General features: G+C 41.7%; 3 protein-coding genes and 2 long non-coding RNA genes across 12 annotated transcripts; 1 reads left to right on the top strand and 4 right to left on the bottom strand.

Annotated features, from left to right (window-relative positions):
* Positions 1 to 11,703: 11,703 nt before the first annotated feature.
* On the bottom strand, positions 11,704 to 15,445 carry LOC142037544 (uncharacterized). Its single transcript, XM_075042007.1, is given in 7 exon segments — positions 11,704 to 12,499; positions 13,414 to 13,492; positions 13,761 to 13,833; positions 14,458 to 14,485; positions 14,717 to 14,758; positions 14,761 to 14,962; positions 15,062 to 15,445. Coding segments are annotated over 7 exon segments (852 nt in total). The 3' UTR covers positions 11,704 to 12,455.
* An 18,949-nt stretch (positions 15,446 to 34,394) lies between these two features.
* On the top strand, positions 34,395 to 77,909 carry CAPN7 (calpain 7). Of its 6 annotated transcripts, none has more exons than XR_012653926.1 (22): positions 34,398 to 34,624; positions 38,953 to 39,061; positions 40,734 to 40,891; positions 43,114 to 43,181; positions 44,266 to 44,466; positions 45,959 to 46,045; positions 46,957 to 47,083; positions 47,839 to 47,924; positions 48,839 to 48,932; positions 50,533 to 50,679; positions 52,388 to 52,494; positions 54,042 to 54,162; positions 54,406 to 54,550; positions 56,354 to 56,453; positions 58,114 to 58,249; positions 58,695 to 58,770; positions 61,122 to 61,267; positions 61,945 to 62,007; positions 64,609 to 64,739; positions 65,927 to 66,019; positions 66,102 to 66,311; positions 77,369 to 77,909. XR_012653926.1 is itself a non-coding variant. In XM_075053646.1 (21 exons), exons 1-21 carry the CDS (start codon positions 34,523 to 34,525, stop codon positions 66,244 to 66,246), a joined length of 2,442 nt encoding a protein of 813 aa, XP_074909747.1. In that variant the 5' UTR covers positions 34,398 to 34,522; the 3' UTR covers positions 66,247 to 70,354. The 6 variants fall into 6 exon arrangements, 4 of the variants coding, with proteins under 4 accessions (XP_074909782.1, XP_074909747.1, XP_074909764.1 ...); XR_012653924.1 differs by lacking the exon at positions 77,369 to 77,909 and adding an exon at positions 70,114 to 70,354; XM_075053646.1 differs by lacking the exon at positions 77,369 to 77,909 and having other exon boundaries at positions 66,102 to 70,354.
* SH3BP5 (SH3 domain binding protein 5) lies at positions 41,923 to 125,082 on the bottom strand. 3 transcript variants are annotated; one of them, XM_075053783.1, is made up of 10 exons: positions 124,923 to 125,082; positions 122,772 to 122,834; positions 112,260 to 112,388; positions 98,175 to 98,243; positions 90,912 to 91,076; positions 82,723 to 82,853; positions 78,656 to 78,698; positions 76,451 to 76,670; positions 72,932 to 73,192; positions 41,923 to 42,505 (listed from the first exon to the last, which is right to left on the bottom strand). In XM_075053783.1, the coding sequence occupies exons 1-10, from the start codon at positions 125,001 to 125,003 to the stop codon at positions 42,438 to 42,440; spliced, it is 1,230 nt and encodes a 409-aa protein (XP_074909884.1). In that variant the 5' UTR covers positions 125,004 to 125,082; the 3' UTR covers positions 41,923 to 42,437. The 3 variants fall into 3 exon arrangements, with proteins under 3 accessions (XP_074909884.1, XP_074909875.1, XP_074909867.1); XM_075053774.1 differs by lacking the exons at positions 41,923 to 42,505; positions 98,175 to 98,243 and adding an exon at positions 70,801 to 72,233; XM_075053766.1 differs by lacking the exons at positions 41,923 to 42,505; positions 112,260 to 112,388; positions 122,772 to 122,834; positions 124,923 to 125,082 and adding an exon at positions 70,801 to 72,233 and having other exon boundaries at positions 98,175 to 98,196.
* LOC142043092 (uncharacterized) lies at positions 52,847 to 59,640 on the bottom strand. The gene is made up of 3 exons (XR_012653937.1): positions 59,348 to 59,640; positions 55,722 to 55,796; positions 52,847 to 54,088 (listed from the first exon to the last, which is right to left on the bottom strand). It is a non-coding gene; the product is annotated as an uncharacterized LOC142043092 (long non-coding RNA).
* Positions 95,787 to 96,998, bottom strand: LOC142043103 (uncharacterized). Its single transcript, XR_012653943.1, has 3 exons — positions 96,894 to 96,998; positions 96,181 to 96,287; positions 95,787 to 95,818 (listed from the first exon to the last, which is right to left on the bottom strand). It is a non-coding gene; the product is annotated as an uncharacterized LOC142043103 (long non-coding RNA).
* Positions 125,083 to 144,179: the final 19,097 nt, after the last annotated feature.

The raw sequence follows: 144,179 nt of genomic DNA, 5'->3' as shown, positions 1-144,179 counted from the left end.
AACACAGATTAAGTTAGAACAGCTCTTCCCTAAGAGCTCCACATTCACAGCTCTGACCAAGGTTCCAAAACCAGACAGTTTTTACCCCAGATCCCACTCTAAGTGCAGAGAACGACCAGAGTTTATCAGAGAACAATAGCTTACTTTCAGCTAAATGTTTAACATGAGACAGAAAACGTTGTTATGGGTAGCTGAGAAATGTCATTCTTGCGAAACTACTCTTTTGTATTGGTCTGTAGAGCAGACTCACTGAATTTGTTTGCTTTTCCTTAGGTTAGCATGGGTCCTACAGCTAGCATATAAGGCAGAGAAGTTTATACTATATACAACTATTCTCCATAGGAGCAATTCTCTTTTAATCTCAAAGGGACGCAACTTTTCCCCAAGGTATACTTAAATTTTTGCAAGAGGAAACTATTAGCTTTAAATTTGGTGTAAATGTCAACTATTTATAAGGCTTATAAGGCTTATTGATGGCTTCAGCAGGAAACAGTGAAGGATTTCAGTTTTAAAGCTGCCCCTGCTGTTTGCATAAACTACTAATTTAACCTTGGAGCAAAAAGTACAAGTCCATGCCTTAGAAAATGCCTGTTGACTTCCCTTTTATGCAATCTGAAACTTCAAGAACAAGCACAGTGAATTTTTATGTGAAAACTTGACTTCAGTTTAATATTAGTTCCTTTGTGTTCAATATTAGATTCCTTCTTGCTTATGTTTTCATTTAGCTATGTCTTACTGAAAAAATGTGCATCTTCGCTTGTGATGAAACAGGTGATTTGGCAGTGTCATGGATATCTGTTAAATATACTTCCTGGCAAAATTCTCCTGCCATGGAGAATATAATGCCATGCCAGATGTCATTTGGTTCTTGTGTTGTTATGAAACATTAATTTCAAATTAATAAACATACTGCATTATGGCATACATGCAGCTTAGTATTCATAATAGCTTTGAACTGAACATAGGATAAAAAAAAAGTTTACTTACAATGGGGCAAAAATAGTTGGTTACAGCTAAGCTTGCACCTGTGAGGTACTGTACATTGTGGATTCAGTCCAACGAAGTGTAGAAGCTGTAGTTCGATTTTCATTATTATTAGATCTGTGTACTACTGGATCACCTAGAAGTTCAAATTTCCTCTTGATGAGGTGTAAGCAAATTTCTTTTGATTGAGCCAGAACTTACAATCTCATATTTATGACAGTTTTTATGCTTTATGGTGGAGGAAACAGTACATGATCCATCACAGAATCTGCTAGGACAAATTGCTCATTTGAAATTTATTCACAAAACAAGTTAGAAGAGCAACTTCGCGTGATTTCACTGTTTTACATCACGTAGTTACAGCATTTCTAAACTAGTGTTGAGTGTACTAAAACTAGATGTGCTGCTTCACAAAAACATGGTCCCACCTGAATTCGGTAGGGTTTCTTCTGCTCTTAATCAGGCACTTAAAAGCTTCAGTAGACTTGTAAATTCAAATCTCTGACAATTTATTTAGTCCTATCATTTCTGATATCCAGGATATGTGAAAATAAAACTTTCAGTTCAATAGTTGTCACTGAGAAAGTTATGTGTTAATCTAGACCACACAAAGGGAATAATATCATGTTAGCCATGCAGCCTTTACTAAGAGGTTGAAATTAACTTCTCAGGATCTTTGAAGCTTCTAAGCATAAAATAATTAGTGTAGCTTACAAATGTGGAAGAGAAATATTCTGGTATCATAACCAAAGTAGTCTCTTCCTTTGTGAACTGGAACACAATCTGTAATATTGCATCGACACTTCAAAACCCATTCTGTCTCTCCTCCTTTTTTCATCCAATGTTTCCTTTTAGATATTTCAAGAAATTCTTTCATTGTCTATCCCATAAAATGAGAAATAGATTATTATGGAAGAGCTCCTAATATAAAAGGTTAATGCATTGCACTAGCTGTGATACAAAAATGATTTGAGATACATTTATGTTTGAGGTTCTGATGAATTATCTAGTTGTTTACAAATGCTAGGACTTCTCTCAGTAGTAAAACACTGAGAATGTGCATGAACACAAGAAACTATTCATGGGGCATATTCATCCTTTATGCAGTTAAATGAAGTTTTTAAATCACAAAAAGATTTGGCTGTTATACAGTCTGTTTAAATTACACCATAGCAACCAAAACCACAAGACCTTGTCTCTCATACTTTGCTCTGTTTCAGAACAATCTCAGCTTGCAAAGCCGATCAGTTTTCTGTAACACAGATAACTAGGGTTCACAGTCAGACTTTTCATTTAGAAGGCCACAACAGGAATCATAAAGAGACCAAATATCTTTTCCTTAAACATCGTGTTTACAGACAGCTACGTTACCTCAAAGTGCTATGAAAATTACTTTCTCTAAAACTATGTTCCATTTATTATTCAGTTTTTTTCTGAAAACAATCTCATAGCTTAATCCTTATAGCAATTTTTTCAAGTTTTGATTTTTTCTAATGAGTATCAACACATGAAAATTCTAAATTGTTTAGGCAAAGTAAGTATTTGCTACAGTTGCACTTGATCCAACATCCCATTTTTTTTCCAACAAGCAAATGAGTTCAACCAAGTTTCTTTCAGGAGCCATACAGAAGGAGAAAGTACAGATTCTGCTCTGTCTGCTAACAAGTAGGTGAAGGAGCTGCTACCAATTTGAAAACTATATAGGCTCTCCTGTGCCAATTTTGAACTGGGGAAGAAAAACAGCCCTTATTGTTTCAATACTTAGGTCCACATTTTCTCATTTGCAAAGTAGGTCTGTTGCCTTGAGAGACTGACTAGAATTATCTGGAACAAACATTATTTTCGTATAGGATCTGTTTGTTAGCTGAAAAAACAGTCACTATGTCTTGATAATAATACTACATGATTTCATCAACACACTTCTGTCTCAAGGGGCCCAGTTCTATTTAATTTTCTAGTAATACATTATCTATCCAATTCCTGCCTCTGACTTAAGAGATGAGCAGCATACAATTTCTTCAACGTCTACTTATCACACAAGGAAGTCAACAAACCTCTTTTCCACAGTTACAAGCAGTTTTCAAAGACGTGACAGTTCGCTCCAGTCATCAACTGATCCTGAACAAGGAGGAAAATACAAAAGGATCAATAAATGTGAGAAAGACCTTTGGTATTAGGGAACCCAGACAAAGTGGTGCAGCTTTCTTCTCTATTGATTTGAAAAGAACACTCTTTGACTGCTCCTCATACTGATAATCCACAAATTATTTGCTACCCTTTTTATCCAAAGGGCTAAGGCAGTACCATCAGCAACTTCATAATATACCCCAAAACAAAAATCAGATATTACAGCTCCAGGTCTGAGGAAACAGCATCAATGATTAAGACAGCTGTAACATGGAAGGCATGGTAAGCAGCTGTTGTATAAGGTGTTAATAATTTATCAGGGCTCTGTTTCAAATGCTGACATTTTCCATGACTTGGATTTTGCCTATTATTATGAGATCATTACATCACCTATCACACAAGCGTAACCTTGTTAACTTTGAAATAAAAGCTGCTAGACAATACACAACACAAAGTTACACAAGCAAGGGAAGTACACAGTGGTTTCACAGGCAATCTGGAACTGGGCACCTGACTTTAATTCCTGACTTGGAAAACCTCTCTCCAAATCATTTGCCATCGTCCACTAAGATCCAGCAGCAGTTCTCTCCCATGCCTCATGCTTTTCTTTAGTCATCCAACACCCACAGAGCTGCACTGCAGGCTTAAAGACCAGTAGGCCAGCCTCATGTCCTATTTCTGCCACCTCGTTTTTATGTACTGTTTCTCACTAATTAAAAGGCCCAGTGATTCCTCGTCACACATCATGCTTGAGTCAGTACATCCAAGCTTTATTTTTGCAGCACTACATTTGCACGGATTAGCTGTTGAACCCTCCAGATGACGTACTGCTTTTCGAGAAGGCTGTAGTAACAACTGGTGGGAGTCTACGGGAAGTCCAAGACAGTGCTCAATGATGTACAAAAGTCTGACTTCAAAGTATAAATTGAAAAACAGCTGCTTAACCTGGAAAGGGCAACACTGAAGAGAAGTAACAATGTTTAAACTCTAAAAGGTATCTATAAAGAAAAACTTTTGTGTACATCCACTGCACACAGGACACGGAATAAGGGGGCTTAAATTACAACCTGAAAAACTTAGGGTACGTAGCAACCTTTGCAACAGCAGTAATAATTACAGGAAATATTTAAGAATAAATTAGACAAGCATTTGTCAAGAATGATACAGAAAGTTGATCATTCACCTTTAGAAAGGGAGCAACACTAGACTGTATTTAAAGGTTCTTTCCCCATTGCTGTCCCTCTGTGTATTTCTACCCTGACCAAACACAAGCATCATCCCCAGCTGTGCACTTACAATTATGTATGCATATGCACATGTCTATGTATGCAAATTTATTTCTTTGTTACACACAGTTGAAGGAGATTACTCATAGGTAAGCCAATTTACATAAACAGCATTTGAAAGTTAAACACCTCAGTTTCTTGCAAAACATTAGCCCAACAGAACACCCGTAGCGGTATGTAAATCCTTACTCCAAAACCGTGTTCTCTTAAATCTTATGAAAATAATTTCTAATATGAAGCCTAACTCATCTATTTTCTGACATTGCCCTTCTCTGTCATCAGGTACTTGTTAGATAGTAAAACAACTGACTGCGGGCAAATGCCATAACTAGCAAAATAGCTGACTTCTGTAGCAGTTGTATATTATGTCTGAATAAATGTTAGTTCAGTAGGTATATAGGTAGATACACATTCATAAATGCACAAGAATGGGAAGGAGTAATCTGTAACTGGCAGACTGAGAACTCTGCAATAGCATGCAATGTAGATCAACATGCATCTATGGGGAGGGAAGTACAGAAACATTCTTCTGGATTAAAAAAAAAATATGCAGCAATGGTAGGAAAAGGTACTTGGAATGTGTCACTTGCAATCCCCTGAAACAACGTCTGCAACAGCAGTAAGAACACCGGCAAACTACCTTCTCTGTTCCACAGTGCCTTGAAACCAATATGCATCGTCTGTTGCTAGCTGCTGTTCGCAAAGGCATTATGATCAGCAGAAGTGTGCAGGACACCAAAAATGAAGCTTTTAAATATGTCACATACAAGATACTCATTCTCAGTACAGTCTACAAGGCTATACAATTGTAAAATAACTTGTGAGAATGAGTTGGGTTAGATAAGTTTTAAAATGGTGTTTTGTTTTGTTTTTTTCCAAGTGTTTTATAAATAAAAGAATCTTGGTAAAGTCATTCTCACACACTGCACAAACACACACAGTGTTTCTCCCACTGTGAGAGGAGTATAAAAATACTCTTAGCTATATGTTAGACAGAGTGACCCAGGCCACAGGAGAATCTGTACTTTTCCACTGATTAAAAGGAACAGGCCAGGTGCTTTGTGCCTCCTGTGCAGCCGGAGTGTGCAGTTGCCTGGTAACTTGTTCTGAGCTATTGCATTTTAATCACACATACATGTAGGAATACAAAGCTGACCTCTTAGGTTTATCAGCCAAAATAGTTTACAGCAACACAATAGTTTATAGTAATTCAGGAAGTTTAACATGGAATTTAGGTATGTGCTTATATGGTTTGATGAACAGAACTTTTATAATTGAAAAGGAAACAATAGAAGTTATTTATATGTGACTTTAGAGCATACAAAAGGTACAGTCTACAAACCAAGTATCGATTATTAGCAATATTTGCCTTTTCAAAGGGCATCATGTAATGTCTCAGACTCAACAAGCATAAACTGACAGACAGTTAGGATGTGAAAATTTTACAAAAGTTCTAAGAATGTACCCAAAACTGAGGTGTTTCAGTGTTTGGGCTAGACTCAGTGTCTTCAGTAAATATGTATCTTAATTGTAACACAGGATAAAAACTGATTTATAAATTTCCTCTTGTAAAAATGAAACTGTTCCAATTATACTGTTCGTTCATATTTAAGATATTAAATAGTGCAAATAAGAAGTAACTTTAACCAATCCCTCCCACCCAGCTACGAACCACGACCACATACAGTCCTTCCAGACTACACAAGACCCTGTTTCATTCCAGCCACATCATTAGCATAAGCTGTGCAAACCTATTTAATTCTACAGGTTTTTCAGGCATAAAAGCAGAATCCAGCAGCGGTTAAACCACGTCTTACAACCGACAATGTAATACTTCCATCCCTGATGATAGCACCATAACAAAAAAGAATGGGTCTTTATTGTCCTTAATGAACTTGAGGGCCTGCAAGAAAGCAGTGAAGTTATGAGCATGGATTCTGTAATGTCACAATCAGCATAATTTCCAGATCAAAGGTCCAGCCTCCTGTTAAGATGATCAAATTCAATTTTGATTTCAGATGACAAGTCACCACAACACTACATTAGGGAGAGTATAAAATCTTATCATCAGATTCTCAGCTAGTTTAAGTCAATGTATTCTGCTGAAGTCAATGAAACCAAACACACCACTGTGTGAAAGAAATCTTTCAGTGTGCCTCGGACCTGGAAAAATATCTTGAAAAATGACTATAACTTTTAACACAAATTCTCTGCATTTCCCACAATCTCTCGACATGGAGCAGTAGTAAGACCCTAACATTACTTTCAATATATTTCTTGCATAACATTAATTTTTATTTTAAAAAGGGGCTACTAAGATTTTCGTAGCTACTCACAAAAAAGAAAAAATGAATAAGCAAATACATTTGTTCCAAGATTTAAATTATTTGTACAATTTAAAGACTATCAAAGCTCTACAAAATAAAATAGATACATTTACCTACCAATGTAGAAAACTACAGATAAACTTCAGGAAATGACCAAAGGTGCAGAGGATAGGCTAAGGTAGAAAAATAAAAAAAACCCAGAAGTTTTATGGAAAAATGAGTGAGCAGCCCACAGCATTGACAGACAACAGACTTTTTATCCTCACTTGCTCCACCCATTCTTCTTCCTTCCTTTTTTTTTAAGGAAACAATTTTTCCATGGTAAAACATATTGTCAGGGATGTAGTGGAGGCCAAAAGTTTAAATGAGTTCAAGAGAGGATTAGCCGAATTCTAAGACACGTGCCAACGCAACTGCTAGAGAAAAGATCTGCATCGCGGTGAAATGCAAACAGCTACTTTGATAATGACACATATTATTCACTAAATTTGTCTTTTACATTGTTGTATAGCTACTAATGTTGAAAAGAGTCACTGCCATACAAGAAACTAAACTTACAGCACTTTATGCTTTGAGAGAACCGTGGCCCGTCAGCTCATGGCCGGGAAGTCTTACAACTTACACGTGTCAGTTGTACACCAAAAAGTTCTGAGGTGGACTGCTGACTCTATTCAATAGTCACAGCTGATGTAGGAGCATATGATAAACTTTTCACATTTGCCTTTAACTGATGCTCCAAATATTTTAAAGTAACTCTTAAAGTAGGTTACTGGTTTGATTACCCTTCATACAAAATCCTCCTTCAAATGTAGGTTTCTCTTCTTTTCAGATTTAAGGCATGAACAGAAATCAAACCTGCATAATCACTGAAATCGGTGCATATTTTTCAATAAACTTTAGCAGCATCAGAATTTGTCCTCAAGTATCGTTCATAAAGCAAACGCTTCATTCTTCAAAACTTTTTTTAGCAAATGTTAGTAATGCTGCACCACAGACTCTCACACCCAGTCACACATGTTCTTCCTGAGACTGTTATGCAACTTGGTATTTTAAAAATCACCATCCTAACCGTGTACTTGATACTGGTTCTCCCCTTTTTAAAGTCTGATGATAAGGAAAAGCTGCAAGTACTACAAAACCAGGCAGACTTGCTTGTTCTTGCCAAAGAGAAAAAGGTTAAGCATTATTAAAAAATAACACTATTGCCTATCTTTAAGTATCCATAAAGCTATGAACATGAACTGTATGGTGGCTCGTTAGCATCAATATTTGAACACGGGCATGCAAAATGTCCTTCAGTTAAATTCCAAACCCTATGAATTATTGCTGGGCAATTCCTCAAGGATAAAACATCTATTAAAAGCCAAGAGTAAGCCAGAAATCTCTTTATGTGTCATATGGTAAAAAAAAATATAGTGAATCCTGAAAAAAGAAATAGGTATTAGACAGGGAAAGCTGATATAGTTATAGGGCACGTAATAAAACATTTAGTGTTTTGATTTCTTTTTTTATTTATTTCATCAGAATAGTTAGACAAACATGGAAACATTTGCAACAGCAATACTTGGGTCACTTCAAAATCTTGATAACACTGAAATACAGGTCAGCAAAAACTAATCATGTGGGGAGGGCACTTTAGGTCTTATTATTTTCATACATATTCACACACACACACATCTATATACACACACACTCCACAACTCCCAAGAGCTCTTAACTATGCCTGCAAGTAAACTAAAACAGTAGGCAGAAACGAACCATATCCATACTAAGACAGTTAGCCATGTTGTAAAACTAAAGATCACTGCAACAATTGCCATCTTAAAGAAGAAAAAAACAACCCCCAAAACCGGAAAGGAACCATCACCGTGCACGTCATAAGCATGAAGTTATTTTAACCTGATGACTACCCTGCTCTGAACTTTAAGAATCATTAAGTTTTATGTATTTTTAAAGTCTAAGGTTATTATTTTAAATGACCTACTTGTAGTGGCAGCCTAAGTAGCATTCTGGAGAACACCACAGTGTCCACAACTTCTACAGGACAGTGCAGTATAGTTAAGCACTAGATTTCTAGGGGAGGAAAAACAAAAAGCACCACCACTTGTTTATTCAATTGAAAAGCTTATTACCTGCACTTCCAAAGCAACAGGCTACAGGAATACTGAATGCAAAGTAAACCAGACCCATCTGGAATACTTTGACTCCTCAGCTCCAAGTTACAAGTCTTTCCGTTTGTATTTTAATGGATTAACAGCATTTGGATGCACAGAAACTGTCTTTACAGTGACGTCTGCAGACCTCCGAGTCATGAGTTAAAATGTCTTCCTAAAATATAACAGTCTTGGCACTTCCTCTGAAAGGAGTGAAAAATCCATAACCAGGGAAGGTGGAAGTGAGGCAATACCGTGTTTTTTTCCCCAGAGATAACTAAATCCTGAGAGAACAAGATGTTTGTGCTGTCAAAATAAAAATGCCCAAAGAAACAAAATAGTTTACCTTTCCCTTTGAAAAGTTGCTTTTGAGTCAATATCTGCTTTTTCTCTCCCAAGCATGAAACCTCTCTTCAGCTTAAGACTGTTTTCAAAATACTGAATGCAGTAGAAATTTAGTGCACACACCAGAACCTGTAGAGAAACTTATTGAAAAAAAACCCACAACACAATAGTACTGCACTGGCTAGAAATGTTTTAAGTATTCTGATGAAAAGACTCAACTTACTTCTAGGAAATAAAGTGTTTGGGGCCAAAGGTGACAGATGATGTTCATGTAAGTTTTAAAAAAAAAAAAAACAAACTTTTTTTTTAATTGATATATTGAAAAAAGCTGGAGAAGGAAATGGGGACAGAAATGAAAAAAACATTCAGGGAGTCAATGGTATAGATTGTCACCATGCAATCTAAATATTATAACTGCAGAACATATATTCAGAACAAGCGAGTCAAAAGTAGCACACTCCCTGGGAGAGGGGAGAGAGTCTCTTTCCCCTTTAACAGGCTAAAGCAAGAAGTTCTCACTGTATTTCGAACCAAGACCCAGCTAGCAGAAGGCAGCTTTTGTCAGATAAAGCAAGGCAAAAGGATCAAGTAAAGCAAGTTCCTTGCAGTTTCTTGCTCCTGAGCCCCCTTCTTCAGCTCTTCTTTGTTCTTCTGGTGATGGGAAGGCAAAGCATGTTCTGTTCCTGTGAGCACATACTGTAGCCTGCTTATCCCTATAGTAACAGCAGGCACCTGCGATTCCTCCTGTGACAGAAAAGGACTTCACTGCAAGGTTCAAGCAAACAACTTGAACTTCACTCACAGACTTAACTGCAAGGTTCAAGCAAATGATTTATTTGAACCTCACTTACAGGCTTAACACGCCACTATTGCAGGTTTTACAGATACAATGGAGGAATGCACTATTGCAATTTTTTAAGGCAAGAGTAGTACACGATTACAACCACAAGTGATTCACAGACATCCACAAGCACACATGCGTTTACAGACTGAAAGCATAAACAATATTCACTTACCCCTGTGGGTAAGGGCTCTCAATCCCAGGGAAGTTACCTCGAACAGCGTCCCGATCAAAGAGGGGAAGGGTTTCCTTCACAAGCCAACTGTATAGCTGGAGAAGTGACTCCCCCATTTCCAATCTGAATCTTAGAGTTTTTATCCCCTGACTTGTGGAATGGCGTGTATGACTGTGTCTGAGTGGATTATGACATATGCCTAAATGGATTATGTATATCTGAGTGGAGTTCCCCCTTACCTTTCCTTTGTTGGTCTCTGATTGCTTGAATACACAAGGTTGTAATTTGAAACTGAAGCTGAAACCCTCCAGGTTTGGGTTTTTTTTTACCTTGCTTCCTCAGGCAACTGAATAGTGGTTGGATTGAGACTCAGGGCATACTATTTGTTAAGGGATTTCAAGGCTCAGTTCAGGTTTTGGTTCTTTGAATGGCACAGCCACCGCCCTGTTTAGTTTAGGGTTTATCAGACAGCCCAGGGCTAAGCTGTCTACACAGCTCCCCGTGAGTGAGTCGTCTCCGCAGAGAGACAGGGCCTCAAGGCAATCCAAGGCTGGGTCGCTTTTGTAACCCCCCATGAGTTGCCTGCGTGCACTACTAGACATGGTGAAACTCATTTGTGAACTGTGAGCCGGACAATCCACACACCTCCCCAAATATATTTACAGATAGAAATCAGCTGAGTAGCGTGTTATGGAAGCATAAGCTGCAGTGGACATGATTTAGAATCAGTTACTTTTTTGTCCATCATGACAAAATAAAAACAGCAATTTCTTACTTTATAGAAGTTGTCCTAAAGTAGTAGTTACCCCAATAGCTGTCAAGTTTTTCTATCACAGGAGAACAAATGCAGCCAAAAGAACGTTTTCTCTAAAATGACTACTCTGAACTACACAAGCAGGCAGGCACAGGTAGCTCCCAATTTAATTAAGTATAGATACACAGCACCGCTTAGTGGTGAAAGCGGAGTCACCACTGACAGGAATGAGAAGTTTTAACACCAACCTTCCCGCGCCCTCCTCCGGACATGAACGAGGTCTGCCTGGTCTGTGTGTCCTCACTTGCCAAATACCACTACAGTGCCTTTACTTTAAGAAAGTACATCTGCCAAGAACAAGAATTCCAAGAGAGCTGAACCTCAAGGCCAGCAGAACCAAAGGCTGCTGAGCATCAAACAGATGCATCCACTTTGAAGAGCTTTCAGAATTCTACAGCACGCAGCCTAAAGCAGTGCTTAAACAAATGATCCAGCTTAGTATCTGCCTGTACTGCAAAGAATAGCAATCTCTTGGCTCACAACTTGGGTTTTATATAGATTTGGGCCATAAGCAAATGCAACAGATGTAGAAAAACTGAAGAATGACAGCAACTGGAACATAACTATTATTTTTCCATTCCATCAACCAGTTATAAGACTAACTCATGCACTTACATCACAGAACACAGTAACTAACAAAAAGAAAGCCTTTTATTCAGAACAAATTAGTGCATCTTTACAAGAAAGTCATGACTGCAACTTTGAAAATCAGCATTATCATTAGCAATGCACCTTTCCTGAGGGGGAAATCCTTGTTTTTTATGAAATGTCAACTGCAAGAGTGTGTAAACAAAACAAACAACCCACGTCAAAACCCACCCATACCCCAAAAGCTCTATTTAGATTACATATATATATATGTAACATGTCTTCACAGATGACAACTGTGTCAATTTATACTTCAGGTCCTTCTCCTCCAGGAACCAGCTATAAAAGAAGGCAACAATTTTGTATTAGTGCCATAGATTTGAGTTTTACAAACCCATACGTGACAGTTCTTGCTCTACAACATTTCAGCAGATGGAGACTTCATTTGTAGACCACAAAAGTGGTTTTTAGATTCAATATTATCTTCCTCTCCCAACAGAGGAAGTCAGTTACTGCCAGAGAAGCACATGCCACAAAGAATCTCCAAAATACAAAGAATGTTTAACAAAACACAAAGGAGTTCCTAGATAACATACATTTTGGTTTTTGTCTTTGTTATTCACTTCAAGGACATGATTCTGTCTAGAAACACCACAGCTCATTTTTAAAAGGACAAAGAACATCCTTCCTTTCATGAAGAAGTTCTCCAATTGCCGATTCCTCCCCACACTGTCACTGTACTGGGAAGTTGACTTCCTCTTTCCAACTTTTATTGCTAAGCAGAGCCCAAAAACTAATAAAGAGCCTGAACCCTTCTACAGGCAGCAGGAAGTAATTTTCCTAGGAAGAAAGTAAAGAACTGAACAACAGAAAAATAAATACAAAAGGAATCAGTAAGGGAAAAAAGAAGAGGACAACCATTGTCTTTACTGATACATTCTTAATAATTAGCTGAGCACTTCCAAAGACAAAGAGCATCGCTGCTTTCGGGACTGAAGTAAGAAAAAGTCTAAAGCGTATAGTCTTCCTGACGTGGCAAAATGTGTCTGCAAAAGAGACACAAGATCTAATACAGAAACATATCTAGGTCTCACTGAAAATTTGCACTCTAAGAATCACTGGCTTCTGCTTCAAGGGCAGTATACCACCCGCTTAACTGGATGGTAGTAATTTTACCCCATACAAGAAGCCAGAACAAGCACTATGCTTTCAGGAGGCAGAACAATAACCAAAGCAGAAAAAGGTTTAGAAATTAAGTCAAGATAGCACTTGCTCAGACACACAGTGAGGAGGTGCAAGGCAGGTAAGACAGTAAAATGGATATTATTTCTCGTTCGCACAGAGCTGACTTCAACTCAAGTCAGTCTTCCTCTCCTCTTCCCACAAAATTAGGAATACCCTTACGTAGGAAGTCCAGACTTTGTAGCTATCTATGCAGACAAGCAAAAAACTACTCTGGGTCTGCTTCTGTGGTATTTAGGAAGTTGCAGAATTCAGCTTAGGGATGCATAATCACATATTTAATTACTGTTTCAGTACTGATCTACGTACATCAGCAGATGATAAACTAAAAATTATAGTGCTTCTGATTTGGTATAATCCAACAGACCTCCAGATTTTTTTCAGAGCACGTAAAGGTACAGCTCTCTGGGCATCACACGGTATCATAACTGCCAAACAACTTAACAACCTTGTAAGCATCCAAACTGCTACAAACACATTTATACATACAATAATGGATGAAATGTAGATGCATTCCACCTACACACTTACGCAGGCAAACACGAGTTAAAAGCCACCATATGAACCAGCCTATGGAGTGCTTAACAAAGCCAGTGATTCCCTTGCACACCTGAAGACCAGAAGAACATTCACCAAAATAAATTAGGGCCATGCTCCTTTTTTTTTTTTTTTAATAAACCGTAACATATACCAACTAAGACAATAAGACCACTTTTCCAGCATCATTCATACACACATATGCCCTGGAAGCTACTTAAAAGTACCTTATGTAATGGAACTGTCTGGAAAGCACAGCTTAAAGTAGTTGAACTCAATTGCTGATCGATTTACAGGTACAGAAAATAAACGCATGCAGCTTTTTAACAACGATGACTTACCATTGTTATGTTATTTCCATTTAGCAAAATCTGGTCTAGCTTTGTGATTCTTCTGCCCTCAGGTGTAATCTCACTGAAGCAGCATTAGAAAAAGTAAGGAAGAACATATAACCAGGGACAACGATTCCAGTTTTGATTACAGAACTGACATAAATCTCTACATTAAGATGACAGTTGTTGGAACTAACAAATAAGTTGGCCACACTGCGGTGTAATCTTGATAAATTGACCACCTGGGTAAAGAAAGCTACCTGGCAACTAAAAAGATCCGTTGTACTTTTCTGCTCAGTACACATAAGGATACAGATTCACCCTCTACATCTTGGCAAACCTCAAAATAGGTTTTGAATAGCAACATGGCACAACAAAGTAATAAAAACTTAGCTTTAAGTCTGCTAACTTTCTAAATCTTTGCCTAGACCTTAAGGAAATGTAAAAGCAAACAAACTACCGGGAAGTTCAACACACAATCCACACAAAGTTGAGGCTACAAATTAGGAACCTGATTACAAGTATAAATCATGCAACAGCTACTCTATGACATGGCTGTCCTGAATAGATCACCCTCTATAGTTTAAGTCCAAGGTGCAAACCATTCATCTGGCAAGTATTCAAAAAATATAAGAACACTTTGCTTATAGATCTTACACAATATTTTTCCTCAGGAAACTAAACAAGAGGAAGGAACAATACTTACAATTCTGTAACATCTTCTATCACTGTACCTGAAAATTCAGTTTCAAGGAAAATAAGGCCCTGAATTTTAAAATAAAACTAAAGTTATTTCCATTTTATACTGAGCTGTGATTTTATCTGTAAAATAAAAAAACAGAATAATCCAAGTGACCCGAACAAAAAGGCTCTTCTATCTGGTGAACTCAAACCTCCTAAAAGCAGTAACATAACTGAGCTGAAACATAAACTGGACAGCCTTAAACGCTTCCGTCAAAGGATACCGACAGAGTCATCAAATCCTAGAAGGGTTCCAACAACTTCTTGTCACTCTTCATCACAATACAAATGCGTGAACCTGTGCATCTGTCCACAAGCTCTGGAAATAAAAACAAACTGAAAGGCACAAGAGATTGTTTCACAGAAGATGCGTTTTTCGAGCAAAAAACCTTAACGTTGTGGCGGCAAAAAACCCTAACTGCCACGGGCACTGGTAAAAAACACGAAAAGAAGGGGGGAAAACAGAAGAGGCAGGACAACAGACGTTAAAACCCCACGTTTCCTCGCCCGCCCTACTGCTGCTAGCACCTCCACAGGTTTCTGCGGCCGCAGGAACACGCTCCCTTCACCGAGAACGCCCCGGTGCCGCCGCCGCGCAGCGCATCACCGCGGCTCTGCCGAGCGCCAACGCTCGTCCCCAGCCGGCCTCTGCTCCGCGCCCACACCTCGGCCCGGAGCCACCCCCCGCTCGCTGCCCGGAGGCCGGGACGCCCCCCCGCCTCTCCCGCCGCCGCCGGCGGCAGGCACCGCGCCGCTCGCCCCCACACCCCCACGCCGGCTGCCCGCCAAGCGGCGGCGCTCGCACCACCCACGGCCCCTCCCTCCCTCCCCGCCCGCCGGCCGGCCGGTCGGTCGGCCACAAGCCGGGATCCTCCCCGCCTCTCCCCCCCGCCGGACACCGGCAGAGCGCGGAAGGGCCGCGGCAGCGCCGGCAACCGAGCGGCAGCCGCCATGTTGGATTCAGGCCTGCCCCATGGCTGCCGCCGCCCGCCGACGTGAAGGAAGGGCCGCCCGCGGAGGGGAGGGGGGGCGAGGCGAGGCCAGCCCAGCAGCCCCGGCGAGCCCCCGCTCCGGTGCCGCCTCCCGCCCCGTTCTCCGATAAAGGCCGGGAACGAGCGGGAGTCGCGCTGCCCCGCGAGGTGGATGCTGAGCGCGCGGCTCGCGCTCCTGGGAGTCGCGCGTGTCGAACGCGTCCCGGTGGAGTTTTAAAGGAAAAAAACCTTTTTTTCTCTCCCTTCTCCTCCGGCGGGCGGCGCCGCCTTGGGCTGTCGCCGGTGCAGCCGGTACCCGAACAGCCCGGCGGCCTCGGGGGGCAGTCCCCCCTTCGGGTAAGTCTTCTTTCCCTCGGGAGCGGCAGGTGGAAGGATTTTAGGCGCCGCACCTCATAGCGGTTTTATGTGCCGATTTTTATGTTTCTCCCCAGACTCGCTCATCAGTTCACAGGAGGGCTGTTGCAAGAAGGAGTTTTGGAAGCCCTTTTGCTCGTGCACGATGGGCTGGGAGCCGAAAAACCACTGGCCGTTCAAACAGGCTTTGCTTGCTCAGTGCTGCAGCGTTAATTAAAGCGGCTTGCAGAGCCGTTGCGCGTTTTGTGGCGGGGCAGGTGCCAGAAGAGTCGAGCCTGAACAAACTCCGTCCTCCGCCTCCAGAAACGCACGCACCTCTCGGAGGATGAACGGAGGGCTGCTGGCTCGGTTCTTACGTGGGGTTAGCACCCAGGTAGCGCTGAACGCCTGGACTTGCCATTCTCCGAGTGAAATGCAACCTTGGAAAACGGAGGGTGCCGCTGCCCCGCTGGGCTCTGGGCAGAAGTGCTTCGCTGTGACCGGAGCAGTGAGATGGGACGCTGGACTTGACTCGCTGTGAGGCTGTGGGGCTGGCGTGTCTCCTTGAGCAGCGGGTGTTTGAAGCGCCAGTTGGGGTAGTTACAACGACTGTGCAAGCCGGCACGGGCAGGACGCAGGAACAAGTGCAAAACCACGGATGAAATGCAAAGAGTAAATTTATTGTCGTTACCTCACCAGCTGGGGGATCCCCAATACGCGGGCACAGGTGGACGAGTGGGGACACAGGCATTGCTGAGCTCAGCCAGTGCTAGGGGGCTGCCGCCCCTGCTGTTTTCACCAGTTTATCAGGGATTCGCACAGGCATAATGTACCACTGTGCTTCGGTCCTTCCCACAGCAGGACAGGAATCTAAAGCGTGTTCGACAGTGTGCCTCTAAGTCTATCGCAGGCCTGCGTTACCTAAACACAGATGTTCTACTTGTCAAGCACGGGAGGATAAATAGCAATTGGGACGATATATGTGCTCTTCTGCACCCCAGCTGCAAGTCACTTCAGCATGTTTACAATCCTCCTCGCCAATCGTCCGTTATTATCCCACGTTCTGCTCCCTCGCTCAAGGGACCGCTTCCGCTGGGGCTGGCAGAGCTGGAGGTGTCCACTTGGGCTTGCAGGGTGTAGGGCAGGGTAATGTAGGGGCACGTAATGAACCCATATAGAAAAAGGCATAAACTTATCCCTACAATAATGGTTTGAATCAGGTGTCCCACCCATCCTGCCAGGCACCACTGGTAGATTGTTTCATTTGACTCATTACATCCTGGAGATGTTGAATGTCATCCTCTATGCTGGCTATTCATCAGTTATGTTGGAGCAACACATGCCTTCAAGACTGGAGCAGCGTTTATGGTGTAGAAGAAGGAGATAGCCCACCGCCAGTTGATTTTGTAATGTTTCTGGGCATACAGCCATTACCTACTCAGAAAAAATAGCAATGAGGAACATTAATATCAAAAGCACTTAACACAGTATAGTTCTGTAATACAGCCACTGGAGTTGGCATGCCAATAAAACACATTGTCAAAAGACCTGCAGCTGTTAATCGATACAATAGAAAAAGCAGATGAGTTAGTTACACTAGAGGCCAACCAAATCCAAGTATTTACATGTTGATCTTGCAGAAATGCATCCAGGGCATGTGCTTCTAGTACAAGATTACAAAGCACGATGAGCCAACCCTGTGATAAGGGAGAAAAACAGGAATGTCGTCTCCTTCCAGTAATACATACGCCTTTGCTCCAGCTCCTTCAGCTAATGTTACTCTGGGTTTGATAACGTAATGTGGGGTGATTGCCCACACAGATCGAAGAGCTACGGCTTGCGCTTTTTCAGATTGAACTTCAATTTGATGTTGGATTTGCGACACCAATAACAGCGTTCCAGTGCTATCTATCTCCCTAGATAAGGCACAGGTATTCGTCAAAGATACCTGAAATACAAGAGCTTGAGAATCTGATATCAACAGAGGGTGTAAAATAAAAGCAGAAGTTGGGGTACAGAACCATAGGGCATTATCAGCAGTTATTATATGGATCTTCATGTCTAGACTAAGAGGTTGTGGTCCCAACACACAATCCGTCAGTGTAAACAATTCCATTAGCCCCGTAGTTAATATTTTGGGAGAGATAGATAGCATCTGGAACAATTTCAATCCTCACCATGTTTCCTGCTGGAGTTGTTGTAATATGATCATAGGGTGTTCATTATGAGTATTCTGGCTGTTTAACAAAAAACCTGCTTTAGTAAGATGTGAACTCCAATGTTGTAAAGTTTTAGTACTGGCTACCTTGCTTAATTGTTCCATCAACATCCTAATTATTCTTCCGATCAAGCCATTAGCTTGGGGATGGTAGGCAATGTGGAATATCCAATCTATCCCTAGCCCTTGAGCCTCATCTTGGACATTATGTCCGCTAAAGTGTGTTCCTTGGTCACTTTATATTTGGTGAGGAGGTCTGTACAGATGAATGAGTTGTTCTAATGCTTCACTTGTGCTATGTTGATTAGTGGTTTTGGTGGGTTTAGCAAGAAACAGTCCTGACACTGTATCCACAGCACTGAATACATATCGCCACCCTCTCAATGGGGGCAGGGGGTCCATGTAATCGACCTGCCAGATATTCAAGGCCACCTGACCCTGTTCTATCTTTCCCCATGGCCTATATAATGCCCTTAAATGTAGCTGCATACAAATAGTACAATTACGTGCACGTGCTTCATAAATACGTAATGGCAGAGGGGTTTGATTGTGAGCAAAGTCCCATGCACATGCACTATGAGCTGATCAATGTCCACAAGCTGTATATGCCTTTATAGCTTGAGCGGGTACTTTGGCAGCAGTCATATTATCTACTTCTCTATTATTTTGTAACTCAAGCGAATCATCTTTTCGATGAGCTGAGATATGCTTTACTTTTGAAGGGCTCCTTTGTACATATTAGCAAATTTGTTACCATATATCTGGCCCCCATATAGGGTATTTTTGTACATGCCAATCCTCTTGGGCCCAGCGGGGAAACCACATTGTGAGGCTTTTGTATACAACCCAACATGCCTGCCTTCCAGGATGGCAGGGGGTGCTGCAATCAGTTCAGCCCACTGACTAGATGCCTGTATACCTGTTTGCCATAATATAATTCCTGGAACCAGAGCATATGCAACTGCTCTCCGTTGTATTTGTCCAGTTGCCGTGTATGTTGCAGTTCCATCGGTAAATGAGGCATCTTTTTTGTGCTCTTCTATTAACTTGTCATAAGGTGGAACTTCCTCCACAGGAGGTGTAGGGCTGTCTCCAAGGGGAAGAGTTTCCCCTAGTGTGGGTATATGATTAAGTGATACAGTTCCTAGAAGAGTGGCATGTAGAGTGGTTGCACGTGGTTTTCCTGGTAGAAATTGTTGCTGTAAATAATGTTCCCATTTCCAGTGTGTGGCTGCCTGAGCTACCCCTGCATGGGCCCTGACGGAATCATCAGTAACCCACCCATGGATAGGTGTGGGTGTGTGTACAGTCTCCCTATCCTGGCATGTGATTCTTTCAGTTTCTTGTAGCGCCCAAACTACAGCTAAAATTTGTTTTTCCTTCAGGGTACAGTATACAGCAGAGCCTTGTAATGCCTCAGACCAAAATCCTACAAGTTCTTTCTGATTTTTCAGCCCAGTCATCTGCCACAATCCCCATGAGACTATATCATCTAGAATTGTTACTTCTAATTCAAAGGATATCCTTGCCTAGGTGTGTATAATTGTGCATGCTCAATCAAAGCATTTTTGCAGGCATCAAAGGTTTCTTGTTGTTGCTTGGTCCACTGCCAAACAACCTTCTTCCTAATTTCTGCAGAGGGCGCATTAATACCACCAGATGTGGGATAAAAGTTCTCCAATACCCTAAAAGTCCCAAGAAGGTCTTTAGCTGTTTTACTGTGATTGGTACAGGAAATTGCTGGACTGTTTGCTGTACCTTATTTGGTATTTCTCTGATGTGTCCATGCCAAACTATTCCCCCAAATTGTACAGCAGTACTAGGGCCCTGTATTTCCTTTGGATTAATTGCCCACCCTTGGTCCCGTAAATGTGCTTTCAATGATTTGGCAGCTACTGCAATTTCTTGTTGTGACTCTGCCATAATCAACACATCATCAATATAATGGTGAACAGTAACAGCATCTGACCATAGTACTACCAGCTGCTATCATGTGGTGGCAAATGGAGGGATTGTTTGTATCCCTGAGGCAATACTTGGAAAACATATTGCTTTTGTTACCAGGTAAAGGTGAACTGGTTTTGGCTTTCTAAAGCAATGGCTATCAAAAAGAAAGCATTAGCAAGATCTATCACCACCTTCCAGGCAGGGTTGTAAATTTTTGCTAATTTTTTCTATAAGAGTAACCATGTCTGGTACCATAACTGCAAGTGCAGGGTGTGACTTTATTCCGTTCCCTATAATCTACAGTCATTCTCCAAGTGCCATCTGGTTTTTGAACAGGCCAAATAGGATTATTACAAGCAGTCATGGTTTCCTTAACAAATCCCACTTGCAGTGCCTGAATGGTTTGAGTAATTTCCTCCTCCCCCTCTTGGAATACGATATTGTTTTTGTTGTGGTTTAACCCCAGCCAGCAACTAAGAACCACACAGCCACTCACTCACTTCCCCCCCACCCAGTGGGATGGGGGAGAAAATTGGGAAAAGAAGTAAAACTTGTGGGTTGAGATAAGAATGGTTTAATAGAACAGAAAAGAAGAAACTAATAATGATAACACTAATAAAATGACAGCAGTAATAATGAAAGGATTGGAATGTACAAATGATGCACAGTGCGACTGCTCGCCACCCGCCAATCGACGCCCAGTTAATCCCCCAGCAGTGATCCCTCACCCCCACCCCCCCCAGTTTATATACTGGGCATGACATCCCATGGTATGAAATACCCCTTTGGCCAGTTTGGGTCAGGTGTCCTGGCTGCATCCCCTCCCAACTTCTTGTGCCCCTCCAGCCTTCCTGCTGGCTGGGCATGAGAAGCTGAAAAATCCTTGACTTAGTCTTGACGCTACTTAGCAACAACTGAAAACATCAGTGTGTTATCAACATTCTTCGCATACTGAACTCAAAACATAGCACTGTACCAGCTACTAGGAAGAAAATTAACTCTATCCCAGCTGAAACCAGGGCAGTTTTACGGTTACCACCTTGGTAGGCACAGGCAGCACAACAGGATCCCACTTTGGGAATCCATGCAAGATGGTTATAGATTGAATAGTGAATCCCGCTTACAAAGTTCCGAAGCAGAAACAACCACTTAAAGTTTCAACTGTTCGTCCTGCCAGCACATCAATACCCCAAATATATTCTTTAATTGGGGCAATTAACACCATCATGGTAAATGGAGTGGCATTTCCTATTGTTAAGGTTACCTTAGCTCAGAGGCCAGGGGTTGAATTTCCCCCTAATCCACAGATCTGTGATGTGGCTTCTTTATTATTAATATTACTATGTAATACAGTAACTTCAGCTCCCATATCCACTAGAGCTAACACATGTAAAATCCCCCCAGACCGCCGGCTAACAAAATGAGGCTTCCAAAAAGTAAGCCTTGTTTTGGTGGGTTCGTTTGGAGGCGGTTGTTTCATGGCTTCTGTTTGCCGAGTGGACATCTGCAGAAGGCAGCTACACAGGCAGAAGGAGAAGACCAGCCAGGGGATGGACAAGAGTCTCTTGAAAGTGGCAGTCTGGGACTTCTCTTTGCTTGCTGTGTTTGGAGCATTCACTGAACCACTGCATTACACGCAGTCTGACACGGACACTGTCGGAAAGTGAAAAATAAGGAGGAAACCCCAGCCATTTAATCCAAAAGACAGTACTGGCACAAGAACAAGTGGATATGAACCGTGTGCAGATGCACTGCAGATTGCATACGAGAAACTACTAATTGCAGAACAGCAAAATTCCAAAGCAGCTTTCAAATGGCAGTAATTCAGAGTAAATTCAGGGAGCTTCAGATCGAGAGATCCTACAGCTAGCCTGCCTGTTGTAACAGGAATCTAACATGATTTTTATTCATCTGAAATGGAACTACTGAAACATTTGATTAGGAGTCCGGAAAAGCTTTTTTTTTTGATACCTTTTTGGTAGTGATAAGAGCAGTGGCCTAAGGAAAGAGGAAGAGCAAACACAGCCCTTCATCTTACCTAGTTGCTCGTACTTTTGTCCATTTATGTAAAACACACGATTTTGATTTGGTAGGAGTTTCTACACACTTCTCAGATTCTACAGGACAGAAGCAAATTGAGCTCCACGGAGGAAAGTTTTTCTTGCCTGAAACAAATTCTAGAATTGGGTTCACTATGATCCCACAAAAGTGCTAACCATAATTATTTCTTTTCTTCTTAGCCTTTTATGACTTACAGCCTCTAACTGAATAGCAGTTAAGAGTTCTTGAGTGGATTGGCTTGTTTAGTTTTTCTGGCACTTTAAATTTAAACACGTAGGGGAAAAATGAGGAAATTGCTAAAAAAATACAGAAAAATTGAATGAAACGCTAAAGACATTGGTGCAATAAACAATAAAATCCAGAGCCAGAAACGTGAGATTAGAAACAATTGAGCTAAAAAAAAGCCCCACAGGCATAACATGTCTGATTTTAGATTAAATTCCCCATTTGTCTTCTCAGGTTGTTTGCCCTTTTCAGCTCATCGTTCCACAAGCATTTTTCCCCTCTGTGGATAGACAGTTTCCACTTATGAGAACACAGAAGAACTTTTAACACAGAGCTAAAGAAAAAGGCAAATCTGTTGATTTCTGTCTGAATAGTTTAATTTAAAAACTTTGTATGCCATAGCAAGCTTGGGTATCTCAACATGATTTACAGAAAAAAGGGGTTTCACAGTATGTTGTCATTGTCTTCATACTGTCTCAGCTGTAATAGCTCTAGCCCACAAGAAAGTCCTACTTTTTAGACCTTCCAAAAGAGGGTTTGCTGCTAACGTGCACCTGGGGGGAAGTATCTTCAAGATATTACACTCCTAACCTAACTGCGAATGCCCTGCATCCTTCTCTGATGAAAAAATGTGCTCTAAATGGCCCAGGAAATTTGAGTGTGAACAGAGGGAAATGTGGGAAATGATCTGAGTGTGAGAGAAATTCTTCATCTCAGTTGTGAAAGCGTTTGCACATAAATTGATACAAGAGAAGCCTACCACAGAAATGGAAAATCTTGCAGGCAAGAGAATTATGCACAAGTCCCTGTAAGCCCCCTGACTGGTTACTGAGGAAGCAGATGCTCCCTTTACTACTGTACTGCCTGACCCAGCACAAGAATCTCCATCTTCTCTTGCTACGAGGATTTGAGACTATTACGCCTGAGTGAACTCAGACCCTGGGTCACCACCGCTCAGGCCATACATAATTTCACTTCACTGGGGGAAGGCCCAGCTTTTCTGCACTCAGTGTCCTAAGCAGTTCTGCAGATTGCCTCTGACCTTGTGCAGTGGGTGACCATTGTCTCGTGTATCCTCTCAAGGGCTTGACTATCTTCCAAACTGCTCTTGACTTAAACATATGCATTTCTAACTGTGTTGTGGAAAACCAAAAAACACCAGGTGGGTAGCAGGGAAAGTGCTGTGTGTGTCCTGGACTGCTCGCATTGCTGGTAACTGTTTTTTGCTTGGTATCCTTGTTCTGTAAAATAATGGCAGCTGATCTTGACCCACTTCTCTGTACGCCAGCAGGGAATGACATTTCCAACTTGGTGTCACAGACACAGGAGTGGATTATTGTAAATACAGAAAGGCGTATTCCTGTGGAATCCCAAAGTTTCTCCTAAGGATGGGGACCATCGGATGGAGGGAGAGGGACCGACCGCCGGGGACCGTCAGATAGGGGGAGAGAGACCGACCGCCGGGGACCGTCAGATAGGGGGAGAGAGACCGCCCCAGACCGCCGAACACCGCTGGACGAGCCTCCTGGACTCCCCTGGAGCGCCACCCAGGTTATTGGGGCCTGGACGTGGCATTTGGTCACTCTGAGGGTGACAAAGCCAGTGCGGGGGGGCTGTCCTCAGCTAGCTCTCGCCTCAGCTACCACATGGGTGGGTGAAGATGAAGCCAGACCCACCCTGGCACTGCGCAGAGGGTAGCAAAAGAGGGTCACCAAAGAAGGGCGATGCCCCATCCCTGCAAACATTCAGACGGGCAGTCAGCGCTTTAGAGAAGCACAAGCCTCAGTTCTGACCGGAAGAAGTTTTGACAAGATTGGGCAATAAACAATTAAAAAACCCAATACAAAACAATAAAGCCCAATTAAAAAACAATAAGCCCCACTAAAAGCCAGTTTAAAACCCAAAACAACGCTCTCCTCTCTCACTCGGCACTCTGGAGAGTATACGTGGACTCCTGTGTCCCGTTCTGGTCTCCCCAGGACAGGAAAGACACGGACAAACGCAGTGCGGGCCCAGCCCGGCGCCTTCGAGGTGGTGAAGGGCCGGGGCATGTGGCACACCAGGGCAGGCGGAGGGAACTGCCGCCGTGCAGCTGGGAGAAGAGAAGGCTCAGGGCTGGGGCTGACCACTGATCTTCCACAATGCTGGAAAGCAATTGCTTTCCTGACCCAATACCACATAGAAAACCATCCTGGTGATCTCCCACATGTGCTTCACTTAAACTAGTTTTGGTACCCAGAACAGCAAAGGCCTCGTGTAAAAAATAAAATATATAAATAATTAAATAAAAGAGAGTGAGCTCCATTTCCCCCAGCTTGCATCCCTCCTCTCTTTGGCAGGGCACAAGCCACGGGCTCATCTCTCCTACCTGCTTGATCAAACAAGAAGCGTGAGAGCACTCAAGTGCGAGTGTCATTTGCCAACACGCAAGGAAGCGGCCTCGCATCTCCAGCTCACCAGACAGGTGAGAAAAAAGCTTCACCTCAATGCTAAGAGTAAAACACAGAAGTGGAGGTTTGCCATGAAAACTGGTTCTACAGGAAAAAATACCCCTGGGAGCTCCTGAGCTCCTCTGGCTTTAAGGTCTTTAACCCCACAGCCAGCAGGGAGCAAGCCGTGCTGTCAACTACTTTTTTACACCTTGGTTTCCACTCAATAGCACCGATTGCTTTGCTCCCAACATGGAGCCATGGAGCGGACTGGCAGGTATCCAGCACAGGTTACTGGAGCCCAGGGCTTGCTGCAAACCAGGGAACACACAAAACTGACAGTCCTGGTGCACCTCAGGGACTTCATATCCAGTTTGCTCTGTACACAGGTGAAGACACTGGGGCAGTGGGGTTTGGTTTGGTTTACGAGGGGGTTTTGGCTTTGGTTTTCTTTCTAGCTGCTACATCATCTCTCTCCCTCTTTGAGCAAAAAAAAGGCAACCTATTCCATCGCTTACTCTTGTATTTTTCATGCCCTTCCAGCTCTCTCTTCTTTAACACTTGCCTAGCTTTATTGCGCTCCCAGACAGAATAGGAAACCCCATTCGGCACCCTGGCAAGAGGGGCTAGAATGAAACAGCACTCATTCATTCACAGATGAGTTGTGGCTAAATTACTAAACACACCTGAGAAGGAGTATGTCCGTGCTGGAGCAGGTACACTCCCAAGTCAGTGGGGAACCCCCACCAGAGCATAGCAAACAAGTAATCAAAGGAGCAGCAGATGAAAAGAGAAACAAGGAGCAGCAAAGAGAAACCGCTACATACTGACCCCTAACTCCTGTGCCACCTACCTATCACCTTACTGAATGTACTAAGTATAACTTGAGTCAATAACAGGTAGGGAGCAGATGTGTCTGGAATGAAGTTAAAACTGTGAAAGGGGGAATAAAAGTGTTTTCCTTGAAGTGTTTTAAGTGTTTGTTTCTTTGTTTTCCAATGCCCAAATCAGTAATCAAACCTTTATGCTAACAGTAAATAAATTACTTTATATTCCCCAACTGGAGTCTGTTTTGCCAACAACAGTAACTGGTGAATGATTCCCTTGTCTTTATTTTGACGCGTAAGTTTTCTCACTCTGTTTTTCCTATTTTTTCTGTTCCTCCCCCAGACCTGTCCTGCTGTGGGTGTGGAACTGTGCAAGCTTGGCTGCTAGCTGAAGTCAACACATCACAATAAGAAATGTGTATAAAGCTTTAAATTTATAATTCATTGGGAGTACAAATCTTACAGTGTAACAAGCTGTTTCAGTAAAGGACTTGCTTGTTTAAATTCTAGTCTCTTGCAAATAACATTATTCATGCTAATTAAAAACACTTCGTCAGAAATTATAAATTAAATAGCACCAAAAGAACACCTTAAAAAAAGCCCCCTCCCACCCAATGCAAGGAGTCCGAGTTATTCTTTTTCTTCAAAAAGAAAAATAATCAGCCAATATAAACCCTTTAAGAGTTGCTTTTCGTAAGAATTTGCTATCCTGTGAAGAATACTGTTTTCTTTACAGAAATGTTTTCCAACAGATGAGAGATATGCATTTGAGCATCTATTTCAGAACCTTTCTTTATTTGAAATTAAGAAAATTAACTAGGGGTATGTACATTATTTTGATTACTTTTGGCAATTTTGAGGAGTAACATGGGATATTAATATTAAGAAACTATCAGTGCTCCTGTGCTAGTTTGCTCTAGAGCACTTCCTCAGTGTATAATGCAGCAGACAGGAAGGAAAGAATTGCTGCTAAGTGACAACCTAGCTTTTATTAAGACACTGATGTATATACGTATCTATTGTAATTCATTTACTGAATGGTGAAAAGTAGACAGTGACTGTGATAAAAGATGAAAAGTCAGAGATAGCTAGCTCATGGCAAGAAACTGAACTAAGTTACAAAGAGCATACTGACCAGCATGCTACCTTTTGGTGCACAGAGTAACTCTTCTGGTCCAGTGTCAGCATAAATAAGTGAAAGACAACACAGGAATTACATTTCATCTTTATGTTGTACTGACTCTATTGTTATCACATCTGTCATGTCACACTTAGGAGAGAAAATAGCATTTAACAATTTATTTTGGCACTAATGATTCCAGCTAGACCTTGGATTATCAAACACAGTTACATTAGTCTCTGCCACCAGTCCCTAAAAAGGGAAAATTTGTCCCTGACAAAGTCATTCAACAAACTCCAAATTTCACCTCAATTCAATACACTCATGAAATCTCATATACATGAGCTGTGATGTGTTAAGACTTGAGCAAAACTTGTATTCTCCCTACTGCAATCCATAATATTTTTATATTAGCTTCCTTTAGAAAGTACAACAAAGGTTCTAGCTCTGCTTGGTCAATAGTCTGCATTTCTTAAAATGTTAAGAAATTTCATACAAACCAAAAGCAAGTTTTGTAGACTCCTTCTAAAACCACAGAATTAATCTTTGAAATCTAAGTAGAGGGGAGAGGACTACAATAGTTTCAGGATTTAACATTTTCTACAATTCCCTGATGACTAAATTGAAAGAGTCATCAACCCAAGTGCCGGGGAATGCAACGAGTTTACGGAATTCCTGACAGTTCGAGAACAGTGAGACCTTGAGCAGCTTGTAGTATATCCTTGAAGAGTCTGGGAAGATCCGAGAAGACCAGTACAAAACAAGATAGCGATAAGAAGAACCGTCCTAACGAACTCACCAATCATCAATTGTTAGTTACTAACCAAACCAATCATATACTAACACATACTCTAAAGAAGGGTATGAAAAGGTGTGTTAGAACAATAAAGTAGCCATTTTGCATGATCTATTACTTGTCTTGTCCGTCTCTACCGCGACACCCAAGAATATTTTGAGTAAATTGAAAAATGCTACCCTGCCATAACTCACTGCAGAAAATTTTCTTTCTTTTTATACAAGATTACATCAGACTGTGAGGCATGTGATTAATTATATACATGTGTAAATAGCATATGGAGATCTCTTAGTTAATGTAGTAGTTCATAGTGTCATTGGTGCCTTCCATTCAAACTTATTTCATATAAAGTTTTATTTCATTATTAAGGTTCTTTTCCCAGTCAACAGAGTCAGAAGAAAGACTCCGCAGATGCAATTCCCAAAAGAAGTGTGCTTACTAACTACGAAGGTGAAGAATATTGTTGCTATCAACACACATTTATAATTTTCTTGCATCTTTCCAAGTTAGGATAACACACCCTATGACCATGATCATTTGCTTCCAAAGAGATGCCACAAATTACAACCTGTAAAGTTGAGAGCCAGTGTTTTAACTGTGCAAGAAGGAACTCTTTAGACAATTGTAGTACTTTTCGTAAGAAACCAATGTAAGAAATTTTGGAGGACTGAAATAATCTCTGCTAAAACAGCGCTATTTAGTAATAAAAAAAAATATACAGAATTACAGTAACATGATTTTATACTCCATACTGCTATTTCTCTAGTCTTTGGGGGCCCCAAAACTTCTGGCCAGTCTGGATACTGGATGTTTGACTACAAAAAGCAAATTTAAATCTCTGTCACTGAGTCAAGAAAAAACTCCAAACCCAAAATGAACGAAAGCAACTTCAGCCACACTTGTAACTAAACCAGACCCAAACCGAAAATGTATTTGTTCAATTTCTGTTCTTTTAACCATACAAAACCATCTAGCTTCAATCTAACAGTAGATGGACATCTAGTGGTGTAATATAATTGACTCCTTTTTCCAAGTAGCTTCATATATTCAAAGCCCTATCAATAGAAATGCTAACATATTAATAATTAAAATACCATATACACACTTAAAGGCTCTATTTTCAGCTGTGCTTTACTTGCCTTCTTAATTTCATAAAAGTACCACCAGTAGAAGTCAGGGGTCTGGGTTCAGATTAAGAAGCCTTCCATCAAGGAACATTTCATTTTGTGGTGAAAAGTGTTTATTATAATCAATAGGTAAGGGTTCAGTCCTGAAAATACAATACTTAGGTACTTTATGTAACAATAAACCGGTGGTAATTAGCATAAAAATAGGTCAACGTTAGATAGTCTGTTTAAAAAAAAAACATTTTATCCATTAGAGAATATACACAAACTCCAATCATCTGCTAAAACAGATTTGCTCTGGAACAGCCCAACCAAAGTAGGCCCACAAATACAGATATAAGGAGTTGCTCCTACAGAACTGATAAAAGTATAGGCAACATTTTTCTAAATTATTGCAGAATCCATTCAATTGCATATACAGATTCAACAACTTATTGATGAAACAGGTGTTCATTTTCAACGATGTTCTGAACAAACAGCAGTCATTGTTTAGCAAGATATTTTACCTTCCTTAACTTCTTGTCACTTTGGTGCATGCCTCTAAGTCTAAGGTCTGCCCAGGTCTTTAAAATATTAACCATCACATGTCTAAAATAATTTTATCTGGTGCTTACTGTACTGAATCAAACCAGGTAATACAAACCTACAATCTTTTAATGTAGAATAAAGAGATTATTCAACATACTTAACATGACTAAAATAATACAAATGACAAGGGGGGTCCAATACAGTGATTAATTTTATTATTTATTTGATATTAGTGACAACTTCTGTCATAGTCTTGCTGTACTTGGAACTATGAAAATAGAAGGAAATTACCTATAGTGTGACTAGACATAAAACAGTACAGCCCACGGAAGCAATGAGGTAACACTGTCCTCGCTAACCAATAGGCTTAGCACATGAACAACATCTCACATAGAAGGTTTTGAAAGCACCTTGTGAAAGGAGAGGGGTAGGGAAAGGATAATCTCTTATGTCACTCATAAGAGCAAGGGTTTGGAAGGCAGTTCAATACAGGGGCCCTTAAAGGTTCACACACAGTGCCTTTCTTTAGCAAGAAGATGGAGGAAAATCATAGGTAAAGTATGTGATGCCAGTTCTTAAAATGGCAATGGGGGAGGTCTCTATGGAACCTGAAAACAGCATATGCACCTTCTGTTTCTGAACAAAGTGATCAATGACTGTAACAACTTGGAAGTTATATGGAAATGGCAGGAGATAAGGTGAAGAGGTATGCCAGCGATACAAATACTCTGGTTTGTGAAAGCCTAGTACAGTAAGTTGCACAAGTATCTCATATCACTGTGTATGTAATAAACAGCCTGTGAAATTAAATGCTGTTAAATCACAGGGGAGAAAACACTACATTAAGTACATAATGGCAGATGCTAAATTATCTATCCTTTCTCAGGAAAGTGAGTCATTCTTTAGTCAATACTCAGCAGTGGTTATAAAGGCAAATACAGTGTTAGGAGTCATGAAAGACTAAAACAGTACATCGGGATACAAAATTAATGATACAATTCTAATACTGCACACCATTCTGGTCACCCCATCTCAAAGAAAACATAGATGAGATTGAAAAGAGCTTCAAGGATAAATCAAAGATACTGAGAGGATTCTGTTGAAGCAGAGATTAAATGTATGAAGAAGGAAATAACTGAAAAGAGAGAAAAGAAAACCACAAACTTAGGGGCAACCTAAAATACGTGCAGGATGTGATCATAATTTCTATAAGCAGGGGAGAGAGGGCAAAAAATTAAATGGCATAATGGGGGGTGGTGGTTTGATTTTGTGTTTTGTTTGGGGGTTTTTTGTTGTTGTTTTTTAAAGGGAATGTTATCTCATACAACAAATTTAAACTAGAGAGCACATTCCCACAAAATGTTTTGAATGTCCAAAATCAAAATGTGCTAAAGCAACAATTAGACTAATTCATTGAAAATAAGCCCAGCAAGAGGTATCAGAAGCAATGATGTGAGTTCAACCCACAGACTGCAGGAAGCTGAGACAAAATACTACACTGGATTTGCCCTATTCTTGTACTTTTTCCACAAGCATCAACTACACCCCAGTCAGGGGAATACAGGACTAGAGTGGCCCATGTTCTAACTCTGTATTGCCACAACAGAGTGAAAGTAACCATGGAGGAATTCAAACACAGACACCTGATAGCAAAACATGTGGAAGACCAAATTACATCAAAGTTTCGGGGCTTTATTTTTTTAATGCCTGGGAGCATTAAAAGCTATGGCTGTTGTCAAATGAAAATAGGTAAGGCAATATGCAAAACTTGGGTAAGAACCATCACCAACATGCAAATGTCTACCGTTCCAGCATATGCTTGGAAAAATGAGGAGAGGAAGAGGCAGAGAAGCAAGAACCAAAATCAGGACGCAGGAAGAGGAGCTGGGAGACATCAAATTATAGCATTATGGGAGACACAAGGAAAAAAGGGATGAAAACATCTCAAAGAGGAAGGACAAATGAGAATGAACTGATTCTGTCTCATTAGCAGCAAAGGAGTATGAAAGAGAAACAAAGACCTGAATTTCTTCATCTGATATTGCCTCTGCAAAAAGGCAAGAGCTGTAGGGAATAAGATAAAGACAACATATAGAGCTACGATCTTCTCAGAGCATACTGACTGCAAAAGGAAGGCAGGAAGAAGAGATAAGAAAGCAAGCATTTGATGAAGTTAGGAAGGCAGGCACATAAGGAAATTAGATTGTGGGAAGCAAGGGATACTCAAGGCAAGTATCACCAAAGGTAAGAAAAACCGAGGCAAAGGACCACCTGGATGTGGAATCTGGTTTTGTGCCAGTGGAAAAGGGATGAAACAGAAAAGGATGCCAGGAGACCTACAGGGATGTTAGAATAGGAATTTTAACAATAGGGAAGTGGAACAAATTGGGGGGGGGGGGGGGGGGGGAAAGAACTACGCAACACTATAACACTAAAGTGCAGGGAGGAGAAAGATTGGCAAGTTTAAATGCATAAAATGCGTACAAGCTCAAAGAAAAAAAGAGTTCCCCAATACCTGTAGAGCAAGCCCTTGTCAGGTAGGTGGAATCCAACACTTGCAGTGAGAAGTGGAGGACAGCAATCAGTATCACTGGCAATTACCAGAATTTGCTTCTCCAGAAGGTGCTCTCACTTATGACTGAGTTCTTACCACAGATGCATGTACTTAATGCTTTTTCCAGCCAACTTGAGTGACTGAAGCAGTGAAGCTTCTGCCCATCATCATCAGCCCTAATAATGTTTGTCTACTTCCTGTTACTGCCTTCTACATAAATAGTAACTTCATGTGGTATTTAACAACCTTAGTAACTGGACGTTATTTTCTGCACAGTACCTTGGAAGACAAGAGTTAACCATAGATATAAAAAATGTCTGTGATACATCAACATCAATGGAAAGAACTGATGCTTCTTCAGCTACAAAAGCAGACGATTTTAATATGACTCCAAAACTAAAATGCTACTACAACCAAAAGGCAAAAATTAATACATATGAAGTCTTAGCCATAGTCAAGACCTCATTAACTTACACTACTTTTTGTACATTTAAAAGCTTCTTGAGAATTTTACAGCGGATTAGTAAGAAACACACAAGCCATTTATTATCTGAAGGGGGCCAGTCACCAGTGACTGTTAATTAGTGAAAAATTAATTCTCCCCAAGTGACAATTCTGAATCCTGATTAGCTAGAAGAGACCTTAGTTTATGTAAGAGAATAAACTTTTTTTGACATGCAGATTTAAATCAGGAATAACATTATCTGTTGTTCTGCCCAGTTCAGTCTCCTTTTCATCATGCATGTCACTCTGGATACTTCAGAGTTGTATTCAATCTGTAAATGGTTTAGTCTGAAGCCATGATATACAAATTAATTTTAGGCTGTACGAGTTATGCCACTATGTCTGAACATCAAATTGAAGCAGACCTTGACTGAAATTCCTTGTTCATTTTTATGGTATCATTAAGTAAATATTGAACCAATACACCTTTATTCAGAAAAATCCTTTAGTGTAATCTGGATCTTTCCTGTGTGCAGGTAAGTAGCATAAAACATACTTTGAAAGAAAAACACCAAACAACCTTATTAGGAGCACAACCAAAAGCAAAGCTATGAAGATTACAAGAGCTGCCCCCTACATAGCAAATCACAAAACCCAAGTCATCTTTACACAGAATATTACTGCATTTAATATCAATGCAGTTTGTAAAGCACAAAAGGGATAAGGAAGAGAATAAGATAGAATGGGAACAGTAACTCTGTACCTAAAAAATCAGGGAGGAAAAGTAATATTTTACTATTTCAGTACCTAGTATTCCTGTATTTAGCTGGACCTCTTACTAAGTCTATCATCAGAAAACAGGTTGAAAATTCACACACTCATAAAGGAAAGCTTCAGAATAAGTTGCCAGGCAGTATTTTTGCATCTCGTGAAAACAGTGCCTTGCAATAAGCTGTATTTTCAGGCAGAAATAAAAGCCTGTAGAATCACAGAATTGCCCATGTTAGAAGGGACCTCAGAAGATCATCTGGTCCAACCTTCCACGGGAAAAACAGCATAGGTGAGATTATCTAGCACCCTGTCCAATACCATCTTGAAAACCTCCAGCAATGGGGACTCTACCATATCCCTGGGGAGGCTGTTCCAATTAATGGTCATTCTTACTATAAAAAATTTCTTATGTCAAGATGAAACCTCTCCCAGTACAGCTTGTTCCCATTGTACCTTGTCTTCATCATATGGTTCCTTGTGGAGGGACCCCACCCCTCATATCAAGTACAGACTTTGAAAGCATGAACATATAGCTGAACTGGTTTTCACACTGAAGTGCAATTTGTGTCACAGACACAACCCTTCTAGGGCACAGCCCTCAAGACACTACTTCCAGAAGGGATACAGACCAAGGTTTCCCAACCCAGGGCTATCAGAGCGGCTCAGCCTCAGGAATTCATCCTTCAACACAAGCTGGGGCTAGGAGAAAGCAGGTGCTTTAACATAAATAAGAAATAGAGCACTGGCAGCCACCTCCCAATGAGGGCAGTCTTCCCCTAAACTGGTCTAAGGAGGAAAAAAATCCTAACATCCTACATAAGACATCTAGTTTACAAAACTGCTAACCCAAAGCACACCAGCAGTGTTAAGATTACTTTTTTTTTTTTAAAGCAGGTCAGTACAATACACCTTTTCTTATTTTCTTTCTACTTTACACTTGTATGACACACAAGGATACACTAAAAATGCTCTTTAAGGCTAAAAAAAATAGCCTCAAGAACAAAACGTTAACTATGAGCATGGACTAAAACACCCACCTTCACAGCTTAGGGCTTTGAAGAAGCTACAAAGTATTTCAAGCACCTCCATGAAAAAGTGAGGAAAGAAAGAAAAGAACCCCACCCCACTCTATTTTAAAATACAGCAGTAATACCTTTAGGCCTCTCCAGTGGCTTATAAACGCGGGAGAGGCGGGCTGGGGGCTCGCTCGCGCGCCCTCCTCTCAGCCGCCACGTGCAGCCGCCCGCCACCGCTCCTCCAGGTCCCATCCCCGCCACGCGCGCGCCCGCCTAACCCGAGAACCCCGCCCCCTCACACGTGCCCGAGCATGCGCAATACAACCCTCACACCCGCCCGACGTGGGCCATCCTCCCACACCTTTTTTTAAAAAAAAAAAAAAAAAAAAAAAAAAAAAAAGGCACCCTCTGGACGCATGCGCACTCCGCCCCCGCGGCCCCGGGCGCCGGGGCGGCCGCTGTCAGGGCAGGTGGGCGTGGCCAGGGGAGAAGGCTGTTGGGATGGGGGTGGGGCGGCGGCGGCCCTGGCGGGGTGAGGCAGGCGGGGGAAGCGGCCGGGCGGGCGCGGAGCCGGCGGCGGGGTGGGCTCGGAGGGGCGTTGTTGCCGGTAGCGGCGGCACCGGCACCGGGAGGGAACTGGCCATGGACGCAACCACGCTGGAGCTGGATGCGGTGAAGTTCGCGCAGCTGGCAGTGCAGCGGGACCAGAGCGGGCGCTACCAGGAAGCGGTCTTCTACTACAAGGTACGGCGGGGGCTGGCGGCAGCCGGTTCCCTCAGGGCGCCGGTGTCCCCTTCCCCGTCGCCGCGGGCCTCCCTGAGGCCCTTGAGCTCCTGGGAGGTTTGCGCTCCTCCCCTCAGCCCCCAGAGGGCCGGGCGAGGGAGGGAGGAGTGGGCCCCTGCGGCCCGGCACGGCCCGGCCCGGCCGTGCCGTGCCGTGCCGTGCCGTGCTGGCGGGAAGAGGTGCGCAGGGCTGGCGCTGCCTCAGCCGCTCCCCTCCCGTGGCGGGTACGCCCTGGAGACCGGAGCGCTGCTTGGCCTCGGAGAAGACGTGGCGGCTCCAGCCGAGAAGAAAGCGGAAGGCCGAGCGTGCGCGTCGGAAAGTTTGCCTGTCTCCGGAGGAGCAGCGTCTTTCAGGGCAGGTTGCGAAACGCGTTTTCCCTGCGTTTTGTTTTCAGGTGGGAACAAGTACTGGCCGTGCGCTGCTGTTTACTGGCGGGCTTAGGGGTGGCACTGCAGCTACAGTACTTGGAAAGCGGCTACGGGCACTTCTTCCAGCTGCTGGAGGCACAAGCCCTTCGGTGCTTCTCGGGAAGCTTCGTCGTAACCTAGCTAAAAATGTCTCTGCCCCGATGGTTCTCCACTTCCATTCCCCACCTCTCCCCTACCCCCATCAGGCCTGAAAGACTGTTCAGTTTTACATTGGAGATGTAAGCGCAGCACATTTTGGAGAACTGCAAGTGGGCATACTGCAGCTCTTGAGTACACAGCTGGAAACAACTCTGTTGTATAATCAGTCGTCAAATAAGTAGAGAAGTACATGGTGAAATACAAGATGCTGAGCAGTGAGCTGGCTTCAGATCACAAGCTACGAGTAACGTGTTTTTAACTACATGTGAATATTCTTTCTACCAGGGACCTGGTTTTATTATTTCAATACAGCTTCAGGGTGGCGTAACCAAGGGTGTGATGAGGTTGATTCAGTGTCTTCCTCAATATCTATAGACTTACTACTGGTATTTAGTGGCTTCTGTGCAAGCAGTATGCGTTTTTCACCTGTGTAAGTGGTCTCACTTTCTTAGATTTATGTTTTGCACAGTTACATTAAAGTTCCATATCCCACTGGCTTTACTTCTCACCTGCAAGAAGAGATTTCTTTGAAGCCTATGTTTATCCTTGTTGTAGTAACCATTCCACATATTCTGTTATCCTGCCAAAGTTATTTTCTTCCATTAACTTGCTAAGAGCTCTGTAGTTGGCCTTTTGCTTCGTGAGTACTAGGTGTCTTTGAAATGTATAAAAAGCATAGTGTTATTATCATGGTGGCCTATGCATGTAAGTGTGAAAGGATAGGAAGAGAAGTATTTTTTTTTAAACTTGGTTGTTAATGTAGGGTGAGCTAAGTTTATATATGTAAAGTATATATATGCAAAAGTTATAGTTACCCATAATAATGCTGATAAGCTCTGTGCTTATCAGCAACAGTGTGTGTGCATGGTCTGATAGCTATGTGCAGTACTGCTTTGTTACAATGCATTTCTCAGTATATCTAGAAGAAATTATTGGATGCTCTTCAGAAGAATACTATCTTTTTGTGCAAATAATCACTCTTGCATGCTTTTGTACAGTGTATGGAAAAATCTTTTTCACTTGCTGCATATGGGTGATATTCTTGCTAAGAGCAAAAACACATCCCTGGCAGTCTTGGTGCACTTCAGGCTACACATGACAAAGACTGTAATCTGGACAATGTTTTCTGGTATGCAAAAGCTAGGCCACAGAGCAGCACAATTATGGACACTGTTATGTAACAGGAAAGTTTTAAATCACAACTGCAGCTAAGATTTTTGGTATTCAGACAGGTGACTTGGCAGTCCAAGATTAGGTATTGATTCTTGTGTCAGATTATATGTGAAGGTGTTGGTGTTCAAACCTATTGTGATCAGGAGGAGTGAAAGCAAACTCAGCAGATATTGTTAAAGCAGAATTCTTTATGTATGATTTAGCCTGGATAGGTTTGGCTTTCTAGATGTTACCTGAAGAATCACTGTCAATGTTGGATTAAACAAGAGTAGTTACAAAATATCATCTAGTATTTTGTGGGCACTTTATGAATTTTTTTGGACAGTGCAAATAAGCTCTGGCCTGTCACCAACTTTCTTGTCAACTGCTCTAAGTGGTTCAGAGCCCATTGATGCAATTGCTAAGCATGTGGGAAAGCTTGGGTGCTGAATTGGATTCCGCAAGAAGTTGACCTTAAGGATGAAGCATGGGAAATGCTACAGTGTATTGCCGATAGACAGCAAACGGACCTGTCTGGATCAAGTTCCTATGGCTAGCAAGTGCTGGTTGTCTTCCTGCTATCGTGTAACTTTCATAGATCCCTAGAGGAGGGCTGCACGTGAACCACCTTAGGGTAACTTGCTAATGGTGCTCTACAGAAATGTCAGAACCATATTTGGGCACCTGATGACTTCAGCAGAACAGCTGAAGATTGTTGCTAAGTTTAGCTGTAGACCAGCAGTTAGCAACTTGCAAACTGATGATCGGTAGTTAGCTTAGTGTGACTATGGCACACTACTTACGCCAAAGAACAGTGGTGGCATTGAAGAGATCATAAATACTAACTCTGAATTTTACGTCCATCTTGTCACTGGGAACAGTTGGCGTGCTGGCTCTGCAGGCAGTTGGTTAACTGCTTCAGTCCTTTAGAGGCTTAATTTATAAAAGACTATTTACGTCTTAAGACCAAGCAAAACAGTTGTGCTTGAAATCATAGAAGCAACATCAATTATGCATTGGTTTTGCAGCACTGGGTTGAAAATCCACATTTGTTCTTTGCATCGTATGTAGACAACTTAATATTATGATACAGCACCTGTTTTGTCAGTCTGTACTTGTGGTATGTCACAGACAAATATATACATCCTTTGAGCAGATACCTGTAGTGCACGTTTTTTTCCCCACAAAAAATAGTTGTATGCTAGCCCTTAACAGTAGTTAATTGCTACATATAAATGGAACAGTAATTCTATTTACCTTTCTCTTGCTGTGGGCATTTTATGTGATGTAATATGGTGATGAATGTTTACAGGGAGTATGTGGTACTTGGTTCTGTGATGCTTGTCAGTGAAAATTTGTCCTGGTAACAAGTACAGGCTGCATCAGGATCGGTTTTAAGCTTGGGCACACTAGGCAGATGTGTATGGGAGCAAACTGCTAAGCTTGACAAAAATCATGGCCATGAAGCACACAAGAGACCCTCTGGCCATGGCTCTCTGCTTGCCCTATGCAGAGCAGCCTCTCTGAGCACCATTTTTGTAGAGCAGCTCTCTAGTTACTGTTCTGCTTCCTACATACTCAACCTGCTACATGACCACCTCCTCTTTTCTACTGCTACTGGGAAGACAAGCACTGCCACAAAAGTGTGGGGGTTTTTCTATGTCAATAATGAAGACAAAATTAGGTTTTTATCCTCATTTTTGTGAGTGACAAATTTCAATTCTCCATATGCTTCTGAGACTCTCAGCTTTGACTGTTTATTACAACCCTGCCAAACCTTACATGTTTTTCATAAATTTAGTGAATGGATAGATAGCTCATGCAACTGAAGGTGTTTTTTCTTAATAGATTTGTGCAGTATGGAAAAAGCCTTAATGCGGATAACATACTGTGCATCTGAGCTGGAGATCTATGCGCCCTCCTGGAAGTAGACTTTCGTCAATATCTAGTGTTTTGTGTACATACAAACATTTAAAAACCAAAAGTTTGAGGAGCTAGGAAACTTTAAATTTGTAAACTTTCCAGATTTGATAGCTTTAGGTGAGTAATACTAAAAGAAAAGACTTTCTAAACCAAAATTCTATGCATTTGATTCTGAAAAGCTTTTATATTGGTTTACTTTCATTATTATAAGTTTAAATGCAAATAACTTGTGAGTAGTTTGTTGTTTGGGTTTTTTTAACCTTAAATCCGCAGCTTTAAAAATAAAAGGCAGTTTGTGGCTTGTGAGCTTTACGTAATTGATTTCAGTGCATGCTTGAAAAATTTTACTTAAAATCTCCTAATTCCCTTCATTACTATACAGACAGGCCTAAGATCTGGCCTTATAGAACCTCAGAAGGTTTTTTTAATAGTCTTATAGGTTGTCCCATGTTTGAGAAATTGAATGTGATCTCATTTATCACTTAAAACTTGTTCTTTCCACCAGAATTTCCCTGCAGCCACTGAATCTTTTTGCAGATGTAGAGGCTTGCTTTCATGCAACTTATGGGTTCTGTAGGCCCTCTGTTTATGGAAAGTGGTTTTCTAGGCAGCAAACGTTAACTTTGCCTCAAATTCTTCTCCCTGCAGGAAGCTGCACAAGCCTTGATTTATGCTGGGATGGCAGGGTCCAACCTGGAAAATATTCAAGAAAAAATAAATGAGTACTTGGAGAGAGTTCAAGCTCTCCATTCAGCAGGTGGGTAAGGAGCTTTCTAATTAAACCTCTGCTTAAATTAATTGGGTGGAAAGCCTTTTGGTGCTGTGAAATACACATCAATGATGTTTGCTCTGTTTTTCATTATTCTAATTTTCTTGTCCTTCGTGAAGGATCACAAATATAATGAGCACATCAGTGCTTTGAATTCTGATACATCAGAAATGATACGAAGACCTACTTCCTAAAGACTTGGGTGTGGGTATTCTTTCTTTTTACATATTCTTAGGAACCATATCTGTAAAGCAAACCTGAGAAAGTAATTAAATATAGCAACAAAAATTGATGAGGAACAAATCAAAACTTGCATGTAAGCCTCAGCTTCATGATGGATTTGAAGTAAGTGGGTTCTGGTATTTGTGTAGAATTACTACCTTTTAGAGGGTAAAAGAGCTTTTTGCTCTCGTAGGGGTTTCCTTGTTTGATCCAGTTTCAGTGTTTGTACTTAGACCAAAACCTCAAATTTTTGCGCTCCTCAGTTAGAATTATAGAATCACTTGGCCAGAAAGGGACCTTGGGAGGTCTATAGACCAATCTCGTGCTCAAAGCAGTGTAGACATTGATTTTTGGACCAGGTTGCTCAGGTCCATTCAGGTCCTGAAAATGCCTAAGGACAGAAATTCCCTGGTGCCTCTGGGCCCCATGTTCCAGGGTGATTTATTTTTTTTATTTTTTTTTATATCTAGTTGAATTCTCGCGTGTTTCAATTCACAGCCACTGGCTCTCATTCCCTTTCTTTGCACCTCAGTGAAGAGCCTGAATCCGTTTTCTTGATAACCTTGCAGTTACTGGCAGGTTGCTGTTAGGTCCCCACAAAGCCATCTCTCCTCCTGGCTGGACAAGCCATGCTCCCGCAGCTTCTTCTCAAAAGGCCAAGTCCTCCAGCCCCAACCATCATTAGGGACCTGAGGTTGGATGTAGTATTCCAGATACAGTCTAATGAGTGCCAAGTAGAGGGCGGTAATTGCTTTCCCGCATCTCCTGGCCGTGCTCCTGCTGACACAGCCCAGGGTGCTGTTACCCTTCATTGCTGCCAGGGGCCTGCTGGTTTGGACTACCCAGCTGTCTCCCAGGACCCCAGGCCCTTCTCCACAGAGCTGTACCCCGCAGGGTGTTAGTCTGTCCCAGCCACAGGGCATAGCATTTGTCCTGGTTGAATTTCCTGAGGTTACTGTTAAGCTGTTACTTCAGCTTGTCTGTCTCTCTTTGAACAGCAGCTGTGTCCTTCAATGAATCAGTTTGGTGGGGTCTGCAGCCTTGATGAAAGTGCATTCCATTTTCTCCTTCAGGTCATTAAGGTGTTAAATGAGATAGACACCTAAGGAACTTGCATATTACTGTAGGTGGTGTATTTTCACAAATGGTGCAATATTTTACATAGTTAAACATCCTTGTCCTTAGTGCAGTATGAAAGAGATTTTATTTACATGATTTGACATGTGAAATATCCTGAGAGTGTATGTCTGCTTTCAGGGGTGATGGTGTTTTCTTGTCCTTGCAAAGATGTTTTTAGCCAAGTTTGGAAGAATTTGGATTCCAGCCAAGAAATAGATACTACCCATCTGATTAGAACTGCTATTGTTTCAGTACCATGTTAAGGATGTTTTCACATGTCCGCTGCTGTAGAAAGCTAAATACTTTCTTTTTCATTTAGTTCAGTCGCAGAACACAGACCCTCTGAAGTCAAAACAACAGTTGGACTTGGAGCGTGCTCACTTCCTAGTTACACAGGCTTTTGATGAAGATGATAAAGGCAATGCAGAAGAAGCTGTAGAGTTGTACACAGAAGCGGTGGAACTCTGTTTGAAAACAGTATGTTAAGCTACAGGTTAACTTGGTGGAATTATGTGATGGTAAGAAATTCTTCCACTTACGCAAGTGACTGATCCTAGAAGACTGGCTTAAAAATGGAGTACCTGTATTTCCAAAAACTATTTTAAAAATCTTTTTTTCTTTTTTTTTTTTTTCCTGTTTCTTCCAGTCTTTATGTTATGTTGCTATTCAACACTGTAAATTTATGGGGACTTGTGATTTATGTATTTTTCTTGAACTGGATTTTACTAAAAAAATAGAAATATTCTGGAACTTTTTTCATGTTAATTTTTGCCCTGAAGCAAATGCAACACTAAAACAGGAATTAAAAACAGTTAAAACTGAAGATGACTTGCTAATATGTCAGCCATATTACTTTCTGACTAGATTAAAGGAAGTAATTTAAGGGAAATTTTTGTGTGTAACACTTTCTGAAAACATAATGGTCTACTGATGCCAAAACTAGTAAAAATACTACTTGATTACTCAGTGCTCAACATTAAAGCTGTTACGAGTTAATTCAATTCACACTGAAATTAATGGTAAGGATTAATTGGCCATTATGTAAATGATGGAGAATATAATTACAGGTACTGCTTTTTTCCCTTAAGTCCAGTTGTCTTAACTAATTACAGGAAGAGCTCACCATCATAATGTAACTCCACCAAGTCTGTTTTTCTTTTTCCCTTCTTTTCCCTTTTTATAATGTAAATATACGTGGGCTGTTGGGAGGGGAATGTTACTTTTGCTACATGGTAGAGTAAAATCTTCTTTTCTCTGAATTCTGTAACCTGGTTTTATGTAGGCTAAAGAACCCTGGTCATACAGTGTAACCAGATCAAGAGTTAGTAGAACTGTTCTAGTTTTTCCACTTTAGCTGTTGGAGCAGAACATTTTCAGCCTATGAGATAAAATTTACTGCAGCAGCATACTGTTTTTCCTCTGCTGTGTTCCTCCTGTTGTGTCAGTGCATGCAAATATTACTTGCATATGTTGAAGTTAGTCTGAAATTATCTTATATTAACAACTGCTTTTATCAGGTATTTTATTAGGTACAGATACTGCTCAAGTTTCTTTTAATCTTGGCTAGCATATTCTTTTGTTGAGATGACTGTAGGCTTTGTCCCTCGGGGTGATCAAAAAGTACCTCCTTCTTCCCAGGATGAAAGAAGATTGAAGGAACTCTGCTATCTTGAAGCTTTACTTCTGTCTTTCTCCTCAGTATATTCAGGTGGAGAGATTTGTTTCTTCCTTACCCTTGAAGTACTCGGAGAGTAGCCATTCCTCCTCTTCTATGGCTGACTCCTAGATGAGTGTGCTGGTATTCCATGTCCACTGCTTACCTTCATACATCTTTCAAAGTCTTTTCCAACCAGGAACTCTGGAGTGTAATTTACTTGGAAATGAAAATAGTTGCTTATGGAGGGTGTTTCTAGTTTGTTTCTTGGGGTGAAAGTAGCTTGCCTTTTGTTTCCTCAGTTGACCTAGCTGACCTGTGAGAATTGGTCCAGGTACAAAGCTAGAACCTGAAACCTCCTTGCTGGTGTCACAGGAGAAGCCACACCTCATGTTGTGCCTCTTGCAGATTGTTTAGGTGCAGTAGCCATGCTTCATCTGTAAGGAAAACAAAAGTGTGAACTGTCACAGCTTGACCCCCCGACTGGGAACAGAAGTTAGCACTGTTGATATCTGTTTTGGTGCCCTGTCATAGATTATTTTATACCTTAGATGTGCAAGAACAAGAATTTCAACTTGCAAGCAATCTTACTTGTTTGTATTTTATGAAAGTAAACATTTTAAAAAAAAAAATTCCCTAAGTTACCATGATTATTTTTGACTCATTTGGGGAAAAGAACTGGAACACATCTAAGCTCAGTAGTATACGTACATTTGTTTTTGTCTTCTTTCTGCCCATAGTGTTTTAATATGGTTAATTCTTCTGGCAAATTTTTTTGTGTATACAGGGTTTCCCATGCTGAAGAATTTTAAATATCGCTTCCATTCTACAAACATTCACTAGAACAGCAAAATTATATTCGCTTACTTACATGCTTCTTATGATGAGATTTAAAAAAAAAAAAATTTGCTCATTTTAAAAGAGAATTGGAAAAAATAGCTAGTTACTGTTTGCTGTAATCCATAAGTGTGGAATTTGACAAACTGAGCGTATAAAACCTGCAGGTTTTTGGATGTGTAGCTTTTTCTTCTATTTTGCACATAAGGCTACTGAAACTTCAGAAGCAGGCCTCCAGTCAAAACTGAAACAGCTGGCTCGACAAGCGCTGGATAGGTGAGTATGGCCAATGTTAGTAAACAAACTTGCTGTCAGGGGTAAGTGCACTCTGAGTTGGATTCTCAATCTAGCATGTCTGTTCTGTACTGCAAAGAGTATGGATTGTGGGTAGACCTAACTGCTGTAGAGTTCTCCTTGGAGATGGCAGTTGTTTTGTCAACCATCTGGGAATCTTGGGACATGCAGAATTAGGAAAGGACTGTATATTCGTTAGTACCAATGCACTACTTCAGTCTTCAGAGATATAAATCAGAGTACTATACTACAATTTTCAACTTCTATAAAAATGCTGAATTCAGGCCAGCACTAAGGGTGTCAGCATCCCGTCGTAAGGAAGACAGGTTGGTAACTGGGAAATACTTATCTTGATGGTAGCAATCTAATGGTATGGGTAGATCTAATGGAATGGAGTCTATATCTGAAACAAGATACATGAGTGTAAGTTACATGTAAGTCTTTTTAAATTAGCTGTATGATGGCAAATAATGGACCATCGTGGGCTAAGTTTCAGTATAAGCTGGTTTTCAGCACTTCTCTGTGCTCAAAAAACCCCCCACATTTTGCATATATGTGACTATCCAGCAGCTTAATGCAACAACAACAAAATATGGCTCCTGAATACACAGTCTTCAAGCAGTCGAAATGGTGGGTTGTGAGAATGCTAGTGGATTTTTACTGCTATTGTAGTTGCTAGGTAAATTAAATCTTGAAGGTATGAGAGAATGCAAATCAGTTTTCTCTCTCTGTGTTTCAGTGGTCTTGTTCTGAGGTTCCAGATAATGAACACTTACACAAATTCTCCGATTAGCATAATTTAAAGGCAACAAAAATCTAACAAGTTCTGCCAAAAGTAGCTTATATACAAGTTGGAAATGCTATATTTTAATTGATTCTAGAAGAGGAAAATAAATAAGTATTGGCATCAGGAATTGTTTTTCTTAAGAAAAATGGTGTTGGTCAATTTGGGCATTTGCTCATTCCATTTCACATATGTGGGAACACGAACCAAACAAATCAATAATTGAACCATAACTATATTTTTATCATTGTTGTAAACAAAATGCATTTTTATTTGCTTTAGAGCAGAGGCACTGAAGGAATCTGTGTCAAAATCATCTCAGAAGGAGAAGTCAACTGCAGCTAAACCAAATCTGCCAGTCAGAACATTCTTTCCACTGGGACCTGATTTTTCTTTAAATGATAAACCACAGACAATCAGAGCAGTACAAGCTAGTGAATCTCAAGGTCAGAGATACACTGCAGAGGAGATTGAAGTGCTTAGGTAAGTTTTTCCAAAATGTTATCATTTGTGCTCACATCCTTTGTGCATCTTACACAGTAGACTGAAACAGCCGAAGCATGAGGTGTATAAATAGAGGGTTGGAAAACCACCTCTTACAAATCCCATTGCTGGTAGTACCTACACATTAATAAATTCTTTTATTCTCTATGGTAATGTAATTACTGCCTTTTATTCACAGAGCATACTTTCTAGTTTGTATTTAGAAGACAATTTCTTGTAACTGACTGCCAGGATTATTTTTCATAGCCTCATTTTTGTATGTTATACGTAACCTACCTGACTGAGTTCATGAAAGATCTGGCTCTGAGAAGCCAAGCTACAAAGATGTTTTTATAGATTATACAACTACTACATCACTGGAAATTGAGGAAGAATAATATTTTGTAGGACTGTGACTCTGTTATATCCAGTTCATTTTGCTTTGATTTTTATTATAGGTGGAATAAGCAACAAATAATCCATAAAACCTTTAGCCTAAATCGTGAATTTTGAAAACTATCAAATATACCTTAAAAAAACCAAACAACATTGATAGGTGTTTCAACCTTCCTCCTCCTCTGATGATGAACACTGTCCAGGATTTGATCATAAAACATTTAGTCTGCTTGTTGACTTTAGGGGACTCAAACGGACTGAGGATATGGTCATGAAGACAGAAATGTACATGTGTTGGAAAAGTTGCAGAGCATTAAGAATTGCCTTATTAAAATTTCAGGTTTTTTCTTCTTGTAGGGTCCATGCAGTGAAAGTTTCTGGTTTTGTGGATGGGGGGGTAGGGGCTTTCGGGGAGGGAAGGGGGGGTGTTTCGGGGTTTGTTGTTGTTTCACTCTTGCAAGAGAACTACAAGTTGTTTCACATATTTAATAATCATTTGCTTTAAAAATATTTTGCATACCTTTTTCAGTTAACTCCTTGTTTGAAACTTAAATTACATTCACATTGAAATATGATTATTTTTTTAGAAAATGTTCTGTGCACTTTAGTCAAAAATGTACTAATAAACATATGCAGTATTTTGGGGGTTTTTTTTGACAAAGTGTTCCAAAATACTGCCACAATTAGATGAAATCTAAGTGTTGCTAATTGTTAATTGCTGTCAACTTATCCTAAGACTCTCTTTAAGGAGAGTCTTTAGTGACTTGAGAAATTCTAATAGACAGGTGTAGTTTTAAATGTGACTTCTATAACTATGAAGAGGTTTGTGGCTGATAATAATTTCTATCCTGGCATGGTGACTTGTCCGCAGGTATCTACTTGCAGGATTAGTGACTGAGCCATCAAGTACTGCACATTTCAAACCCAAACATATACAGTGTTTGTTTCATTTTCAAGAGGTAGTTCTCTTGTTTTCAGAAGCACTGTGTCTTGTTAGTTTTTGAAAACTAATTTTGTTGTTACTTTCTGGAACTTAGTCTTTGAAAGATGAGAGAGAGGTTTGTAACTATACATTTTTTTTTCTTATGACTTGCAGAAAGACTTCAAAAATTAATGGCATTGAATATGTACCTTTCATGAGTGTTGATCTGAGGGAACGTTTTGCCTTCCCTATGCCATTTTCGTAAGTGTGATTTGATTACTGAACTTTTCTTTTTTTTTTCCAAAGCTTTCCCATATCTAGTATTTCTATGTTTTCTTTTTCAGAGTTTAAAATTGTTTAAGTAGGCTGTTAAGCATAATTCAGGCAGAGATATTTAAATACTACCACTTTCTTCTTCCAGTCTGATCTTAAAACTTTAGTGTAAGCTGATCCTGCTCTCGAGTCTTTTTGCAGTTGTGTCTTCAGGACTATAAGGACAACATTATATTTGACTTTTTGGAGTATTGGGCTGGTGTGGCAACGTGGGTCCATTTCCTGATTCTACTGCATGCTAATGAACTTAGCTTCCTCTGCCTCAGCTACCTGTAAAATGAAAGTGATAGCTGCTTCCTCTGTAAAGGACTATTCCAAGGAAGAGTGATATGTAACTGCTAGACCTTCATACATGAGCAATAATAATGTTAAGATCACATAGCCATAATAGACAAAGAGACTTGGGCTTGGTTGGTTATTGGTTTTTTCAGTTTTCCGCTAAAGGCTTGTCAATCAGACAAGCCTCAATATTTTCAGAACTAAAGAAACTTTTTATTATTAGTTCATCATATTGAAATAAAGTGAAGAATTTGAATTTCTGTTGATGTACATAGCTCTTTGGCATTCCCTTCTCCTGTTCAGTCCTGTATGAAGTAAGCTTTTGGGTTTTATTTCATGTTTTTCATATTTTTGCCTTTTTTCCCTAAAAATCACAAACTTAGCAGTAGTGTTCTTTGAAATTGTTTTACATCTCTGTATACAAAGCTGTGTTCTGCCCATATTTTGCACCATCTATCAGATATATTTAAGACTGGACATACCATGAAAAGCTTTTCTAAACTGCTATTGATTTATTTCTAGTATTGATTTATTTGTACTTTTTTCTCTCTTAAATCTAGTGATAAATGTGGGAAGTTACCATTATCCCCCAAACAGAAAGCAATGTTTGCCAAGTGGGTGCGACCAGATGACATAACAAATAACCCTACAATGATTTATACTGTATCAAGTTTCAGCATAAAGCAGGTAAATTGTTCCTAAAGAGAAATGTGTGCTGCTAGCAGTTTATTGTAGGGGACTTTCTTGTTCAAAAAGGAATCCCGAAATGTGCGAGTGCTTTCCTTGGTTCTCATTGGATTAAATAAATAAATAAATAGTATCACTTCAGATTCCATGCATTTTCTAGCCATGAGAATAAACAGGTGTGTTAGCAGTGGAAGTGAAAATCAGAATTTGAATTCCAGCTGAAAATCCTGTTTTCCAGAAGTAGTGGTAAGGTTAGTATGAAAAAAGGCAAGGTGTACTCTGCAGCAAATTGATCACTTAATTTACGGCATGGAAAAAATACCAAGCAAGATTTTTAGATTGTTTTTTTTTGACAGAAAGCAGAGTGGCCCATTGAGAATAGTGGAAATGACTTGCTTAGTGTTAAGTTGCAGATAGCCCAAGCTATTCTGCAATCAGCAACAGATTATGTCATTGGATATGGTTTTTATTACACAGTGTGTTTTGGGGAGGAGGGAATAAGCATGAGTGTATGCTGAGGTATCTGCACTTGCCTCTGATTGTCATTAATAATTCTAACTCTGGTTTGCCCTGTAGGGGCCTCATGTTGAGCAAGCATACATTTCCTGCCTTTTTAGTAGTAACTGCTTCTCTTGGTTGAAATCTTTCCCTTTTGAAGGGATTTACTAACTGACGATTTTCCTTCCCTCCACACACCCTGTTTGTCTTTCACTATCCAAGTTATTAGTAAATGTCCTCACTGGTTTTCTTTACAGACAATAGTGTCAGATTGTTCTTTTGTGGCATCGCTAGCTATCAGTGCAGCATATGAAAGAAGATATAACAAAAAATTGATCACAAGGTAAGTAGCTGTTGCTTTCTAAGACCTTTTCAGACTTAATACTGCCAGGCTTTTGCAGTATGTTCTATGACAGTTGGATACAGTAAAAACTAGCATTTGTTTCCCCTTCATCTCCCTGGGACTCATGTGGCTTCAGCACTTCTGAGGGGGAAGCCAACTTCATACAAACATGTATACAGACACTGGAGTCTTAACTTCACATGTACTTTGAGGAGTAATAAATAGTTTGGAAGGTTTTATTTGGTTTTTAATAGAAATTTTACTTATAATGCTTTATAGGTTTATTTTCCTACTTTGCTATGCCAACTGCTGTGCAACAGGTGGTCCATCTTGCATCTCATTGTCAAATTAATGTTAACAACACTATCTCAGTTCCATTTGACTGGCACCCTGTGATACATTCAGCATGGGTTTGGGAGACTGCTGGGAGCCCATTGCCAGACCAGTGTGTGAACTTTGTTCCTGCATTTTTTTGTTTTAACCTATACTCATTAGAACTGAACTTGTATTCTTTTCAAGAGCAGCAAGTTCTGCATGGTTGTCTTCTTCAAATGTTTGACTTGTCATTCAGGCCAGTACTGTATTTATACTACAGATGTGTAAATAACCTTTGTTTAATAGCAAGATAAATTTGTTTGCCTTGCTTCTGTTAGAGAAACAATTACATTATTTTTATTACTATATTAAGCAGAGAACTGCAGCGAGACCAAGGCCTGAAAAAATAAAACCTATTTAAACATCATTATTATTTTTACTAAATTTGAGTTGCTCTTTCATTAAAAATTCCATATATTTGTTCAGTGTAAATTCCAGAAACAGACCGTGTTAATCCCATTTTTATTGTTATCAGTGTATGTACAGCTGAGACATTTATGCCACAATCTCTGCCTTTTTTTTTTTATTTTTTTAAACAGTATAATTTACCCTCAGAATAAGAAAGGAGAACCAGAATATAATCCGTGTGGCAAATACATGGTGAAGCTTCATATCAATGGTGTACCTAGAAAGGTAAATGGTTTGGGGGAGTCTTAATACTGTTACTGTTTAATTCATATATTTTAAAGGCTTGGTCTGCTTCACTGTGAAGCTATGCTTGCATAGCAAAAACTTTAGACAAGTTTTGTTGGTAAGTGCCTTTTAATGGTTAAACCTTTTGAGATTCATTTTGGTTGTGAAGAATGTAACAGAATGTAGGTGTTTCTTCTACAGACATTCATGAAAATAGCCTCACATTAAATTCATTAAAAAATCTTTCTATTGCTTAAAAGAATTATGAAAACCATACAGAAACGAAATTATGCATCCCATGTTTATGATAGGGTGTGCAAGTAATCCACTCTTCCATTCCATCTTAGAAAGGAAGTTACAGAACTAAAAAGTACAGAGGGGTACATCCAGGAAGAGTATAGACATGGAATGACCATAGAGGAATGACTCAAATGACCACAGATTTTTAGTAAGGAGAGGAGATGCCTGAAGATACATGACAGAATTTCGTAAACTCACAAATGGCTTAATTTTCTTTTCAGTGCAATAAAGAAAGGCATTGAATAATGTATTTCTTCATATAATACTTAACTGTAGCACTGATTATTGCAAGTTGTAGTGACCAGTGAACATTCATGGGAGTTCAACAGTTGAGTGGTCATATTCATAGGGTGGGGGCGTAAGGGGAAATTCCTCAAAGGCTATTAATTGCTAAGATAATAACCTCTGGGTCAGGAAGTCCTTGAGTTGCAAAATTCTGGAATCTGAATGTTTCATGGAAGTATCGTTTATGTGCTTGCCTTGCTCTTAATACTCTTTCCAACATATCTCCTAATGGCCTTTTGTTAGGATGAAGGGCTATTTGCTCTTCTATGAAAAGGATTATTCATTCCTGTGCAGATAGAATTTGACCAGAAAATGTGCTGTGTTGGTAGCCTGTATAGGTAACGGACTAATGCCAATGTGAAACTGAAACATCTGTTTTGGAAAACTGTTTCAGACCACTACAAATACTGCAGTAACAATCTGTAATAATGCCAGATATATCCTACCTAATTTAAAGAAGAAATGTTAATACTTTCACAACCGTTTCTTTGGGTTGTTTTTCCTTTCCAGACAGAAGAAATTTAAATCTGGAACTAGAGACTATGAAAGTGATGTGACACATAGTTTCCTTCCTTAGAGATAAATAACTTTTTTTTTCTGGTAGTTATGAAGCACAGTCCGTGTTCTGTTTCCAAATTAGGTGAGGAATATTGTTAGGCTTTTCTTTACTTTTTATGCTGGTAATTACACTGAACTTTTCTGTGGCTACCTTTTACAATAGATACTAGACATTTTACAAGAGCATGCTGTCATCATCCCCATTTACATAGGGGAAGGCGAGGCAGATGATGACAGGTCACCCAGTGGACCAGTGCAAGTAGAAGCTGGCAATAGAATTTCTTGTTCACTTGGGCAAACCACTGCAGGATTGATAGAGTTGTCCACATATGAGAGCAATGATCAGATCTGGCTATCTGAGAAGCTATATATTAATGAGAGTTTGATTTTATTTTTTAAATCTCCCCAAATACTTTATTAGCTTTATGGTGATTTTTCATTTGTTTATTTCACACAGGTAATCATAGATGACCAGCTACCTGTTGATCATAGTGGGGAACTTCTCTGCTCTTATTCTAACAATAAGAATGAATTATGGGTATCACTAATAGAAAAGGCTTACATGAAGGTCATGGGAGGATATGATTTTCCTGGATCAAATTCTGTAAGTACTAGATTATTTCTAAGAGGCAAAAATTCCACTTAGATAATCTTTGGTCAAATAACTGCCCTTCTAATGAAATAAATGAATTGCCTGGGAAGGCAAGTACTGGGTTTGATGTTTTCTTAATTTTTTTTTCTATTTCTTTCTTTCACAAATATGCTTAGCTGTACTTGATGAGATGTATTCCATCAAAATAGAGTGAGCAAGGCATCTTGATGGGCAGAGTTAATCTTAGTTCTCTGACTGCAGGATTGGCACTTACAGTTGGGAAGTGTATGTGTTTATATAGAGTCTAGATGAAAGTGTTGGGTAAAGTCATAATTTTTTTGCCCGTATCAATACTGCTGATTTTGGTTTCTAACTGTCATTCAATAAATAGGACAGTTCTCCCTCATTAGCTAGGGGAGACAGCTAGGAAAGGAACAGGCCAGTCATTCAGTACATGTCTATAGAGGAAGGAAGTACTTTGATCTGTGAAACGTTTATCAGATTGTTCCACTCATTTACATAAATATGTAATGGGTTCCTATAATGTGGTTACTAAAGAAACAGTCGTTGTACTGCAGCTAGGCTGATATGCAAATTATTTTTTTAAAGAGGGCCAGTTTACTGAAATGAGTAACCTGCATAATCTTCATTCATTACTTAGGAAGCATTTCTAATTTTAATTTAAAATTCTTTAAAATTTTAACAGTATATTTTTTATTTCATGGTGCTGTTCACATTCTAGTTGGTGTATTGATAATTGCGTTCTTGGAGGGTATACTAGATAATCAACACCTTTTGAAAAATGATTATGGAGACAAATGTGGCTTTGTATAAGGGGAAATGTAGTATACTTTTTAATGTATGTTTATGTCAGTGTTGGGCTCCTTTGTTTTGGAGGACAGAAGGTGGTGAGAATAGCTGTGTTTTATTCTCATTGTCATCCTCTAACTTGCTGTCTGGAAAAACAGCTTGACTTGTGACCTTTAATCTCCACCCTTTCCACCCCCTCTGCTTTCAACTGTATTATAGCTTCTGTGTATAATCAGGGTTACTTACTGGCTGTGTTGTACTTGTAATTCCTCAAGTTCCCACCTACCAGTGCTGGTTATTGACACTTCAAGCATTTATAGTCTCTGCTTTTGCTTTGAGGAGTACAAAGCAAAAGAAAAGGGAATAAGCAATATTTTGAGGAGATTAAATGGGGAGATTAAAGCATCTTTTTATGGAAATACATGTCAGTGTCAGCTTTAGCAGAAAGAATATAAAAGCCAAACCCTGAGCCTTAGAAGTAAAACTTAAATTATTTAAAATGCATATATAACAAGGTTCCAAATAGTGCTTCTGAGACTGTGCTTTAAAAGTCTGTGAATCAATGAAATGAATAGAACACGTCATAGAATTGAGCATGATTGATCATTCTCTTACACTTTCATTGCTCTGAAATTCCAGTTTGTTTCATGAGTTCTTTTTCTAGCTTGGTCCTGCCTTTTTTTTTTTCTTTTTTTTTTTTGAGGCTTATTTGGAAATGTCCTAAACTAATCAAATAAGTTTTTTTGTTTGTTTTAATATAGCCTTAATCTTGAGCCTTTTGTGTGTAGAGCTATATTGTAACTTGTGTATACTTGATTTTTTTCAAGGCGCTTTTATAATTTGTGTACAGACATCATATGCTTATAGATGGATTATCTATTCTGATTTCTTTTGAATGCTTGCATTTCAGAATATTGATCTCCATGCACTGACTGGTTGGATACCTGAAAGAATTGCTATGCACTCTGACAATCAAGCTTTCAATAAAGATAGTACTTTCAGAATGCTTTATCAGAGGTAGAACTTTGTTCTCTCCTAAGTAATTAAAATGCTCTGTAGTAGCTGCGTTACCACTGTAAAAGCAGTACAATCACCACAGATCCTTTGATAGCATTTTGGTACTACTAGAAATTGTGCCTTGTAAAACCTCCATATACTTTCTGGAAGAAGAATTAAGGTATCAGTGGCTTTGATAGAACAGAAGAGTAAAATATTGTGGAATTTTGTTTGAGGTGATTTTTCTTCTTTACATATGAAATAAAAAAGACAGTAGCCCATTTCTTGATGAAGAAAATAGAATATAGAATCAGAGAAGAGCAGCTTGGAACCAATATATGTTAGAAGTGTTTAAAAAGTAGAAGGAAACATGTTCTGTGTTCCCACACAGTTCCCCAGAACTTTGGCATTGATGTGCTGTCCTTAGCAAGCAGATATAATATAGTATTTCTAATTGTATCACAAGATATTGGTTATTATGCCCCATTGGTAAATCTGGAGGAGCAGCAAAAGACTATCAGAACTGCAATACTGATTTTTCAGACCTACCATAACAATTCTACTTATGGTGAAAGATATAGCTGTAATTTACAAATGTCAGCTAGCAAGTACTTTGATTTCTTTCAAAACAATTTTGTGCTACCAGTTTCTTACACATTTTAGTGCAGCAGAAGGGGGATATTCTGTTGACTGAAACATCTGCATTTATGATAAAAGAGCGTGACTCTATTTCTACAGTGCTTTTTCATTTGGTTAGGAGCTCTCAAGTTGATTGTCAACAACTTTTCAGATATTCCAGTGTCACAATTTGGAGGTGTGACTGCAATTAGTATGGGATCTAGCCATTATAGCATCACTATTGTTCATCTGTACTAGACTGAAACTGTGTCGATCCATAGTCCAGTGATCCTGTAAACTGTCTAGGAATGCTCAGTATGTACTTGGATTTTAGCATGGGCTGGGAAATGTGCTAGTGTGTTTTCACAGCAATAATTTTGTGAAATTAATAATTGCAATTCAGAACAATTTCAGAACACAAGTTGTTGTGAGTTGACAATTCAGACCCTGTAAGGCCTATGCTGGGGGACACAAAACGTTAGTGTAAACACCTGTAAAAATATAGAAGCATGAATTTCTCATTCTTCAGGTTTTGGGAAGCTCCTTTAGAATCCTGGGGGTGTCACAGAGTTGTTAATTTGCTATATGCAGTGATTGGCTAAGTGTTGATGAAACCACATTTGTGTTCAGCTGATGATCTGTGAAGAGTATCTTTAAAAACCGACACAGATTGAACTTCAGGTTGATAAATGCTGATTTTTATTTACAAAAAATATGAAATTATATGAAAATAATTTTTTGCTTAAAGCCTATACTTAAATACTGAAAGAAAATAGTTCTACTTTCTCAAGCTTTTTCAGGAGTGATTTCTGCTGACTTGTATTCCAGTTTTTAAAAAGCATGGTCACACTAATGGACAGTGTAAAAACATACTATTACAGTGTCTGGCAAATGTTAGTTTGCAACTTGCAAGATTTTAATTAAGCTATTTTTCACCTCTCTTTGAACAGATTTCACAAAGGAGATGTCCTTATCACAACAGCAACAGGGGTGATGTCTGAAGAGGAAGGAGAAAAATGGGGTTTAGTTCCAACCCATGCGTATGCAGTCTTGGATATAAGAGAATATAAGGTATCAAGTAAAACTGAAGATGTTTCCAGATGCCTGTTTGAAACCTGTCTGCAATGGGTAGCTGCTGATTTTTTTGCTCTAATGGCTAATATAGTTTATTCTGTCTTGAGGTCCATTGGGAAATTCCAGAAAGCTTAATGATGCTGTATTTTCCTGAGCTGTTGGTCCATATTCCATGTTAATATAAATACCAAAATTACCTTTACAAGATGAATCCAGCAATTTTATTTTGTATTTCTTTAGGGACTTCGATTTCTTCAGTTGAAAAATCCCTGGAGCCACTTACGTTGGAAGGGACGATACAGTGAAAATGACACAAGAAACTGGACCCCAGATTTACAAAAATACTTGAACTTTGATCCACGAACAGCTCAGAAAATAGACAATGGTAATAAGGTTTAAAAACTAATTATCTTTTCAGATAATATAGATCTTTGTGGTGTATCCCCGCTGGAAGGTAGAAAGAAATGCTTAAGCACAAGGAGAGGGAAAGTAAAACAAATACTAGAAACTAAATAGCCCCAAATGTTTAGGAAGCGTTTGTGTATTTAAATCTGTCATTTCAGGTTTGTCTGGGGTTTAAGTAATCTGGACTGTTTAATATATCTCAAATTCATTGACAAGAAATTACCTCTTTGCTTAAGTGTTGCTACCTCTGTATCTGGGCATGGGGGAGTACATTGCAAAGATAACATTCTGACAGTAAGCTGTGTAATGCTGCTTTTTAATACATGAATAGACTTTTTGTGGGTTTTTTCCTCCAATATTTGCAAATGTGTGTCAACGTGCTTACTATAATCAGTATTCAAATTAGTCTTGCCTGTATTTGAGGTTATGCACTGGAGGTAAGTGGTTTTTTTCCCCTTGCATTACATTAATATGTCTATAAAGAAATCTTTACATACACTTTATTTCCAGCTGTAAGTGTAGATTAAGATCGATCTTTGAGACAGTGGTACTACTGTGTTACTGTCCAGAGAAGCCACTTGGAGTGATGCCCAGTGTTGTCCTGTCCCATGTTCTAGGGAGCAGAAGAGTGTAGCATCTGGAAAGTCAGTGTGGGTTTGTTGGTGGAAGGGCAGGTTGCTGGCAGTTTAGAAATTCTGCAGAAGCTGTGTTTTACAATTCAGAAAGAGATATCTACTCTTTTTTTTAGTATCCTACTTGCTGTCTGTGTATCTTTGTGAGGGAGCCCTTTTGTTCAGTACCACTCTATTTTGACAACAGTATGCATCCAAACCCATTAAACTATAGAATTTATTGATAAGGAAAAATTCTGATTTAAATATAAAAATAGCAGCCCTGGCTTTGTGACAGTTACAAGAGATTAGCTCATTATTTATTTACTGATTAATTTAGTAAGGAATTTATATCTGTAACATCTAGTAGTTAAAATTTAATATAAATTACATTAGTAATTTTAAGGGAGTTGTTTCTTCTGACTGGATTTATGCTCTGGTCTTGTTGTCTAAGTGTGTAGCTATTATGACTGCATTTTTTTTTAGTGCTGCAAGATCTGCAACTGCCTATGTCAGAGACTTGATTTATAAGGCTCTTACCTTTTGAGAGTTCATTTCATCAGGAATCTGTCAGCTTGCAGGCATTATTGTTGGCTGGAGTTGCAATTAAGGGAGCTATGGAGAATTAGAATAAATGCATGAGAATGTTGTAAAGATGAAGCAGATTCAGGATGCCAAAGCAAGTCATGTAGGTGTTGGATGAAGTATCTTAGAAATACATTCGAATCTACTCAGTGTTGATTGAATACTTGATTGTGCTGGATGACTACTGAAGTAGGTTGTTGAATTGTGAGAACCTGTTTGACTATGTAATTCCCACCCCCACACCCCCCCACCAGAAACCTAGGAAAGGGGGAGGCAGGTCAGAATCACTTAATGATGTGTCTCTCAATACAACAGATTCTTTCATATCTTCTGCTGAGTGCTTGAGAATGAAAAGCATTCTGATAGCTTCAGAAAGTCCTTGATGATAAGCAGAGACTAACTTGTTTAACTTGTTTGTTTTGGGAGCTAAGTTTAAATTAGAAATTTGGGCAATGCAGACATTGCTACTAAGTTTTACAGAAATGTTCATTTATATAAGCTGTATCACTTGCCTGGAAAGAGACTTTTGAAAAACAAGTGAAATCAAGGTGTCTGGTAAGGAAACAATAACAGCATTTCCTTTGTAGGCATTTTCTGGATTGCCTGGGAGGACCTGTGCCAGTACTATGATGTTATTTATTTGAGTTGGAACCCAAGTCTTTTTAAAGAATCTACGTGTATTCACAGGTTGGTCCAAAAGAGAAAACTTCTGTGTCGTTTCCTCACTAAATGTTCTGATGTGGTGTTTCCTTCCTTCTGTTCCTCCTAGTTACAGCTGAAGAGGTTAAACTCCAACCATGCTCCCTGAGCCTGACTTTACACTTTTAAATTCTCAGTCCAGGCTTTGTCTTTTGACTACTTCTATAACATCATTGGACTTTAGTGACCTTTGTGATGTTCCTGTGGACCTAAGGTTGAGTAACCAGATTCTGACCTCAGTGCCCCATCTCTGTATCAGAATAGAAATCAGATTTTTGTGCAGTCTGTCTTTAAGCAGTGACCAGACAATGCTTGAGTGACCTAGTTTTTATTTGGAAATCATTTTCCTGGCCAGCAGCAAGTTGTTTGTGCAGTGCATGTTGTCTTCACAGGGTGTGTTCACTGATGTTAGGGTAGTTTAACGAATTCTGGTTTTCACCAGTTGTAGTTATCATAAGTAATCTTCCTTGCCTGCTGATTTTTTTCTGAACATGATACCTGTCTCCTACCTAGTATCTATCACATTCAGTCTTTGTCACCTAGTTTGATAGTAAGTGGGTGTCTGGGTTCTGGAAAGCAAGGGTTTCTCTATTTTTCCACTCCACTATACTGCACTTTGCCACCGCTTCCACACTGTTTCTGTGTATGTCAGCTCTGCACAGCCTCCTTCATCCATACTGCAACTGCTGATCTACCTGTAAATGCTCCTTCCATATTTGTGTTGAAATTAATTCTAAAATACACTGTGGTGATGTAGCAAGATGAGATAATGTGTATGCTAATCTCAGAGCTCACCTACTAGTCTGTGTTTCCTTATATTATTAGTGATTGTCATACTGCTGTGTAGGGAAGTGGCTACTGCTATAAAAAGTGGAGTAATGATGGTGATAATTTGAAGCTTAGTTGATAACACAGCCTTCCACACATGCTGTGCAGTTTGAAAAGTGTGGGAGGGTCAATGGGACTTATGAATAGCTTTATCCACTTCTGTTTCTAGTGTGCCATGCTTTGCATTCAGTCATCAGCACTTTTTATGTTTTCACATTGTATTTTCCTTGTCTAGACAGTTCATGAGGCAGCAGGCAGATTTTGCAATACGGTACCTCAAAGATCTTTAACACTTCATGCAGGCACGCTTCCAAACATGAAACAGATCAAATTTTTAAATAAAAATTACCTCAATAAAAAACTGGAGTAAAAAAATTGGCAAGCTTTTGAAACTAACCATAGCTTATATGGGGATTTCTATGGTTACAAAAGCATAGGTGTTTTTCACTTAATATTGGTGTATGCGATCACCAATATGACTGTGATCAGGTAGCCTAGGCTCCTTCAGTGGTTCAGCTTTTTCTATGCTTTGTGTGGTTGCAGTCACCATACCAAACAGCTAAGCTGTTTGTATTTAGCATTTTTTTTTATTATCATACTTGTATTGTAGTAAAGTCATTTATAAAACAAAGCTATAAGATAATGCTTGTGATGCAATTGTATTATGTAACCACTGTCATAGATTGCAGTAGAAAATTAGCCTTCAGTAACTTTGTTACTGATAATCGATAGCTCTGTATATATGTAGGACTTGCAATTTCGTTTTCAAAGCACGAATTAGTATCTTACTCGTCTAATAACATGTCTGTATTACTTTTAGTACTTGGGATGCAAAGCAAGGTCCAGTGAAGGATGCCTACAGCCTGGCTAATAATCCTCAGTACAAGCTAGAGGTCCAGTGTCCACAAGGTGGTGCTGCCGTCTGGGTTCTGCTTAGCAGGCACATCACAGATAAGGTGCCGGGTTCTTTTTCTGTATTACGAGTTCTGCAACATCCTCCATAAACCTTTCTATATAGCTTTCTGTTATTACTGCTTGTGTGTTCATGTTCAGGTATGAATGCCTCTGTATATGTAAAAATCTTAAATTCAGCAGGTACACGTACCTACAAACAAGATTATTGAAATAGACCCAGTGTAAAAATTGAGCTAAGTGATTATATACCACCATAAAGGTTCTGAAGTAACTTTGAATCTTGGGGCCCGAGCTGTTTTAAGTTAAATTAGTGGCAGTTTATTTACTTGAGGTATTTTAAAAAGAATTGGATCAGGTATCTCAATAAATATCAGATCATACCATGTGGTGATCAAAGGAGATGGTAGAATGTGTACTTGATTCTGATTAAGTATTAGTTACTTTCCACAGAAGTGTACAATTCTACTTGATTTGTGTTTTTTATAGGATGACTTTGCACACAATCGGGAATTCATTACAATGGTTGTATACAAGACTGATGGCAAAAAAGTTTACTATCCAGGTTAGTGTACCTTAATTGTCAAGAAGATTGGTAGAAATAAATGAAGAATTGCAAAGGATTTTGTGGCGAGGAAAGGCACGTCTTGCTTTAAAATGAGATGCCTCACTCTGAGAGTCAATCTTCTGAAATAGTTGTTTAGCTCTGTTTGACCACCTTCAACAGCCTACACTGAAGGAATAAACCAACCTGTACATGTTGGAAGCACACTACGAAGTCTACGTAGTCCTGCTGACACTTATTTTGGCGCAGCATTTTCTTTATTGTTCTGTTTATTTTGCAGTGGCAGTAGTTAATGCTTAGAGGGAACAGATGTCGTGCTTCTGTTTATCTGATCGCATAATTATTTCCCATGTTTGTGAAATTATTTAAAGGTTTACAGCTTCCACTAAATGAAAATAATTAAGGTTAATTGTTCTATGAACTTGGCTTAGTAAAGTACCTAAGCAAGCTGATGAGATACAGCTGAATACTTTCACATATTTCAAAGCATCAGGTATGGAATGTTTAAGAAAAATATTCAGATGCTCACATTTGTCAAAGTATTACTCTTGGTTGTTATAGGTCAGATTCTACTCACCTTGAGAAGAAGGGGCTTGGCTTTTGGAGCTTTGTTGTAGCTGTGAAAAAGCCATGTTTGTTTTATTTCAAGACAGATAGCAGATCTGAAACACAGGTTGAGACACAGGAAGTAAAGGTAATGCCCAGGTTGATGGATAGGGTAGATGGCAATGTTAAGGGAGAGCTAATAATATTTTTATTTATTCTTTACATCAAGTTAGAGATCTCTGTAAAAATATTTCTTGGAATAATTCAGCAAATGTGCCTCCTAAGGCAGGTGGGATTTGGCCTGTTGCTTTTACAGATAGGGAACCTCTTTAGAACCAGAGTTGCATTCAGGTAGCTGCTCATTCAACAGGTAATAGCAACAGTTAATTAGAGAGTAGCTTTTAAAGCTCTTTTCACCAAAGAGTGGAATTTGTGTGGTTTTTTCCTATTGGAATGGCTGGTAAAGGTTGCATTGTTCATCTCTGGTCTTGTTCAGTGAACTCTGGTGACCAGTTCCCCTAGAATCCAAGCTGTCTTTCTGCGGAAAGCATTTGTTGAGATCTAACCAAATCATTACCTGTTTTTGCAAGAGCTGATCTTGTTAAAGCATCTGCTTCTCCTTACGGCCCAAGACTTGCTTCTGGTGTTGCTAGTACTTGTAGCAGTGCTTATTTTACATGTGTGTCTTACTGAAAACAAGTAGGCAAACCAAATGCACTTGTATAGTGGAGGGAATTGTTCAGTTGTGCTTGAAAGAGTCTTCCTGCAAGACCACTAGCAAGAACTGGATGATTCATATCTTTTGTCTTGCTACCCAAACTCTTCTATAAACTTTTAACCTCACAAGCTCAAACTTGTTTAAAACCTTTTTCCATGGAAATAGATTGGACAATCTGCAGTATTATTTTTACCATCTGTTAAAATGAGATCAGAACAAAGCAGGTTAATCCTTTAGCAGTGAGGCCGAGATTTCCCATTCCTAAGCTTCTCATTGTTTTATATTAATCCTTTCCCCTCTCCCATGTTGCTTTGTGGAAGAAAATAAAAGGACCTGATCCTGGGCCTATTGAAGTAATTGGTTAGACTTGTTCCTGCTTCACTGAAACTAAAAGAAGTCTCAAAAGAACCAATTAGAGGCCAAATAACATTGTCTAATTGTAAAAGCAAGTATTTGGGAGGTTTATAATAAGTACCGCATTTGCATTGGTAGTGGGATGCAACTTCATGTGTGTAATGATCACAAGAATGGGGGGGGGGGCGGGAGGACAACATGGAGAGAGAGAGAGAAACTGTGTGTGATTTAGTTAAAAGAAATTAACATGTTTTAAAGTCTTGTTTACCCAGTGGCCAAAGATTTTGGCAGCTTGCACTCCAGAACTGTCCAGCCAATGGAGAAGGAACAGACTCCTCAGAAATTTTTAAAGAGTGCTCAAATGTTCCTTATCTTTCTCTTCAAATTTCAACATAATCACAGTAGGTCGTCTTTGAGTAGTGACATTGGTGGGAGATTGATAAGCAGTTCTTGCAAGTCATGGGATTTAAGCCATACTTTCAAGTGCAGAATTTGTGTCCTGTCATGTGTGATGTACCTCTCCTGAAAATGATAGTTGCTCTTACCTGTCCTTTTTATGAGCAAATCTTGAGGCTCTATTCTTTTGAGAGCACTCAGGTGTGCTTACAGTCTAGCCTTAGTACCAACAATCTGATTTTCCTGGCAAAATTCACTGATAGAAAATGGCTTAGAAGTTTACCAAGCTGGGGGATTTTTTTGATCAGGGAAAAGTGTTCATCCTTTTATTTTTCAGCTGATCCTCCTCCATATATTGATGGTATTCGGATCAACAGTCCTCATTATCTGACCAAGATAAAGCTGACCTCTCCAGGGCCCCATATATTTACCTTAGTAGTATCCCAGTATGAGAAACAAAACACCATCCATTACACCATCAGGGTATGTACTGTTGGTTTCATAATGAATGTAAACAATTAAAGTGTCCTTTATTTGTAAGTTTGATTAAAAAAGTGTACTTCTGGGTCAATATTGTTATTTTGGGGAGGGAGTCTATGAATGATGGAGCAGAACTACTGGATGAAGTGTTTGATAACGTTCTCCATTTGTAGTTAAGACAATATAGTATGTGTGTTTTTAATAATCAAATTTTAGTAGTGAAGTCAGCTGAAAAAGACTTTCATTTCCTAGAATCTGTGCACAGGCACAGCATTGGCACTCTATATATCCACAATAAGCCTATTGTAGATCCCAATTAAGATTTAAAGGTTTTTGACTTCTCTAAGTCCTTGGACTCAGTATTTAGGTTTTTCTGTAACTGCTGAGTCATGTGATGATCAATGCTAGATGTCTCTTTTTGTCACTGAAAAAAGTAAAATGAAGATTGTTTCCATTTTGCTGTTTTAAAGAAAAATTAAATAGAACTAAGTCTTGTTAGTCCCAGCATTATTCTGGATTTTGAGTTTCAGACAGGGTCATCTGATGAGTAATATGGGCATGTAGTGAATAAGTATCTAAAAATGATGTGTAGGCAATTCTGCTTTTTTTTTAAACATGTCATGATTTCATATGAAAAGTGCAAGATGAATGTGTGACCAGCTGCTTCTTTTACAACACAGGTGTATTCCTTGTGCAAGTTCACCTTTTCCAAGATTCCTACACCATATACCATTTCCAAACGGGTAAAGAAATATTTTCTTTTATGGGTCACTGGATAATAATTCTGGTTTGGCTTTTCCATATTTGAGATGTACAAGGTTTTTAAATACATTTTTATACTACTGCCCAAAAATGCCATCTCAGGCCATGTTCTAGTAAATGAAACTTAACTAAAGCTTAATCTAAGCATCATTAGCTCAAGACCAATCCTGTACTTGTTACATATAATTTGCCAAACAATTAGCTGCACTGTTAGCATAATTCATACCAACATAAAAGTCCTTGGGCTGGCTCACTCTGTCCACACCACTCTGTATGGATGGTGGCTTAACTTTCACTGGCATTTGGTATGTAAAGCTTCACCTTCATTGCAGAGTGTGTTGTTACAGCTGTATTATTACAGATAAACTGCACAGCCTTTGTAGAATAGACTGGCCTTTAGAATAAGAACCTGTACCCTAATATGTAATTACTCTGCAGAGATCAAATTGTGCTAGTACTACTGCAGAGTAAAAACCCTTTAAAAGTGTTGCTCATTTTCCATTGAGAGAATTGCATGATTTTCTTGGAAAAACTCTTGGCATGATGGAACAAAATCAGCAATGGCAAACCAAAGGCACCAGTAGCAAGACTCTGACAAACGGACTTAGGATGGCAATATCACAATACATTACTGTTCCTAAGTTTTGCAAAAACTTCTCAAAGGTCTGTAACCATTGGGATAAGCACTCACATTGCCAAACAGGATTAAGGCAATATACCCATCATACATTTCATGTAGAAATGCTCCCTGAGAGTACAGCAGCAGAGGCAAGAGCAAAAAACTTCACTGAAATTAAGTCAGAAGCCCAGGCAGTTCTGGGGTCAGCTGCTGTTCATATTTCAGCTGTCAACATGAGCTGCAGTTGTATCTTCAGCTGAAGTATAAATATAGCCAAGAGCTCACAGGATAAAGTAACTTGTGTATATTTTAATGTATTAGCACTTTTATCCTCAAGAGAGAATAAGTCAGCAGCTGTTAACTTTAATCTCTGTACCCACCATGCATACCCTGGGGAATCCTACTATAGGCAGAAGAAGTCTTCTGTCCAAACCGTAACTTTTTCAGGAAGAAAGAAGGCAGGCTAGTTTGAGCCACAGTGGAACAGTCAATTTTCTAGGATGCTCATGCCTGAAGCCAAGGATTACATTACTTTGTGTCGTCAGGGGGACGTGCTGGCTTGCAGCTAGGCTCTTGAGTTCAGGCAGTGCTTTGTACCAGCTGTTATTTCTGGAACAGGCCCTTGAAGCTAGCCTGTTCTGGAGAACAGTAAGTGACTAGAGAGATTCCTGGGAACAGAGAGATGATTTGCTTGGTTCTTCCAGAAACCATTGTCCTTTTTGGCTCTTAAAAACTGGGCTTAAGTTGGGGGAATGCTTTAAGAGGTCAAAAACTCATTGAAGGTGACTAGCCTGTTTGAGGCAGGATATCTGTTTTATGTTGTATTGTGTTTCAAAAGAAAATTAAGTATGTGGCAGCCTCCTATTAATTATTTGAATATGTCTGTCTAGCATTCAAATAAAAGGCATGTTCTATCTATCCAAGGCCAGCTCTGTCTTTATGATTAAATACAAAAAGTTAGTTGCCTGTGCTTAATGCTTCTTTGGTGCTTGCTTAGCAGTCAGCACACTTAAGGAGAAACTAATTCACAGTTTACCAGTAAAACCAAGTTCTGTTAGATGCCTTATACTAAAGTTGAGTGGTCACCTCTGGAGCTCATCAAGCCCTAGGGTGATTCCTGGAAGTGCTGTGGAGATGGAAAAGGCCTGGAAAGCTAACACCACACATCTGTTTTAGGTACCTGGGTAGTAGCACATTGGGGGTTTTTGGACACTGAGTAGAGAAATTAAATCACAAGAAAAAATGTTGCTCCTTGCTCATTTGACAGAAAGGGGAGGAAAGTAACAGGAGAAATGTATCTATCTATCTTGGCTATAAATTTGTGTGAATGTCTAGCATGTCTTGCAAGTCTAACCTTTCAGTTTAATGACTAGCAGGAGGAACTTGTAAACAGATGGCCTGTTTCTCAAACTCTGAGCAGTAGTTTTCCTCTTGTATGTCTTTGTCCTTGTGAAATCTGTCCTTATGAATATCTATCTTGTCCCTGTAATGCTCGTTTCCAGAGTACAGAGGTGAATGCGCAGGGCTGGAGGCAGTGATTTCAAAGGCAAAGGTTGCAACACAAGTAGTGTTGTACTTCCTGTACCACTGTTGTTTCTCATTTAGCAAAACAGAGGAGCATCTGAGCAGAAAAAAATAACCTGCATAGTCCAGTAGTTACAGGGTAGACGAGAATATAGACCTTTCGTTAGATGCAGTTTGTCATAGTCAGAAACAGTCACTTGTTACTTATTTAATGTAAGCTGAAAAAAATACAGTACACTTGTAAGGGATCTAAGGCTTTGATTGAGGTGGGTGGAGGACTGCAGTGAAACTCTGACCACTTAACGCAATCTTTCACTTGCACTTTAAAAAATCAGTGACCTCTAAAGTGAGAGGAGCCTATAGTCTTGTTTGTGTGTATAAATAAGCAATAAAAATCCTCAGGATATAAAGTATTTTCTGTACTTTTGACTTCTTTCAGGTTAATGGACAGTGGAAAGGTCACAGTGCTGGAGGATGTGGAAATTTCAGAGACACCTACAAAAATAACCCCATTTATCAATTCCAGCTGGACAAGAATGGACCACTACTAATTGAACTACGGGGACCAAGGTTTGTAGCGAATAAGTGTGCATCAACATAGCAAGAGTATTACATGCTAAAGATAAAGCTTTGTCAGTATCCTCCATGGGGAGGGTGGGAAGCTCCCTGAAAAGCTAGAAGATTTAGGACTAGTTATATTTCTAACTTCACCATCAATAGCGATTTAAACCTGCCCATTTGCTACTGAGGAAATCCTTGACCTACAAGGAAGGCAGGAGCCTTCTTTCTCTTTAGTTTTGGGTATAAGCAGAGCTAGGCTTTGCATAGAAGGGAAGAAGGTACAAAGGACTTTTTCTTTCTCTTAGAACTTATTATGATCATAATTCCTTTTCTTTTGTAGTAGAACTAATATGCAGGATACTAAACCCTTACAGGTCTCAAACAACAGCCTATGTAGTAGCTTCAGCTTCAGAAGTGCATTTACTCTGCCACTAGCAGCCCAGAAGTATTGGATGTCAGTGCCTTATAGAATAAACCTACACAGGTCAAATTCCTTTGGCAAAATTCATGATCTACCTCAAAATACCACTATACAGCACTTCTAAATACCAGCATCCCCTGACATGCAGTCAACTGTTTCATCTTTTGCAAATCTGTACAGTGGGCCCCACAAATAGGCAGCACTTTTCTATCCATCCTCCCCTTTTTGAGGAAACACCTCTCATGAAATGAAGATGAGTGCAAAGGTGTGGCTATACTGTTCCACTAATTGAGCAGTTTTTTGTATGCATTTTTTCCTACACTTGCAGATCATATTCAGGTAGTTTGAATGACAGGGGCAGTGGTGCCTGTCACATGTTAAAGGTAGTAGACAAACTGTCCCAAGTTATAGTGCAACATGAGAAATTCTGCTGTGATCGCTGACATTGATTCCTCTGACAGCAATCCGATCACACCCCAGGATCTGTGCTGTGTGTCACCACAAGTTTAACTACTTCAAGTCTACTTAAATGCAGAGGCAGACTTCTAGCAGGCATTTTCCATATAGTCTAGTTCCAAACCTTAAACATGTTCTGCCTTCCTCCAAATTCTACATTCATGTCATGCTAAGTTTGACTTAACGTTTCTGTCACAAATGTGACAAAACTTTTAGATGTCTTCCAGTTACACTGTGTAGTTTTTAATAAATAGCCCTCTTCATGGTAATCCTGATGACCAAAATAACTAAAGTTAACAGTCTGTCATGTCACTTGCAGGCAATACAGTGTTGGTTTTGAACTCATCACAGTCTCGACAGTAGGAGATCCTGGTTCCTATGGCTTTCAGAAAAAGAGCAGCGGTGATTACAGGTAATACTCACTTAATGCAGTTTTAAGAAGTTTGAAACATACTTCAGATCTTAGTTCTAACAGGTAGTTTCTTTTATCATAGGTGTGGATTTTGCTACTTGGAAGTGGAGAACATATATGCTGGAGTTTACAACATTATCCCCACCACATTCCTGCCTCAACAAGAGGGTCCTTTTTTCTTAGATTTTAACAGTGCTACTTCTCTTAAGGTGTCACAGCTGCAGTGAGGAGACAGATCGGTGCATTACTGTTTAAGGAGGTGTTTTTGATCTGTCCTGCAGTCTGAGAACAGGTGAATAGCTCTTACTACACATACGCATAAAAGAAAATTACATTCTAAGTTAGAACCAAAAGCATGGAATCACTGATTTACCAGTTAATTGTGGTAGACAGCTGTGGTTTTTGCTGCTATGGTATTGGACTGAGCACTGTTCAACAGGCTTGTGAACAGGCTAAAATACTTAAATTCAAATGAACTGGCAGAACTCCATTTATTGCAATTTTTCTACACTTCAAATCAAAGCCTAGTGAGTTAAGAGAAAAACTAACATTGAAAGTCTCTTCTCCCAAAATACAGGGTATATAGGTTTAAGATTTTATTCTTAAAAGTAAACATGTAAGAAAAAATTTTCTTGCGTATTCTGCTTATTCAGTCTCAGGACCAAATAGCTTTTACTACGTATTTGTGCTGCTATCTTGAATGTTTTCACCACTGAACTAGTTCTCACATCTAAATGTAAATTTATTACCGCTGAGCACATAGTATTCCAGACTAACATGTTCAGCTTATCTAAAGTATGTATATAGGAGTAAAGAAAGAAGATGATTCTGACTTTAGCTATTTCTAAATGAAGAACAAATGGCTTCACTCATTATATGTATTTTGAGAGCTGTTATTTCATATCTGTATTACTTTAGTACATAATACTACAGCACAAGGTACTCTGTGGCTTCCTTCCTACTAGCTGCAAGACCTAGTTTGATCCAGATCAGCAGTAAAAACAGGAGGTTATCCAGCAGCAGCAGTACAGACAGTGCAGCACATCCTTGTTTTAGCAGGTGTGAAAGGTTTTCATCTAAAGGTGCACTGTAAGATTCTTTGTATCTACTGATGTAGTCTCATTTGCTGGTGCGAGGAGGTAGGGAATTACCCACCATCAGCATCCCAGCAAAGAAATGTTTTTATCCTCAACATTTTTATAAGTATTCAGCTTGTAGGGGAAGGATCATTCAAACCTCTCCCCCTAATAAACCACAGATGCAAGAAATGCACTTGCAGATCCCATTATACAAGACATCTTTTAAAGGGTACCTTTTTCTTTTAAGTTGAAACCAGTGAATTAATTGAGTCCTTGACCAGTGTCATCAATAGGAGTAGGGTCAAAGTTCTTAAGAAAATAGTGGAAGTGGGATTAGTCCAGAATAAGATTTTTTTAGAAGCCTACTATCTGTGCTCTTCCTCCAGAAGATCTATATACATTGTATCTGAAAAGGATTTAAAGATAACCAAGTTTTTCTTTTTAATTTAAACACTAACTGCCTCACTGATTCTAAAATGTATTGGTTTCTGTCTTTTTACAAATGGCAGACTTAAAATTCCATTATATTTGACAGTTGGGGGAGAAGGTGTTTTTAAAACAGCCACAGGACGTTCCCTGCCATTCAGGTTGGTTTAGCAGTTTTCCAAGCAAAAAGGTAGCATTTAAATCTTACTTTAGAGCACAGGTGCTATTTGGTCATTGGGAAACTAAGCACACATGCTACAGGAGCACCAGAAATATGATCTGTGGGCTAAAATTGTTCCCAGAGAAGTCTGCTATTAGCCCTCTCCAGAAAGTACAAGATCCTTTTGTTTCATTTCCTTCATCAGACAGCTGCTTAACAAATGTCTAGCTTTAAAAGGGCATTGAAAACACATGCTTTTGAAAACACATGCCCTTCTGACTGCAGTTCTCTGAGACCATCTGGGCTAGGAAATTTGTGACACATTTGTCACAGTGTGGCTGACTTACCTTCTTTTGCAGGGAAGTTTCTGATGATTATTGCAACAAATCAACAGAGGGAACAGCATGGGCATAAGCTGAGCAAAAATCAGATTAGGTTCTTTGTGGTTATCCTTGACCTTTAGAGTACGTGCCAAGGACTGCTTCATCCCTACAAAATTAAAATTTCATCAACTCACATTTTCCCTACAAATGTGTGTTAAGTAAGTTTTTAGCTCAGGCTAAACCATAGTGGCAATGGAGACCTGCATATATTTTATCACCTATGAAGTTAGAGGTAGTTAGGAAGTCTCAACTGAGTATCTTTTTGACAGTACAGAAGGCCAGAACTGCCTGCTTTCAGTACTAAGTTCTTGCACAGCCTCGCTGTCTGAGATCAAGTTGGTAGACTTGCCTACAGTAAAATCTGTTGTTTGTCTCTTGTAGTTGGTTTCTACTCTGCAGGAAGGGGTTTTTCTTCCCCTCTCCCCCCACTCCCCAAGCACAAGCTAGTGCCAAAGCTTATGCTAGATGAAACAAGCATAAGGCTCAGCTTCCATACTGTGCTAAACTAAAACCAAGGAACGTACTCACTTTCTTAAAGCCAAAGGCATTAAGGACAAAGGATCCTGTCCCCACCAGGATACACTAACAGTTCTTAAATGTACAGTACAGTTCGTGGATTGGGCTCATCCCCATAACTGCACAGGATTTAAGCCTAGTATCAGTGTCCTTTATAACATAAGTTCTATTCAAATATTGTACCTACATAGGCTGCTAGAATACCATCACTGTACATTTCCTTTCAGATGTAGAACAGGACACTCAGGTAGAGCATTTAAAAGGAAACACAGAATGTTCTTATAAATTCTAGTCCATAGATTTTGGTTGTGGCAAATTATTTTACAACAAAACTTTCTTGCCTTTTTTTGGTAGAAAAAAAATGTTCATGTAAGCACTTTACATACTTCTATATTTTTTCCACAAATAGATCTGGAAAAAATATTGGAAAGTGAACTGATCCTTAGATTTTAACACAGCCTCAAGCCAACATCTAGGTTAAGCTTTTCTTTCCCCTACAACATTTAGCCATTTTTGATCCATATGACAGAGAATATTAGATGCTGATGAAAGCATGAAAATGTTACATAGCAAGACTTTTAGAAAGGAATAAGGCCTGCGTGTGTAAATATTCAAATAGCTGCACAACAGCTCAGACTGTAACAAGGGTACGTTGGTCATGTTACTTTATTTCTAGTTAGACAGTCATGCATCTCTTGACCCTTAAGTCTCCTCTGCCAGTAAACATGCAATTCAAGCCTTTAAACGTTAAAATACAAAGCCTCATAAAATATACCAACAAGTATCCTGCACTCCTGAGTTGTTTGTCACACACCGTACAAGTCTGAACTACTGCCTGAGCTATAGAACAAGGGGGTAACTGATAAAGTGAAAGCCAGTTACTACTGTAAGGGGCTTTAAGAGGATTTACACTTTCGTTGATTGACTAAGAGAAGACTACTACAAAGAAATTATTTTTAATTCTCTATCAATCAGCAGTGCAGAGGGATAACTGGAGATAGCCTCTTCAGAAGTTTTGGCATTCTCCTTACTTATGCACTGCAAAGGCTTTTTTTTTTTTTTTTTTTTTTTAAATCCTACTTTAAAGCTCTATACAAGACCCCATAATGCTGCTGTTTATAGCTCAGGGTGAGACACCCCAGTGACACACACTTCCCCCAGTTTGTTTTGTTAGGAAGACCCAGGTTAATCCTTGGTTAATCCGATCCATCAGTCCTCAAAGACTCAGTGAGAGGTGTAGTAGCATGGATGAATGGTATCAACAGCTTCTATCCCATCTGCCCTATGAGTCTCAGAGTCAGTTCTAGTTTCCTGATGCAAGTTTCATGTAACTATTTTGTATAGTAATTATGCAGTTGACCACACAATCTATGCAGTGTTTGAACAGCCAGCTGTTTAGAATTAAGTTTGTGTACATATAGTAGAGGTTTTCATTGCTTAGTCAAAAGGACATTTATATTGTTTGTTTGATAATACCAAAGAGAAGTAGAATGCCTAGGTTAACATTTACTTTATACATTCTCACTTCAGGGCAGCTGAAGTGATCACATATACTTTGATACACCAAAGGTTTATTTTTATATCCATGAAGGCAGCCACCATCATGTTACACTTCAGAATGCATAAAGAGCTCCAACAGAAAAGTAACTGGAGAAAGCTTGTTCCTTTGCCTGTACTCCATAGTGATGTATGTTCATTTAAGTTTGTCGTATTTATAATTATGGCTTTTATGAAGTTTAAAATAAAATTAGTTTTCCATTAATTTATTAGACACACAGTTCTGCCTGTTTGCTTGCACGTTTGAAGGGTGATTTACCTGCCAAGTCCAGGGCTCGCCAAAGGAAGGCGGCTGCGGCAAGATCTTTAAGCAAATCTTGCAGAAGCATGGTGTAAAAGTAAGGGTATGGTGGGTTCCACACCCTTCTATACTTCCTGATCAATGGTTTTACCCTGCTGGGAGCTGAACCCTATCAGGACACATGCAAGGCAGCACACACAACTATTTTTATATCCTGCTAAACATAAAATTAATTCATTGCCCAAGTGCAGGGAGGTTCAGTTTCCAGTCAGAACTGGCAAGATGAGAGGAAATTTACCAAAGAGTGACACCAGGCTGCAGTCTTTGACTGGAAGTGCATATTTAAAGACTAAACTTGCTCCAGGAGAAGAATCAGTTCTTAGCACTTGAAATACACTTAGCTTGCACAGACTCGAAAATGTGGAAAACAAAAATGTTTACTGTAGTGTGAAGAATTTTACATTAACTTTGAGAATAGATACACAAGCTGTGGCAGGGACAAAATACAACAGGACTGCAAAAACATAGAATAGAAAATACTTTGGGGGTAATACTAAAATTTCCATCAAATTAACGATATAAACTGACATCTTAGATAAAATGGTGCTTTCAGAAATGCTTAGCCACCAAAACTGAAGAGTCCTAGGATTTTTACTACCACTTATTAGCATAATTACCAGACACTACTACTGCCTAACAGCTGCTGGCAAAACATGCCCATGCCCTTTCTAGTTTTATTGAACACTTTCTCTAGGGCATACTAAAATCCCAAGTCCCTTTAACAGTTATAAAACCCCACACAGTACAACCTACAGAGAAGCTTAAGAACACATTGTCAATCTACACCGGCAATTCCTTTTCTTCATGCATATTTCAAAGGTGAATCCCTTATCATAACTCCTGAAAACATCTATGACTCCCATTTTCGAGCAAAAAACCAAAGTGCTGAAAAATAATACTTCACTTTTCAGGGGAGGAGAAGGGAAGGGGCCAATCAACTCTTTTTGGTCACTGAAATCACCCTCAGAGTCTAAGGCAGACTCAGGAAGGTGGCTAGAAAGGGCCTACCACTGCTGAGTGTCACCATCCCCATTCTGTCCATCTCATAACACCCATTTTTATAGGTGTGACATCTTTATCCTTTCTGTGAGCACCGGAAGAGTGAAGGCTTTTAGACCCCACACATGCAACAGCTTTCCTGTATACAAAATATTTCTACAGTTTCAGCATAATACAGACAAATACAGATGTTTAAAGAATATGCCACTTATACTCAAGAGATCCACTGTATCTAAAGAGCATTTCATTCTACAAAACTGAAGCCAAACTGCTCTCTGCAAATGTCTGGCTTGAATTTCAGACCCCCTACTGGCACGAATTTACACGGGAACATTACTTATTGCTTCAGCCAGGCTGCTACAAAACAATTTACAAAGTCTGTGAAATATGAGCACAGCTTAAACATTTCATAACTTGTCCGGCCTATAAAGGATTTACTGAATAAAAACTTCAGCCCTCCACATCAATTAGACTTCTTAGTGCAGTTTTAAATTCTTAGAGTAAACGCTTAAGATTTGGCATATATTATTGGCACAATGTTCTTCAAACACTTAGAAGTTCATGTATAAATATTTATACTCCCATTAATCAGGACAGGGCACAAGGAGGACTCAGCCAATCTGGGCAGCTTTTCTGCCTGCACATATTCCCTCTTTGATTTTCATGCACTGAAGGGAGAGCTGCTTCATTCGGTTATCCAGAGCCAGCCCCTCAGTGGAGCTGCTCCTGTTGCTGCTCCTATTCTTGTTCACTCTGTCGCTTGTCTTGTTCTCAGCCCCTTCTGCCCTATCCCCTGCAAAGAAAGGATTAAACTAGATGTTAAACCCGGATTTCATTCTGCAGCTTAAGCTTCAGTGGGTGCTTCTGCAGCTTCCTTTGCCAAAGTGCGCAAAAAAAAAAAAATTATAGGAGCAGGAGCAAGATGCTTTAATGAAACCGAAGTTGGCCTTCCAAGCCGTGTTTGTCTTGTGCACTGCATCAGCAAATTACAGTGTAAACAGCCTTAGGTTGGAGCACACAAGAGCGGTGGTAATCCTCTAGTCTGAATTTGTCAGCAAGGGCTGGCAGAGCCTGCAAGAGGTTCCTTTTGGCATGTTATTTCTTTTCTTTTTTTTTTTTTTTTTTTTTCCTGGAAAGCAGAATTTTCAGCAAGCAGGACAGTAATTTAAGAAAAAAATTAAACTCAGATTTTCCTTAAAATAAACATACCATCAGAATCCCACTGATCGCTTATTTCATGAGAAACCTCGAACCCCTCCACTGAGACAGAACTGGGGAACCTTCCCAGCCAGGAGAAAAATAATGAAAACATTTTAGATGTCATCGTTAACTGTGGGATGCAGGGCCTTCCAGAACTGCCTTCCCCAAGGAAGCAGCCAACAGGTCAGAGCTCAGTGAGCTGGCGATATGCCTAGGGGAGCTGAGAAGGTTTTCCTGCTCCCTTTATAAAGCTGAAAAACATAGGCCCAGGGCGTATCCAGCTGTGCGTACCTCTTTCAGCTTCGCACTCGGGGGAGGATGCCCCGCTGCATTCACTTCGGGGGCCGAGGACAGGAAAGATCATCCCAAACTCGGAGAGGGATACAGGGCTGGGCAGATCCAGGCTTCCAGGTCGCGTTGCAGGAGGAAACTGAGTGGGCACCTCACAGGGGCTCGTAGGACCAGAGCTGAAGCTGGACACCGACTGAGTTTCCGAATCTTCTTCGGATATGAAGCTGCTGCCATTGTCATCCTCAAACACTTCTGAAGCCACTGCAATGTTCAAAGAATATTCCAGTTAGCAAACCTACCCCCCTCCTGCACCTTCCTGGGCAACAGGAATTTCTCAGGTTTGCATCTTCTGTACGTGCATGCACTGCTAACCCACGGGCTGCCTCTTCTCAAACTCTGCCCTCTTTGCAAAGCCTTAACCCAGCATTTCATACATGGATTGTGAAGGCCTGATTCTGCTTGGAGGAACAGCACACCTGCCAGACATGCCCTGCAAGACCAGCTCTACACCAGCTACTGCTCCTCGTGCCAAAATGGTCTTGGATTTTTACTGTTCCTGCTGTCCTCTGCCCAGCTGGCCTTGTTCACTTGACTTCAGTACATAAGTCAGGCCAGGGCCTAGTCCCCTGTGCCCGCCTTAGCCAGCAGCATCTTGATCCCAGCACAGACTCCTGGTTATTTAAGGCACTAATTAGAAGGCAGATTACTTCCACCTTATCTTCCCACTTTCACAGTTAAAATCCAGCATGAACTCCCAAGATCTCTTTTTGGATGAGGATCACCAAGCAAGACCAAGTTAAAAAAAGTCCCACCCACATATATGATTTTCCCTGCTCATGTTTGCTCAGATCTGAATTCTCATTAAAGCAAACCAACTCCAAACTGTCTGGCTAGATTAAGCTGCAGGCTCTTTGTTAGCAACAGGAGGAGGAATCCATTAATGAAGGTTCCATTTTGTGGAACATAGAGGGTGTAGATTTTGCTAAAATTCAACATTTTTCAATCTTGGCTCATTGTGGGATTGGGACCTATGAACCAAAGGGTTCTGCATGCAAGTAGCCCCACTGGAATCAGAAAGTTTTTTGTTGCGCAGAGGCTGATGCATGTAAAAGGGTGGGCTGGAATCACACTGGTCTGAAGAAGTCCCACAAACAGCAAGACATTTACAGTGACCCGAGGTTATCTTCAATGACGCCTCCTTGCAATTCCTGCTATTGTTAGAGAGGCTCAAACCCAGCTTGAAAGAGCAGCAGGAGCAAAGCAGCAGCGTTAACAAAATGACTCAAAGGAGAAGTTTCAAAGTAGTTGTTCTGTTACCCCGGCAGCCTGGGGCTCACTTGCACCACTCGGACACAAAGGGTGCAAACAGAAGCAGCTACCATCGTGGTTATTTTGGAGATGTTATGCTTCTTTCTGCTGCATTTGCACATTGCAGAACTGACCTAAAAGGCTTCAAACATAAAATGGGTAACAGCATTATCCACCTTCCTGAGCCCCCTCCAGGGCACTTTGTGCTCAGAGACAGTTTGTTGTGGTTTGGGTTTTGTTGTTTTCCTTTTAATGATGTTGAATCCAAGACTGCAGAGTGGTCTTTCTTCTCACATGGTGTGTTTTATCAATATATGGTGAGCAATACAGGTAACTTTGCAGGGGGTGAAAGCAAAAAACAGTTGGGCAAAAAAAAGATGTTTCCAATTACAGGAGTCCTCTACTTGGCAAGAGGCACTGACACCAGCTAGTCTACAGCAAGCGCAACTTATCACAATCTAAACTTACCATACCACACAGGAGCATCTGCTAGGGCCAGAAACTCTTGCTGATGATGAGGTGTTTTATTCAACTCCAGCAGACAGAAATCAAGATGTAAAAGGGCGTTGGCAGAAAACCCCCACATATTACTACACGTGAGAGCTTAACCTGTCGAGGCTATTTTGGTTATTATGTCTGGCAGGCTGCTAGTCCTGCCCTGTTGTAAACCAGTTCTGCGCTGGCGCTAGACACAACCTGGAGTCCTTCCACATAGATCAGACTGCACTCAAAGAGAGGGATGTGCCATCCTTGCCTGCAGCCTCAGCAGCGACCAGGAGGGCCAGCAAGCGGTTGCTCCAAATTACCTTTCCTGGCTCTTTCTGCCCCTACATACCAGGCCCCTGAACTCCTTCAGCACAAGAAAACCCTCACCACAGTTATACTTAAGGCTCTCGGGAGGCCTTCTGCATGAGGAGGGGGGACTTGTGGGTATCCAAAGAGACAATCCCTAACTCAGAAAGGCTCAACCTTGGGACTTAAGAAGTCAGAAGATAAGCAGCCATACCAAAACTCCACTGCATCTGTGGGCCCAGACACCACGATCGCTCGCTGTGGCAAATCAGGTCCCAGGTGCACAGTACTGAGTGAGGAAGCTCCAGCACATTGTGCAAAAACTCCTGCCACTGCAGAGGACTGAGGCCAGCCCAGAGCTGCCTCCCAGCTCCCACAGCACCGCCAGGCTGCACCACGGACCTACAGAGCCTCGGCACTGGTACACGAGAGCATTGCACATTCAGCCTTCAGGTCATGTAATTAGTAACTCCTGCAATCCTGACCTAGACTTTTCCCTGCAGAAATGGAGCTGAAATACAAATTAAAATGGCAATTGTGGGACTCGGCAGCAAAAAAGGCTTTCTGCATCAAGAAGGGGACAAAGTGTCCAGGTGGGAGGAAAAAGTGGGCCACATGCAATGTCCATCTATCCACTTTCACCCAGAGCCAGGACAAAAGCAAACTTACAATGCAACAGACCATTCCAATCTTTCCAGCCCAAGCTCCCCACGTGCCACCAGAAAGCAGAAGTTACCTAGGAACTTGCTCAGTGGTTGCTGCTGTCACCCAAGAGAAACGTCTCTCATACAGAGTCTCAGTACACTGCATGAGCGTATCACTGCTTCTTCACTTTCCTTGTTCACAGCACACATACTCTGCTGAAATCACATACTGGCAAAAGATCCTACAGTGCAAAGGAGCTTATCCTTTCAGCCCCTCTGTCCAAACGCTGTGCCCTTCTGTACTACTGTAGCTGCAACTTTAGTCCCTTTGCCACAAGCCCAGCACTGCAAGACAAGCACTTGATCCAAAAGGTCTGTTTCCAAACAGTGCTGCCACCTCAGCAACCTCACTGAATGATCTACAACAGCCTGCAGTCACCCCAGGTGAGTCACCGACAGCAGCATCACTGGCTTAAAAATTAGGACTGTGCTTTGAAGTGCATTAATTTTGTTCCTTTCATTACAACACTGTACAAAACCCAGCAGCAATGCTAAAGGAACAGCTGATGCATTTCAACTCATACCCCTTCCCCTTGAAAACTGGCTATTAAAGAATACAATAAACTTCAGCAATAATAATAAGTGTAATAAGTTAGCCACAATCCCACAACAGCCAGCAAATTTCAAGCTGCAGAATATGCACAGCATCCTTCATCTCAGCATTTCTAACGATGCCCACGGGATATTCACAGGCACAGGAGCACTCAGTACTCACTGGAGATGGTGTCCGACTCCGGTTTACTTGCTGACAGGTCTTCTACAGAGATATTGCTCCCTTCAGCACCCACGCCACATCCTCGGGGCCCCATGGCAGTGGACCGCCTCCTCTCGTGAATCTCATCTGAGATCATCTCCAGGTTTTTCAAGGCAGTCTTATACTCTCCCTTTGCTAGGGCCAGTTTTGCCTGCAGGTCATCCACTGTTTTCTTCAGTTGCTAACAAGGAAGACAGGTATTAGATGTGCTTTCATTATGAAAGACGCACAGTATGCAGTTCTCCATTATGTGTACACGTGACTTCGCTCTGCACAGGCAAGCTAGCATAAACCACGGTTGGTATCTAGCTGGTGGGAGAGTTCGTAATTCAAGAGTACCCCAGTGCAAGCAGTGGCACTTGTACAGGAGACAGGAGCATGGCAAACCATGAGAGCCAAGGGCTAGGACTGCTTCTGGAGTGTGGTAATGGCCCCTGATTAAGCAAAGAGCAGGGGTCCGCCCATTAACATGCAAGATCTCTCGTTAACAAGAGTGCAGCTCTCAACAGTATGTCACTGCTTACCCCACAACCACCCCTAAGGGTTTGCTGGCAGCCCCTGCCTGCAGGGCACAGCATGGCTGTGGGTCGTCCCTAAAGGGGCTAAGCCTCGCTCTCCTCTGAGCACCAAACGCATCACTTCTTGGTCACTAAATCTGCAGACCAGAAAGCCTCAAACCCCGACAACTGTAATACAGCAGTTTCTGTATCCCCATGCACAAACCTCACTCTACAGCAAGGGCAAAAGTGTTGTACACCCTGTGCCCCAAAGGTAAAACACTGCTTGGGTATCGACAGCTGTCTCAACTGTTTTATATTGTACATTAAAAGCAATCTGTGCTGTCTTTTGTATTAAATTTTACACAACCACCTTCTTTAGGAGGGCACCAAGCAGCCGTCATGGAGAAGCAACAGGACCCCCAACAGCAGGCCTTCACCCATGGAGAAAAGGAGATTTCTCAAAAGCTGCCTTTAGCCAGAAGGGATTATTGGGCTGGCACCCAGCCGAGGATGGGCAAGGCTTTGGCTCCATGCAGCGGCTGCCGACCACGGCTGCGCAGGCAGGCGAGAGAGGAGCAGGAGGCAGCCCAAGCCCAGATCCTGGTAAGGAAAAGGTGCATGCCGGAGTTTCTGTGGCCTATAAAGAGCTGTTGCATGTCAGGCAGCCCAGCGAAGGGCTCACAAAGAAGATGTGGGACATACCGTGCATCTCAGGCAAGGAATGGGAATCTGCTTCTAGCTAGGCCCCTGCTGACCTAGCACCCTGCTGGATCTTTCCTGCACCCATGGCCAACAGTGCAAAGCCACGTGCTCTACTTAGACCCTGTGCACATCCCACACGCCTACAGCACCAGCCACCACCCTTCAACTCAGAGGAGCCAGGCTCCCAGTTTTTTGGGGCCACACTCAGCAAAAGTCACTCAAATAGAAAGACAGCAAATCTTGCATTTGAATTTTTAGCGCAACATTGCTCTCCCACCCCTGGCCGCTCCAAGACTAAGGCTGTAATAGCAGGGATTACCATCCCATGCACAACTGCCATGCCCACCCTGGGGCCACGGTGCCCTGCAAGGTGTGCGCTGTGCCCAAGCACTGGCTAGACATTGTTGCACCACACAGAGTGCAGTGTGGAGATGCCAAAAAAAAAAAAAAAAAAAAAAAAAAAAAAAAAAAAAGCAGCCCTGGCAGCCTATCCAGCCACAAGGCCAAGGGCTTGACATCCCAATTCTGCCAAACCCAAAATCGGAAATTCACATGTGTGTGATGTTTGAGTACTACAAGCAGGTTACTTGTTCTGTTAATTCACCCAACCAGCGAACAGAAAAGAACATCCCAAGCACAGTTAGTCTGATGCATAAAACACAGGGGGGACACACGACCAAACCAAACCCCAGAGACTTCAGACTACAAGAAGCAAAGACAGTCAAACCGTATTTGTTTGGTTCTGGCAGTGAGCAGCAGGGTTTGAACACTTATTTCACACGAGGAAACAAAGCCTCTCTTAGTCTTTTATCTTTAAAATGTGCTTAGCAAATTGCTCAAGAGGTTTTGAATGGAATTGGTTTTGCACAGAAACGCAACACTGTTGTTGGAGCACTTTAGATGTAATTTCAGTATTTACCGTAAGCAGTAGAGAGTTTCAGATGGATCCAAATTACATACGTACCTCTAGTTGGACATAGTACTTTGCCTTGAGTTCAAAATAAGGTCTGTGGAAAAACAAAGAACAATTGTTTACAATCACTGGAATTGAATGCAGAGTACTGGAGTGGGAGTTGCTCTCTTCATAGCATTAACATAGCTATTTTGTGTTTCACTGTAATCCCAAGAGACTATCTAGATGCTAGAACACCTACGTGTGCTCTCAATGTCTCTTTTCCCCTCTAATATATTTCTCATGGGTCTTTTGACCTAAATACAAATTGCAAAATTCCAGTTTTTGGAGTTGACAGCACAATTCCTACAGGCCTAGATTCTGCAAGATATTTAAATGCAATGTCCAGCTTTAGGGCATAGGCATCCTCTCTGTATCCATCTAATTTTAGAGCCCACAACACATGTAAATTCCCCACAGAAGGTGAACCTTAGACTCCCCCATGTTCAGATGCGGGGGTGGAGGGGCAGTTCTTAGGTTTTTCAGTGGAGGAGAGAGGATGAAGGGAGGTCAGAGCATCACATGCGAAGGCACAGCACTTCCCACCAGTGGCCCATCAGGCATTTCCCTCCCGCTGCACTGCTCTCCAACAGTTTGCTTGGACACGGAAGACGGTGTCACACCTGGTCCATTTCTCACTATAGACAACAAAACTTTCTTACAAGGTTGCAGGAGGACAAGGGCACAAGAGGTACAGTACAAAGCCTAGAAAACACATTCCAGCTTCGAAGTTTTGAAGCCCACAAGCCAATATCATCCAATGTAATGCTGGGCAGCAAAAAAAGCTCCGATTTTTAGCAGAGCTCACTACACCCCCCTCCTCTCAGAAGCTCTCCTGGAAAGTATGGGAGAAAGAAACAATTAGATATGGTTTTATATGAAATGGAATGTGAACTACCCTTGCCATATTTCTACCCTGACAGCAAGACTCTTCTGAGCTGTAAGTCCTACTGTAGCTACAATTTGGACTGTGCACCAGAACTCAGGAGTGTCAAACGGCGGCCTTCTGATCCTATATGCTTTGAAGGGTTGAATTCACTACAGTCATACACAAAATAACTGAGTCACATTTCCCTAAGACTAGATTATTTTGCAGCTTCTGTGTTTTTAATCAACCCCCCTACCGCAACTAGGAGTGCACAGCCAAGTCTGCAATGTTTCCAGTGACACTGATCCAGTCAAACTGCACCTCCGCCTTCCCTCGCTGGGACACAACACAGCCAAAGTCTACACAGATGGACCTGCCAGGCACGGTAAAACACTGCAGTTAGGAGTCCGGATCCAACAGTTAAAGGACTCCTACAGACGTACCCCAAAGCAATGGGAGGGCAGAGATGCTGACAAAACGGCGTTGCAGGGAAACGTGCAGGGAAAACAGTGAAACCCACTCACCCCAAATGACCTGATTCTCTCTCTTCCTTACCCTGGTGCCAGCTGGGAGGGAATAACCAGGCTTGAGTCCTAACCTCCCATCAGTTTCCACAAGTCTGGGGGAAAAGTCCCCTTTCTATCAGTAAACAAGCACGTGTGTGTTTGTGTGGTGTGGAAAAAAAAAAATGCCGTGTATGTGCGTATGTAAACACAAATACATACACGTGCATATATGAGCAGGCATGTTTACAGGTAACAGACAAGAAAGATGCCACCTGAGCCAGGAAAAGGATACCAACAGTAGGAGCTCAAATGTAAGCACTCTTCCTCGCTCATGCCTAACACACAGCTGGGCATCTGATGCTAGCAGAAAGCAATGCACTGGCCAGGTAGGGACTCGCATCTCCTCAGGTTACTTCATTCTACTACATCCACAACCCTGTAACTATTGAAGCCTGGTCCATGACACAGCAGGGCTGGTGAATCTTTCTTCCACTGATGCAATTGGTGTCCTACATCATCAGTTGTCTAAGTCCGTGACATTGCATAGTCGAGCAAAGTGCTTTTTAGGCAGATGACAGGAGGAGTGAAAGGCACTTTGCCTAAGTCACTGGAGCAGAAAGTGACTTCCAAAAACCAGCTAACACAGGCGAGTTCATTATCCTACAGCTCAGAGGCACTGAGCCAGAAGATCTGTTGACTGTTAAGAACATGCAGCCGTGTGCACATTCATAGCTTACAAGCAAGTAAGCACCCAGAAACAAAATTAAAAGCAAAGCCAAAACAAAACAATCCAATAACCATCAACATTTTACACAGCAAATCATCTAAATGACATTCCTCCCGGCAGTCCCAGTCTTACTTTCAAATAGTAATGCTTTAAGCATATTAATCCAGACTGAAGTGAGGAGCGAACACAAATAATTTTTTGCATGGAAAAGAGCAACTCATTCAGTATGTCTACCCACAAGTTTATGGAGAGAGAGGATAGACAACATGGGCCTGAAAGGCCCAGGCATTACAGCCAAGCCTCCCGCACCACCCAGTTTGCTGGTGTTAAATCCTTCCTGAAAAACAGCTAGTAGCCAGTTACACCCTACAATACAAGCAGCTGCAAATTCAGCAGCCTCATTCCCCAGTTTTATGTAGCCACTTAATGGCACTTACGTTTTCAGCTCAGTTTCAGTTCTCCTTTACATGAAAATTGCAATGCTGAAAGAGGACTGTTGGATGTTTCCAACATCCCTGTGTAGCATGACTTCAAATACATCCACAATAAGCCTGTTCATGCCACTAGACATCTTCCACTTCAATACCAGGTTAGAATAATTGGCATTTCTGCGCACCCCTTATTAGGGGATCTCCAAAACACCCTACCTAGGTGGTTTATGCTGCAGTCAGCCCTGCTGTGAGACAAAAAGGAGTATATTGGGATCCTTCCACATACAAGTAAAAACCAGCTTGTCCTGAGGAGAATGCCAACACCCCTACAAGGGTAGTTTCAGCAAGGAAATGAAGACTCAGAAGGCAAATCACACAAGATGCAGCTGGGGCATCAGGCTCAGCACCATCATTGTTATAAAAAGCTATCTAGGACCCCACTGACAACTTGTCAGGGTCTTTATTTTAAATCTTATTCTAAGGAGGGAACTCCTAGCAGCCAAACTGCTTCTCAGACATTGCTCTTCTCCAGAGGAATCTGTCATTTAGCGATCTGATGATGTTTTTCACAGTCCTTGTGCAGTGCTAGACAGACAGCATGCAGCTCATTCTATGAAGCCATGCTGCTACACTGTTTTAGCAAACATGCTTGAATCTTCCTTGAGAAGTGCTAATCCTTTCTTGAATTGAGCAAACACCAATCAAAATAGATTTTAGCTGACCAATTTCACTAAAAAGTAATTTTTAGATGGAGGGATTAAAAGCTAAATACAGCAAGCAGATTGTTTAGACAAGCTGCAGTCTGGAAATATAAAGAAAACAACTGTGAAATATAAAAAGGATTAAGAATTGGTTGTAAACAGGGCCAAAATTTAAACAGGTTCTGAACAAAAAGCTGTTTCAGCTTCTCTGCAACAGAGCAAAACTGCACACCACAAATGCAGATACATTTATTAATGACACTTGCTGCTTAGCTATGCTCTCTGAAGTGTGTTTCCTTCCCCAAGAACAGCTCTCGGACACCTTTGCTATGGCAGCATTAGGAAGTAAACAAGTCTGATGTACAGCATGCTAGCCTGATGCAGTCTCACACCGTTCAGGTTTCTGTCACTTGCTTTGTTGCTCTCCTATCTAAAAATAAGAACTAAACTGCAAACACACCTAAACTGCAAAATATCCACACACAGAGCTCTGTGGTTCTGTAGGCAGCATCTATGTGAATCCCATGAGCCTGTTTCTCAAGTCACACGCCACCAAAGGGTTCAATGCACTAGAACAAGACAAAGAACATGCCCAGAAAAGGTTTCTTATCCCATTTAGTTCTCCTGTCTGTTAATTCAGGTGCTTCAAAAGACACTTAGAAGGACAACAAAAGCAAGGACTAATACCAGTACCAGTTCTGCTGCGAGGCTGTCACATGCAGACAGATGCCCAAAGGGAGAGGTACAAAGGGCAACACACTTTCACAAGTTCGAAAACCCGCACAGAATCGTTATCTCCCACAAACAGACTTCATCACTAAACTTGTCTCCAAGTGTAAAACCTACTTTGATTTATTGATGGCTCTTTTCAGCTTCTTCTCCAGCTGCTTCATCCTTCCCATGGCAGCATTGTATTTGGCTGCAGTCTCCTTGTGAACCAACTCACTTCTCGTTTTGGTCTGTTCTGCCTCCATGACCTTGAATAGGGAAAATACAGGGTGAGTGGCAAGACACAATGATCCATTTCTTATTATTTTAATTAACAGCAGCTTCATAATCTCTCCAATCAGCTCATGTCAGGAGAGTAAGGGTATAGAAAAAATTACTTTCAACGAACCTACTTAAAAGTCTTTTCCTGAAAGGAGCAGCAATATGTCAGATTTGCAAACACTGTGCTAGTTATGACAGAGGTGTTGCAGCTTCTTGCATAATATCTCTTACGGGAAGTTCAGAAGAGCCTCAAATTTGGGGATCATCCATACTTAAACCCAGCTAGATATTCAGGAGCAGAGCGCTGCTAGCAGAAGCCACCCAGTCGCATTTCACCACGTTACTTCTGTCCCCTCCTGCTTCTCCCGCAGGAGCCTGCCTTTCCCCGCAGGGACCCATCAGGCCGCTCAGCCCCTGGCTGCCGCGGTGCCCACCCTCAGGACACGGCTGAAAACCAGCCGCAGCCGTGGCAGGACTGAAATGCCGTTCAGCTTGAATCACCAGGCACCAGAAACAGCCTGTCCAACCACAGCCGGCCCGTTTGCAGGCCAGGAAGCCGGCTTTTCTCTTAAAAGAAAAACTGACCAGCCTGAAATCACGGTTTGAAGACCAAAAATGCAGAGAGGCTCGAGCCCCAAGCTGACACCCCTACCACGCCGGGGGGAAGCGGTGCAGGCTGGCAGATGGTTAACACGCAGCAGTCCCAGGCCCAGCACGTGAGCCGGTCTCCACGGGCGGCAAGCCAGTCGGGCTGCAGCCCTGCACACAAGCGAGCAAATTCTTCAGGCAATCGTTTCTTCAAAGCTTTATAAACAAGCGCTCACGGCCGTGGCATTTTGCAGCGATTGGGAGTCTACAAAAGTAACAGGAAAAGTAAGTGTCCCCCCATTAGCTGGCTCTGCTGGTACCCCGTAGTCACACTTTGCCAGTAATTAAATCCAGGGTGATTTTATTGTGCAAATTTGTGATGACAGAAAACGTCGAAGTCAGAAAATGTTTTCTTTAATGCACTAGCAGTCAAGATCCAGAAAGGGAGGTAAATGATATGTTTAAAGTAAGAAAAGTGGTGACACCTCTCCATCGGTCCGGCAATGAGGAGAAAGCAGGCAGTTTTCAGGCTCCCCCTCCTGCAGCTATGAAGGTATCCATACAAAAAATGGCAGGACTTGATTTTCTCCAGTACTGGATTTCAAAATGTCTCAGCTGTGAAACCAACTACTCCACAACTTCATGCAAATTTGCTCCAACTGGCTCCCACCACCAGAACGCGCATCTGAGCTCTCAGCTCCAGAGAGAATATTCAAGATATCTTGATTTTAAATAACCTCACCCACAAAGCTCTAATCTCTTGCAAGTGTCCTAGCCCTCACACTGAACTGAACAGGGAGAAGAGTACAGTCAGCTTTGACTTGCTTGGAGTGCTGCTCCCTTCACGAAAACTCTCTTTGTCCTTTCTGATGCCTAAATGAAAGCGTGAAATTGCTACATGCCAAGGCTGAACTGCATCAGCATCAACTAGAAGCTCTTGCTGCCACAACTGGAGGCCACGTTTTGCTCTCCTGCACACACCACTTACTATTAAACAAAGAAGTTGCTACAGAACTTGAAACTACAAGAAAGAAAGATTTCCAAAGGCTCTTTTGATTAGATGTAAAATAATACACTCAACTCCAACACCCTTCAACTATTTTATATATAAATAGATATAAATAAGGCACCCACTGTCAAAAAAAGGTCAACCCCCCCCCCCCCAAAACTATCACATTCCTAATAGGCTCTCTCCTGCATCCTGAAAACAAGCTGCAGCCTCTTATCTTGAACAACTGTTCGAAGGTTGATGCAATGACTTTCTGTAGCGAAATATGTCAGACAAGGCTGGTTTTAGCATGGAAATGTCTTAAATTAAAATGCAGTCTCCAAAGCCTGCACAGAAGCTGGTTCGCCTTCTTTGTAGCATGGCAAGGAAACTGCAATTTAAAAATGCCGGAAGCTACAAAATAGCGGAGTAGCTGGAATTTGCCAATGCTCAATTAAATGTCAATCCCTCACATCCATTCCTGGGGTAATATTAGCATCAACTTTGATAATTGGGATGAACCACATGATAAGTACTAACAGCATCAGAGTCATAAAGCAGGTTAGGTGTCCAGTATCGTGTTGATTTTGCACATCTTTCATATCAAACATCACAGAAATGCTCAACCCTGCAGAACTGGGATTTGAGGATGACAGATCGTAAACACTTCAAAATATCTGACAAAATATGGGATTTGCTGCCAGCCATATATGCCCACATTCATTACCCTTTCCAGAAAGAAAAAAAAAAAAAAAAAAGTTGTATACTTCATCACTGATTTCTCAAAAGGATGTAAGGAAAACCATCTCCCCCCACTCCCTTGTTTTCCTGTGGGCATTCTGCCATCGGACTCACATTACCCACACAAGCCTGCGGAGAGGCCAGAGACAGCCTGTCCCTTTCCCCAGGGACAGTGGCTCAAGGTGCATGCCCAAGGCTGAGGACAATACGGGAAGGTTATGAGGTATCTCTGTGGAGGTCCATCACCTGCCAAGATGGATTTAAGCATTTCATTCAGACAAGAAGAAACAAAAAGATCATCCACCCCTTCACAAAAGCCAGATGGGCTTTAAATAGAGAAGCTGTCCACCAGGGCAGGTTGACAAAAACAGACTGCAAGCCATGGTGCCACCTCTACATCTGAGAGGTTCAATGCACAAGCAGCTAAGGAAACCCATCACCTTTTAAAAAGGTCTTAGAAATGACCAACAAGCCTTGTGTGGGAAAGAAGTACTTTTTATCAGATCTAATAATACGGTTGGGGAAAAAGCAGTCTTATACGGACTTGTAAACAAGCTTTTGGACACAGTTACCAAATAAGCTGTTTTGTTTAACAACAGTCACTGTGCTTCTACCACCAGCCTTGCCTTGTTGATGTTCCTAAGCCATCGCAGATGCAACAGCATCACTTAGAAAAAGGCAGAGATAAAAGTGAGGATGACACCTTTTCAAATCAAGACTGCTCAAGACACACCTCTCCTCCTTACATTGTACCTGCCATTTGTACCCTTGGGGACTCTTACACAAAAACATCCAGAGTGGGTGAACATCTAGGATGCCCACACATTCACTGGACACTTCTGTAGCCCACACCTGTTCTTAATTACTAGATCACCAATTCCAGGCAGAACTCATTCTCTCAAGTAGCACAGGCTACAACTTTGGGGAAAAAAAAACCAAAACAAAATCCCACAGGTATCAATCGATTCCTCTTCTCTCCTTCCCTACCCTCTACGTCCAATCCAGATGTCTGGGAAAGGAAGGTTGGTGTAGAATATATATTTTTAGTGAGTAAGTCTGTACAAGTAGCTTTGTTCCCCCCAAAAGATTTGCATGATCTAAAGTCAAAGATGGACTCCAAGCAAAATTTCAGTAATAACAACAGGTGCAAAAGAAAAATTTATCAGTGAAATTAAGCAAAGGTGAGCATCTAAGCCAGAGAATTACTTTGGACAACTGTTTCTTTCTCAAAAAATTAAATTGTTGACTCTTCTAGAGGAAGAATTAGAAATAAAAGAGGTAAGAGACAATGCAAAATCAGTAAACCAGGAGGACAGAATCAACAATACAAGGGATTGCATTTAACCCCTGCATTTCCAGGGTGAAGTGACAGAGAGATTAGGGCAGGGAAAAATGTGGGTATTTTTGTTGTTTCTTTCCACAGACTTTCCCCCCCCCCCCCCTTTTTCTCCAAGTATTTCTATCTGCAGGAAGTATCTCTTCTCTCTACATCGTGAAAGCACCCACGCATTTTACACTGACAGATGGTACTTCATGGTGTAATATCAAAGGGAGCTTCACAAACCGGATTAAACCAAGAGGGAGCATGCCTCCTCCCTCTTCACTCTCCCCTCATCCCTTCCCTTTTTTAAATGTCTCAGGATCAAGAGCCAAAACATTTCTTCTCCCTGCCAGAATTTATGAACTGAACATATCTCAGGAAAGACTGTAAAAGCAGAACCTTTTTAAGACTGCAGATTGCATCGGGAATTAGAAATTAGCAATTTCTCTTGAAATTCACAAAGGAACTTCCTTTCTGCTCCAGCTTGTCTCAAACTTGAGGTAACGCATCTGTCAGCACTTTCCTTTTGTACACATTTGTGAATGATTTTCAACAGGAGTATAGATGTGAAGACCTCTCCTTCATCCCTTCAAAGTTCTCCATCCTTTGGCCCTTTTATAGCCCTGCTCTCTGCACCCCAAACTGCAGCATTATAAATCAAGGTACTAACAGATATGCAACACACTTCCACTTCCCCAAAACATTTTCTTCAAATTTTAGAGACGAACTGCAGTTACCAAAAACCTGGTAAGCCAATGACTAACAGTGAACAGCACTTTTTCTTCTCCAGGCAGGTTAAGAGCTCATCAAACCTGTCTACGTGCAAGCTAAGTGACTACATTTCCATTATAATCAACAGAGAATTCATCTTACAGTGAACTTGCCCCTCTGGTCACATGAATTGTTCTCCAGATACTGTTGTCAACTTATTGATCAGTCCTCCTTTGACTATAATAGAAGTTTAGGCAAGTAACTGGGACATACAAAGTAACGTTCTAGACACCTGAAACTGATGAGCTAAATCTCAGCCTAAGTGTCATTACACTGATCTAAGATCTGTGGAGAAATGGACATCTAGAAAGAAAAAAGAGACAGGACTTTACCCCAAAATACGCATCAAGTTAAGAGTAGAAACAGGTAAAGCAGCTGCCTGACTGGCAGAATAGCATCACAGTCACTAGTGGTCATCACACAGATCAAGCACAGACATTTACAGGGATTAGTTGCATCTTCACACGCAGGCAGGCATCCAGCTCCTATTTAGGCACCCAGCTTCCTTTGAAACATAGCTCAAACTGCCAGGTGAAAAAAAAATTGCTGAGTGACAGCCTGTACTCCCTGTACCTGTTCATGCCGGTCCTGTCTGCTCTGCAAATAAAAACCATCTTCCACATGTTACACTTCCAGCCCACCCAAGATAAGCAAATTTTCAGTAACTCTCCTATTTCTCATCAGTTTAATTATATGATTTTCTATATCAGTGGCTACAAAAGCCTTGTTTACAGTAAGCCATTAGACTGTCACATTAAAAATACTGTTAATAGCTTTTCAGTCCATGAAGAAATGAAAAACCAATTATAACATGCAACCCTTATCTCCATTTTCTCCCAGTGAGGGTCTGCAAACAGCATTTCCTGTTTGGTACTCTGGAACCCAAGTCTTTGTCCACATCCATTGAGTCAAGTGCAAAAGTAACCTGGCAGTATTTCCATACATGCCTGTACAAAAAAAACACACAAATGTCTCATTTGTTCTTTTGCCTACCCTCTTCCTTTATGCTCTCTGTTTGCATTGTTTGTCAGCTACCAAACTGCTAGAGGGCTCGGGTTTTGTTCCAAATTTCAGATTAATTCAATAAAGCCTGCTGCCTCTGCCTGTGAATAGCAAATAAAACCACCTTTACTCTTGCCTGACATTTCTATCAATAGAGAAACAAATTAATTAGTAGCCCACTTCCAACATTTGGCACAGAGGTGCTTTCCTGCATTTGATTCACTGCTGTACAAGGCCCAGTACAACTGCCATTTACAGATTCATTAAAAAAGCTAACAAATCCAAACAACTAGAGTGCAAAAAACTTTTTCTGAGAGTGATTTTGTATGTGGAAGGAAGTAGAGGAATTCTATTTCTTAACCCTCAGCCTTTACCCTCAGAAACAGTTTTTGCCACTAGCAATTTCTAATGTAATTAACAGTTAACTATCTGAGTTAACAGCAACACTGTGGCAGTCAAGGAGAACTTTTGTTCTAGTAGATCTCATCCTCCAACCTGTTTTCATTCATAGTTTGGTAGGGAGTTATGATGTTTTCTGCTCCTCGAGACCCCAGTTATTCTGTTTACCTCACTGAACATTGAGCACTTCACTAATTGCATGCCCTGAAACCAAGGAATTATTCACTCTGCTCCTAAAGAAGTTATAAAACTCAGCCAAGCACCCCAAACAAACTAATGCTGGGTCTGTTCAGTCAGGACTTCCAACAGCATTTTCATTCTTCTTAGCTCTGGCCCTAGCCTTAAGGCCTCCAGTCGGGCCAATGAAAATCACGAGACAAACTTCCACGTAACTCTTTCAAAACCTGCTGTACCCTGAAAAGGTGCAGATGGGTGCTTTCTGGGAACTGAGCTTACCCAGACTATTTTAAGCACCAGGAAGAGTTGGGTAACACGCTTCCCATTCAGGGAGCCATCAGCTGCTCTGTACAATCCAGTCTGCGCCTCGGAGATTCTATAACGGTGGTAAACAAACCTAAGGTTCCTATTTACGGTTCTGCTGTAACCATCAGAGACATGATGGTTTGAATCAGTCCTCTGACACACAGATATGCTGCACTCAGTGACGATACACATCAACATCACCAGCATGACGCCACCAAACACTGTCAGCAGCCATCTTCTGCTCTAAATCACTGGGTTTGCCCATCTCAGGTGTACTCCTCTCACAGACTGTCAGGGAAGGATTAAGGGTTGTAGAAGGACACAGCGATCCCCTTGAAACAGCCAAGGAAAAGAGGAATCCATCTGAACTCTCAAAATTGCTAGCATTTCTTTCCTCACCCACCCCAACACAAGTTTTCATTATGGCAGCTAGAGAGGCAGCTGGTACATGGTTGCTCTCATTCTCCACCAGATCTCGGCAGTTCAGCAGTCAGGAGCTCTAAGCAACTCCTTAGATGCTTCCAGCTTTCTCCCCTGTCTATTCTGAGAATCAAAAATTGTGTATGCATTTCTGGACTTTGCTCCTATTAAGCAGGGATAACAACTAGGGAAAAGGACAGCTGCTGCTGCCCTGGCACACCCGCACTGCAAAGGCGGGGCTCCCTTCAGAAACACACAGAGGTTAACAGATCTGCAAATACCTAATGATAACAGGGACAATAACAAAAACAATACCCTGGAGTTTGTTTTCTCTTTTTTAACATATACCAGGTTTTCCATCCCTCCCCTACGCACAGCCAACATCCTTTTTGTACCCTGTTTCTTCATCAGGCAGCTGGTTTTTACAATTCACTTTGAACTAGAGGCTTTTCTTATAACTGAGAAGCTTCTGCAACAGAACAGTGCTACTGCATTGAGGACTGCAAGACAACACGAACATTGTATGGCAAGCTAGCATATTTGGAATAGCAAGTTTAGCTTCACTGGCGTATTAAGGGAACTCTGACAGAACAAAGGTTTTTAACTTCTATTTTTGGTTCTTTCATGTTTTAAAAAAAACACCTTTCTGCTTTTTTTTTTTAAACAGGAAAAAAAAGACACAGCAAATGACAGGAAAATTCTTCTTGACAGCTGCTAAAATGAATACCACCTTTCATTGTTAGACAGTGCATCTCTTCTGTAGATTTAAAAAGACTTTACAAAGGAGGTAAGACCTTGTATAAATTTGAAAGTTAATTCAGGATAGAGCAGTGTGCAAGCTTAAAATGCAGCACACATTTTTGAGTAATTCTACATTCAAATACATGTTTCCAAAGCGAAATGCCTTGTTCAACTGACTCCATACTAAGAACAGGTTATACTAAAATTGGAACATGTCCCTGTTTTTCCAGAGTAAGAGTTTCCATAACACATGTATTCAGGAACAGCCATCCCTGTGCAATTATTCTGGCATAACTCCAAATGCAGATATGCCTTAAGACATTGTTTATCCCTGTTACATACGTGGTAACTTTTTTCTTTAGATCTATTCCACTAGCTACTAGCACAGCCAGATAGAACTATAGTTTTCCCAGTTGTAGCCCAAGGCCCAAATAATTTAACCTTAGGCTTTGTAATTTTCTGTAGCTTCATTTCCTACATGTCATTTATCTGGAGCAATACAAAAATTTGGTCCTTCAGAAAGTAGGCCTCATACACCACAGGAGAACACAAAATATGAAAAAGACAGATGCTGGGGCAAGTTTGTATTACCCTCTGAGTAGCATGGTTGAGCATCTCTTGCCAGGCAGAGTCAAACTGACGTTTGTCATCTTCCAGTAGCCTCTGCTCAGCAAGTGAAATGGTCTCTTTCGCAGCACGCAGCACTTCAGTGGCCCTCTGAAAATCCTGAGTCGCCCTCTGAGCCTCCAGCTGTGCCTAAAAAAGAGAAGTTGGGATCAGAGACAAAGGAACCCTCACGGTCACATTTAGAAGATCTACCACACTAATCCCGGGACTTTAAAAACACCACACCAGCATTACTGTTTCCCAACTTTTTACTTGGAAGTGACACATATCTCCTCCCTGGAGTAAGTCCTGCTAAGACAGCAGTTCCCACCCAAACAGGTAATTTGCAAAGAACCGTCTCATGGTGTTTGTAATCAAAAAACGCACAGCTGATGGCCTACAAATAAGCACCTGGCTGAGAGATAAATACCTTACGAGGTAGGTTTAAATCACTGACAAACATAACACAAGAAAACGCAATAGCAAACTTGTAGCATGTCAAGAATTCATTGAGAATGGCACTCCCCGAGTTTAGTCAGGGTGGATTTTTATCTGGTGCACCATTAATCATGCTGAGGAAATGTTTTGGAAGTATTACATTGCTCTAAAGCATAAACAAGTTTTCTGAGAAGGTGGCTGCTAATTCTGTGGACATTCTTCTACTTTGTTATTGCTGGGACAGAACTGGTGCAGCAAGTCCCCAGTACAGAGACATGGAGGTAACCAAGGGAATTTGCAATGCATGTGAAACACAGATAAAGGCCCTGCTATGTCCTTTGGAAACTGCTGCTTCTTTTCAGCAAAATAACACAAAATCTGAGTTTGAAGGAAGCACTGGCAAGTGTCTGCATGAAAGCAGCAGAGAAAAGAGTCTTCTGATGAACTATATGGTTCTTGCTGTGAGAGCAAAGACTCCTCCAAAACAATATACAACCTTCCCAGCCAAGCAAGCACAGCTTAAAGCCATCTAATCAATGGGCTGTGATCTCTTTTTTCTGGACCAAGAAAGATTCTCCAAGACATTGCATTTACAGACCACCCTCACCTCTCCTGAAGGCTGTAACAAGGTTCTCACCATATCCAAATCCCACTCTGAACAGTCCTCAAGTAAAATGCTCACATCCCATCTTGCAGGCTGGAGCCACCCCCATTTTTCACACCTGAGCATCAGCCCTCCAGGGTCCCTAACACAGCAGCAAGCCCTTGCCTGTTCAGCCCAAAAAGGGAGAGCAGCCAATAAAGCAGAAATAATGCCAGGCATACTGCAGGTTTCAGTGGTACCGTGGTGACAAAAGCCATCACAGAGTTCAGCAGTCTTGCACTTTAGTACCAGTGACAAGTCTTAAATGTTCAAAATAGGTGACTCTACAACAAATAGACATAGAATATCCATAAACAAATTACTGGTGTTGGCTGAGTTTTAGTTGGTTGGTTGGTTGGGATTTGTTTGTTTGTTTGTTGTGGTTTGGGTTTTGGGGAGGAGTTTTTAAGATAGATATGTCCTCTCTTTTTATAGTTATCACTGAATGACTAGCAATTTTAACATTCAGGCTTTCAAACATGCAGGTTTCACATTGCTTTCCTTCATCAGAAATTTTTTTATTTCTGAAGCTTTTGTGTTCATTTGCTGTCTCTTAATTGTATCAGCACTTTACCGCTCTAGAGCCCTTTTGAGGTTGATGCACAAATACCTTGTTTAGCTCAAAAGTAAAATCTTTACCTGAACTTTTCTATGTTATATATTTCATAAATTTCTATCTAAAGGAGTATTTTTGAGCTGTTTTGCACTGAAACACCGCCCTTCAAATGTAAGCTTCACATTCAATTAATTGAACATCCAGCACTGTCAAGACAGTTTTTGTTTATGCTTCAGTGATTTAAAAAAAATGAATTACCCAGTTTATACCTATGGGAAATGTCTTTGACAAGACACGACTGACAGAACAAAATAACAAATAAAACTTTACATGTCATGGTATACAGAGAAGGAGTCTGAGGCTGAAACAGGGGAAAGGACTCTGACATACAGAATACTAAATTGAGGAAGATGAAGTCTTATGAATAAAGGAAGAGGTTTTAGTGTGAAGAAGCAGTGGTCATCTGGGAAGTGGCTAAAAATCCCTGATACAAAATGGGAAATAAGTAGAACAATGGTGCATTTCTCCAGCAAAGAAGCTGGCTATGCCTCTTCAACAACAGCTGCATCAAATACTTGAGACACCACAGTTATTTGTAAAGGTAATGGGAAAAACCCTTCCCTCCCTGCCCCATGGCAGGGGAGACAGACTCCTAATTTAAACAGAAGTCTCAAAAGGAAATAAAGCACACTAAGTTTCCCTCACAATGTCCTGAAATAGCAGCAAGCCCTTCTTACTTCCTCCTATCACACAAAGGGGCACTTCACTCCAGAGTGACCGTGGAAAAATAGGAGTTACATGTCAGAGGTCCTTCAGCTACTAGCTGGGGAGGGAAATCAAAGTCATCACAATCAGTGCAGTAACTTCCTTCCAGCCAAAGTCCCGGATGCACTTCCTTCTGAAGTGGCTGCTGGCATTTTCCACAGAAGAGAAATTCATCTAACCATGCCCTTTGCTGCTTTCAGGCAACTTACAACACACCATCCTGCCTAAAGCCTTTGTGAAGAGCCAGGGCATTAAAGTGTTAATTTCCAGGCAGGACTGCACATCCCAAAGCAGCACAGAGCTTTGAGCCAATATTAGTGGATGAACAGCATGCTGGTGTAAATTCAACGTTAATACGGTCTCTTAGAAAGTCAAAGAAAAAAACCCCACACATTACATCTCTTCACCACCCCAGTCACCAGCTGCCTGTTTCAAATGTATTAACACGTTTTATAAATTCAGAATAAGCCTGGCTAAAGAGTATTTTGATTTAGCCACTAACTGACCTAAACCATGGTATCCACCAGACACAGGAAAGCCACCTGAGGATGTTTAAACAAGGCTCAACCTAAGCTTCCAACAAAGGACAGAGCGAGAAGCCCGAATCTTAGTCCTGAAAATATCCTCTGCTGAATTCTCCGAAAATTCACAAGTTTTTATTTTTTCTTCCAGTAAGTTTGACGTATGCCAGTAAAGGGATCAAACGCAAATAAAGACCGAAAGTTTTCCATTGAAATAGTTTGACATGGGATTTTTAAAAGCGAAATAAAATGCAAGACTCCAGTAAGAGCCCACACCAAGTACTACAGAACAGTGCTGAGAATGTTGGGAGGAAGGGCAGGAGTGGTATTCATGGAAGACCCTACGAGAGAGAGCCAGGTCCCAATAACTTCCAGGCAATAAGGCTGTCAAAGCCTAGCCCCAGTGAAGGCTTCAGCTCCACGGCTGCCCTGCTGCAGCAGTGGGCCTGCCCATGCAAGAAACAACTTACAAACACAGGAAAACAGACTGGCAACCTATTCCTAGCACAGGCAGAACTGCACCAGCAAGTAACTGCTTTCGAAATTCTACTAAAACCAGATCCCAGGGGGAATGCGAACACAGAAGTGCAGTTTTCTCACTGTAACTGCATCAGCACTTGGAAGTTTCTGTTGGCACAGATACCTGGGGCAGGGATCAACACATCTAAGCCAGCAAAAAAGTCTGCAGAGCATTAGGAGCTCAGTTACTAAATCCCCATGGAAAACAACATTCATTTCAGCTTGCAGTACTAGTAGCTCCTCTGATGAAGCCTCTAAAGCACAACTGGCTGCACAGCGGAAAAATGTTCTTTATGATAAGAAAACCAGAAGCTAAATTTACAGTTCAGCTAGATTTCTACTTGCACCTGGACCTGTAGGACACTGACAGCTGAAGCTGTTAACAGGCAGGCCCATAACTTGGGCCACATTCAGCTTTATGCCCCGTAACTGTGTGGGCAAATGGAAAACTGAAACAAAACCGTTCTCTCGCAGCTGCATTTGTTAAATGCTACTCTGCAATGGCCATTTGGAAACACTGTTTTGGAACACACAATGCTTTTTGGTTTAAGCAAAAGAGTTAGTCCAAATAGCAATTTAGCTTCAACAGTTAGCTGAAGTCGGTCTACAGTCTTTTATTTTAAGCAACTTACTGAAAGCCTGGGAAAGAAAAAAGCCAAATACTAGAGTAAAGAATGAGACATTAGTCATTAGAGAAACATCAACAGGTTTGTGGTTTTGCCAATGTGAAGAAGGATACTCAAACACTTTTTAGTTAGTACAGTTACTCAATAATTAGCTTTCATTTAAAACTCCCTCCAGCACGTACAAGTTGTTCTGCACCATCACCAACAGATTGCTCTCGCACTCTTCAGTCTCAAGCCTGCAGGTCACTCAGTTTGATGAAGGAGATTGTAGCCATGTTCTTCATGTGCTTTTAAAACCACAGAGAACAACAGGAGCTCACACCTCCATCCAACCTCCTGACATTGTGTATGAACTTCATTTTAGACAGCGCTAAGCTTTTGAGAGCTTTCTCTCAAAAGACCAGAATTCAAAGTTCAAATGAATAGCTGAAAACGAGGTTATTTTGCTTTCAAGCACAAACTGGTGTTCGAGTTGAGAAAGGTTTAGCCCTGGGGTAGCACGAGGGAAAATGTACTGGGGGTGAGGACAAAAATCTCCGAGGGAGGTTGGAGGCAAGTGGGATGTCAACTTTCTGCCTATCACCCACATTGCTGGTGCTTGATGGAGTCTATCCGATATAAAAGTGAGCATCTCTTTCAAAAGAGTCAGGAGCTAGGCCAGTGAAGCCCTTTATTGAAAACAAGGAAGCCTCGACGCCTTGGGAACTGGGGAACCTGTGCCCCAGCTCCCACTGCCGCAGTGACTGGGAGCTCATTGTGCCTCATCGTCAGTGCTTTCTGCCAGGAAACTCAGCTGAACGTCTTCACCACTGCAGACCCTTCCCCTGTTAGAGTAAAATATAAAAATAGGACCCCTTGAGAAACACAATTAAGCAGCCACAGAGATCTCAGCTAAGGAGAATCTCACCGTCAGAGCAGTCTGTCGCACGCCACCTGCGCAGACCACCAACTCTTTCTGCCGCTGTGTTCATCCCTCCTCTTCAACTCAATACACCACAAGCGACCTGCTACAACCGAGCCTCCCACAGCAGTAAATCCCTCCCCTACCACAAGCAGCACGCCCAAGAGTCCTGCTCTGCCCACCCAGCCCCCTCCTCTCTACCTCTCCTCATGGCTGAGAGCTTTCTCTTCGCCACTATCCACCCCGTTGCTCTTCCGCACAGGCGCTCTCCTCTCATCAGATCACCTGCCACTGATCTCCCTGGCTCCGATTCGCACCGCCCCAAACTTCGCAGCCAGCTCCCAAAGAGGTGGTAGTACACGGTAGCAGCGCTTGCAGAAGCAAATGGAGCACTGCAATATAAAATACATCAACTTTTAAAATAAAAAACGATGTAAAATTAAAGGGGTACTAACAGGGTTCATAACAGCAAGCTATTAATGTGTGGCTGAAAGAAGCTCAGTCCTGACAAATCCCTTTTGGTGGGGGATAAAAGCTGCACCCTCATGCTTAGTCTACACAGGGCCTCGCACAGAAGGGAACCACGCACAACAGCTGGATTATATTGTTAGCTAAAGACAGTGATGAAATCAAAAAAGCTAGGCCATCGCAAGCTAATAGAAGAAAACAAAACCAGGCACTTTTAAAAATGCAATCATTCTTCTACAATTGGCAGTGGCATACAGACAGATTTTCAGGCCAGCATAGATACATCTGCTTGCCTACTTTCAAAGCAGAAAACCCTGTACTCTTTAGTTATGAAATACAATTTTCTGTTTAGTCCACATAGCTTTTATTGCCCCAATCCCCCTTTGTAGCCAGAGCCCTTGCCCAGCTGACTTAATAGAGGATTTTTCCCACCCTACCACACATAGCTTGAATCTTCTGCGTTAACATCAACCAAGATATATACTCCTCTTCCTCATTTCATCTCATCTCCAATTTTTGTTTTTGCCTACCGAGTTGTCCGGGACTGCACAGTATCACTGACACCAAAACATGGTGCAACACAGCTATAGCATTCGTCCAAGGTTAGCTGACATCTAACATACCCTGGGAGACACTGCCCAGCCTCTGACCAGTGAGCACACGCGCACGCAGCTAACAGCCAAGCTAGGTTGCCAGAAATAGATGCAGAGGGTACATTTTGCGGGGCCAAGCCTGCTACAGAATTTCTGCCCTCGGCCAGCCTCCCTCACCAGAGGACCAGACCACAAGTGTTGATAAATTCATGAAAAGGACATCACTAACACAACCAGCAAATTTCCCACTAGAAACGGCAGTCAGCAAAGTTTGGTTATTTTCAGGTATTTACAAAATTGGCCTCTCATTTATCCAGGTGAATCTATCTCATCCTGCACTGCCAAGGTGTTGACACCCACTTTATTTCAGCATCTTTGTGTTTTTGCCAATAGAAGGCACAAAGAATCTCTGTTTACAAAATCACTGTAAGCTGGAGCATGAAGGGAACACACGGTTGCTGTTCAGAACAAGGCACCAGCACACCACGTGCTGGCCCAAGGCCTTTGCTCTAAAAGGCACTTGTTTGTTACTGTGAAACCAATGTCTCTCCCACTCATTAATCTTTAAAACAATAGTTTAATTGCTACCAGCAACACGTACTTGCTTACTACCAAATAGATAACGATTAACTGTGTTCCAGTCACGCTCTTCAGCAAGAGGCAAGTTTCAGATGTTTCCATTCTTTTAACAACATCACACGGTTCATTTGCTGTGCAAAGTACAACAGGGAACGTGTTTAAAAACAGGAACTTTCCTCCATCAGTCACCCAGCAGAGTTGCTGTATCAGTGCCTGTCTTCAGGGATCACTCTGATCGCAGTGACCGCACCGCAGCATCCTGCATAAGCTTCTGGCAGGGATGAGGACAGCAGGATGACCCGCTCGTTGAGTGCGGCATACCTGTCTCACCCACCACTGTAGTGGATTCAATAATTCAGAAGCCTACAAGGTAAAAGCTGTTAAGGGCTCGCGGCATTCACAGTAACTAGCTGCTGAGTGCTGCTATTTTGGCTCCAGTTTTCGTCAACCTGTTTCAATGCAGCTGGCAGCCAGTAACAAGAAGAGCAGCCCAGACATCAACACAAGGGCCCATAATGCTCAACATCCTAATAACAATCTTGATACAGGCACAGCTGCGCCCCCAGCAAATCTGCGGACAATACTAAGTTAGAGGAGGTAGTTGAAGAGGCAAATGGCAGAACCTCAACCCCGACTGACCTTGTGAAACTCAACTGGGCCAAGAGAAACCTCACAAGGTTCAACGAGGAGAAGTGTAGAGTCCCGTACCTGCAGTGGAATAATCCCATGATCAGCACAGATGGGAAGATCAGCCCTGCCAGAAAGGACCTGCGTGTTACAACAGGTGTCAGGCTGAAAAAGCTGAAAACATGCACTCCTGTTGTAAGGCAAACCACGTGCTAGGCTACATTAAGAGGGCCATGGCTGGCCAGTCATGGGAAGTTATCATTCCTCCCCACTCAGTGCTGGTGAGGTTGCACACTGAATACTACATCCTGGCCCCCCAGTTCAAGAGGGATGTCAAGACAGGGTCCAGATGCCTACAATGACTCCTACGAGGAGTGCTGAGGGATGTGGGCTTTTTTAGTCTAGCAGGCAAAAGACTAAGGAGTAATCTAATTAGCTGCCAGCTAAAATTTGAAGGGGAACTGCAAAGATGACAGAGTGACACGAATGCTTCTCAGCCGTACTGGATGATATAACATGGAGCAACAGCCACAGATGGCAGCTTAGAAGTTCAGGTTGCACATTAAGTAAGTCTGTCTTACCAGGAGGGCAGTGTGACCCACAGACAGGTTACCCAGAGGGGTTACAAATCTCCATCTCTGGTGGTTTTCAAGACTTGGCAAAGCCATGGTTGATACAATCCAGCGATGGTGACAGTTCTGCTTTGAGCAGGAGGTTGGGATCAGATGACCTCCAGAGGTCCTGTACAGCCAGCACTTCTATCAAATACCACCATGTTTTCTTACAGTTTCTCAAAAAACAAAGAACATAGTTGCAAAAAATTTGCAGTGATACTGAATTCTCAGGCCCACGCATTTATTTTCTTGAATAATCAGACTAGTGGTGCAGCTGGGGGGTAGGGATTTTGTTTGCTTTTTTTAAGGACCATGACCTTCCTTTCCCCTCTCCCTACACACTAAAAACTCCAAGATAAACCAGAACTGAGAGGTAGTAAAAAACCAGAAACTCCTTCTTGCTATAGATGCTTATATCCCATGTACAGATGCTTATAAACAACTTATAAAATCCAAAGCCTCGGGAGTGACCTCATTTTGGCAGATCTATGAGGCTTTGTGAGCTATGTATTAATCTGTGATGACTGTTTGTATTACTGACAGACAATACAGTCTCTCAAGAGTCTGAAACACCCTTGCATTCTTTAAGCTGTTTATTGAAAAGCTATGAAGTTGTGCATAGGTTAAAATTTGCTTTTTCAACAGCAGATTTGAAGATTTTTATTAGGGTGGAGAAGGAGAAGGGGAGGAGAAGGTGAAAATAAGCCTTGCTAGAGCTTTTTGGAGCACAAATCGTTTCCTCCCTCCTGCACAACTAATGAAATGCCTATGGAAAATAATAACCAGATGTCCCTCAGTCTCCGCTTTTGATTAGGTGTCTTGTTCTTGTGCTGGGCTTTTTGGTACCATCCATGCATCCACCCCTCCCTCCTCTTCTAACAGCTTAATGTTATAGAACTGACCTGACTCCTGGCTCTGTTTTATTTTGCTGGTAAACCTGTAGTCTATAAACAGGCCCAGGAAATAAAAGCAGACCTACAAAGCATGTTTTGAGAGGCATCTAGCTGTGTGCTGAAGTTAGGCGATATGTGTAACTCCCTTAAGACAGGATCACAAGCTGTATTCCAGGAGACAGAAAGTTCAGGGCACAACCAGCAGCTCACTTCATTAGCTACTTCTGTTACCAGCATACAGACAGTTGGTCTCCTCAAAGACAGAATCCCACCTCCCTTCTTTAGGAGCTATGGAAGGAAATGAGAAAGAAACTATCTAAACATACAATCTCCTTAAACACTGTTAAGACCAAGGTCGGACTGGACAAAAAAATCAGCTGCCAGCCCTTCTCTGTTCTCTGGTGGCTCCCATCTAGGCTGTACACTAGCAGCTTCTGCAAGGAGGGCAAGAATGTCACCGATGTGAATGTGAGCCGATTATCACCACTGTGCACTCAGTCATTTGAAGCCTACAGGACTCCTTGCTGTTTTTAATTGATCTAGCTCCTTGCCTCACAGGAGTAGAGAGACGATGCTCATTTGGGCACAGAGATTGTACAGGAGATACTATGCCAACCCTTTTGGCCCTCCCTCATTTTTCATGAGGTTGTTGTGAGATGCTGGTCTGCTTGGAGTTACTCACATTAATTAAGGAGTCTATGGCACCAGAATATGACAAATTGTTCATCCTAATACCATACAGACACAGGCTTCCTGGGCACTCACTGCCATCTGCTTGTTAGTTGTGCATTTCTTTGTGGCCAAAATTATAAGGCTGCTGGCTTCTGGAAGATGGAATCATAGAATATGTACAGGTTTTTCCTCTCCAAAGTAAAATATCTTATTAAGAGAGAAAAATATCAAGATAATCCTCCCTCCAGTATGCACCTGCATTCTGAGAGCTTAGGCAGTGACTCAATGAGTCTAGGGTTTACAGCTGGTTTCTAGGTTTACAGAGGCTCAACACGCTCACCTGCACCTCGCAGCAGTCTCCTTTACTGAAATCAAATACTGAAGCAAGGAACAAACTCCCACAGATACACGCTGCAAGATATACATTGCCTGCCTTAGTGGATTTTACTAATTATCCGAGATAACGTTCAGCACATACAGATGCAACAGATACATTCAGAAGAAACACCGGATCGTTGTCTCACCTAATTGCCACCAAAGCAGGAAACGTTTGTACGTAGAAGTTTCCAGAGGGTTGGCAAGGGATTGACAGCCTGGTTCTGAAAGCACGTCTTGTGCATGCATGCATACCGACAAAAGCAAAGACAAGACACATGGGTAGGAGTTTCACCTGAGTGATAGGCTGTTCTGGACGTGTTCTCCCAGTCCCCAAAAAGCCTCACACCCACCAGCAACTGCCCATCCTCAATAGCAAGGACATGCTCTGGAAGAAAGGCCCAGGCTGACCTTGTACATCTTTGACTGCATGCTCACAGCTACTTTTGTGACAGTCTTCTTCCTAAGGGATCTGCTGAAGATAATTAATCTCTTGACCCTTCAGTTTTTTTCCTAGTGGAATTATACGACTCCACAACACATGTGAATAACAGGCTTGCTTCACTTAAAGGAAAAGTGGGGGGTGTTGTCCTGGACAAATGAAGGGCTAAGTCAATTCCTTGAAGGAAAAAAGTCTAGGTAGCAGCAGGAACAGACAAAATTTCATTTCCACTTCACAGCAATAAAATCCTACTTTAAGAACAAACCATTAGCACCCTTTGCCAAGTGGAAAAAACACCAGACATCAGAAGCAGACACAGCTAAAAAAGACGGACAGTTCTTCCACATTCTGGCAGCGAAAATTATTTTCTAAACAGTAGAATTGCAAGTTTGCTGCAACTAAGAGAGATTTTTCTTACAGAAACTGAGCCAATGCACAGCCGTTCCCACACATGCTACAGAGGAATTAAGACTCTTCAGATAATGTTTTTCAGCAAGAACAGACAAGGGCTCATAAATTTGTACTGTTTTACTAGAAGTCATAATGAAACACACCCAGAAGGCAGTAACCAACATCCATATCAGATTTATTCTGGCAGCAGCCCCTAGCTTGAGCATTTATCACTTCATAATAAACTCCCACCTATTTAGACCACTGTACACAATAACGATTGGGGTAGCTGAACAACTTCCAAAAAGTTGCAAGAATTGTGCTGCCTTCAGCAGTCATCCCTGAGCAATTAGCACGCAAAACAGGTACATAGGATATCACCCTGACCTCAAGTCACCCAGGCTCAAATGCCAGCTACTATTTTTAACAGATGATCCTGTCTGTGGCTTACAATCTCTTGAAATAGCCTTTACTAGTGGCCAGAAAAGATTGGGAGAGGAAATAGTAAGAGAGAACAAAGCAAGGCAATCTTTCCTTTAAATTATTGGGGGTTTTTCAAATGCTGTAGATTTGCCTCTTGGCAATAGCTATGCAAAGTGCTACACCTATGCAAAGCTACCTAAATCTCTTGTTTTTTTCCAAATTGGAGAGGATGCAAAATGATGTTAATCAAATCTTCAGACAACAGCAGAGGAAAAAGGAATTCATCTCTATTTTCACATCACAGCACCCTCTGAGAACTGCTTACACCTTCTTGCCAGTTCCAGCATCTGCCATTGCATCTGTGATTAAGCATAATAGCCAGATCACCTGTATCACTACTTTCTGCCTAAATCAGCTGACATCTAACAAAAAACCCCCAAACTTTCCTGCCCTAGCCCTCTCCTTGTTACTCCAAAGAATGGAGGGCATTTCTACACCAACTTACCCCAGTATTCCAATATTTCAGACCTACTTGCACAACACTTCCAGTATTTCACAACAGAAGAAGAACATGAAAAACCATTCTTGAAGGGCAGGGAAAATAATTAGTTCATTGCATTCCTGACAGTTAATGGAGAGGAGGTTGAACAGCTAGCTGGCTTTGTATTGCTGCCATCCAGAATAGCTAAGAACTGATGGATGCTTTGTGGGGTTGGAGAAAGTGGGAGAAAGAGACACCAAAAAAGAGAAAGTAATTTTTTTTCCATCTCTTCTAGATAAATTCCTCAAAACACTTAGTTGAAAACAGTATTTTCTTCTACTTCTGGGAAGAAAAGCAGAAGAGGGAAGAACCTCTAATTTACACAGCTAACACACAGTGCACAGCTAACAAATTTAAATAATGGAGCCCTCCAAGGCACATCATCTACTAATGACAAAAAGACCAATTACAGTTTTTGCATCAATAGCTTATATAAACTAATCATCCATCAAGAGAATAGTGCTCACATAAAACGAAAATGTAGGATGTATAAATACCAACCCAAAATAACTAGACCTATTCACTGAGGCATAGAAAGCACAGATAGACACAGGTGGTCTAACTTTTAGAGGGGGGCACATATATGCGCAGAATTTATTGATACAGATATTTCAACAACCAAGTAGCTAAAAATTAGTTCCTACTATCCAAAGGTGCCAAGAACATAGTATTTGCAGATGGGTTTGCTACAGATGCCACCTAGTCTCCAGGAAATATGTAACAGAGCATTAAATATGAATCAGGTAAGGATTTTGTTCAGTTCATCTGTGAAGTAGCAGCTGTTAGTGTTCCCAAACACAGGGCAGATTTCCAGCTGCTCAGGATTAAGAGGGTAGAAACCTGCCAGTCACACTGACCTACTATCCTGCATTAGCAGGGCTGATGGGAAGACAAACGCATGCGGGAGCTTTCCTTCACAGATCGGATCTTTGGTGTAACTTTTCAAATCCAACCAGGCAACATCTATTATCTTCTCAGCAGTTTAAGGACAGCTAGTTTGAAACACTCAAATATCACACTGCTCAACCAAATGACAGAGCCAGAACACAGATGTAAAACTGAGGTCTTAAAGTTTAAGTAAATAAACAACAATGCTAATAAATCAGCCAGGCAAAACCCAGCTGGTTGACCCAGGTTAAGTCCCCCTGAGCTCCCTGCTTCCTAGGCTTCGTCACAACTTTGGCCTGAAGGAAAATGCAACAGAACCATAATTCAAGACTTAAAATACAGGTTTTAATCATTCAGGTGGAGCAAACAGAACACACCAAGCACAAACTCCATCTGGCAGCAGTGAAACACTGAGCCGTATGTACCTGAACGCAAGGTAGCAACTCCTCCACACTACTCACAGGGTTTCAATCACAACTGTGCAAACATGACAAGAGAGCATAAGAGGAACTCCATCAAATTTTGAGTGCAGCAAAACATTTTCTTTACTTAACCCAAAGTGCATCCTACTTTAGAAATAAAGTTTATGAAACATGAAGTCCAGGAAGTGACTCCTCACCCTCACTAATAAAATTACTAATGTCAGGATTCCCTTGCTTGGCTTATTTCCTCTTCAGGCAGATGCCTGGCCCCACAGACAGCCATGCACCATGTGGAAAGGGAGATTAATATACTGACAACGGCCCTTGGGACCACAGCAACGGGAACTCCACATTTCACAAGAGGATTGACGTCACATCGACACGGTTGTCTCAAGATTTAACGACGTGTTTCGTAACAAAAAAATGAAAGAGTTGATGGGAAGAAGGGGTTCAACTCCAGAGCAAGTCCACAGGGAGCAGAAAGGGAAAAAGGACACACAAAACTTCTTAGGCCATCATGTACAACCCGCAGCCTCCGTGCTTCATCCTTCTAGGCACCACTTCACGCACAGCTCACCTACATTTCATCTTACCATTTCTTTACAGCGCTGGGCTCCCCAGTTGCCCACATGGCAACCTCCGTTTCTCCTTTCCCTTTGGAGCACCCCAGCCATCTCTTCCCAGGCAACGCTCGTGCTGCCTGCCCGCCTCCCTCCCATGCCCGGCCTGCCCCAGCGCTAACCGAGGCCATCGCATCAGCCCCTGCTCCACAGACAAGACAAGGTTCTCAATCACCAACAGGTAAGTCCCAGTTCGGGAAGGGAGCTGCTCCCCTGCCTCTGAGTGGCCTCTCCACCCCACCAGCCTAAGTAATTCAAAACCGAATCACAGCCATTTCTGTATGGTTGATTTACACACCTGGGGAGCAAGCTCCATTCACCCCATCTTCCTAAACCAGAAATTGTTACCTCCTTTATCCTCACACTACTGTGAGGCTCTCCAGGAGCCACCAGTGCAGCTGCAGTACAGCATCTTCCATTAAAAGGGCAAACTATCAGCACAGGCAGACCACAAGTAACACAACCCATAATGCCAGCCTAGACTGGTTATTGCAAATGGCTGGAGGAGCAATGTCCATACAAAATACCTTCTGCTGGCTCCACCATGACAAACATGGGTGGAAGTACTCTTAGGAGCTACGGCAGTTACTGGCCCCACGCTGACAGGAGTTGTTCTCATTTGATCAAAGGGGCACTTCTGCACACATCACTTTCTACTGATTTCTCCATATATAAAGTGAACAAACTGTAAGAGAGACCAGAATTAACAGTCCATTGCCAGCAGTGCTGCACAATCATTACTTACCAGTGACAATGTAACACCAAACTATAGCCACAGAAAGCAGTCAAGTGCTCTGGGCGTTTGTGTCTTTTCTTAAACAGCTGGAAGGATTTGTAGAAGGTTTGTCGAAGTCAATTTTCAAGTTTCTGTATCCTTGCTTTGAAAAATGTGAATCTACCAGATAGTTTTTTGGTTTCTAAACAGTTAAACCAGAAACACTCCTCAGCCAGGCAAGGTCAGTTGGTTGTTCCACTGTGTAACTGTGCCAATAATTTTGCTTTTTACTAGCTCCATGGCAAGTTGCCAAACAGCACTGCAAGTCTGTCACAGTTCTGCTGACATTTAATTTCTGCTTCTCAAGTTCCCTGTCCCTCCACCTTTTTTGCCAAGATAAGCTTACCAGATAATACGAATCAGTCTTAACTCCTTGTTGTCTTAAACATGAGCATCAGGACTTCAGCTCATGAAAGTAGGATCGAAAAGGAGATTCCTTATGACATGGCTGCTTCCAATATATATACTGATGGATAACACATCCAGTACCTAAGAACCCAAGGGGAAGACCTGGATATCCACCACCGTTGGATCTGGACCCCACAGCTGTCACACACACTCAGTGCTGCCCTCCTGACCACAGCAGAACCAGCTGATGTTGTGATCCAATTAACTCGCACTCACTGAGCAAATTCGGATGGGAAACTTGGGTGCTACAGGAAGCGACACTGGCAAGACCACAGTTTCCAGTTCCTAATTAATTCTTAAGAGCAATTGGCAGTTTCCAACCTCCAAGTTATATGAATTTTAAAAGCTTTTGTCTCCTGAGCTAAGAAAGTTACCACCTGTAACTTTCCAAGTTTGCCACACTACTTTCAGACATCTCAAGCTGAACACCTAGAAACTGAGATGCAAATGGCCACTCTGGAAAGTTTTGTTCATTTCTAGGCACTGCAATCCTGACTTCTGCAAAGAATGGTAACAGTCTCATCTGCTGAGGAAGACTCTTCCCACTAGGTGAGTGTGCTCTTATCTGCTTACACCCCTCCCACCTTCACCATCAAGTGGCTCAGTTCCTCCTCGGTTCCAGTTCTGCAAGATTACAGCAGCTCCTTTTCATCCTGATTCACTTTGGATACAAGACTCATTGAACCACCTGATGCAGGATTCACCCGACAACTTCCAAATGGCTAAACAACCCAAGATGAGATGTCTGAACTTCCTCTGCATTTAAGGAGGAGGGACATATTTCAGAAGGCTTTTCACATGCACCTACCTCTCACCGCTGATTACAGTCAGTGATTAAGGGCCAAAATTATTATTTTAGACTGGGTTCCAAACACTTCAGTAAGTAAAGTTAATCAAGGTGAATCCTATACACCCACATTAGTCTACTGGTGTCCACTATTAACTTCTGACCCTACTGGTCAAATCCAACCAAAATTCACATTTGAGAGAGGAAATGATTCCCAGTAGTAACTGGGTTCCCCTAAGTTTTGTGAAGACAGGCAGAAAGGAGCGCCAGGATCTGAATATCTGAAAGCTCACCCCTAATAATTCTTTACTCTGTAAGCTCATTTCTTCAAACAGATGTGGCAATCCAGTATAAAATATTACATGAGAGAAAGATTATTAGTGAGGTGAGAGGTAGGAGCTCTACTACATAAGAAGTCGCAGTGAACAGGACAGGTTAGCTGTCCCTGCTGAACACAATCTGTTTGTCCATCAACTGCATTTCCTCTCAGGTATGCCTGGACTTCAGCAGGGAAGAACCGTTGTATGTACCGATTCCAGCATGTTTTTCCAAGCCTTTTGAGATAAAAGGGTGCTGCTTAAGAAAGTATGCCAACAACATGAAAAGAAGAATTAGTTGTAAAACTGAACCAGGAGGAGTGACCCAAGAGGAAGCAGAACATGCATATCCTTCAACATACTGCTCTCTGAACAGTTGCTACAGATGGGTCCCTTAGTGAAAGATACATATAAATATGACCTAGCACAGATCTTTCATCTGGTTTTGCCTGAAACAAGTTTTCCGACATTCTTTTGTAAACGCTAAATGAGATGGGGGGGGGGGGGGGAATACTACAAAGCAAAACCGTGTCCCTCCCAAATAACTTCAGTCCTAAAGGGGAGCAAAGTATCCACACCTACTCCCAACCTGAGCCAGTACTGGGGACTAAAACTTAACTCCTCACTCTGCAAAAAAAATGCTCAGTAATAGGAGCTAAAGCTTAATTAAAAGCAACACTCCCACAGCTCTTATTCAGGTTAGGGTCACTACAAATGCATGGATTGTTTTATTTGTGGGGGTGGGTGCGAACATGTTTTTATCAGATCTTTTTTCCAGCAGAAGCAAAGCAGAAAGGCAAGTAGTCCTGCTCAGTTTGTCCCTGGGTTCACAAGTGATGACGTACAGCTAACAGGGTTTTAATGGCACCTCTCACCCAATGACTCCAAAGTGCTTTTATTTCCCTTAACGAACTTGGCTTCACAGCAGCCTGACATCTCCATTTTACATGGAAACTAAGAGAGAGATGAAGTAATTTATCTATGCCATGCAGCAGCACAAAATCAGCTCCTACCAGCCCAGTGATTTATGCAATAGACCAACTTGCTTTTGCACAGCATCCTCCTCCCAGAGCATGCTGTCGCAAGGGAGGCAACACACTTCTCAAACTCTATTACCTCAGACACTATTGTGCAGGCACTTTCCAGCCCCAGCTGTGCAAAATGCTAAGTCAACAGTGGCTTAAGCCACTCCTTACCTCACAAGCTCAAGACCTACACTGTTGTTTACATTATTAAGGTTTCCTGGCAACTTCACCCTTCTTCACCATTACCTTCAGGCAAGAAAAGTCTAATCCTCTGACTAGTCAGCCAGGGAAGCAGATTACTAGGAAAAACAAAATAAACTAACAGACATGGGAAGATTGATCTTCCCAGCACTTTGAACCTGGACCACCTCCACCTTCTGGATTATACGAATTTCGTATCGCTGCAACATGGTCATTGGTGTGTACATACACAATCCTCCTCTGTATGCCAAGACTCTTCCAAACATGTGCGTTATGACATAAGTTAAAGAACAACATGAACAGACAATATGCCAAATGCAAAAAAAATTCTTGCAGCAGAAATACATTAAAATTTTATTAAACAACAAATTTGGATCAAAATGCTCCAAAACAGTCAGGTGTGCCTGCAATCAACACAAAAGGCTCACGACTATACCAGACAAGGAATCACAACAAAGCTGTCTTGGCAGAAGCTGCATGAAATCTACAAGGGCAAGAATACTAGCCCACTCTCACTTCAGTCTCAGCAAAGCCAAATATTACCGCTTTGGTGCCAACAGACAGCATCCCAATTCCCCATGCCACCACTTGAGAGGGCAAAGCACTCAAATCCTAATGCTAAGGGGCCACTCTTCATTCAAAGCAAGTTTCACCCTGAGACAGGCCAAGCTGAAGTTCCCTTGGCATACATTACACAAACAAGATACTACAGGACTTTTGCATGGGAGAATTAATTTGTTTTGAATTCGCCATCTTCTACCAACACAGGATTGCACCAGATGGGGATAAAGGTGAGTAGACAAAAGGGCTCAAGGTCCTAAAGCTTCTCCAGGGAAGTATTTGAGTTTTTTGCTGTTTTTTGCTGACCCCGCATGCAATGACCTCACACATTTTTAATGGGTTTTATCTTAATAGATGAAACGAGTATTTCCAAAAGAGAATCACGCTGGTGCCAAGTGAAAGCAAGCTCCTCAATATGACTAAATACAGCTTGCATCAGGCAACTCACCCTACAACTGACATCTTAAATGCAAGTAACTCTGGACAACTCCTGCATTTCTGCCAAACTAGATGTCATTAATTATGCAGTTCTTTGTTCCCAGAAGACTTCAATTTATAGGTCATATTTTTACTTCCCTTTACTGAGAACAAACAAGAATCTACACTTCCCTTTCTCTTACAAGTACAGTCATGCATTTTTCCCTTATTGCTTAATTAGAGCTGTTTCAATGACCGAGAACCTTGTGCCTATGGCAGCCTAAAGGCTCTAAAATAACTGTAAAGACAGGAGGAAGAAGACAGGCTTCATAGCCTAGGTGTTATTAGAAAATTGAACAGAAAAATACCAAGCTGTTCCCATGCTTTCTCTACAGTTTTACAAATCAAAGTAAAAAGAAAGATGCAGACTGGCATCTAGACATACTAATATTCTGGCACATTCCTCCAGTTTCATATTTGCCTACCCATTCACCCCTTCTCCCCACTTTAATATATCAAATTTGCTCCCAGTTAAACGGAAGTATTCTAGGCTAAATTAAGACTAGAAAAATTCTTTAGGCAGATGCTTTACTGATGATTGGTACCAAGCTTTCCAATCTCCTGGTTTCCAGATAGATTCACTGTCCTTCAATGCTAATGTTCCTCTTGGCCCTCACATTTTTTATTTCAAGATTTTATTAGACAAAGAGCCAAAGGGAAACCAAAGACCATCTTCCAGCTCTGCCTGCTGAGCAGATACAAAGAAGTAGCCCTGTTCCATGACTGGCTCCATAACACCAAATGGAAAAAAGATGAACAGTTAGAAGAGGAATCCCTGCTTAAACAAACAAACCAACCCCCCCAAAACACAAACCACCCCCACCCCCCAAAAAAACCCCAGATCAACCAACCAACCAACCAACAAGGTTGTCAAGGAATTAAACGAAAATTGAGTGTGTAGCAAATAAGAAGATCTGGTGGGATAAGTAGCATTTAAACCTAGCTAATGACCGAACGGATTGGGAGAAAAATATGGTTCTCTCTAACAAGCCCAATACCCAAGTAGTGATTCTACAAATTTAAGGACCTTAAGCAGTTTGGGTTTTTTAGTGCTCTTGCAAAGCACCTTTGAACCAGCATGACTGAATGGACTTCGGTGGCAGCAAAGATCTGGGAATAAAAAAAAAAAAAAAAAAAAAAAAAAATCCATTTTCAGGACACAATCCACTGCCAGCTGCAGGACAGAGGACAAAGTTCACTCTCTCAGTGCCTGATGTTACAAACCTCAAAGTCATCTGATTTTTTTGTACTGCAGAGTACACATTTCTACCATTGACTTTTCCCAAGTATAACTCTTGAAGTCCTATGCATTCTGTGCCTTACATAGCTATTTATAGTAATAAAGTATAAAATCATACTTGAGGCAGGGTTTTGGAGACTTTTTTTTTTTTAATTGAACACACTAATTAACACAATATAAACAATTCTTTGATCTTACTTTGTTACTAACTTCCTCCCTTGCTCTAGCTCACTACCAGTTTATCTCTAGCATACACCATAGGCCCCATGAACAGGGATTGCTTTCAGGGAAGTTACAGACAAGTAGTAGATACTGTGCTTACTGTGCTTTAAAGCAGTTTACCTATTTGCCATGCCACTGCTAGTCTGGAGGATTAAGCCCAATAACCCCCACACATCAACCCCACTGCCTGAGACAACAGCTCCAAAACAATGCCGTGCAATTTAAAGGATCAACGTGGTCACATACTATCTTGCAAGCCACATCCCGTCAACCCTATTCCTGCTTCATCAGCTTTCAAAGCAATGAAGCTTGCATTCATGCCTCCGTTTTCTATGCCTTGTTCTGAGGATGTATTCTCTTAGAGTCATAGAATGGTTTGGGTTGGAAGGGACCTTAAAGACCACCTAGTTCCAACCCCCCTGCCATGGGCAGGGACACCTTCCACTAGACCAGGTCGCTCAAAGCCCCATCCAACCTGGCCTGGAACACTTCCAGGGATGGGGCATCCACAGCCTCTCTGGGCAACCTGGTCCAGTGCCTCACTACTCTCACAGTAGAGAATTCCTTCCCAATATCTAATCTAAATCTACCCTCTTTCAGTTTGAAGCCATTACCCCTTGTCCTATCACTACCTGCCCTCATAAAAAGTCCCTCTCCAACATGCCCTGCCTTCTCTTACCCTGCGAGTTTACCTTCTGCCTCCTGGCACACACCTACACTACCTTTCTCATCCCTCAACCTCATCCCCTACCTCTTTTTACGAAGTCCTCCTCCTGTAATTTTTATATATTTCACATGTGCTACTCCATCTCTCTTTCACTCTCCCCTTGAACACAGTCTCATGCCGGTCACCCAGCCACAGATGCCACTCCACACATACTTCCAGCCGAGCACAGAAGGAGCACCCTTCCCCTACTTCTGCCTCTCCCTGCCTTGAGAGAAAATAGAAGCAGCACCCAGGAACAGCCTCCCTCTTGGGGAAAAAACGAAGACACCAGCAGAACCCATCACAGACATCGAGCAGAAGCACTGCCTAAGCCACCACACAATCAACTGTCAGCTACTTTTTCCCTAAGGTGAGAAGCTGCCTGACATCTCACAAGCTTTCTCACTTTCCCCACAGCCAGTAGATCACACTCTTACTTCCACTCCTCATCCTTCCCTTCCTCGGTGACACAGGCCCTTTCCAACCAAAAAACCCTATTTTAGGTGCCTATCAGTAATCAAGTAGTAGTTGGGGCAAGGGAGTTAAGGTCCTGATGACAGTACAGAAAGCAGAGTTCAGTTTCTCTCAAGACCAACACACTTTAGAGCCACATTTAGCACATCCCTGCTTCAGCACAACCTAATCAGTACCAAACCCTGCAGGCTTCCCCAGGTCTGCCCCACTCCAGCCTCTTTCCTAGCAGCTTCCAGTTACAGCCATTTAGCTGCTGAGTATTTTGCTTTAAGAAGAAAAAGCAGATACACAAAGCCTACACTGTATTTTCAGACAATTACAGCTATTGACAGTAAAGAGCAGGGCTCTGAAAGGCCATTGATAATGAGGGGAGAACAGAACTAGTCTTTTGCTATTGATAGTTTGCATCTGCTGTAGCTGTTCCTAGACTGGAGAACACGTGCAGTTGTGGCTGTGAAGAAACACATTTTTGCCATCGATTCACACGGCTGACCTGCAACTCAAGACATAGACCAGTGTCAGTCAAGCGCACAAGCTTAAGATGTTATTAATAGCGGCAAAGCAATGCAATCAGTATCGCCTTTCCAACTACCAGCACAAGTTCACAAGGCAGAAAGTTCTCACCTGTCTGGCCACCCTCCGAGCTTCCCAGTAAGGTTTAGAGTCTTCTACAGCTTTTCCTATCTTCTTTACCAGTTCATCCAGTTTTACCGTTGCTTCAACCAGCACGGAGCGGAACTTCTGGCGCGCATCCTTCAAAACATTGCAGAAAGGAAAGAAAGGACAAAGACAGATTAGAGGTTTAAAATTATTTCTACCCGTTTGTTCTTACCTTCAGGTTGCTCTTTAGATTCACACACGAGCTGACACATTCAAAACAGTTACTGGCATTTGGACTAAGCCAGAATTTTTCAGTAGAAGTAATAACAGGAACCCAGAACCACATCCAAAAGCTACCATCCTGGACACCAAATCCCTGTCTTTCAGAGACAGCTTTTACATAAAGCCTGCAATAGCCTGTGCTCAGTGTCACCTCTGGCAGGGTTTCCCAGAGAGGAATAGCTTGTAAATTAATCGCTCAGCGAGGAGGCAAACAGCAGCGTAACAAGTTCTGAGGGGGAGTTCAATGGCAAAGACATCTCATCTAGACAAGGCTAGAATGGGGCCAGCAGGCAGGCCAAATCCCCACAGCAGGCTGGCAAATCAGCTGGAATCAGCATCTCCTAAACCTTAGCATGTCGCACCCCTAGCACTGTTCACCCCAGAGACACCATTTCACAATGCAAACAAGGATGGACAGGATCTGCTTTCTGTAGGAAAAACTGGACACTTCCCACATAGTATATTTTCAGGTCAGCTCCTCTTTCCTTTTATAAACACACCCTACTTAACTTCAATAGCAGCAAAAAACTTCCAGGTCATCGTGGCAAGACTTCCTGCCATAAAAGCCTGTCTTCTCAGCTATGGTTTGTATCAATGGGTGAAGATGCCTACTTTCCATTTGATTGTAATTATTTACTACATTTAAGAAAAGTAAATTCCAGCTACTTCGAAACTGGATGAGTTGCCCTCCTTACATGATTAGCTGAAGCAATTAAAATAATTTCTCTGCTCCACTGAAATTTCCTCACCTTTAAGCAAAGTGATTCTGATTTCGATCCCAGCATCCAACACAGACTCTAAATCAATTGAATTATTGCAGAGAGATGCAAATGCAGGCTGGGACCTGGCCCAGGATTTAAGGAGATGAAGAGGAAGGGCCATGTGAGCTCTTGACAAGCCTTGTAATTCTAATTAGAGAGAAGGATTTATGCAGACTGCTGGAGTGACATGTTGATTATCAGGAAGCAGCTGGCTTGAAGAAGTGCTCTAATTCAGGAGGTTTTTGTCATTATGGTTGAGGATTTCTAGAAGGCACAACTGTTTATTCATTGGAAGATTCAAAATACATCAGAACCTACCACTATGCTCTCAGAAGTGGAAAAAACCTGCAATAATACATTAGTTTTTACAAAAAAGCAACATACTTCAGTAAAAGCTGCTTTGCTTCCTTTTTACTGCTATCTAAAACCTTAATCAGCTTCTTTGCTGAAGATAACACTTCCTTTTTAGTGTTATCAAAAACGTTAACCAGCACTGGTAATATTTTAGTCCAATGCAAATAGCTTTAAATTCTTAAGGTAGTCCAATTTACTCTGAGGAAGTATTCAGATGGGTTAACAAGGTCAAAAATGGAGAATTAAATGCACATTAAGTTATTATTTTATTAACTCCAATTGAGTCAATAATCTCATTTCTTAGTGAAAGCCTAAATTGTATCATTCAAACAATATGTATCGAGTCAATGATTTTCTCAGTGAGAAGCGTTTGAATATTTTCAATTAAAGTACTGGTCAATATATGGTTCACTGCTCAAAATGAGTTTCACAAGTAACTGAAATAAGACTGCAAGCATGATGACTATATTGCAAGAAAAACGTTAAGTACTGAAGTATATTTAACAACAAAAAAAATTTTCCTACAAGTGCAGGAAAAAAATTAAGAACGCATTTCTAAATGAGTAAGCCTGAAGGTTTGTTTTTCACTTTCTTTGGGAAAGCTGCATATTAGAATACTAGCTGTGGAAAGCAAATAGTTAAAGAAAAAAAACATAAATGTATACACACTAGGTAAAAAAAGCCCTGTGCAGTGATTCATCAAAAAATTCACTTCCTATGTTTGTAAGATAAGCACTTGGAAGAAAGAAACCATCACTACCAAATCTGTGCTTAGAGATCTACCCCAAATTTATCCATGTAATAATTATGTACACTGTTATCCAATAGGAAAAAGAGGACTAGTCTCCACCTGGAGTTAAAAAAAAAAAAAGAACAAACCAAAAAGCACCAAGGACAGAGCAGTCAAACTAACAGGAACTTCTGTACCCATTAATCTCCCACCAAATCAGATGAAGCACATACAAATTACTAAACTGTAACTAATCCTGTAACTGGCACCCAAGGAGGCACAGGTCTTGCAAATGGTTAAGCACACATGGTTATCCATGAGCACAGCCCCACTTCACACAGTAGCTAGTTACACAGAATACAGAGCTTCAGCTGAAGAATATACTGATGTGAACTTCCAGTTCATCATCTTCTCCAAAAGATGCCTGCTTCCTATTTTGAGGCTTTATTTGGGTCTGACCATCCTCATTTTTTCCAGTGAAGAACAGTAACGAAAACCAAAACACCCTGGAACTTTACACCCATGTCATCCATCACATGACTTATTTTAAATTACATTTATTCTCAGGTTCCTGACTGTCAGGAACACAAACCTGCAGGCTCCGCCACCTTCTGCATGAGCAAATACGCAGATGCTCGTACTCTGCTGGGATCAGTCCCCCTACCAAAGGTTTCCAGCCATCCCCTTTGGACACAGCAACAAGATGCTGAGGTCTCTGAAAAGCTGTAATGCCAAACCCATGCCCTCTCCCATGCTACACGCACCACTTTTACGCTTCACTAGCCCCAACAACACTACAAAAGCAAACGACCCCACACTGTGTATCTACACCGCGTGCATCCACGCCACCCGGCCTCCTCAATCCAAACTGATTCAGCTCTCATGGTCGCAGTGACCACGACTCCTGTCCAGGAGCTATGGCAACATCTCCTACGAGCAGGGGCACAGCTCCCCCCTGGACACGTGCAGCCGCACTCAGCGCATCGGCTCAGCGTGTCGGACCTGCCACGTGCTGGCAGAGCATCTGTAAAAGTCACCACCGTTGGGACAGCGCAGAATTCCCCTGGCAGGTGCCCCTGGGGAAGTTTAAGTAAGAAATACAGGTGCAGCAGCTATTTTTACTCTTCATGTGAAACCTGGGAGGTCAGAAGCACCAAGGCAATTGCACCAGGAGCACTGGGCTTGGTGCACTTGCTACTTACGTGACACGAAAAGCGCATCTGTGGTTCACGGGAAGGATGGGCCTGTGATCGAGGCAATAACTTGGGAATCAGTTTAACTCCCTGCTCTATGTCTGGCTTCCTGTGTTACTGTCAGTGAGACACTTTGACCCACATGTGAAGTGGTTCAAAGCTATAAATCTTCTTAATAGCGTTTTCCTTAAGAATGCTCAGTCAAAAACTTAGAGGCTCAGGAACAGCACAGCAGTGCAGTTCCTCCATGGTCCCCTGCACGAGGGAAGCCTGACCTCTGTGTTCGGAAGACAACCACACCACCTTCAACTTACCAAGGTCTCTGGTGTGATGTGCCTCCCTGCAAGTGTTACTATTTAACTGCCAAACTCGTGCTTCATTCAGACCTTTACCTAGCACACATGGATAATAGAGAAAGGAAAAAGCAATTCCTGCAACTTGCTGCCGCATGCAAAACTGAGACAGCGCAGCATATGCCATGCAACTTTTCTAGCACAGTCCTCAATTCCTAGTTTCTGTATTTCAGTTCCTTGAAAGTTGGTGCTTTCCTAACAGAAATGCTAGTTATTGATAAAAGCAAGTATGCAGCCTTATGTACAAACCCTGTGAGTCACACACACTATTTCTGGAGGTTTTTTTTTTAAAAAAAAAAAACAACAAACACACACATGGGTTTGTTTTTGTTATCACTGCACTGAATACATACACAGAGCAGATAAACTGTAACAGAAGCAATGCAACTGACAAAAGACATCTCAAACACCCAGACAACATTTCAAAAGCACATTTTCCTCTCGACTCACTCACAATCTTCCGTGATCATTTTTAAGAACACCTTGTTACTGATTTTGCAAACAGAAAGGCAATATTTAAAGCTGACTGGCTAACATTTCCAACATTTTCTCCCTCCTATTTGCTCAAATGAGATTATGATAAACCTTTTTAAAGCTGGACAAAAGCTCATTAAGGCACTTCACCCTCAACATGTGTCGCAAGGTGCAAAAAAAAAAAAAGTGAGAACTTTCAACTGCTACTTAAGTTATAGTCTTAATAACTAGACTCTCACTACCTAGGTGTTTGTCATACACACACTCCAGCAAGTGTAGCACTTCGTGCATCACGTGAACAGCTGCTGATTACTTTTCAGCATCTTGTTCTATGGCTGCAAGAGCTCCACTCTCATCAGCTTTCTTCCTGGACATCCTTAGCACTTTTCTCCCAAATGATAGATTTCACAAGCACAGTTTTAGGGAGCATGCCAGACTTATACCCCACATATGCTTTTGCTGCAATAGTTCATTATTAAAAGCAGATTTTGTTTCCAGCAACTTGCTGTTGGGCAGCTACCTGCTACTGCACCAAAAGAGGGACAACACTTAATGACAGGCCATCCACACAGCAGCATTTTGGAGATCCACCCTCAAATGTGGAAAGAAACTAGAATACAATTTTACACTTAAGCTGCACACGCTGGAGAATAAAACATGCTTGTTTTCCTTTCTCATAATTGATGGTGATGAGCTGGAGTTAGATGCCAGATGACAGGCAAGTAACTATTTCCGCCCATCAAATGAAGCGTGTATTTTCAAACATTTTGCTTTTTAAAATGAACTTAACACATCAACCAGGTATGAAGCATCTTAATACCAAGCACATCTAAACTTCATTTACAAAGGTTGTCCTATTACCTTGCTGACAATTTGGTGTGCAGAACCTCTGACAACCCATTAAACCAGCCTGGGAGGTGCATGGGAAATGAAATTGCTGACTGAGAGATGGGCTTCATCTACTTCCAAGAGGCAGGCAGTATCCATACCTGCCTTCCTCTGCTACAGGTCTCTATAAAAAAAGCTGCAGAAGCTCATTCCAAAGTTAAAATAGCATCAGGATCAACCATGGCCAAGCGTGAAAGCAGGTAGGCTTCCCAATTAACATTCACACCAGACAGATGCACGTGCATGTGCCCAGAAATCTGCCTCAGAGCATCAAACAGCTTAATGACATCTTTAACATCTATTTGGTGTCCAAGAAGTTAAAGTAAACCAGACTGACTACCAAACCTTAAAAACAAAGTACAAGGAAGGAGTTAAGTAACATCTCAATTTTAAGCATGGGGAAAAGTTGTTTTTTTCCACACAGCTACTAATTTGCCATCTAGGAACAATCAAAATTGGTATTTGGAAATTGCTCTAACCTCCTCCTTGCAGATAGCTACAGACCAAAACTACAAACACACTGGTATTTTTAGTCCTCTTAGAAGAAAGGAGAGGAAAGCAGGCAGGGGAAGGCACTGGGTGCTCCTTCCAAAACGATTTCTCTGCCTAACCTTTTTTCTCTCCCTTAGGCTAGAAACCCATCTCTGCTTCAAGTATGTGAATCAAGTAAAGCCCTTTGACTCACTCAGGTGACAAAATCTTTCCAGAGCCATAGCAGAGGAAGAAGCCTTTCCTTACTCATCCATGGATGAAAGCAGAAGGCAAAACAACAAGCAATCCACACACAGGAGCCATTTCCTATGGAAACAAGTAGATTGTAAAGAGACACGGAAAGATTTGTTCTGCTACTGCTGGACAAGTCCATCATGCACGTATATCACACTCCAAAAACCAGCAGGAACACCAGCCAGCAGGCTGTTTCTCCCCTATCTGTGTACTCTTTTATGGGCACTAGAAAATGCTGCACAGGGGTGCTGATAAGGCAGCAGATGTTTCTACAGATAGATGTTTCCCCATGCCAAGCAGCCATACTCAGTATGAGATTTCTGCCACCAAAAGGCCATTTTTCTAAAACTTGAAAGATTGAGGATTTTTTTTAAAAGTCTACTTAAAATTCTTAAAATTCTTCTGTGACAGCGTATAAAGCTTGAGCTTTACCCAAACCCAAGTATTTTAGTGAGGAAGTGAGAAGAGCAACTCTAAATAAAATAGCCCTTCCCCTTCTGAGAGGGGTTCAAATGCTGACAAGACTCACAAGTGAAAGAGCACCATAGCTGATACACCCCTTTCCTTTGACTCTATCCGACACCAACCAGGGTGACCTTTAGGATAAATCCAGGCCTAAAAGTAACACAAAGTCTTGCAGATCAGGACTAGAGGATCTAGGCAAGCATACAAGAAGGATCCTAATCAGGCCCTACTCATAACCAGCGTGGCTGAAAGCAGCGCTGTTCAGCTCTAGTTTTCACGTGCCGTTGTCTCCCCTTAACAAACATTGGCAAGCTCATAGCTCCAGCAGCACAAAAACTCTCTCTAACAAAAACCACATTTGGGATAGCTGGGATTCCAGTGGTAATTTTAATGGTATGTGCTGTATTTCCCTTCCCCGCAATGCTGCCAGAGGGTCCCTGGGTGAAGTTGTTACATGTGAATTGTACTTTCAGGAGCCAGCCAAAGACATGTAGGAATTAGCCGGACAGGCGAATCGCGCACATTTGCTAAGTACATTTGCAACTCCTGATGTGAGTTCAGATGGAGATGCATTTCCAATAAACAGGAAAAAAAGCTCAAATAGCAAGGCGCCGCTCTAACTTGCATTTGGCCAAAACATACTTGTATCTCCATCGCAAGATGTTTCCCCCACCTCTTCACAGACACTTCAAACATAAACAGGGACGTTAGAGAAGCCAAGTGTTAAATCCCTCAGAGGACCCTTATCATCCTTTCGCTGTGTCAGTAACACTCAGTGTTGCACTTAGTATGAGGAGCATTATGGATTTTAAATCAAGCCTAATCAAAGATTCATTAACAGGCAATACATTAACCCAACATATAACTACCATCCACTCAGTGCCCTTTAGCAGCTCCGCAACTCCTGAACAGGCTGTGAGCAGCATCAGGTCAGGATATTTCTCCAGGGTTTAATAGGATAGGTCAAAAGAGCAAAAAATGAGTAATTATATCAAGTAGAAGAATAGATGTAGCCAACTTCAATGCATCTAAGTCATGCCACGCATGCAAACTCACCCCTCTCACACGTGGCTTGGGTGCAGAACTTATTTTAAAAGGTAAAAAAAGGCAGGCTGATCAACTTAAAACAGATCACATGGGAGTGTGGGTGCAGAACTTTTTTTCAAAAAAAAAAAAAAGGAAGGCTGATCAACTTCAAAAAGAATTCCCCATTTTATCACCTCTGTGAGCAGCAAATGCCAGTATTCTCTACATCATTCAAACATGGACATGTCTGTGGTGACGCCAAGAGAGTGTAGCCTCAAAATCCTAGAGGCCTCAACTGATTTCAGTTCCGTAACATTTCCATCAGGTAAGGCAGCATTTTTACTTCTGTTTTGCAGATGTAGACCTGAAGCACAGTGAGAACAAGAGCATGGGGTTTAGAAGCATTTAACACCTCCAGCCTTTTTTCCCAGTTCATGGGAACTGGAGACAGTCAGCAATCCCACTTAGAGCGACTCGTGCAAAGGTACAGGAAGTCCAGAACAGGCCCGCAGTACTTCGATGCCAAAAGGTTACTCTTCCTGCTTATCAGAGAGTACATCGAGTCACAAAAACACCGGTGTCTTTTTCTGAACTTCCTTCAAAGAAATATACATTCTACTCAAACACTCCTGTTGCTTTTCCAGATTATTCTGGGAAAAAAATTGAACAGTGGCAACGTATGGACCACAAAGTAATGCTAGAGGAATCTGGCAATCAGCATCTTGTGCTGTAAATAGCCTAATGATACTGTCTATGTTCCCATGAAAGTCAACTATGATCAGATACTGAAAAGATGAAGAAAATAACAATAGAAGCATAGGGTAAGTATAACTCCATTTTCTGGTTAAAAAAACCCCACATCTTCCTTCTAATGAAAGATCTTGCAATAGCAGCAACTCCACAAACTAGGAAGAGGGACCCAAAGCAGCTAGTAACAGCCAAAATAGCAAACAGGCAAACTCAGCATGGCTCTTCCAGAAGCCCAGGTTTTCAGCAGCTTTCAATGATTTTGGAAGTCTTTGAAGCAGAATGATCCCAGTTCTAAACTCCCCCTCTCAAACTCTGGATTTATCCTATAAGGCTGCTTGGCAAAGCTTTCTTTTCTTGTCCAGAGTATGAAAGCAGGGATTTTCTCCTAACCACAAGTGTTGGGTTTTGGTGGGGGTTTTTTGTTTGGTTTTTTTTTTAATATCTTTCCTTTAGAAATGTCATTTAAAATGCATTTATCAACATGTATATCAATTAAGCCTTGCTTACATCATTCAACTGCATTTGCCCTCAAAATTTAAGCAGATCAAAAGTAATGAAAATCCTTCTGGATTAAAAATTATGCAGTTGCATTATACCACAAACTCGCTTCAATCCAGTAAGATTTTTGGATGAAAAGTGAAGAGGAAACATTCATGAAAGCATACTGTTGATGATATTTCAACTTAATTCCATCAAACACTGCTTACAGTAAGTACTACAGACAGATCTGCAGTAAACATTTAATGATGCAGAGGTAGAAAGCATCACATAATCATTCTCTGCATTATCTGACACCTAATATTTCTTAGACTAAGTAAAGTAAGCAACAGTGTAAGATCGAGCTAATGTGGAAACACTGCTCTTATTTACCATTATGTATCTAGGAGCCTTTCAGCCTTTACAGCTCAGCACGTGTCACACACACAGTAGCTACAAATCTCCAGACTCTACAAACTCTTGAACACATGAATAATTTTAATCAGCCAGTAAAATCCCATCTTAAGTCATTGGGACTTATTTCATGAGTATGCATTTGCATTATTATTACTATTCTATCTGCTTCATAATATGTCCTCAGTGCAAGGTTATAACAAGATTAATGAAATCCAGGCAACTATCCATAGAACCATCTTTCAATTTCAGTACCTCAGCATGAAATAAGGAGACTGAAAAAGATACATGTAATGAATTTTTTTTCTTTAATATATGTATATAAAGAGTCCTGAACTCCATTTAATTGGTACTGTTGCAGACTAGCATACTGATTTTTAAAGTTCACTCATAAAATTTAAATCAAGCTAGTGACACTGAACAGTTTTCACAGCTGAAATATAGTTTAATTTTGCATAACAAAGAGTCCCCCATTCCACTAAGTTTATTTGCCAATAAATTCATGATCTACATGCTGCAAAGCACTGAAAATGCAAACAAGTAGGGAGAAGAAAATAGCCACGTGACAAGGCTGCTTTGTTTCCAGAGAAGTTCATAACCCCATATCCTCTTTGGTGCCTACAGTAGATACTCCAATATTTTAAAACACTACCCGGAACCATCCCATGCTCCACGTACCTATCTCATGAAAATACACATAGAAGGGGAAAAAAAAAAAAAAAAAAAGAAAAAAATCAAACACAGACTTCCACATTTTGAAGATGCAGAACAGAAATCTATAGATGTACTTTTAGAGTATGTTTATCACTGCAATGTCAGCATGTTTTTATATGGTATTCAAAATACTGTAATGTTATCAAAATTATTTAGGATGTAAAGTAGCTTTTTATGCCAGTTTTCCTTTAGCAGCATATTTGTCTTAGAGTTACACTGGCTTTACCGTCTTTGTTTTGCAGTTAACAAAAGAAAATTTAGACACACAAGTAGGACAGTCTGTTTTGACTTGTTATTAGACCAAAAATGCTGAGCCTTCCAGAATAACTACGAAGTAGGTGAAGCTCAAATTTGGGGCTTTAGAAACAATTTCTTCAGAACCTTCCATTAGCTTTTTAAGTGTCCAAGAAAACCTCTTTTTCCAACTAGGAAGCCTTTTCTTTCAACCCCTTCAACTTTCTTTCATTACTTTCCCTACTCCAAGTAACGACAACAAAGGTAAAACTAACAAGCTAAAAAAAAAAAAATAGCCACCAAGGAGGAGAACCTGGCAGGTAACTGTACAGCAAAGACCTCTTAACCAAATAAACTTTCACTGTCTATAATCACAAGAACGCAAACCCAAAACGGTGACTTGTAAAAACAGAACTTGTCTAATTTTAGTTTTGAAACCTAAAAATAGGGTTTGGCAGTGTGTGGGGGGGGTTCTCCACATAGGGTTTTTACACTGTCAGCATCCCTCTACCTTCTCCCTTCCTGTTCCAGCTGTTAGCTCAATTCACGCCTTTAAAAAAATCATCACCAGACTCTTGCTGCCAAATTACCATTCAGGCTGGCACAATTCAGGAGGGAACCTATTCAAAAATACTGTTCTGTTGCTCACAAAATCCAACATACACACAAGGAAAATGCAAGGATGAATTCCATACCTCCAACTCTGTCTCTCTGCGATTGATATCATCTGTAGACTGATTTAGTTTTTCCAGCTCTCCCTAGAAAGAAAGAAAGGTCAAATGCACATTAAGAAATCAGGGGAAAAAAGCGTCTGAGAAGGCTCATTCAGCACCCCCACTGAAAGCTCACAAGGGCTGTGGCTTCCAAATTCAGTGAAAAGAGGAAACCTTGAGACATGTAGTCTTCTATTTTGCTACTTGTAAGAAAAATAACCAGAGAAGCTCTATAGTTTTATTTTAAGGCAGTACATTTCCTGTCCTGGCTTATTCCTCACTATTAAAAATAAACATAAGGTACAGTAAGTTCTGTCTTGTTAATCAATATAGTCAGTATCTGCTAGTTTCCAGATACACACCCCTTGCCAAAAGGATTAGCATAAAGTTAGTACTATCACAGGAAACATACAGTGAAAGCACAGCATTGATAAGAACCGTGTCTTGCAGCACAAGAGGCATTTTACTCTGGATTTTGGCAAACCATTTTAGAACACAACCAGTCAATGGGACATATGATTATGTTTACTTAGTCTGCGTTTGTGCCAGCATTTTGATCTCTTAACGGCAAAAACAAAGGTGTTAAATCCCTTGAATAAATATTTACTAGAGGTGGTGTTGGCATGAATGAAGTTACTGTAAAAACAAAGCTCATTCTTAATGACTTTCTTACCACAAAAATCAACCCTCAGGAGCAGGCTCCAATAGCCTTCTTTAATTGAGCAACATGTGAAATCCTGTGATTTCAACAGGAGTGTTCTCTAACTCAAACGTTATTTAATTTTCAACTGGTGTAACAGAATCCACTTTGAAATGTTTAGCTGCATAAACCAAACACTGTAAATTGATTGTCACTTGAGCCATTTCCCACTAGATTACAAGAATGAGTCTGGTTACAATCAGAAGAGAATTAATTGCAACAGTTTAGTTCTCTTATTCTCGGAGGTCAGATTTCATTTCCAGCTCCTAGGATGTGGAAGATACATGTTTGCATATCCATGTTTTCTGAGGCAGACACTCACACAAAAATTACCTAATTGCCTTCTACTGTAAGGCTAAGAACATTATGGCTCTCACGGAGGCAGACACAGCAGCCCGTTTTTTCAACCAAACAGAAAACTCAACTAAAACGCTGTTTCGCCAACAATGTTCAAATCAGGTACGTGGAAACGTGTTGCAAGCTGAAGAACCGAAGGCCAAAATTAGATCAATAGGCACTAAGGGAGCTCAGCTTCTCAAAACCAGGGCAGTAACAGGCTAGCTTTTGGCCGAGGGCCTCGCTCTGTGTAACCGTGTTTTGTGAATTTTGCAACTGCTCTGCTCGGCCCTGGAAAAGAAATGCTCACAATGGAGAAAAGAATGACAATTAGGGCAAGGAAGGCCCTACGCCAAGGATCCATCCTCTCAGCAACGTACACACACGCTTACATTCGCTCACGACAAACGGTCCCAGCAACGCTGGGGGCAAAAGCTGCAAATCTGCAGCGACCTAAAAATACGGTTCATTTCAGGGACCACAGCGTGCTGAAGTTTGCGCCAGGCAATTGGTCAAGACGCAATTTGGGGGAGAAAAGGTTTGTTTAGAAACCATGCAAGAATAAAAGGCACTTCGGAAGGCATTCATAGAAAGGAACCACCGCCTTCCACCAAAGCTCCTTTTTTAAACAAATAGAACTGATTTTAAAAATCCACGTTTTCCCCCGACTATGAATTTCTGAGCACCAGCCCCGTTTTACGAGCAAGGTCACGCTGTCGCGGTCAAAAATATAAAGGGGAGGGGGATTTCAGCAGGAGAAGGCGGCAGGGCCGAGCTCGGCGCTGCCCGGGGCCGGGGCCGGGCAAGGGCAACGGCAACGAAGGGGCCGGGGCCGGGGCCGGGGCCGGGGCCGCTCCCCCCGCCCGCGGCGGGCGCCGAGACACCCGGGGCCGCCCCGCCCCGCCGCCCGCCACAGGCAAATCCATCCGTCGGGGCGCGGGTCTGTATAAACGTATATACCTATGCACTTAAAAAAACAAAAATAAGGGGGAAAAGCAACCACCCTGACCATTGTTGTATGCATTCTATGTGCATTCAATTAAAGAATTCAGGCCCGCCCCCGGAGGGGGGGGGGGGCGCGGCGCGGCGGCTCTCACCTGGATGCGGGGGTCCACCTCCTCCTCCTCGGGCCGCGGGCCCTCCTCGGCAGCTCGGCCGCGCCTGCCCACCGGCTCCATGGCGGCGGCGGCGGCTGCCGGCACCTCCCTCCGCTCCGCTCCGCTCCGCCGCTGCCGCCGTTCCCGGCCCCGGCCCCGGCCCCCTTCCCGTTGCCGGCCCCGGCCCCGCCTCCGGGGGGAACCCCTCCCTCAGCACCCCCCAGCCCCCCCGTCTCTTTGTGTATTCGCACCGCAAGGAGGAAACGAGCGCAAAATTGCGGGGTTTCCTTTTTTTTTAACCGTCCTCCCCGCCCCCCCCTTTTTTTTTCTTTTTTTTTTTTTTTTTTGTGTCTCTGTGTGTGTGTGTGTGTTAATGCTTGGGTTTTGCCGTCCTCACCGCCGGGCAGAGCAAGTGCACGCCACTGCAGTGCGTGAAACCAAAACGAGTAGTTTCAGGTGGGGGGAAACGCCGATGAGACCTTGCGTGGCTTTTTTCTTTTTTGACACACACACACACCCACACACCCCCCGTCGTCGTCTTTCCTCTTTTTTAGGCTCTGCTGGGGGCTGGTGTGTCTATGGGGAAGAAAAGGGGAGAGAAAGGGAGGACATAAACACAATAAAGGCACTTTCCACGACCTTGAAAATTCAAGTGAAAACCAGATTTCTATTGTGTGGCAGCTAGGCAAGCAACCTACTGGATATAAACCTACTGGATGCAGCAGCAAAGAACGTGCTAAAGACACGTCCTTTTGTTGTCAGTAAAATGAACTTGTTGCAAGAAGCTATGTACATGCGTGGACCCTGGCTAGCAGAGCAGTTCGAATTAGGGCCTCCTTAATCATGGTGGCAGTGCCCAGACTGGCACCCAAATACTAACGGGAAAAGAGTGGGCAACCCTTCTGACTAGCAGTGTACCAGCAGAGATCAGCTCCAGCCCCTCTTCGTCTCACTGGCCTCGGGCGCAGCTGAAACCCCTTCTGTGGGCTGCAGCAAAGAAAGAAAATTTTAAACAATTAACTTTCTCTTCCCTTCTCACAGCAACCCCAGAGAGAGACTAACAGCGCATTGCCTCGCCGTTGAAAAGGAAAAACATGATGCTTTGTCTTTGCCCTCCTCAAGACACAGAGAACACAGTCCCATCAAAGCACATGGGCCACGCTACCCACCTAGGAAAAACAAAGCAAGAAGTGGCAACTGGCTGAGCCAAGGCCCTCCGTCAAATCACACCAACCACACTGACCCGCTTCCTCACTCCCTCTGGGCGGATAACAAGTCATTTCAAACAGATGAGGAATATACCTCCACCTTAAAAGTATCACTTTTGATTTAACCCTGGTTTTGTTAGAAAACTCCTCAAAAGATTACAAAAAATAAAATTAAAACGAAAGTTTAGATGTGGTGGAGAAGCTTCCTTTGTGAGACTGGAGATGAAAAAAAATCTCAGCAAAGCACAAGAAGATAAAAAAGCACAACAAGGTAAAAAAGGAGGCAAAAGAAAAGCAGCCAAGCTCTTCCAAACACTGTAAAGCAACCAAAAAAAAAAGGGGGGGGGAGAAAAAGGAGAGTGGCACAAACATTTGAAAATAGTATAAACATGCAAAGTGACACCAACAAACTAAAATAATCAAGGAACAGAGGAGGTGTTGCAAAAACGCAGATGGGTTGTTTGCAACATCTTCATTTCTCACAGCAGAGGAAATCATGTAAAAGGAACAAAAAAACCCAAATCAGCCAAAGCGAAGTGTTTTACTGCTGTCCATTGAGGGAATTCAATGTGTACACACAGCCAGAGGTTCCCAGGGCCCTGGCATCTCTCATCCCTGGCGTGCTGTGGCACACGCCAAGACTGTGGTGGTCCAATGTCCAAAGTTACCATCCTAAAAAAGCATAGAAAACACAAAGCAGCATATGGAAGGGTTAATGCTGGCAATCCAACTGTTATGGCTTACATTTCTAGAAAACAAAGCTACGTAAAACAGTTACTGCAGCTATGCCACGTTTCTCCAAAACCTACGCAGTCTGACCTATGGCAATGTCATGCAAAGCACTGCCCACTGCTTGGGGTACAGAAACACTCCTGTGCAGACATGCTCTCCCCGAGGGATCTGTCCTTTTTGTGCGAGGACCCTGTTCTTCCATTGCCACCACGACAGTCCCCATGATTGTCACAGCTCAAAAAACCTGCAGCCAAATTCATCAATCTGCTACCATCGAGGCAGAGCAAGCTGTTTCTTTCCTCAGTCGTACAGCGGAATTAGCATGTTGGGAGAGCTGCCTGCAGAGCTTAGCACTGTGCAAGAGGCAGTATGAATACACAGGCCCCTTTCCCCACGGCTCTGCAATCTCACACAGAGCCCCAAGGCCATTGAGATCATTTTATATCAAACCAATACATCAGAAAGATTTATATATAAAAAAATCACTGAAGGATGCACAGGTCATACACGTCTGTCATCACTTCAGATGTCACTAACGCATAAACAGAAAAGTGGCCTTAGGGAAAGGGAAAGGGAGACTACTCAGTACACATGAAGATCACTAAAAGACTCAAGAATATTATTTGCATGCTTAGTTTTCTCTTCCCCATGGAATAGTTTCGGCTGAAACCGCTGTCACGTGCAAAGGGCATCCAAGGAAAAATCCTGCAGAGCACATAGGCAGGCTTCGTGCTCTGCTTAAGCCAATTCGGTGCAAGAAGTCAGCTACGGACGATGGCCTTTGGGTATTACTTTTGCCAAGTCATGAGTGATCTCATCCCAGCAAATCTCTCCTACACCATCTGTTAAAAGCCAGACACCTCCCCAGCCCCACCCCACTCCATACTGACCTTTTTGCTTCCCCCACATGCGCCAAGGCGGCCGAGTAAAGCCTGCACGAGGCTCGACTGAGACACTCTGTGCTTTCTCCTGTACCAATGTTTCAAAACCCTGGTCCCAAGCATTCAATATTTGAACAAAGCACTGTGAAGTTAAGGCAGGAAGAAACAGCGTGCTCTTTCACTGATGGGGTGCCAGAGTGGCTGCAGCGGAGAAGTAGCCCAGACCCGCCAAGCTGGGCTGCAGCTTGACACGAGCTATGCCGGAGATGGTACAGCTCACCTAAAAAGCACAAGGAGAGGTACCGGTGCAGGAAGAGCCACGATCCAAGTTACTTCAACAACCAATTTAACTGCACCAGGCGACACCAGTGTTGCAACACGGCAGCAGGCATTTGGGGTACAAGCCTTCTCATTAACACCAGATCCTGGAGCACGGAAACTCCTGGGCAAGGGTGATGCTCTGGCCACAAGTACTGCTACAGTCTTACTTTGGAGGGAAGTTGTTAGATAACCTGATTTTGGGGTCCCACGGAAATCCTCAGTGTACAGGCAGCATTTGAGAGGGGAAAGAGGGAAATGTCTGTACTTTGAGGGAGGAGTACAGAAAGGAATTCTCTCCCTCGTTCTGGAGAATAGTTTGTAGGTTAGGTATTACATCTCTGAATAGACAGTGGGGAACTAGAAGTTGCATTTTAAATAAAATCAGCTGGGAAGAAGTATGCATTAGTGAAGAAACGCTTGGGGAAACGTACTAATGACTCTAGTTAATTTAGGGGGGGGAAAAATCAAAGTGAATGGATAGTATAATTTTACATATATTTGATAATGGCAGATTCTGAATGGATTTTAAGGAAGGTTTGGGTTTTTTTCCAAATCTCATCTTACATTCAAATTTCTGCTCACACTTGCCCTCAAAACTTGCTTCTGCCCAAGCACTAGAGGCAAGGGCCTAAAACACAAATCAAAGTTACATTTTCTTCCTCAGAAACAAGTATCTCCTCTTTTTGAACATTGATAGCATATTGAGCAGCATTCAGGACTAATTAATGCACATTTGATGGCTGAAGACACATTTGCAGTTCATGGAAACCTTTGTGGAGAAAACAGCCTGAGAGACAGAGCCTTGCTTACAATGCTGCCTCTCTCCTCAAGGGGACTGGAGAAATAGTTCTGCTCTGAAAAATTCTTCTGCTTTCATTGATTATGATGCTACAGGCTAACTCCCAATTGGCCTCAAATATTGAAGCACTGTTGCAATTTGGTTTTAAATAACTTACCATCAAACAAACACAAAAGAACTATAAACAGTCCAATTCTAAGGAGAAAAAAAATTGTGTAAAACATAGTCCCCAAAATACATTTATGGACATAAAATCCTCCATGTAACTTCTTAACTGAATTAATCCTGAAGACCAGTTTGCCACACTGACTTTTGCAATGTAACACCAGAAATTAGTTTAGCTCAGAGAATCTGTCATTTAAAAACAAAGCCGCCATTTCCCTTTTCCAAACTGTAGCAAGGACATTGCTCTGTCAACATTCAAACCCCATATGCTTTCCTCGTTTTCAGAAGTATATTGCATGCATTCGAAACATTTTTAAACATTAAGTAGGATCTCGCCCACAGTCACAGTACATTTGAAGATCTGGTCCTCCATATCTTAATCTTTGATAAGAGGCTAAGCACATACTTCTTTTGAAGATACGCACTGCATTTATGGGAGATTTTAAATTCCCTGGATGCACATGCAGGGTATTAAACACTTAAGAAGTGGTCAGAATCAAAACTTCCTCTGGCTTACTTCTCAAGCAAATTTTCATGCTTCCATACTCACAGTGGTAGTGGTGGCATGCTTGTGCTCTGCGTTTTAGGAAGTGCTAAAAATCAATTATCTTTTTTACACCGGTTTGTACGATGCTATCACCTTATGAACTTGCATACAAACGCTGAACACAAAGGCACACTAATGGAGCTTGAGCATCTATGGTACAAGAAGTTGTAGATTTTCCCACCTACAAGGAGTGTATTTAAAGAAAAAGCTACTTCCCAAAATACCCTTTAATTTCACTTCTTTTTAACAAGCACCATTTAAGGATGATTAAAAATACCCTCTAGGCTTCACAGGGCTACAAAGAAAGGAGGCTCATTTAAAGAGTCACAATCTATTTTCTAGCCACACTAATCTTAATATCTTTCGTAAAAACTAAATAGAAGGATTATTAGCAAAATTACCTGCTGGGCCAATTTCTACTAGATACACATTTATCTCCCATTAGCTACTTTTCTTATTATTCTGAAGCCTGATATTGATGATGCTTTATACAGACAGTGTGAGTGCAGTATTATTTATATATATATACACACACACTCATATATACTATGCTATATATATATATATACACACACACACACACACACAGAGTGTATGACTAACAGCTTGATGGATTTCCCTGCTTCTTGTTGTTTCATTGGGAAAGAACCACCATCATTATGGGACTTACTTCTCCTCTTCCAAGCTGTGTTTTGGCAAGGTGGGTGGCAGGAGGAATTTCCCACTGGAAACCATCAGTACAATGACACTACATCTGCAGAGAAGCAGAGCAGTCCCACTGCTCATGTGGCCAAAACACAGCATGTGGTGCTTTCGCAGATTTAGAAAATAACAGAGTAACATGAGACTCTTCCTCAGATCTGCTGCTGAATGATAAGGAAGATCCCTTTTACAGTTCTTGATACTTGAACAGGGAAAAACCCCTAATTGCACCCTTTTAAGTTGAATATATCCATCGAGGTTCCCAGTCCTGCCGTCTGTTTTCCTCGATAAGTAGCCTCCCATCAGTTTCAATGGGAGCAGGACCAAATGCAAAGGTGATGTTAGTCTGCACTCAAAATAAGGCCTGAGACAAGAGGTGTTGCCTTGTGAGAGCCAAAATGAGATGCAAGTGCCATTCTCTTCTGCCCAGCCTGACAATTCAGTAATGCTTCTGCAGCTGTGCAGATACATCACTGCTATTCAGTACAAAACCACCCACCCTGACCTTTTATTCTTTATACTTGGACATCAATGCAAACCACTTTTAAAACGTTTCTTTAAAGTACCACCTCTAATTCCCAAATAGCATTAGCCATGTGCAAGAATATATCTCATTTTTCCAGTCCTTTGCTCAATGTTCAGACTGATTCCCTATTTGTGGCTATTTAACAACATTAATAGGCTTCTCACTGGTAGATTTAAAGGATAAAATCCCCTCACTGGTCTCTTGCCACCAGCCCACACTGCTCACCATACCAACCGCAAAACTGGTAGAGGAGGGCAGGAGTCCCTGCAACACAGCACTGTGAAAATGTAACGACAAGCAAGAAACTCCAGGTAGTGAAGCTCCTGTGGGTCTGGTTCAGGGTATTCACGTGTCCCGTGTACTTCAGCGAAAGCCATTAGCGCTTGCTGAAAGGTGGCAGTTTCCACAGCCCTTCCCTCACACAGCAGGGCTACTCTACGCACTCAGCGCAGAGTCATTTTCCAGCTCACTCACCAGGAAAGGGTTCGTTCCACCTCGGGGTGATGGGCACCGCTCCTCAGAGCTGCCCCATGACGCTGTTCGCAGGCACCTTTCCTCTGCCAGCGTGCCATCTCCTAAGGAGCAAAGCTACCCCGTGCAGGCAGGCTGGAGCACAGCTCTCTGCAAAAGCAGCCTGGTGACCGCTCCACGCTCTCTGACCACAGACTTTGCTTCTTAGTAACCTTGCTATCAGGCAGGAAATTCACCCATATCCTCTTTTAATCTGCTGAGTGCACAACATTGACACCTAGAGCCTCCAGAACACCTTTCATCAGAGGGTCTCAGAGCATTCCTTCAAGCATCACCTATCCAGGGAAACTTTCCCCTCGGTTTCCTGCACAAATCCCATTTCTTAATGGGTGCTAATCAGTTAAATAGAGGGAAATGGGACAAACATTTCAAGTACAAGGATGGCCCGGAGAATCAGGGAAACAGACACCTATTCAAAATGAGCTTTCAAACAAGGGACTGAGTAGACAAGGTAGCTACAGAAAGATTTGGGACCTTATTCTCATGACTAGCTCAAGTGCAAAGAGGAAAGGCAGAACCCTGGTCTAGATCTGGAGAAACAAAAGGCAGGGGCTGCCTCTGGGTTGTGAAGGCAGACTGGCAGCCGAGAGGGAAACAGCTGGGAAGCCCAGAGATGGGGACAGGCCCTTCCACAGCCAAGCCTCATTAGCAAGGTATTTAGAAAGGTCTTTGCACAGTCTCTTTGCTTCCTGACCACATTTGGCTGACCCATAAGCAGTGACAGGAGAAATAGGAAATGTTTTTTCTACCCTCCTCTTTAGTTTTCTTTCCAGGCCTGTTACAGCCTAATTTACCTTGTGCCAGAAAATATGAGCTCATCAAGTATCTAGATACAGAAAATATTGTCAGTTTAACAAATTCGAGTTTGATGCCTGCAAGATCGTAAGCGTCCACACTTCAAGCGTCTCCTTCCAGATAATCCACAAGCCTTTAAAATATCCAAACAAAAGAAAAACTGTCTCAGCCTTATAAAAGTGAAATGCTTCCTGTGCACAAAGCCCCTTTCCCCCCTCTCCTACCAATAATAGCAAGATTTCCTGCCCTCCACCCACTGCCTGGCAGAATCATACTCTTCAGTGCTTCTCATTACATAAAAATCGAGCGATTGAGCACATTGTGTGTAGGAGTGAAATAGAGTCTGGTTTAGCACCCAACGTTATATATCAGGATAAGAATTAGTGATTATCTGCGTTCCCTCTCCTGCCTTGCCCCATGCCACAACCCACAGGGACATGCTGCTGCAGAGCCTCTACCCTGCATTTCCACCTTGGTGCCCAACAGCAGCCCAGGGCAGCACCAAGGCTGTGAAACCTGCTGTGATCCAAAGTCAGTCACACAGGGCAGGTTTTGAAGCCTTGCTGCCACAACCGTGCTGCCAGCAGTATCTGACCAAGTGCCTCACATCTCCAAGAGCTGAATAAACACTTTTGGATTGCAATGCAGATAACAGGCTCTCCCCCTCACCTCTGCTCCCCGCTCCTCAACTCTACCTTCTCTATTTCTCCTTCACCATCCAAGCCCAACCTTTTTTCTTCTGCAGTCTTAATACCTTGCCCTTCTTTCTACCATCTCAGGTATCATTTAACCCATTGCTTCCCTCCTTCCTTAACTTGTCTTTGTCCTTCATTCTCTTTTTCCCTTCTTCCTATCTCCCCAACTTTATGTCCTGGAAATCCCTCTCGTAGATGTGGAATTTGCTGTTCACTCTCCCCAGCTGAAAATTTTCCTCTCCTTTCTCTGTTTCACCCCATCTCTCATTCACTTCCCCACACCCCAACTTTCTACCACCAAAACACAGTCTCAGTAGCGCTCCATCAGCATTGCGGTCCAGACCAGACACCAGTCCTCAGGCTGACCTTCACTCATCTCACCATTCACAAGCTCGTCCCCACAGGTCTCTCAGCCATGCAGACAAGGCAGGCGTGAAATGGAGGCTGCTGGGGCTGCCTGAAGGATCTAGGGAGGAATAGAGGCAGCGGCAACAAGACACAGCATAAGTTCTGCAAAAAAAATTAAGGCAAAACTGCCCACTGCTTTGGGGACTTCTGAAGATTAGGGAATATCCTTGCAGCTTCTACAAACTGGCATTCTGTCTGGAAAGTACAGCACAGATATGCAGGAGGAGGAGGGGGGAAGGGTCTTCAGAGTTTCATGACACTGAGTGGTTCAGATCTCCATCAACTGAAGAGCTCTGAAGGCACAAGACCAAACCTTTAAAGCTACCAGATTACAGATACCTGTGCAACACATGCTTCTGGTCTCACTATTCGCTAAACTGCTTCAGATATTTCTCTTTCACCAGCAGGTGCAGACAAGTTCCAGACCTAGGCTTAAAAATATTAATTCAATATACCAGCAAAAATCTGTTCCCAAGGCCAGGCTAGCTGTGGTTTCTCCTGGATGGTAAAAGCAAGAGAATGCCAACAGAAGTAGCTTTGGATAAGAGACTGAGAGAAGACCTATGCTAGTATTATTGTTATATCTACTTTTCAGGCAAAGCCACGAAGAGGCCAAATGACTGCAGAAAGGCATGTAACAATCTTATGGCAAAATTCAAAAGCAGACCCCAAGAGTCACTTTTTTTATTCTAGTTTAACTTCTCTTCTGGACTCTCCTTTTGGGCACACTTCATCCTTGCTCTATTCCTCTAGTTGTGCAAAAGGCCTTTTCTCATTTTGAACTAGAATTACCTATTTAGGAGCCATGCCCTACTGCATAGTTCTTAAAAAAACCTCACCAAGATTTCCATAGCACAAGTTACATAACTAAAAAAAGTAATTCTTGCTATGTTAATAAATTATTTCAAAACCAGATTTCTTTTGTTCATATATAAACTGTTCCATAGCACTTGCCATTAGCTATGGTCCAACACCAGTGTTTGTCCAAATGATGCAGATGATACATCATTTCAACTCCCATTATGGGGTTGTGTTTGCTTGCCTGTTGCAGAGACTGGAGAATTTTTCCAGTACCATCTGGAGCATGTTGATCCTCCCCAGACCAGACGAGTCTCTTTTGCCCCAGAAAACATGCTTAACCCTAGGAAAGATTAACATACGGTGCTGCAAATTCTGCTTCACTGAAATCTCTCCAATATGAGTTTTACAATCCCACTGAGTAAGAGTTCATAGGGGCAGAAGTGAAGCATTTCGCCTTGGGAGTCCCTGCAATGCCCCCAACAGTCAGGAAACTCACTTTTATCTTTTTTTTTCTTCTTTTTTTTTTTTTTTTTTTTTTTTTGAGATGCCCTCTAGACCTCCAGAGTAGGGGCTACATAGGATTGCTATGTGCCAGGTAACTGGATTAAAAACCTGTTCCCTTTAATCCCAAAAGACCATTCATTGTTTTGTTTTTGTTGTTCCATTGACACAAGGAGGTAAGGTGACAATTCCTTTATTCTCAGGCAGGGACTATGTCAGAACAGCAGTTTTCCAGCTCAAATGTGCAGGCAGGTCGTTTTTGAGCTATAACAGGCAGTGCCTATCAAAGAAGCAAGCTCTGCAACAGCAGGAGGAGGTAAGGGAGGATGCTTCAGCCCTTTGGAAAATCCTGCCCAAGAGGACCATGGGGAGCCTGACAGACTGTCCTTCACTAACATGCACATGAACACAAATCACTCCACACTGGGGACTACGTTCCTGTGATCTAAAATGTGACTCCTGAGCCTCCCTTTTAGCTCCTTTGGCCTTTCCTCCAATTTCCTCCCATCTTTTAATTTCCTACCCTCCCACAGGGCAACTCACTCCTTGCAAGTGAGCTCTTAGCACCAGAAACCATACATACACCCCGGCACACACATTTCTGACAAGCTGCCAAGGCACAAGCAACCCTCCTGTGATGCAAAGCATCTGAATTCCCTGGAAATGGTAGGCATGATCAATTCTTGGGGCAGGTTCTGGGTAGGACAGTGGGATTTTACATGTCCGAAATTTGTTCTGAAAGGGTACCTTCATTTCTCTCAGCTTTTCACATTGTTCATGTAAAAAAGAGGTGTTCAGGCACTGTCTAGGAAAGGAAAGGATGCCTAGGCGATTTGTTGCCAGGACCGTTTCAGTGAACGGACTGAATGGCTCAGGAAATCAGCGTGGTCACCAGCCAAAATGCAGCTAAGGAGGAAGGGAGTTGAAAGGGTTTGTGTTTGACAGGTGTGTGAGGATCATCCAGTCCTTGTTTGGAGAAGGGTCCACATATTGCAAAATATTCTGAGAATATGTTTGACACACAGATCTCCCAAGAGCAAGCTTACCAGAAAGGAGATGGATCTGCCTGCTTGGTCACCATCACAAGAAAGGGTCCAGTGTGCTCAACACCCTGGGGACCCAGGAGGCTTGTCTCTGAGATTTCCCAAGCAAACTGGGAAAACTGTCAACAGTGCAAATGCAGTCCTGAGACACAGGGACAAAAGTTGCTGTAACTTAGTCTGGCATCCACACTGCTTCCCAGGCCCAGCAAGCAGGACTGGGAGCGAATGTCAGTGTGACAATAGCAGCAGTGACGCAATCGATCCTCCAACTGCCATTGCACAGTGCCAGGGATGTGCGGTGGGATGCAAGCACAGGAACACCCTCTCCAAACAGCAGGAGATGAAATTGATTTTCAGATGCAGGCGTTTTGCAGAGAGAGCGAAAAGAACAAGGCACATGTCAGGTGGTCTGCAGTACAGGTCTCCCCTTGCAGGCACCGCTTTGGAGCAATAATTCCTTCAAGGGGGGGAAGGGGAGAAAAAACAACCACCCAGCAGTGTGCTAATCTTCACAGACAGAGCAGCTTTAATGCTGTCCAATCCTCCAGAGGGAGGAAAGAGCATTTCCTTTGTGCCAAGGATATTAAAATGGTTGAAGGTGGCAATCTCCACTGACATAAACTTTATTAAAGGAGGGGTATTTCCACAAGCCCTGAGAAGGCTTGGTCAAAAGCCAGCTGGAGATGCATTGCTATGTAAGCATCTACTCGTAATGACAGAAAATAGCAGGGAGTTGGGAACTCCTGAAAGAATACATAGGCATCAAGCACGCACAGAAACTAGAGATTGCATGTCACAGCCACACACGTCAACTATACAGCTATCAAGCAATAGCATAGCAGCAGCAATGTAAGCAATATGAGCAGCTAATAATTGCCTTTTATTCTTTTTTAAATTTGGCTCCTGTATTATTTTTCTGCAGCTATATAATTAACTTGTTTCCTGAAGGGGGAAGGGGTGCCCCTGCGTTGTTGTTAGGGCTGTCGTTACAAGAATGCCAAACCTTCTTGAGCCAATTCCTCAGCAAAGGATGATTTTTCCATGTAAATTGGATGCAGAAGTGAAACAAAGGAGATAAGCATTCTCAGTAAAATCCTGAGGAATAGGAGCCTGCATTTAATTAAACCTTACTTTAAATAACAGTAGTATTCGTGTTCTACTCATAGGCACTTTCTTGCATCTAAATATCAGACAACTGTCACTTCACAATGGCACTGAATGTGAAGTCAGTTCCTGAACACCTTTAGGTAATGCACAGGAACCATCATCTTGAATTCACATTGGTATGTCAGTACATCTCATCCAGCCTTGCCTAAAACACCTTAGAAGTAGCAGCTTGCACTGTATGCCACTGCCTGGATGTTCAGAGTCTTGTCGTAGAAATGGGCATAGATGTAAGTTATTTTTTAGGATCCCATACTTCTGTTATTTATATTTGGTCCTACAGAATTTGTGAAGTGTTTAAAACAGATGCACACATTGCCTCCTTTGTGTGCAAAATGGAAAGATAAAACTCTGAATCAAGGATCTGAAATACAGAGCTTTAGTATTGTAACAGAAGCAGAAAATACCAATGCATTCATCTCCCCTTCCTGGAGAACAGTTCAATTATAATCATGTCCCTAAGCAGATTTTGCACTGAATCATTGTGACATCTGCTAGGGAAATGAACACAAATCTATATCTGCATGCAGCAAATACATTGGCAAGGTTGCAATGGGGGGGAAGGGAAATTAAGTGCCACTTTTCACACAAACTAGAAAATGACAGCTTGGCATCCATGAGTAAATACTAGCAGAAGTGAGAGGAGGCAAGATGCTTCTTCACCTTTACCCCCCACCATAGTTTTACAAAGACAGAGGTTAAGGACCAAACTGTGACTTCTTATCCCCTGCCTACAGTAACAGCATCTGGATGCATATCACCCTCTGGGAACACTAACAATAATGGATGATATCTGCCACTCACATATATTAGCAGAGCTCCCCTGAGTTCAAGGGAGCCGTGCCCCTTCCCTAGCTGAAGAGCCAGTCCAACACGCCAGAGCTGGGGGGGCAGAGGCCAGAAGGAGCCCCCACGGGTGAGGGGGCAGAGTAACCTCCTTCGGTGCACTTATGGAGAAGAGGGATTGCTCACAGCCTTGTCAGCAGCAGGGACAATGTCATGACACAGAAGCAAGGTGGTTAGTCATGACTTGCCTACATGCAAAAATCATTATATAAATGTAGAACAACCCTCTTTGTACAGACAAAGACACGCAGAAGAAAGGCAAAGGTAGCTCAGATTCCCCTGTGTTTCCCCAAGGACACTTGCTGCAGAGCCACCCAGACGCTATAGCTTGCTTGCCTGTCTGAGCCCATGGGCACAAAGGTGAAGACCTTTCCCACCTTCTTCAGTTCAACGTGCAAGGCTTCACCGGTTGCATCACGTGGCAGGGGACAAGGTTGGCTCCCAACTGTGGGATGGAGGAATGGCCATGGTATGAAGCTACTGATAGAAAATCACCTTCTAGCAAGAAGTCCCTTGGCTCCAAAACTTACCTGAGCTGCACCATAACACTGCGGCCTTTCCTCCATCCCGGTCACACACAAGGGCGGAGATGAAGGGAGCACAGCAGAGCATGCCTGAGACTCAAATACCTCATGCACAATGTACAAGATGGATCTGACTTTCCACCCATATGGGAAAATAGCAACATGATTCTAAGCTTCTTTTAAGCTAATGATACTGTTTACACAGGGTTATAGTAACTGTAGCTGGTTTAGGCGGAAACAGGCTCTCTACCAAAAATAGATAAATGGGTACAAAAATTCTGCATACCTATAAGAAATGCATTGCATTAATGCTTAACGGTATCTCATTGCTGGAGCAGAGCAGCACAGCACCCTTTCATCGATAATGGCTTGTTTTCAGGTGCACCTTCCCTACACTCAACAGCCTGTGTTCAAGATATCATATATTCTGTGATTCGTATGGTAAGATTAACATAACTGTAAAAAGGGTATTATTTCAGTTCCTTTTTAAAGAGATGTACAACCTTCCACCCACTCTTCTTTGTGCTTTTATAGTGAGAATTTGTTCCTAATTGGCATCCAAGTGTGCAGAGTCAGATCAATTCCTTTTCAAAAAAGAGTGCTGCTTTTTATCCTGATGAAAACAGATACTACAGACTTCACTTACAGGATCTGATTTTAAAAATTACTGTAATCAGGCTTTGATGGAACCACTCTGATAACAGATGTGTGGCTAATGTGTTTCCTAATTTTATGATAATTCGACTGCAGACAAAGTAAATAAATGTTTAAAAATAAGCGAAACTTTAGGAACTTGGACATCAGTGATGAACGCCAAACTCAGAGCTCAGAAGCCTCCTCTGGAATGTTATTAGTCCATATCCTCCTACTTCTCCACAATCCTAATATTTAAAACTTAAGCTAAATGTACATAAAGAAGACTTTGAAATTTGGACTCCAGACCTGAATGTGCTTTCTCATGCAAGAGATAAACTTTAAACTTTCAGGAGTTACATATTTACAGTCTAGTTTCACAATAAAGAACATCGATTCTTCTCTTCCGTAGAAAAATAGAAACACTTTCTCTAAGAAAGCTGTATTCTATAGTTTACAATGAGAAACTGCTTGGGAAAAAAGTAGAAAAGGAACAATAGGGTTTTTTTTAAAGCTATGTAAAGAAAGGTTATTCTTAGAACTGCAAGAATTCTTTACATTGGAATAATTTAGTAAGTGCACTGAAATACTTTTCTACTAAATCATGGTTTTCAGCCAGGCACTTCAAATTGCTATTTTCACAAATCCACATGGTGTAACTGGAGGGATGTTGGCTAGAGCCACCCCACTGCCTGTTTCAAAACAGAGGTGGAGAACAAGTGTATGATCTGCCAAATACCTCCTCCTGTGCTTGCCACAGCCTGACCAAGACCAAGGCTGCTGCTGCCACCCCTGCCTCAAGCACTGAAACGAAGATTGCAATATGACCATGCACAGAGACAGCAAAAAAACACCTGTATGCCTTGAAGGGGAAAAACAAATGCAGAGAAAGAAATAAAATTTGAGTTTTAAAACTCTTTTCCTTCCAAAAGATGTATTAAAAGGGTCTTATAGATGTTTTACACATAGACTGACAAGCAACAAAAAGTCAGCGAGAAGTTCAAAAGACACTGATTGCTTTTATCTGCCACAGTTTGCTTTCGAGTCTGCAGTTCTGTGTGGTTTCTCAGATGAACAGATCTCTCTTCTAGGTGTTTCTAACACACCTACTGACTTAGATTCCTATCCTGCGAATACTCACAGTCATTACCTGCATGCATTCTTGTCTGCAATATTCAGAATATATTTTATGTGCATTATACCTAGGACACCTCTAAAAACTACAAGGACTGAAGAGGGACATGCATGAAACACAGCAGAGTTCTGTGAAATATTTCTGTTAAAATACAAAAAGTCCAGCAGTTTTTAAATCAAGACATCCTAAATAGGTTTCCCCCATCAGCTCTCAGTAACACAGTACATTTCCCACCTCTTCATCTACAAGAACTGTGGGTGGTGGAAGGGAATTCTGCAGCTTCTGCATAGTATAGCCAAATACCCTCCTCGTCCCCACAAAATGGCTTAAAATAGATTTACAGTACAGCCCCATTTGAGGGGGGCAGGGTCTTAATATCATATTTATGCCATTGTTTCAAGCTCTGTAACTCCGAGGACTGCGAGTTGACATTGCACATCTGGTAAAGAGAACTGAGTTTGTAATACAACAGCCTGAACCAGGACTCCAGGACAAAAAAGCAGAAGGAAAACAATGAAAGTGGGCTGCATATTGGGAAGACAACATAGAGAGCTGAGGTTGCACATGAAACCTTATTTCCCCACTCCATGCTTATTTTCTCTTCTAATAGTGTCCAAAATAGGTTTTTGTCTTTCTTGTACTGAATTTGTTCCCTACTTTAAGGCCAGCTGAACATTTTTTTTTTCAGGGACCTGAGGAACTCAGGGCAAGACAATGAAAGGTTTCTTGAGAGCTAAAGCCAAGTCTTTATACTAAAAGTTTGAGCCTCGTGCTACTGTATGGTATGTTATACCAAAAGCCTTGAGCCAGCTAGAGATGCTTGGGAAAACAAGAAGAGGGGAGTAGACTCTGACTTCTCGCAGCTCTCAGCCGTGTCTGACACCCAGGTTATGCTCCTGCCTGAGAGCACAGAGAACCATGGAGCTGAAAACAAGCAAACGCAGCCAAGAAACTCCAGCCTCAAGGAAAACCAGAGCCTACCTCCCTCTGGTCCTTTTCTCATGTCCTTAACAGACTGCAAGAGTGGCCAAAATAGCTTCAGAGCTGCTTAACACAGCATTTTCTCCCTTGTCCATATCCTTACAGGGCAGCCCTAGCTAGTCTTGGTATACAAGCTCAGTGATACGCATCTGCTAGTGATCCTGGCCCATCACTCTTTACTGCTTAATCCTCCCCTGCCTCAAGAAACAGGAGCTGCTATTTAAGTTTCTCCAAACAGATTTTGTGTGTGTAAGGCACTACTGTCCATTTGCTAGCCAGCTTTAAGTTAGTTAGGCAAGAGTTACCTAACCAGTGTAAATCCCACTGGCCAGGCAACTCTTAGGAACAAAGCAAACTGCTTAGAGCGTAGCTAGCAGTAGCACTTATGTCATCTTGCACTGCTGTTGACATTTGTCTGTGTTCATACTGTAGGAAGGATCCTCACCTGAAGCAACTATCTAGGTAATAATTAGCTCTACCTATGATTCTCTGGTGGTTACAAGATCTCACAACTTTTGGTTTTTTGGAACCAAAGCAGAAGACCACCAGCTTGTGTGCTTTTTATCATACCTGCCGGAGCCAATAATGCAATCCTCTGTTTTGCCAGACCACTGAAGCTCATCCTCAAATCTGTCACTTCTCTTCAGCTGGGCTGCTCTTCCTCCCACCCCTACTTTCTGAAGGGAACATGACCCAAAATGGGGAAATAGGCACTGGTCCTGGCTCCACAGAGAACAGGTGCATTCTTTGCACAAATATCTGCAAGCACCACTTGGCTGAAAGAACATAAGCTTACAATGAATGAGGTTTCCTCTCTTTCTGTCCAGCTTCACAAAGCAGGCTGTATTACATGTAGGCTCACAGGCCAATTAATGCAATTTAGGATATTTAGTAGCCTAAGAGCTTGCTGAGATGGGAACAAACGACTGAAGAGGTTGGATAACATACTTAACTCTGCATAGCTGTATGTGAAGAGTAACATGAAACTGTTTGAACTAGTGGGTCAGCATAACAAGGAGCCAGAGAAGGCTGTTAAGGCTCATAAAAGAAAAATAATCTGAATTGTCAACATTTTTGTTGGTGCTTAACAGAAAAAGGAGAAATTAAAAGAAAAAACAGAGATGTTGAATAAGTGTATAATAAGGAGCAATTAACCCCATGCTGGATGTAGAGCAATTTCCTCAAGCACATCCTCTTTGCAAGTAAGGCACAGCAGGAACTGGGACCAATGGAAGCAGCAGTGCTTTTGCCAGAGCATTTACCAGTACAGCTTCTCTTCTATAAATGATAAATAAGAACAGGGGTGACTAAATCCTGGTAGTTTCAGCCCAAATTTGGGGTCCACTGTTCTAAGTACTACATAAATGTACAGGAAGTCAAACCTGCCCCCAAACATTTGCGGTCTAAAGGCAATAAAACTAAAGGAAGAAGGAAGTGTTTATCACATAAAAATGGCAAATGCTAGTTACCTGGTAGCTTGTATCACTGAAGGAAGAAAGAAACCAGGCAAGTCAAGTTACTGAAGGGAGGAAGAATTACAAAGACGGATGTTATGGAAAAGGGCTGGATAGGAGGTGACTTGCTTATGGGCTCAATTTCCTAGTTCAGAAGACACCCCGAGCCAAGCAGGCAGAGAGGTCTGCCTCGTGCAGTGCAGGCTGCAACACTGTGCAACGCGGGACTCTGCAGAGGAGCCTCCCAAAAGGTGCAGCACTGCTTCCCTTCCCAACAATGCACAGCCCGTGCTCATCAGCATCCGCACGCTGCATGGGCCTGATCATTCAGAGCTTCTGTCAGTTAATAAAATATCTGTCTCACAATTGTCTGTGAGAGAAGGAGATCCATGCAGTGACCCAGGCTGCCAAAGTAGCTGTCTATATAATCCTTTGCTCCTCTTACCATTTATTGTCCTTTGCATTTTCCAGTGAAATCCCTCAAGTGCCAAGGAATCCCAAATGGCAACTTAAGGCTATCAGGATGAGTACCCTCCATAATACAGCCACATGGGAGTACCCATGGAGACTCTTCTGGCTCTCTCCCTGCCCGCACAGCTATGCTGCTTTTTAATGACAACTAGGACTTCAAGAGAAAGGAGAGGAAAATGTGCACAAATAAGCTTATCCCAACACACAGTCATTTGTGAGCCAGCGTGCAGGTCCGAGTCCTACAGTTTAGCTACAACCTGAGAAAGCAGTGTCACAGGAACGCAGAAGGTTTGAATACCTGCATGCACTTTTTTTTAGGCTAGGAGCATCTTTCAGAACTTTGCTGGTGCACTAAACTTAAGAAAAATATTTGACATCTTCAAGCATTTTTCTTCTAAGTCATGGAAAAACGCTCCCTTTTGAAATGCTTGTTAAATTTCTTTGAGTTCGTATATGAAGTGGATGATTCTGGGGTTTTGCCCTCTCCCACAATAATGAGCCAATGGGCAAATGGGTATCTATTCTGTTACCTCCCCTATTGATTTTGTGATTCCTAGTGTAATCAATCTGCCTGTCTCTCCCCAGACTTCAGCCTCAGGGTGAGGAGAACTTTACTAAGGGTGTGAATTATGGGACAGTTGGACTATCTCTGGTGCTGTGTTACAAATATTGCTCATTTGTGAGCACACCCTCAAATTATTATTTTTTTTTCTCCTCCTGTCTCTCTAATGGGTATATCCACATGAGGAGGTCAACAACTAGGTAAGTCCCAGATTCCATAACAATTACTGTCCCCCCCACTCCTGCCCCCAAACTGCAATAGTGCCCATTCACAACTTATCAAGATAGTCAATTCACATCTCTTAACATCATCACTTAGGCTTTATCTGTTTCTCTTCGGCCTTATCGGCACTGTTTTGATGTTGATATTCCCGTTTCTGATGTTATAGCAGTTTGTGCCTTGCTGGCTAACTCATTGCTAACACATGTCCTATTTGCTTTAGGGGAGATTAGTCTATATAGCTTCAGCTGCAGCATTATCCACTTTTCCTTCCTTCCTGAAGCTCACTATCCTCCGGTCCAACCTACACTCACTGCTGCCGCTAGCAAATAATACAACCCACAATTGTTCCTGTATCCTTCTTTCAAATGCTGCATCGTCTTGGCTCACAATGATCGCCAGAGTCTCTGAACCATCACATTTTATTTCTTGAGAATCCAGTTTTGAGCTTTGACATGCATTTCTGCATCAGATCTCCTTACTTGTGGTCTGTAGTTTTCATTTTCTAGTAGCTCCACAGTATTGGACAGTTGTTCAGCCTTCATAAATTTCATAAACTGATCTGGGTGTTTTCATCTGCTTTGCAAATTACAATTGATCAATATAACTGGTC

The sequence above is a fragment of the Buteo buteo genome, chromosome 2 (assembly GCF_964188355.1).
Source record: "Buteo buteo chromosome 2, bButBut1.hap1.1, whole genome shotgun sequence".
NCBI classification, from domain to species: domain Eukaryota; kingdom Metazoa; phylum Chordata; class Aves; order Accipitriformes; family Accipitridae; genus Buteo; species Buteo buteo.
Note: the sequence above shows the minus strand (reverse complement) of the source record. Positions and strands in the feature narration are given on the sequence as shown.

What these genes read in the sequence shown, in the direction of transcription:
- CAPN7 (XM_075053646.1), top strand. Translation starts at nt 34,523, where the DNA reads ATGGACGCAACCACGCTGGAGCTGGATGCGGTGAAGTTCGCGCAGCTG. An exon ending in TGGATATAAGAGAATATAAG is followed by an intron (nt 54,163 to 54,405) that starts GTATCAAGTAAA and finishes GTATTTCTTTAG; the next exon opens with GGACTTCGATTTCTTCAGTT. An exon ending in CAAAAAAGTTTACTATCCAG is followed by an intron (nt 58,771 to 61,121) that starts GTTAGTGTACCT and finishes TTTATTTTTCAG; the next exon opens with CTGATCCTCCTCCATATATT.
- SH3BP5 (XM_075053774.1), bottom strand. Translation starts at nt 125,003, where the DNA reads ATGGAGCCGGTGGGCAGGCGCGGCCGAGCTGCCGAGGAGGGCCCGCGG. An exon ending in GCAGAGAGACAGAGTTGGAG is followed by an intron (nt 112,389 to 122,771) that starts GTATGGAATTCA and finishes AATGTTTTGAAG; the next exon opens with GATGCGCGCCAGAAGTTCCG. An exon ending in AGTACTATGTCCAACTAGAG is followed by an intron (nt 76,671 to 78,655) that starts GTACGTATGTAA and finishes CTTCCTTGTTAG; the next exon opens with CAACTGAAGAAAACAGTGGA.